General features: G+C 43.1%; 2 protein-coding genes across 12 annotated transcripts; one reads left to right on the top strand and one right to left on the bottom strand.

Annotated features, from left to right (window-relative positions):
- Window positions 1-11,573: 11,573 nt before the first annotated feature.
- LOC120405816 (charged multivesicular body protein 3) lies at window positions 11,574-62,422 on the top strand. 7 transcript variants are annotated; one of them, XM_039539602.1, is made up of 7 exons: window positions 12,885-13,436; window positions 19,409-19,548; window positions 46,494-46,554; window positions 56,114-56,293; window positions 59,532-59,653; window positions 60,584-60,698; window positions 62,174-62,422. In XM_039539602.1, the coding sequence occupies exons 1-7, from the start codon at window positions 13,211-13,213 to the stop codon at window positions 62,317-62,319; spliced, it is 990 nt and encodes a 329-aa protein (XP_039395536.1). In that variant the 5' UTR covers window positions 12,885-13,210; the 3' UTR covers window positions 62,320-62,422. The 7 variants fall into 7 exon arrangements, with proteins under 7 accessions (XP_039395530.1, XP_039395531.1, XP_039395536.1 ...); XM_039539599.1 differs by lacking the exons at window positions 12,885-13,436; window positions 19,409-19,548 and adding an exon at window positions 39,331-39,481; XM_039539601.1 differs by lacking the exons at window positions 12,885-13,436; window positions 19,409-19,548 and adding an exon at window positions 39,493-39,618 and having other exon boundaries at window positions 62,174-62,319.
- Window positions 62,423-72,704: 10,282 nt separating this feature from the next.
- KDM3A (lysine demethylase 3A) lies at window positions 72,705-119,219 on the bottom strand. 5 transcript variants are annotated; one of them, XM_039541584.1, is made up of 26 exons: window positions 118,929-119,219; window positions 118,037-118,229; window positions 112,922-113,077; window positions 110,423-110,533; window positions 109,012-109,114; window positions 107,842-107,966; window positions 107,163-107,235; window positions 106,984-107,072; window positions 100,511-100,671; window positions 97,373-97,902; window positions 95,735-95,936; window positions 92,368-92,582; window positions 90,254-90,406; window positions 89,974-90,069; window positions 89,409-89,536; window positions 86,608-86,791; window positions 85,623-85,792; window positions 84,527-84,763; window positions 83,027-83,198; window positions 80,656-80,746; window positions 79,856-79,986; window positions 78,659-78,778; window positions 78,429-78,568; window positions 75,419-75,595; window positions 75,201-75,335; window positions 72,705-73,413 (listed from the first exon to the last, which is right to left on the bottom strand). In XM_039541584.1, the coding sequence occupies exons 2-26, from the start codon at window positions 118,208-118,210 to the stop codon at window positions 73,318-73,320; spliced, it is 3,969 nt and encodes a 1,322-aa protein (XP_039397518.1). In that variant the 5' UTR covers window positions 118,211-118,229; window positions 118,929-119,219; the 3' UTR covers window positions 72,705-73,317. The 5 variants fall into 5 exon arrangements, with proteins under 5 accessions (XP_039397518.1, XP_039397517.1, XP_039397519.1 ...); XM_039541583.1 differs by having other exon boundaries at window positions 118,037-118,250; window positions 118,929-119,218; XM_039541585.1 differs by lacking the exon at window positions 118,929-119,219 and adding an exon at window positions 118,831-118,847.
- Window positions 119,220-119,647: the final 428 nt, after the last annotated feature.

The raw sequence follows: 119,647 nt of genomic DNA, 5'->3' as shown, positions 1-119,647 counted from the left end.
TCTGCTGTACTACAGTACATGCAAATTGCTTCATATGAATCTTTTTCTTATGTTTATTTTCTGTAGTGAATTATAAATTGAATAAGTCAGCACTGGTGCAGTGACAACATACTAACTAGTTAGTAGGAATAAAGAGAATTTTTTTAAGAGCTACTTAATTTGTTTTGCTCCTGGTTATGCTGGTTGGCTCTCAACTCATGTACAATGAATGTTCAGGATATTGACTACTAAAACTTGGGAGGAGAAAAGAATAAAGGTACATTAAATACAGTAAACAGAACAAGCCCAATAGGAATACTGCATTGTTGGAAATAGGGATTTTCCTCCAGTTACTATTGCAGTGGTATAGTTAATATTTGCTGATACACACCTCTGTAGAGCTACTTCCATATTCACAGTCAAGGTAGATTTGTTGAGTAGCCACCTGTAATTCTTCCTGTTAAGTTGGCCTCTTATTCCTCTGTATGCAGTTACCAAACAGTTTCATAGCTATGAGTCAGTAAACCCCATTTAACTCGTCTGCCCACCCTGAAAATATGCACTATTAGAAAATGCTACATATTGTCCCATTATTTGTGTCATTGGAGCACTTAGAAACTCGTGTCAAGATCATTGTACCGGCATTTACAGATCTGTAGTGATACAGTCTCTGCCCTGAAGATATGATCTCAATGTCTAAGTATATTTTGGACAGTGCATCCTAATGTAGATGACTGGTTCCCAGGCATAAGGGGCCAGAGTTGAGATGTTTCTGGAGCCTTATCTCCATATATCCTGACTTTCACGCATGCTTGTTAGCTTGTTTTTTAATAACTGTGGTCGAATAATGACATGTATCCAAGGCTTTAGAGTGATTCTTAAAACACTGTTAGTGTCTGTCTAAATTGTAAAAACAAAATGATGCTTTAATTATGTTGAGATGACAGTGTAACTGAATCCTCTGACAATTCAATTTATACCGCAGACAGGATCGTGGAAGATATGTTTCTTAAGGGTTAGCTTCAGAACATCACAAATTTGTGATAGCACACAATGCTTGCTGGAATTTGTGTTGATTTGTGACTATTAAAACTGCCAATAAAACAATACAATGATATCTTGCCTTTGCACAATATAGATTATGCTATTGAAATTCCATTTAAAAGGGTACTGTTAACTGGGTGTTTTTAAAACTTTTTTTTTAATTTTCATTGTGTATATAGTTGCATCTTAAAGGCTTGGAAATACTACTTTCCCTGTCACTTAGCAAAGTTTTGGGTTTCTTTATCCCGTTTCTCAATGAACTTTAACTGTATTTTGGTTAATCTAACCCATGAATTCTTGCTTTTAGTTCCAAACTAGCAGCGGGTGGGGAGTGAAATCAGTTCTGATTATTTGTCAGTGGACAGTTAAGACTTCAAATTTGGCTATGTGACAAAACATGGTTGTCCCGGTTTTCAGGCTTCAGTCCTGTTCTTTCAGGTAAATAAGGATGAAAGATTGTTGCTGTAACTGTCTAAATGTTTCTCCATGTTCATTTTTAACATAAATCAGATTCCACGTTATAAGTAATAGAGTACTCTCTTCACACTCTCTTGCTTTTTTGAGTACAGGATGAGTTTTCTGACCATTCACAAGTAATTCTGCGAAATAGGTGGTTAGAATTAATTTTAAAATGGGCCCTTTAAAAATACCAGTATGTGTCTAACCTTTCTTTAGTCCAAACATTCTTAACAATTGAATTAGGGACTTTTCATATAGTTGACTCATTGCATACATATGTGGGGGCTACATTTGAAAAAATTAGGTTGTAATTCAGCAAAGTTGATGGTTGTATCTAGCCTATAATCAGTACAGGTAGGGCTAATTTAGGCTGGAGAAAATGAGTGGTGGAGGAAGAGGGCTGTGTTAGACTGAAAAAGTCCTTGTCTACACCACAAAGTTTTGTCTGCAAAAGTTATGCTGTTTTAATTAAAACCACTGTTGCATGTCCACATTAGCTCCTTGTGTCAGCAGAGTGCATCCACGCTAACAGCTCTTGCATTGACAGAGCTATCACAGAGCACTGCTCTCTATCCCGCACTGTGCAACTAGCCGCAGGGTGCTTTGGGAAGGGTTTGTGATTCCTGATGGGGCAGGTACTGCATCATATGATGGTTTCTCAATCCCATTGTTCTGGGGCATTCTAGTAGATTGTCAGCTGCTTTCCCAACTGAAGTATTTGGGGTGGGGGGGGGAAGAGGAGAGTGGAGTGTCTGGTGCAGGGGAGACAGCAGGCTGACTGACCTATCTTGAGGCAGGAGAAGGGGGATGCCCCTCCACATCAGCCCCTGGCTCTGCTTGGCATAGCAGTCTCTCCTGAAGCAGCCCACTGTGCCTGCCTATGGTTCTGTGATTCCCTCCAAGTTCTCCCACAGCAGCCTCAGCTGCGGTGAGCGGTATTCTGAGCAGCTCTCTGAGCTCTCCCTGCTGAAGAATATGGGCTTGTCTACACTTACATTTTATAGTGCTCTAACTTGCTGGCTCAGGGGTGTGAAAAATCACCCCCTTTAGCGCAGCAAGTCTGAGTGTTTTAAAGTGCTAGTGTAGCCAGGCTCTGAGCTTGGGGAGCTGCATGTGGAGCTAATCTCCTTGTGGAGGTGGATTACTAGGAGTGCTGGGAGAGCTCTTGCATTTCAAGGCACTGCTATGGGAGTGTTCCCACGGCAGCACTTCGAAGTTTCCAGTGTAGACCTACCCTCTGTCAAAGCAGCACAGCAGTCCTGTACTTGCAGCAGCAGTCTGCCTGCTGCTGTGTTCCTAGTGCAGGGCAGAAGATGAGGATTCCACATTAATGATTTGCTCTTTGTTCCCAAAAGGGTGCAGTATGCTCAGCTGTTAGATACTTCCTGGAGCTTTGAGAGGGGAGGGGCGTATGCCTGCAGGGCAGCAGAGATCAAAACAGTGAGCAGAGGGGTCATGGCAGGCACTGTGGAATACTGGTCCTGTTGGGATCCAGGAAGTGGCTTCCGCCCACCCACTACTAAAGGACCTCCCCTCAGCCTAAGGGGAGGATCCACAGATCTGGGGTTCCAAATAATTGTGGGGGACAGCTAAGGAGATAACAGGAATGGGAGTGAGGTTACAGGGCTAAACGAAGGGAACCTGATGATACCGAGCAGAGAACCCCAGACAGCACCCACTGCTCCTCGAAGGTGTCAAGGGAGCTAGCGGACACTGCCCAAAGGAACTCTGCCCAGATGGGTGAACGGACTAAGGAGCAGAAATAGGCCCCACAGTCGCAGGAAACCCCATTGGCTAACCTCCTCTCCCTGGTTTTGTAGATGGCCAGGGCTAGGAGGAGGTTGACAAGAGGAGCTAGAATAGGTTAAAAGCCAGTTATGTCAACAAATAGCAGCAGTGTCTGCACTGACCCTTTGTTGCTTTAACTTTGTCCCAAAAAGCTTTATGCTTGTTGAGGGTGGTCTTATTTTGTCAGCTAAAAGTAGATTTGTAATGTGTACACCTCCCCTGTTTTGTCGGCAAGCGCTGCCTTTTGCTGACAAAACTTTGTAGTATAGACAAGGCCTAACACAATGTGATGGGGGATACAGCCTAGTCTCTGTCTACTGATAGCCCTCTACTTCAAGGGCTCCTCCTGCTTCAGTTCCCCTAACTGGGCCACCTAGGTGCAAAATGGAGTTGAGGCAGAAGTGTTGTGGGGAGCCTTTCAACTACTAAAGCTAAGCCAGATCCTGATTCACAGGCCCCTCCTCTTCTAACCCTCTTCCTCTACAGAGAAACATTGGTAGTCTCCACTTCTTTGCAATGAAAGTTTAATTCAGTTACCTTGCTGCCCAGTCTACCTCTGGGCTTTGATAGAAAATCAAATTTTAAAAAGTAGTTATGTCTGTTTTCCTTACTATTAGGATAGTCATATTCCAGAGTTGGTGTACTGGCCAAAATATCAGCATGTGACTATATATGAACAGCCAGAAAGTTGAACTACAAGCCTAACGAAACTATTTTAACCAAAAAACACAACCAATGATGTAGGGGGAGTGTTGGGAAGTAACTTTGAGGCTGTTGGCAAAGGTAATGCTGTTCTGCTTCACTTAGTCCATTGACAATAGGCAAATGCCATATTAGAGACAAGCATTGTCTCTATGCACCTACCACACCTCCTTTAATTGCCATTAAACAGTTTTGCTGTGTGCTTTCCAAATTAGGGAGGAGTTGGACAGCCCCTACCCTGCAAAGCATACTCCCTAAAACCACAAAACCAGCTCTGGATACAACATATGAGCAAAGTGTTCATATGGTAATAAGTCCACTGCTTCTTAAAAATCCTAAACAAACTTGTAACTAAAACTAAACATGGTAGGTGCCTCTCTCTTGCTTTCCTCCCACCCATCACTCCACATGTCTGAGCTGCTCACTTTAGATAAATAAATAGATTAATTAGTCAGCTAGGTTCTTGTATGTGTGTCAGAAGAAGTAGGTCTTTAAGAGGTATTTAAAGGAGAAAAGGGTTGTAGCTTTGCAGACCAGTTGCAGCATAGGTACAAAGAACCTATTAGGGGCCTGACGTCAGGTGATGCTGAACATGCTTTCTGTAATGCTGTTAACATTTTGGTCCTATCTATGCTAGTAGCCAAACCATTTTCAGTGTGGGCAGGGGTCTGTGTGTGGGCTAATCCTGTTAGTGGTCGTTACAGCAGTGAGTCACTTTATCATTATTTAGATGGATCCTTAGTGCATGGAAGATGTGACAGAGAGACCCAGAAATTATACCTCACATTTGTCAGCTTGAAAAGTTTTGTAGACTGTGAGATGTTATGAAGAAATGCGAGAGCATTACAACCCTTCCCTCTCATAGACTAATGTTAAAGTACCAACTGATCCCTGGGTACATTCTGTTCAAGCTGGTCTTCCTCCATGTGGCTCAGTATTTAGCAAAACTATCTCATAAAATCAGTTTGTCCTTAATTGTCCAGTATTAGAGCTATGTGGTTCGCCCTTCAAATCTTTACTTTTGACTACACCCTCACAAATGTACATAGTAAGAATAGCGCATGAGCTTTAGTGGTGAATAGAACCAGACTAACACGGCTACCCCTCTGATACTTGATAGTAAGAATAACGGACTATCCCTTTCAATATAGGGAGCAAAGCTGACAAAGCCAAAAGGCTCAGCTTGTGACCAGCTACCACTAAAACCAATTAATCTTGACTACCCAAACTCTACTCAGCAAGTACATTGAGGATAAGAGTGGCCATGTTCAAATCTGGGGAATGGTATCTATGATGTCAAATGTCAGAGGGGTAGCCATGTTAGTCTGGCTCTGTAAAAGTGGCAAAGAGTTCTGTGGCACCTTATAGACTAACAGATGAAGTGGGTATTCTCCCACAAAAGCTCCAATACATCGGATGCATATGTTTGTTAGTCTTTAAGGTGCCACAGAACTCTTTGCTGCGGTATCTATGGTGTTCTCAATGAGGAGGGCCCTGGCTGTGAACTAACTTGCACCAGAAATTAGGTTGAGTTTGTGTTCTGAGACAGCTGTTGCTAGACATATTTTTCTGCAGGCCCTGCTATTATTTAAGGAGCCTTAGGCCTTGTCTACGTTACACAGTAACAAAACTCTCCTGTTCTTCTGACAAAAGAAAACCACCTCGATGAGAGGCATAGAGCTTTTTGAGGCAGAGTTATATCAGCTAAGGGCTTGTCTACACTACAGGACTATTTCGAATCTACTTAAGTCGAATTTGTGGATTCGACCTTAATAAGTCGAATTTGTGTATCCATACTAAATACACAAATTCGAACTTCTGAGTCCACATTCACGGGGCCAGCTTCGACTTTGGAAGCGGTGCACTGTGGGAAGCTATCCCACAGTTCCCGCACTCCCCGCTGCCCATTGGAATTGTGGGATTTCACCCCAATGCATGCTGGGGGGAAAAATGTGTCGGCATTGAACCGTCAATCCCGCCCTCCCTCTCTTCCTTGAAAGCGCCGCGGAAATCTGTTCGCGCCCTTCTCTGGTCGGTTACAGCGCGGACGCCACAGCACTGCGAGCATGGAGCCCGCTGCGATCATCGCTGCACTTATGGCCGTTGTCAACTCCTCGCACGTTATCGTCCACCTCTTCCACAGTCAGATGCTGAGAAACCGGGCGAGGAGGCTCCGCAGCACGGTGAGGAGAGTGGCGCAGACCTCTCACAAAGCAGGGTACGCCGGGCAGTGGAGATCATGGTGGCAATGGGTCAAGTTCATGGTGTGGAACGGCGATTCTGGGCCCGGGAAACAAGCACAGACTGGTGGGACCGCATAGTGCTGCAGGTCTGGGATGACACAGAGTGGCTGCGAAACTTCAGGATGCGTAAGGACACTTTCCTTGAACTGTGTGACTTGCTGTCCCCTGCCCTGAAGCGCCAGGACACAAGGATGCGAGCAGCCCTGACTGTGCAGAAGCGAGTGGCCATAGCCCTCTGGAAACTTGCCACGCCAGACAGCTACCGGTCAGTAGCGAACCACTTTGGCGTGGGCAAATCTACCGTGGGGATTGCTGTCATTCAAGTAGCCCACGCAATCGTTGAGCAACTGCTCTCAAAGGTAGTGACTGTCGGAAATGTCCAGGCCATCATAGATGGCTTCGCCGCGATGGGATTCCCAAACTGCGGTGGGGCTATAGATGGGACTCACATCCCTATCCTGGCACCAGCCCACCAGGCCAGCGAGTACATTAACCGAAAGGGCTACTTTTCAATGGTGCTGCAAGCTGTGGTGGACCATAGGGACGTTTTACCAACATCAACGCCGGGTGGGCGGGCAAGGTTCATGACGCGCGTGTGTTCAGGAACTCTGGTCTGTTTAGACGCCCAGGCAGGCACTTTCTTCCCGGACCACAAAATAACGGTTGGGGATGTGCAGATGCCTACAGTGATCCTCGGGACCCGGCCTACCCGCTAATGCCCTGGCTCATGAAGCCCTATACAGGCGCCTTGGACACTGAAAAGGAACTCTTCAACTACCGGCTGAGCAAGTGCAGAATGGTGGTGGAGTGTGCTGGAGATGGCGGACCTTACTGACTCGCCGGACATCAGCGAAAAGAATATCCCCGTAGTTATTGCTGCTTGCTGTGTGCTCCACAATCTCTGTGAGAGCAAGGGCGAGACCTTTGTGGCCGCTTGGGAGGTTGAGGCAAATCGCCTGGCTGCTGTTTACGATCAGCCAGACACCCGTGCTGAGAGAATATCCCAGCGGGAAGCGATATGCATCAGGGAGGCTTTGAAAGCGAGTTTCCTCGCAGAGCAGGGTAACCTGTGACTGTCCACTTGATTTTAAGAGAGCCTGATCATAAACCAAGTTTTCCCCACTTCCCAAGGACGTTTTAAAACTAAGGACATGTTTTAGTAATTAATAATAAATCTTTCGTTGACTTTTCATTTCTGTTTATTCGTTGAAACATGGAAGCATTCTGTGCTGGTTAAGGTGTGCACTGATGGGTGGGTTTGCAGGAAGTTTATAGGGGTGCCGTCCTTGGATTGGGGTTACCATGCCGGCTGTGGGTTGGGGCGTGGGATGGGGTGCGGGGGGGGGGGGAAGGGTGAGTATCTGCCCCTGGATGAGGTCTATTTTTGGGGCTCGGGGCACCGGGGAGGATCGTGACTACGGTCCAAATGCATGTGAAGGGAAGCCTGCCTTTACATTCGGGATGTCAGGCACCAGGACCCTGCACAAGCATACACCTCAAGGAAAGACCCGGGCAGCATACACCACACAGACTGTCCCTGGTGCCTAGTGACTGCAGTCTGTGTGTGCCCTGCAGTTGACCCTGCAGCCAAGTCTGTAGCATGGCACTGTGGGCTATGCAGTGACATTACAATTACCCCCCCCCCCACAGAACAACAGAAAGTCTTCTGACACCAGAAACGTGACGGAAACAGTCAGTAACACCAAACCGCTTTTAATAATGTAATACACAGTGGGGGGTTTGAACTTGGAGTTGGGACTGGTTGATGCTGTAAAGAAAGAGCTTGTACAAATTTACAGTGCGACAGTTGTCTCTAACATTATCGGTGTGCGGTGCAGGGACAGTTCTCACGGCCCCTACCGCCTCCGTCTTGTCACTTTGGGTGAGGGGGGGACAGGACTTCTTGGCGTTGGAGGGCGGTTGCAGATGCACTGCAGGGGGGCTCTCTCCTCCTGACTGCGGTCTTGCAGAACATCTACAAGGCGCCGGAGCGTGTCCGCTTGCTCCTCATTAGACCAAGCAGCGTTTGAGTCGCCTGCTGGTCTTCCTGCCGCCACCTATCCTCCCGTTCCAGGTGTGTGCGATGCTGCTGACACAGGCTCTCCTCGACTGGCTCGGCTCTGCCGCCTCCGCTCTGGAGCGGGCCTGCAGTGCCGGGAACAGGTCGGCCCTTGTGTGGTTCTTTCTGCGTCTAATCCGTGCCAGCCTCTGCGAGGGGATGGCGGGCAGTCCGGGAAGGAGCCAAAGCTGTGTGATGTGAAAAGTAGGTGATTTCCTTGAACACATACATGTTTGCCAACAGTAAACACAGTCTAGTCAGTTTCAGTGAACAAGACCAAAGAGGGAACCAAGTCTCAGGAGATCTCAGAACTAGTCCGAGATTTCGAATACGCTCTCATTGGCGGCGCCATTGCACTGGAGAGCGCAGAGAGACAGCTGCATCCTCTTGCACAAAGTCCTGGTAAGCCTTACAGTACAGAGTGCTTATCAGTTAGTGCTTAGCTGTGCTCTCCTGCTGGAGGCAATGTGCAAAGCAGAAAAGATGAGCGTTATGCATCTCCCGCCAGTGAACGGAAAGACCCTGTATGCTTTTCCTCTGAGGCCTGCCACAAGTGGCTGTTAAGCGAGGTCATTCTTATGCAAAGTAAAACTCTGTTAAGCGAGGGTCATTCTTATGCAAAGTAAAACTCTGTTAAGCGAGGGTCATTCTTATGCAAAGTAAAAGTCTACCATGCACAATAGTAACAGTACACTAATTCCACTAATTAGATGCAGCACTTCCACAACGACATCACCCTGAGGCGTGTCAGGCGCACACAGAGAGAGCGGATGTTAATAGAAGCCCTGCACAGACCAGGACCCTACGCTGCCATGCTCGTAGAGGCGATGGTCCCCCTCTACCTGAGGATGGCATGGCGCGAAGAGTGTGCTTCAACGGAGCACCCAATAAAGCACCTCTCCCAAGAAACCTCTTGCTGAGGCTTTTCCAGCTGCTCTCTGAGAGCTTTTTGAAATATCCCCAGAGGACTATTGCTCCATTGCTGTTTGTGTAGACCTGCTGTTTGTTTAGTTTCATATTTAAAAATGTTTATATAGTATTTCTATTTTTATATAAATCCCTGTTTCTTAAAAAATAAATGTTTCCCTGTTTGTAGCACTTACGCCTGATCCTTCCCTGATTCCGAGTCCTGGTTGGGATCTCTGTGAGGGTGATGAAGAGATCCTGGCTGTCAGGGAAAGCGGGAGTGGGTTCGATGTCGCCTGCGCCGTCCTCTAAAGACCCTTCCTCATCTTCCCATCGGCGAACAGGAGGGGAACTGTCCCGTACACTATTCCGTCCTCGGAGTCCACCGTCACTGGTGGGGCACTGGTGGCAGACCCACCTAGAATGGCATGCAGTGCCTCGTAGAAGCGGCATGTCTGGGGCTGGGCTCCGGAGCGTCCGGTTGCCGCTCTGACTTTTTGATACCCTTGTCTTAGGTCCTTCACTTTCACGCGGCACTGCATCGCATCCCGGCTGTCTCCGTTGTCTTTCATGGCTTTAGAGACCTTCGAAGGTCTTCGCTTGTTGGAGCGCAGCTGAGCACAGACTCCTCGCCCCACACAGCGATCAGATCCTGGACTTCCCGGTCAGTCCATGCTGGGGACCTCTTTCTATTCTGGGATTGCCCGGACTCCTCTGCTGGAGAGCTCTGCATCGTTGCAGGTGCAACCAGAACGTCAGATTCAAACCGCCCAGACAGGAAAATGAATTCAAATTTTCGCGGGTCATTTCCTGTGTGGCTGGCCAGAGAATCCAAGCTCGGACTGCTGTCCAGAGCGTCAACAGAGTGGTGCACTGTGGGATAGCTCCCGGAGCTGCTAAGTTCGATTAGCATCCACACCAAGCCTAATTCGAGCTTCCACCTGCCGGGTGGAGTACAACCAAAGAGCCCTCTAGTTCGAATTAAATGGCTTCCTGGTGTGGACGGTTGAGCGGTTAGTTCGAATTAACGCTGATAAATTCGAATTAAAGTCCTAGTGTAGACCAGGCCTAAGTATCACTGTAGACACCGCCTTTGGTTATGTTGCTATAATGGGCCTCCATGAGGTGTCCCACACTACCTATCCTGACCACTCTGGTCAGCAGTTTGAACTCTTCTGTGCTGCACCCAGGTACACAGGTATCCACACTTCCCCCTTTTAAGGCCCAAGAATGTCATGAAATTCTACTTCCTATTTTCTCCCTAGGGACAGCTCAATGCAGCTTCATGGGGGCTCCATGCAGCAAATGCTCTCCCACTTGGAGCACACCTGAATTGTTGGATCCTGCTGGCACTGTGGGGAGAGATGCCTGTGCACTCGCAGTCCCAGCTCTGCTTCAGCTGTAGGAACTTCAGTACCTATGGTCAGATTTCTCATGGCTTATTGGATAAAAGTTACAAATGGAACATGCATCAGTGCTGTGGATTTATGAAGCTTTTCTTTTCATACAAAACTTAAATGGGGGTGCCTAAGCTGCCTGACCAACTGATCTAGGGTGACCAGACAGCAAGTATGAAAAATCAGGATGGGGTGGGGGGTAATAGGAGCCTATATAAGAAAGACCCAAAAATCAGGACAGTCCCTATAAAATCGGGACATCTGGTCACCCTTATCTGATCTAACTCTGCATGGCTTTTCTAGAGTTAAGCTGGCAAAGATTACATCTTGGTAAATGTCAATTTCACCATCCACACACAAAATGACAGAATTGCTAATTGAAATGTAAAGAAGAGGCAATGTAAGAAAAATCCTGCTTGAGAACTTTAGAGTTTGATTTAAGGATATCTACTTTGTATATTTTGGCATGTAATGTTGACAATTTGTGTTTTAATGGTTATAAAGACTTTACTTTTTGAATCTCAATGCCTGCCACCATTAAATAATATCCGATGCCCCCCATTTCCTGCAACTGTGAAAATTTCAATAAAAATGCTTAAACATTAAAATGTCAAAAGTATTAAGTCTATAATCAGTCACTATAGAATTTACCGTTAATGTCCAACCCCCTTTAAGCAAATCACTGGGGTGCGGGGGTTTTATCTCTGGAAGTACTTAGGGCCTGATTCTGGGGAGCAGCAGCATTTGGGTTGCTTGTTATGACTTTTTGTGAGAGGAATAAATCTTGTGAGCTAAGGGAGAAGCACACATTACTCTCCATCAGACAGAGGCTGCACAAGCCAATCTGCCATCCTAGGCAAAACTTCAGTTTGCAGCCGAGCCTCCTCACAAGAGGACAGCAGATTTGCCTTCCCTCTGTCACAATGGAGGAGCAGCCGGGGCGCATTTGAGTGAGTGGCAGTGTGACCTGGTGCCTGGGGTTACACCTCTCCATCATGACAGAGGGGTGGGCGGGCCAACCTTGCAGTCTCAGGCAGCTGCCTAGCTTGCCTATAGCTAAAGCAGCCTCTGTGAGCAGGAAGGAGCGGGCTGCTCGCGTTCCAGCCCCGTCCACTCGCCCTGGAGCTCCCTTGTTTGTGGCGTGTCAGGTCAGCCCTTCACAGCAGCGACTGGGGTGGGGGTGGGAGCTGCGGAACCCCCAACGAGGTTATTGAAAAGCCCGGCTCGGGGTGTTCAAGCCTGCCTGCCCCACGCCTCAGCCTCTCCCGCTTCGATTCAGTCCTAGAGGGGGCCCAGGAGCTGCGGGCCGAGGTAAACACGCTGCTGCTGCCCGTGTGCTTTAGCAAAGGATAATACCTGTCACAGGATAAAGTGGGGGGAGGTTAATCATGCCCGGGGGGGGGCAATGAGGGGCTGGGGCAGAGATGGGGGTGAGTGTCTGGGACCCAGGGAAAATGGGGAGGGAGAAGAGATGGGGGTGAGTGTCCAGGGAAGAGATGGGGGGGGCAAATGAGTGTGCGGGGCTGGGGAAGAGATGGGGGGTGAGTGTCTGGGGTTGGGAAAATGGGGGAGGGGCGAAGAGATGGGGGGCAGTGAGTGTCCGGGGCCGGGGAAGAGATGGGGGGGTGTCCGGGGAAGAGAGGTGGGGGGGACAATGAGGGCCGGGGAAGAGATCGGGGTGAGTGTCTGGGGCCAGGGAAAATGGGGAGGGGAGAAGAGATGGGGGTGAGTGTCCAGGGAAGAGATGGGGGGGGCAAATGAGTGTGCGGGGCCAGGAAAGAGATGGGGGCGGGTGAGTGTCTGGGGCCGGGGAAATGGGGGAGGGGAGAAGAGATGGGGGGCAGTGAGTGTCCGGGGCCGGGGAAGAGATGGGGGAGCCCGGGGCTGTCTGGGATCGGGGCTGGGGGGAGGGGGGGCAATTCCCGGGCATCGCCTCCAAATAGCGCTCACGGGGGTCTGTGTTTCCGGACTCGTCCCCTTCCGCTGCCTCGGGCTGGCGGCTGGCTGAGCGCCCAGCACCGCCCGGGGGCGGGGCCCGAGATTCCCCCTCCCCGGCGCCCTTTGCCCCCTCCCGCGGCTGTCCCCGCTTGCGACGTCACTTGTTATGGCTCCGCCGGCGGCTCGGGCTCCGCTGGGGGCAGGCCGGGCGGGGCAGGCCGGGACCCGGAGCCCGCAGGCAGGCGCCAGGCCCAGCGTCTCGCCCCGCTGAGCCCCCGAGCGGAGGCGGCTCCCCCTAAATCCCCCTCCCGCAGACCAGCCTCCTTCCCACCCCCCGGCCTGACTGGGGGCCTCAGCTCCCCCACTATCCCCATCCCCTCCCTGGGGCCGCAGCCCCCCCCCTCCCCGGCCCCCCGGGAGCGCAGCCCCCATCCCCTTTCACCCTCCCCCGGCCAACTCGGCAACACCCCGTGATCTCCTTTCTCTCCCCCCAACCCCTGCCTGGGACGAGCGCAGCAAGGAGCGGGCCCAGAAGCCAGGGGCGAGGAGGAGGATCCAGGCGGCAGCAGCAGCAGGGGGGTTATTGGTCTGAATAATTCGCTCCTTCCCACTGCCTCCTCAATTGGGATCTGTCTCTCTCGCTCTCTCCTAGGATTGGCTCTCTCTGCAGAGAGTCACACACAGAGAGAGGAAAGATGTGGCTGAAGCTGTTTTTCTTGCTTCTCTATTTTCTGGTCCTGTTTGTCCTGGCCAGGTTTTTTGAAGCCATTGTCTGGTATGAAACTGGCTTCTTTGCCACCCAGTTGGTGGACCCGGTGGCCCTAAGCTTCAAGAAGCTGAAGACCATTTTGGAGTGCAGGGGGCTTGGGTACTCTGGGCTGCTGGAAAAGAAAGATGTCAGGGAGCTGGTGGAGAAGTCAGGTAAGAGATCGTACGTAAGAAGATATTCACCCATTAACGTTGAGAGGTTTGCTGTTGGTTTTTTTTTTTTTTTGCCTAGGAATGGTTTTCTGTCCTTAATCTCTGAATGCTTGATTTAAAAAAAAATTAATACCTATTAAGAGCTTATTGGGGAACAAAATCATCTCAGTAGTAATAATCTTACATTTCTAATAGCAGCTTTCATACTGAAGGATCCTTAAGTGCTTTCCAGATTATATATATAGCACCACTGAAGTGCAGCCACCTCTGGGGTGTAGGACAGCAGGCAGCTGGCACAGGGCATGCCTTACAACAGTATTGTGGGAGGAGGGAATTTTTGGCCAAGGACATCAAGGCAAATGCTACTCTTGTGAAAGTATCAGGATATACCTACTGGGAGGGGACAGAGCCTCAGTTTTTCAGGTCTTGTCAAAATGTTACATACACTACACATTTCTATTTCTCAACCTTGTGTCCACCTTTATGGGTTAACAGCTCTCCAAGCAGAACTTAAATAAATAACCAGTTGTCTTGGTAGACTAAATAATAAAATATTAGTGTGATAAATGTAAGAGATCATTCAAAAAGCTGTAGAACTGAAATACATTAAATTTCTAACCCAAGTTGTAAATGTGAATATCATATTCTACCATCTTTCAAGAAAATAGGACTTCTGTATTCAGTAGACTAGTTAGAGCAAAGGTTTTGCTTGTAAAGCATACCCTTGACAGGAAAGAGAATATTTCAGAGAAGTTAGTCTGAATTATAGGCCTGTTAGTCTAACATCTGTAGTATGCAAAGTCATGGAAAAAATCTTAAAAGAGAGAATGGTTCCGGAGCATGAGGCGATGGGCAACTGGATATATTACATTATGGATTTACGAAGGGGGATCGTGCAAACCAACAACACTCCCTTCTTCTTGAGAGAGAGAGATTTTTTTTTTAAGAAAGTGGGATGATCTCATATATCTATATGGATTTCAGATGATATGATACGGTACACGATGAAGAATTACTAAATGAAAAAAAAAAGATGGAAGGAAAAGAAAAAATGGAGGGTGGGAGAGAGCTGGGGAGGAGACTGCAGAGAGGGTAGTAGGGGGGGGGAACTGGGGGGGAGGGTTGGGGGGGGGGTGAGTTCCCTCAAGGCCTTTATTTGTTTTTTTTTTTTATTTTTTTTTATTGATTGACCCTGGGAGAACCAGAGTAGAGGTGGCTGATAAGTTTATGGATGACACCAAGTTGGGGGGGTTATGGGGATTCAGAGGATCGATTTTCTCCAGGATTGATGAGATTGGAAACTGGAGTACAGGTAACAGGATGAAATTCAATAGTGAGAAGTGTAAGGTTATGCATTTAGGATTAGGGTCAAGAAACTTAGTTATAAATAAACTGGGGACGAAGTTGAGTGAGGAGGAGAGGAGAGGGAGGAGGAGGGAGGTGAGGATGATGAGATGACTATGAGTAGAGAGAATGTGGTGTGTTGTAAAAAAAAAAATGCTGTCTTGGGTAGCATTATTTATTTCTATTAGGAGGTAGGGAGAGGTGCTAGGAGGTTTATATAAGGCGCTGGTGAGACCTCATTTGGAGGATTGTGTGCAGTTGTTTCTCCATGTTTAAGAAGGATGAATTCAAAGAAGAACAGGTAAAAGAAGGGACAAAGAAATGGAACTGAAAATGATTCGAGAGGAAGGAAAGGGAAGAGGAGGAAGTGAGTTTGTTTTCCTTAAAGGAAGAGAGGAAAGAGGGAGAGGAGGGAGAAGATATATAAATATATAATATATAAATACCAGAAGGAGAGAAGGAAGAGAATTTCAGTCAGTGCTAAATGACAGACGACACGAGATATAACGAATATAAAGTGTCAGTCAGGAAGAAATTCAGGAAAAGGAAATTCAGCATCAGGGAGTGCAGGGGAGGAACAAAACTGGACAGAGTGGGAAACAGGACAAGTAAAGAGGAGTAAGAAGAGATAAGTTTATAAGAGATGGTATGGGGAGATGATATGATAAGATATAGGAGGTCAATTATGTGCCTGTCAATGTGTAACCTATGTGCCTGGTATGTTTTAAGTAGTTTTTTGGAGAGAGTCTTGGGTTCAGTGCTCGCCCATATTTGGGGGGAATTTGGGTTTCCTCCAGGAAGGAGGAAGGGGGAATTGGAGGTTTTTGGGGCTTCGGCCAGCATGGCAGGCAGGGTTCTGCGAAGTGGTGGAGTGGGGGTTATGTGGCCTGCATCTTGCAGTGGCCTGCATCAGATGATCATCATGGTAGATGATCATAATGATTGATCTGATTCTATGATTCTATGATTCTATGAATTGCTGAGGGGGGTTGAATCTGAATGTTAGATTATGTTTACACAGTAGGAAGTATGCTGTCAGCTTTGCTTCTAAAACTCAAACATTTCTTTTTCTCCCATTCTGCATCCTGGCTACTCTAGCCCTCAGCACTGTAACTACATAGGCCAAGATATTAACCCATTAAAAGGACACTGTCATGGGCCTAATTTTGATCACACTAGTCTTGTCCTGGTGGAACTCCTTTAATTTACCATTTATATTACCATAGTGCTTGAAGACCCCAATTAGGACCAACATTCTGATGTGCTATGTGCTGCATAAACACACACACAGATGTAACTAACTCCTGTGCCAAAGAGCCTGCTAACTAAAAAGACAAGCGACCTATGGTGCTAGATTCACAAAGGGACTTAGGCATCTAACTGCCACTTCAGGTGCATAAAATCCAGATACCACTGGTATTTACAAAATTTCCGCTCCCCTGTCACCTAACCCCGTAGGTGCCTAAGCTTACTCAGCACCCATATTTTTTTGCAGGAAAAGTTCCCTAGGTGCCTATGTTTCTGCCTCCGGGCATGTACACTGGTTCTTCACTCTAGATGTCTGGGTGCCTGAGCCCCAGTGCAATTCATTAGCTGAGGGAAGATAAATGCTCCTCTGCGTAACTCAGCTGTGGGGCCTGATCCAGTTGATGTGCTCTGAGCATATCTAACTGTACTCAAAATGGTCCATGATGGTGGGAGGTGTTCCCACATAAATTTTAGCCCATGGTTAAGGCAGTGGTATCCAGTCTTATTACACAAGAGGGCCACACAAACATAAGCACAACCTTGTGTGGACCAAACAGATTCTACGTATTTTAATAAGATTTAAAGTCACCTGTATTGATTTATATTTTAAGTTCAGTTTGTTTCGTATGTATGTAGACAGGTTTTTTCTATATACAGTATTGTCTATTTACACACTTGTGTGTGCTCTGTCTCTCGCTTACCCAATGACTCTTTAATTACTTATCCAAACTGGAACAGCAAGTGGCAGATCAAGCACCATTGCCATCAGACAGTGGGGGGGAACTGACGCACAGGGTCACAGACACACCAAGCGAATACCCTAACCATTGGACTAAAAGTTATGAGGGAGCGCTTCCTCTCCCTAGCTCGAACTTTTTTTAAGAAATATCTTTGGCACTTGACTCAGGAGAGGGTTCACAGCAGATAATCCCAAGCAGAGATAGGCACTTCTCTCCAGCCCCTGGACTTAGGCACGGAACTCCCTGAGAGGGGCATAGCTTAGGATAGATGCATCTCCAATTGGCTAGCTTAGTTGACTCCTCATCTAGCTGCTGGTTTTTGTGAACTCCATTCCTAGGTGCCTATCTCCCTCTGTTATAAGACACCTGAGCACCTAACTCTGTCTTTGTGAATCACAGCAATTTCCTAGACACCTAAGCGTTAAGCATTGCAAGGCTCAGCATCACAACGCCTAAGTCCCGTTGTGAATCTAGCCCAGTGATACTCAGGCCTAGGCTCATGAGCATCAAGTGGCTCTTTAATGTTTCTCCTATGGCTCTTTGCCTCACATTATATTAAAACACTGTGTGATTTAATTATTAACCAATCAGGATGCTCTTGCTATGTTATTAACCCATTTTAGTTGATAAAATAATAATACTTTGTCCATCATTTTGCTGTAAGAATAATATATAATATTAAAGAAACAATGAATTCACTCTACTGTGGCTCTTTTGGATAATGTTGATCGCTAATTTGTCTTCTGAACCACTGAGGTCTGAGTATCACGGATCTAGTCCATGAAGCAGGGGGAGAGAAGGATACCAACAAATATGGTAATCTTTATAATAATGTGCCAGCTTTCCCTGTGTGCTCCTCAAACTAGCAATCTGACTGGTTTCTTACAGGTCTTGCTTCAGAGGTGGGTCTTGAAGAGAGGGTAGTGTAGTGGTTTTGTAGCTCTATACATAAGAGCGTCACATGTACAAAATGCACTTGGGAATTAGGTATGGAAATGTTTGTGTGAGAAGCTAAGAAAGGATGAGGTTAGCACTTTGAAGGTGGCAAGCAACATAAGGATTGAGCAGACCAGTAAAGAAGTATGGTGTTGTAGCAGGGCCTTGATGGTGAGGATGTGAAATTAGAATGTGATATGGCAAATGGGGTTGGGAGGCAGTGGAGGGATTATGTGGACTGAGTAACAGGCAAGGAAGATAACTTTAGCAGCTGCTTTTTAAATTGATTGTCAAGGGGATGTGGATGTAGGAGAGGGAGAGGATGGAGAAGAGACAACAGTAATCAAGATGGGAGTTAGGACCTCAAAGAGTGTTTGGGCAGAAAGAAAAAGACTAGCATGGATTGACTTTTAATTTACACTAGTGAAAATGAGAGGAGATTTGGGTCCCATTGACTTAAAAAAAATTGTTATTAATTGCTGATACCATTAACACCGACACTTTTTAAAAATCTAACTTGCTTTTCACCATTTACCTTGTTTGGTTACTTTTTTTTTTTTTTTTTTTTTTTTTTTTAAATCTCTGGTTTGAACTGTGACAACTGATTAGTCAGTTTCACGTGTGTTGCTTGTCACGTTCGCTTTTTGGCTCGCATACTTTCCTGAAGTTGTAATGTTTGGGTGCAAACACCGAAGGGGAATGTTTAACTCCAACCAAAATGTTGTCCTGGTTTTTTTTTTTTATGTCACAGAAATACTCCTCTTATTAAGTTTTGTAACATTTTTACACAATTTTTTTTTTTTTTGGCTTTAAATCATGAGATGTGTCTCAATGAAGTTCATAGCTTTCTAATACCAAGAGGTTCTGCTTTAATTCTAAATTTCATATGTTCTGTAAGAAACAACTTCTTTGTTTACAAAAAATGTTTTCAAGAGATAGTTTAATACAGTAACTCCTATAATGTTATTCGGTATTAACAATCTGGTTTGTTATGTCTCTAAAAGAAAGTATGGGAAAGGAGATAACAAAAGAGAGATTATCAAATAAATGTATACACATTGTTTTAAGGAAAAATCATGTTGCTAGGCTTGAAGTTCTTAGGAAATGTTTACTACTTTGTAAATAGAATAAATCAATTTTTAGAGTGGAATAATTTAACCTTAGGCTAGCTGTGTACAAGCTACTTTGGATTATCCCACTGTAAATAAAATTCTAATTATAGTGTTATTGATTAGACAGGTTTTTAGAATTCCAAATTGGCAGTTTTAACAATTTGTCTTTTGCATGATCTCTTTGTTCATTATAGAACTAAATTTCATGTAAAATAAAGAAGACATCTAAACTAAAACTGATGTCTTCCAATTTAGTACTGTAAATTTCAGACAACATCAGCTGGGACTTATGGGGCTGAAAATACATTTGTTTGTTTTTTTTAGAGTATATCTGTTTAATGTTCATGTCCCATAGCTTATTGACAGCTAAAATTGATGTGTGTTAACAGCATGAATACATATACAAATAAATTAAGAATAAAGTTTTAATTGTCCTTGGACTGAAGTGCTGCTGCACCCAGCTATGTAAAATGTAATTAACAACATCTTCACAATCTGACAAAGAAACGGCTTTCGTATCTGAATATTTTTTATTAATGTGACCTTTATCAAATGTAGTATAATTGTTTTTTCCCTTCTGTCCATCCTTCAGGAGACCTCATGGAGGGTGAGCTCTATTCTGCTCTCAAGGAAGAAGAGGCTTCTGAATCAGTTTCCAGTACAAACTTCAGTGGTGAAATGCACTTCTATGAGCTTGTAGAAGACACAAAGGATGGTATCTGGCTGGTACAGGTATTGGGAAATTTTTCTAGTTTTTATCGTGGCTAAAATATGCTTCAAAGGAGAAGTTATTTTTGGAGACTAGTTCATCTAATAGCAACATGTAGGTTCTGAGTGTGCTAAGAGACTGTATTTGACTCTATGGAACAAGAAAAATCCCAGAAGGGTACTCCAAGGTAACAAGCACTGGAGATCTAACCTGTGTGACAGCAAATAGGATACGAAGTGACAGAACATCATAACTGTTTTTCATTAAATGTCTCTTAGTAAACAGTATACTATAATATAGAATCAGTAAATAGCACAATAATACATATTTGTTCTGAAGTGTACACGCTACACTGGAATATAGCCAGGTACAGTAAGAATTTGCCATTGTATGTTATGTATATGCATTGTAACATTCCAGTAGGAAAAGATAGGGATTTCGGGGAAAATGTACTTGACCCCGACTGGCCAGGATGAAAAATGTGTGTTGCCACCTTCCCAAAGGTCATCACCAACAATTTTAAAGGAATAAAATTGGTTGTGTACTGTCAATTGCATACTGAATTTGATTGCAACATATTATTCATCAGCTTACTTAATACATTTTTAAAATGTAGTTGTTTATTATTATGACTGATCAAATAGTAGAAGACTATATTACAAATAATTATTGGAATATAACTGGTATTTTTGAATAATATTTGACCAGCTATAGAGTTGGTCACGGTTACTGCAAAAATAAAAATTGTTAAATACAGTATTTGATCCAGTGCAACTTATTGAATAGCATGTTTGCTAAATAGTATATGCCCAGTCCTACAGAATAAAAGCAAGAAAGCTGTAGCATCTCCTTTCCATTCTTGGTTTCTCTCCATTTTTTGTTCTAGTAATAGCTTGTGGTATATGACTTTCTGAACTGGTTTTTCATTGTGTTTCCTCCTCTCTCTCTTCTCCCCTCCCTTCCACATTTCTTACTCTACATTGTGGCCTCTACTTTTTGACATATGGTCACCCTTGATTCAGTAGGTATGCTCAGAGGCTGCCTACTAGATCAGGTCCCGTTCAAAATCTGAGGGGAGAAGAGGAGAAGGTGGTGCCCATCTTATAACTTTTAAACCAGTGGTTAGAGAACTCACCTGGGATGTGGGAGACTCAGGTTCAATTCACCCCTCTGCCAGAAGCAGGGAAAGAATTTGAACAGGTGGTCTCCCATCCCTCAGGAGAGTGCTCTAACCATTAAGCAATGGGATATTCTGATGTAGGGCTCCTAGTCTCCAGTAGAAGCTGTTCTACTGTATATAAATACTTTGAGTAATTGGTGCAAGGGGACTGGTCCCTGGGTCTCCATCCTCCAAGGGGGCGCTCTAACCACCTGGCTACAAAGTCATTCTCTCAAGTATTTATCCACAATGGAACAGCTTTAACATAAGAGACTGGGGGAGGCCTTTTCAGAATATCTAGAACTCAGTGGTTAGTGCACGCTCCTCAGATGTGTCAGACCCCTGTTCAGTCCCCTTTTTTTCTTTTAAGTTGGTGTTTCTTTCAAACAGCTGCTGTTTCACCATAGACAGGTGAAATGATCCCCAAGTAGGCTCCGTATCAGTTTGTAAAATGCTTTCTGTTCCTTTAGAGATTCAAGGTGAGTAAGGTAATATCTTTTATTGGACCAACTTCTGTTGGTAAGAGAGATAGGGTGATCAGACAGCAAGTGTGAAAAATCGGGATGGGGGTGGGGGAAATAGGAGCCTATATAAGAGAGAGACCTAAAAATCGGGACTGTCCCTATAAAATCGGGATATCTGGTCACCCTAAAGAGAGACAAGCTTTTGAGTTCACACAGAGCTCTTCTTCAGGTCTGGGAAACATACTCAGAGAGTCACAGCTAGGTACAAGATAGAACAGATTGGTTAATTTATTTATTGGTTAATAGTAAAAGGTATTACCTCACCCATTTTGGGTCTTTAATATCCTGGGACCAACACAGCTACAACAACATTGGGATTCTTCAGTCAAACAACTTTAGTCACCCTGTGTTCTTGATAAAGTACTACATTTTAAATCAGGATGGATAAAAATCAATGATTTAAAAAAAATTATTTATTTAAATCGGATTTTTTTGATAAAATGCTTTTTGAGAAAAAAACCTATCTAAAGATATCTTTGAGCTATAATGTATCTTAATTAAAACTATCTCATCATGGAATAGGGATTATAAATTCTAATTCTATACTATGAGACAATATATTCATGAATTTTCAAGAAAAGTTTTGTAAATGAGTTCCAATAGTTCATGGATTAGGGACCCAATCTTATGGGGTTCCACAGGCTTCTGTACAGATTATTTAGGTTAATCTTTCTATCTACCCAATGGAACTCAGTGCTCAGTCTAGAAGATACCATCTGAGTAACCAGTAAGGTAATAAAGAAGCTGTTTTATGCTGGTTTGATGAATCTAAGTATTGAAATAGCCACCAGCTTTATGGGGATTGTCTGCCCCATTCTTTGCAGTTCACCCTAATTGAGTGACCACAGCTGGCTCCCCACTAGGACCTGGGTCACACACTTGATTAACTTATTTTAATCAATGCTTAGTTGCTTAGTTTTGCAGTTCTCTGTGGATTTGTGTCTCCAGAGATAACATGCTTGTTAACAGCAAAAATGTTTTTAAATAAATAAATAATATATAGAGGTGAGAAATAACAGACCTCAACTTCATTGTCCCTGTGCAAATTTGTGTACACAGAGTCAATCCCTTACCTCTCTCTAAAAGTGCAAAGTTTCAAAATGTTCAATGAATAGAAGATTGTTGGGGGTGGAATAGACCTGGACAAGGAGAAGAAGTCTGGAGATAAATGTGAGAAGCAAGGGACATATACTTGTTTTGTTAAAATATTATATGTTTGCTGTTGAAGAAAAAAATCCAGAATACTTAACATTGTTTTATTTAACTAAAACAACAATCTAAATGTCTGTCTGGTGATGTTCTCCTCCTAATACAGTATGGCAAGAAAATTCTCCAAATATTAATGATTAACCTGTTGAATTGGAGATAGTTCACCTCCCAATGATTTCATAAATATCTGCTTCAATTACCTTTGGTAAATGAAATAACCAAACAATCATTCATTTTCTGATATAGCTGTAAAACTAATCTGAAAAGTTTTCAAAATAAATCACTGTTTAAAAATGTATCGTGTACTTTCTAAACATGAAACCTAATCTACCTCTGAGCTGTGAAGAATATGTATTAAAGGTTATAACAACCAACAAGAATGCACTTTTATGTAGAAAACCATGATTAAATTGAGTCTTCCTGACTGGTGATCTAAATCATGATTTAAATCACTTTGATATAAATCCAATCCACCCTCTTTTAAATTAGCATGCATTATACCTTATTCTGGATGTGATATGATGAAAGCATTATTTATCATTAAAATTGTCTAATTAATCCTATTTTAATGTTTTTTTGGTATCAAAATATACCTAATCCCTCTCCTGCATCTCATCATAATCCCTCTTCTGTCTCAAATGCAGAGAACATTTTTATCCTATGTCTCGTAACTATGGGGTGGGAGGGTGTAAATCATTTAGTAATCAAAAATACTAAAATAACATACTGTACTGGAGACGATACCAAAGTTTTATAATTAAATGCGGTTCTTGTCTTCAGTTGTCAACTGCTTGACCCTTCATTCACATTCTTGTGATGTTTGCACATCTTGGAAATTTAATGAGGGGCTAGATATTATTATAATGACCTGCAAAAAACTGTGCATGAAATAGCATGAAGGATGGATATCTGGCTTAAACCAACAGCAGAAATAAAATTTAGAATTTAGGCTGCTACCCTGCTGTGCTCATGTTTGTGTATTTCTGGAGTAATGGAACAGGGAGTGATCTTTCTATGTTGTATAGAGATAGCAGCTGATCTGGACAGTAGGAGTGTTTAATTTCCTCAGATTCATTGGTTTATATCAAACCCTTCAACACTTGTATGGGATTTATAGTGGAATAATAAAGTTTTTAAAAAACCCTTATAAGGGCAATTAGCAAAGCAAGTAGCAACTATACTGATTAGCTAATGATGGAGAAACCATTTGGCTGCACAATTGTCTGAGATGCTTTCATGCTGCTGGGGGGCGGGGGAGAGCCACTTCCTACTGATGTTGTTCTAGGCATCTTACTCATCCAAATATCTGTTCTTAAAGGCCTTTTGGTCCCTTCACCCCATAATTTTGAGTCACATCTTCATTGAGACTTCACTTGAAATCGTTTGGGACCTTTCACTCTAATTCAATGTCAACAAAGCTATTGTATTGCAAGTTTTATTGTGCAATTTCCTGTCAGAATCTACAGGATTTTACATTGTTGCCATATTGTATATTCCTACATTAATTCTATTTTAATTTTAAGTAATATCTTAAAACAACATTATTGTATATTATAATAATATAATAGACATGTATCTTTGTTTTTTAAAATGTTGTAATTAAAAAAACCTAAGCATCAGAAGTCTGGAAATAATTAACAATCCAGTACTAACCTTAATTTTGCTTTCATACTTTTCATTTATCAGTGGGAACACCTGTCTATCTTCAGGTACATAGATGGCACCCATTACCATAGTATCTGAGCATCTCATCATCTTTTAAAGAACTGATCCTTTCAATTCTGTAGATGAACTGAGGCTTAGAGAAACTAAATGATTTACCCAAGGTCACACAGGCAGTTTGTGGCAGAGCATGGAATTGAATTCACATCTCCCAAGCCCCAGGCTAGTGTCCTAACTACTGGACTATTATGCCTCTGCAAGTTGCCACACTACTCTACCTGACTAGTTGCTACATGACAGCAATTTGTCTTCTCTCTTCCATATACAAATAGCAGTGATCTGGACTGTGTGTAACCTCAGCCAACCCTGTATTTAGACTCAGACTATGCATATAATCTTTAATATATACAGGATTGTTGGTTAACACAGTACTTTTGTTATCATACTGGGTCCTCTTGACACATTACATCACTAATGGACTAATATGATTTAAATTTTATTGCATTCCCATTCAAACTGATATCCGTTTACAGATTATGAACACGTATAGCATGAAATGTGATGCATAGAGGATAAAATCCTACCCTGTCTGTGCACTGAACTAGTGATGTCAGCAGATGTTCACTGTGCAGAGTGGCTGCAATATATGGCTCTTTGCCATATTAGTATTTTACAAAGAAAACAAAGCAAAAGACACAATTCCAAGATGTGCTAGCAAAACTTCATTTTGCAAAACCATGTTGTAAATTAGTTTAACTAGATCTGTCATGGTTTAAAACCACTAATAATGTGTTCATTCGCTAGTGCAAATAAATAACCAATTCCAACAGAGAAGCTTTTTTGTCATTTGAACATAATACAACTGTGCTGTAATGGTGCAATCAGTGCAAACAGCCAAATTACACTGACGCCTACTAGTGACTGTTGTATTTTCTTGGCTGTCATTACAATTAATTGTATAGTGCAGTATGGAAGTGGGAGAGACAGTGAAGTAGTGTTCCACTTTTACGTAATGTTAAACTATATTTGTCATCTGGACTTCCGACAGCCTTGTTTTTTCCCTATACAATGGAGGAATGTTTCTGGCTGTCTTAGGGTTTTTGGTTCTGGCCATCCAATCTTTAAATTATGTTTCAGCTGTCCTAATGTTTGCTCACAATGACTATGCAGCCACCTGCACGAGCAACATAAGGTGGCTAATCATGATGGAGATAGCAACTTTTGCAGTGTGTGTGAAATTTCCGATTGTTAGGTCAAACGATCATTGGGACCACTTTTACTGTGTTTATTTTAATAAACACTTGACAAACATGAGTTTTAAAATGAAGTCAGAAATCAATTAGAAAGTGGCAACCAGTCAGCTTTTAGGGCATATTACACATTTCTAAAATAAGCAATGTGTGTAGATACTGTAATGTCACACTGATTGATTCGTGATCAATCATATAACTTAAAATTACCTGTCAGCAGCTTGCAGGCAGTTTAACACTTTCTCTCTCTCGGTTTTGATAAGTCAGATGATGAGTGTTTAATAATTTATTTGTGGCGCCTTTTGGTCAAAGAGGCTCTCAGCAATTTATAGACATTAACTAAGCCTTGGAACCTCTCTGTGAATTAAGTATTAATCTCATGTTGCAAATAGGGAAGAAACCTCATGTTGCAAATGAGGCATGGAGTAGTTACATACAGTCCTAGAGTGAGTGACTGGTAGAGTTGGAAGTAAATTCCTAGGTGCCTGTCTGTGGATCTAATCACTAGACAGCATTGCCTCCGTTGGCAGATGGCTTAAGGGAGTCTAATATGGTAATGATTGTGTGTAATCTAAAGCAGCTGTGTATAATTCTACTTGCTCTGGGTCAACTTTTGTTTGGGTAGGTTTTAGTTTTTCACTGGGATAGAGAGGAGAGACTGGTGAGTAATGTATCACTAACATTTTCCTCACTGTGGTAAAGAGAGAGCATATTTTTGTACCTGGGCTGGTAAATTTTAATTAGTTTTGCAAGGCTGCTATTAAATGTTAGAAGCTTTGGTATGTAGCAAATAATTATATTAGTTGTCATGTCCCTGACATGTTTTTCTCTTGGCAAGAAATCATTATACTCCTACTACCAATGTTATAGCTTCACTTAACGAACACAGTCATTTAGCTAGGGATAGACAAAACTTCAGAATAAAATCTTTGGTATATTCTGGAGGAAATGAAATATTGAGGATGAACCGGTTTCTGTTTTCATTAAAAGTTAACTTAATTGTAGGAGAGCAGATGTCGTAAAATGTTGATTAAGGTTGTTTCTGGCTCTAAAGCTTTTTTCCCCCTTTGGCAATAGGTGATAGCGAATGATAGAAGTCCTCTCGTGGGTAAAGTCCATTGGGAAAAAATGGTGAAGAAAGTATCAAGGTTTGGCATACGGACAGGCACTTTTAACTGCTCCAGTGACCCCAGGTATGTTCTTTAAAGAGTGATTTAAATCCATAGGATGTCTTAAAGTACAGTTGGATTCCAACTGGAATGCCTTCTGTTGTAAAGGTAGCCACGACAAAAGGCTGCTACCTACAGGTTTTTATCTCCACTAAAGTATGTTCAAAACTCTCCATTATGATTTTCATAAATTACCCATAAAATTGCTGCTACTAAAAGCAGCGTCAGAGAAATATATATTTACAGCAGTGTGCAAAGATGACTAAATGAATCTGGTGGCTTTATAGCCATGACTGAAGTTAATGGGAATTGTGCTCACTTATGGCCTGGCTGAATTTGGCCCATGTTGGATGCGTTTATTAGTTACAAGACTCTAAATCTTAGTCTGAAAAGGGGGGCAAAATATATATGTTTTGTGTCCACTGTGTTTTACCTGTGGGGTTGTCCAAATGGCGGGGGAGACTCCACTGGAGCTCTACACGCTTGCTACTCCACACTGCTCCATGTACTTTGGAAGTGCATTAAGCAAAACTGCCCAAAGGCACTCTTAGTGCTCATAAGAATGGCCATACTGGGTCAGACCAAAGGTCCACCTAGCCCAGTATTTTGTCTTCCAACAATGGCTAATGCCAGGTGCTTCAGAGGGAATGAACAGAATAGGTAATCATTAAATGATCCATCCCCTGTCACCCGTTCCCAGATTCTGGTAAACAGAGGCTAGGGATACTTCAGAGCATGTTTTTGCATTCCTGCCCATTCTGGCTAATAGCCATTGATGGACCTGTCCTTCATGAACTTATCTAGTTATTTTTTGAACCCTGGTATAGTCTTGGCCTTCACAACATCATCTGGTAAATAGTTCCACAGGTTGAGTGTACGTTGTGTGAAGAAATACTTCCTTTTGTTTGAATTAAACCTCCTGCCTATTAGTTCTTGTGTTATGAGAAGGAGTAAATAACACTTCCTTATTTACTTTCTCCACACCAATCATTATAGACCTCTATCATATTCCCCCCTTTAGTTGTCTCTTTTCCAAGCTGAAAATTCCCAGTCTTATTAATCTGTCCTCATATGGAAGCTATTTGATAGCCCTAATTTTGGTTGCCCTTTTCTATACCCTTTTAAATTCTAATATATCTTTTTGGAGATGGGCTGACCAGATCCGCATGCAGTACTCAAGAAGTGGGCATACCATGGATTTATATAGAGGCAAAAGGATATTTTCTGTCTTATTATCTATCCCTTTCATAATTATTCCCAACGTTGTTCATTTTTTTGACTGCCACTCCACATTGGAAAAAGTGCTCAGGAAGAATGTCCACATAGAGAGTTAGCGTGGAGAAGCTAGTGTGCTTTAAGCTCACATCCTAGCTTATTGTGCACTGACTTCCATGTGTAGACAAGCCCTTTGTTTGAACCTTGACAATAGTACCTTATTCTCAGAAGAATGTACGCAGGATATTGTTCCCTCTGAGCCTGAGGAATGTGTGTGTATACATGTGTAAATATGAACACACCCTTTTAACAACATAGAGTATCCTGTTGGAAAGTAGACGTAATGTAACCAAAGCTCTTAAATGTGCCAGAGACTCTCTGATTCTCGAACATCACTGTAAATGGAAGAATCTCCGACGAATCTGTTTCAGCTGCTTCAGCAGTAGCTGTTGCAAAACCAATAAAATCCTTATCACTTAGCAGGCATCAGTGGTCACTTCCTTCAGAGGACTACAGGAAGAGTAGTATGTGTGTGCATGATTCTTATATGGTCTTAATCCTAAAAGTTTACAGAAGTATTAAACTGAATAGGATGAGATAAATTTTAGATTTTAAGTGTTTGTGCAAGCTAATATTGTATGCATTTTTTTAACTTTAAACATCTTAAAAATGAGAGGCAGGATTCAGAGATTCATAGTTTAAGGCCAGAAGAGACCATTAGATAATCTAGTTTGTGTACATAATTTCTGACTAGTCTTCACATTGTGATCAAATATTAGTTTTGTTTCTTTAAGTTAGATTTTATTTAAAAATAACATTGTATTTTAAGCTTTTTTTGTCTTGCTGAATAAATGCTCATGAATAATTTTCATCAGACAACAGTTGAAACTCCCACTAAGAGCACCAACATCATCATCAGTTAAGATTCTTTTGCTATTGGCATAATATCTTGTGGCCCTTTCCAAAATTAATGTTAACTTCTTTTTGTGGTGGCAGCAATTAATTTTTTTTATATGGTGAATTTAAAAATAATTGCTCAAAACTATGACTACAGATAGAAAGGGACTAGATTATTTGGAAGGTGAGTCAGTCTTCCTGCTTTTATTCCTTTGCAGAACTTGTTTGTCAGGTCTGGAAAAAGAGGCAAATGGCTGTGTTTATAGTTATTGTTGGTTTTTAAGATGCCCTGAAAAATTTATCAGACACCTGCTAACTAAACTGATTAGTCACAGGCTGATACAAAAGATTTGTGGGGGAAGAGGTCACTGGTGAGTTCCAGGAACAACACCTGGCTGACCAGACCAGCCCCACAGTTGCTGGGATTAGAAAAGATTCTTGGAAATCTGCCAGGGAGTTGTCTGTGGACCCTCTTGGGAGCTTAGTCTTTATCAAACTTGGGCTAGTAGGTGTTTGTTTGAAGTCAATCTCTCTTCCTTCCTTCAGCCAACTGGAAAGCAGAGAAGCTTTCTCTTGTAGAACTTCAGTCCAGAACCTCCTGGCAGAATGCCTCTGATCCTTTTCCCTTAACAATGCTTCTTTTTATGTCTTCCACCCCACTGAATAGCTTCAGTACCTGCCTCTGCGGCTCATGGCTTTCCCAAGAAGCCAAAGAGTGAAATTACATGATTCTTCTCTCTTCAAAGCAGCAGTGAAACAGACCAGAATCTTGCTAACTTCACTCTGCTACTCCTTGACAAAGCTATGAATAACAGCAGAAGCACCCCGGCGGTTAGTTTGCAGAGTCAAGAAAGCAGGGCTGCATCTGTTTACATTGTAAAGGTTATCTCTACAACTGGAAGGCCTAGGAACTTAATCACTTCTAAAATTAAAGCTTTCTACTTACTACTCAAAAGTGAGCATGTCCCCCCCCCCCCAAGTTCTACCATAAGAACTTTGATATCAATGATACATGGCTTTATTACCTATAATAAACCCTTATTTAGCACTTTCCTCATCTGCAATGCTTTATGCATCCTCTCAAGACCCCACAGCACCCTTGTGAAGTAGGTAGGAAAGTAGAAGAATTATAACAGCAGGCTCTGGGAGTGGGGAAAGGTTTCCATGGGTGTTGAGCGCGCACACCTCCCATTTATTTTGCTGTGTGCAGGCGCTCAGCGCCTCTGATAATCATCAGACTTGCATTCAAAATTTAAGGACTGCTGTCCTAGAAATATAAAACTGCATAGTCTTATCCACTATTTTCTTTGCAGATACTGCAGGAGAAGAGGCTGGGTGAGATCCACACTAATTATGTCAGTCCCACAAACCAGTACCTCCAAGGGGAAAGTGATGCTTAAAGAATACAGTGGACGCAAAATTGAAGCTGAGCACATTTTCAAGTGGATAACAGCCCATGCAGCTTCTCGGATCAAAACTGTCTACAACTCTGAACATTTAAAAGAAGAATGGAACAAAAGTGACCAGTATCGGGTGAAAATATACCTGTTTGCTAACCTTGACCAGCCTCCAGCTTTCTTTTCTGCACTAAGTGTAAAATTTACTGGAAGAGTTGAGTTTATTTTTGTGAATGTAGAAAACTGGGATAACAAGAGTCATATGGCAGAGATTGGTATCTATAAGACACCATCCTACATACTTAGAACTCCAGAGGGAATTTACAGGTATGGGAATAACACTGGTGAATTTATATCCCTACGGGCCATGGATTCCTTCTTGCGCTCAATACAACCTGAAGTTAATGACTTATTTGTTTTAAGCTTAGTATTGGTTAATCTGATGGCTTGGATGGACCTATTTATCACACAAGGTGCTACTATAAAGCGTTTTGTGGTTCTTATAAGCACTTTAGGGACGTATAATTCTCTCTTAATTATTTCTTGGCTACCTGTGTTGGGCTTTTTGCAGTTACCTTACTTAGATAGCTTTTATGAGTATAGTTTAAAACTCTTCAGGTATTCTAATACAACTACTCTGGCTTCGTGGGTGAGAGCTGACTGGATGTTCTACTCCTCACACCCAGCCCTGTTCCTCAGCACTTACCTGGGTCATGGCTTACTAGTAGATTACTTTGAGAAAAAAAGACGACGGAACAACAATGATGAAATAAATGCCAATAACTTGGAATGGCTGTCAAGTCTGTGGGACTGGTACACCAGCTACTTGTTCCACCCAATTGCTTCTTTTCAACACTTCCCCTATGAATCAGATTGGGACGACGAGCCAGATTTGTTCTTAGAGCGATTAGCTTTCCCTGATTTATGGCTTCACCCTCTGATACCAACTGATTATATAAAAAGTTTGCCAATGTGGCGGTTTAAATGTCTTGGCATCCATTCTGAAGAGGAAATGTTGGAAGCCTCTCAAGAAAGTGAAAGTGACTCAGACAGTGAAAGCAAAGATGTCTTGAGTGGTGAAAAAGAAGTATCTGAGGATGAGCTAAGTACAGTTCACAGTCCCAGTGAAGGAGAGTCTCAGTGCAATGCTGAGATCTGTTCATGTGCCAATAAAAATTGTCATAACGAGCCGTATGAAAGGAAAGCGAGGTCGTATGGATCATATAGCACTACAGAAGACCTGGAACCAGATTGGTCAGCCTGGCCCTCCAATATGTTGCACTGTACGGAATGTGTTGTGTGTCTAGAGAATTTTGAAAATGGATGTCTGCTAATGGGCTTACCGTGTGGTCATGTGTTTCATCAGAATTGCATCGTGATGTGGTTAGCTGGGGGGCGACATTGCTGCCCAGTTTGTAGATGGGCTTCTTATAAGAAAAAGCAGCCATATACACATCATCAGCCTTTGTCAAATGATACCCCATCTTAGCTGTGTACTCATGTCCTTTGTAAGCTTTCAGTATATTACAGCTTGCCTTTTAAATGTTAGTCACTTAAAGATTTTGTGGTTTGAAGTTTTAGTTTAAATGTTAGTGCAGTGAACTATAATATACATGATGGTAATGTTAATGACAGAATCATTTGGTTGCCTTGTATGTTGAAACTGAATGCATATTTACGATACAATTAATTATTTTTTCCTTTACAACACTTGGAAATTTAATGCAGTTTTTGTAAGCACAAAGATCAAGCCTACAACAAAAGTGTATTCCAGCAAAAGTTTACAAGTTAGGGTTTGGGTGAACATTTGAAATTCTAATCTGAGATAATTGCATAATTTGAGTTTCTTCTTTTAGAGTCTGCTCAGCACACCTTTGTTGAATAATGTATGTTATATGACAGTACCATTTAAAAATAAATCCGTAAAATAAATTATTTTAAAAGGAGAAGGCAGCAGATTTGTAATATTATTTTTGATAAATATCCTGTGCATGTGGCTACAGATGTCACCAATCTTACATAGCTGTGAAGACAAATAAAAACATAATACAACTTTTATCTCTGTATACAGAAGAAAAGCAAAAATAAGTAAGTGTACGACTCCTTATCTCACTCAGAGCCATTTAAACTCATTACTATTTCAGACTTGCAGCAAGACCTATAGATCATCTTTCTAGTGGTGGAAGAATTTGTTTTATTGTTGTAGTTCCAAAAATGTGCTAGACACTTGCCAAACACTGGAAGAAAATGTGTCCCTGGCTTGAAGAGTTCTCCTTTGTAAGCATTTCTGAGCCTGCTTTTTGCTGCTGTGTGCTGTTCTGCTAGACCAGTGGTTCTGCAGTTCATTCTGCAGACCACTTTGTAAAAGGTCTATGACAGAGGATCTCCCACTCTCCCCTCATAACCCTCCATTGCTTGGTCCTTTGTGTCTCATTCTACAGCCAGCCATAAGGGCATGTGGAGCTTAGGATGAGATCCACTGTAACTAGGCATAGCATAGAATTGTCACATAATGACTAAAACAACTTTTATATTACTGTTTATTTAAATAACAAGTTTGAGATTTCAAAGTCCAACTGTTTATTATTTCCTGTGTGTACAGTGTGGGCAGTAGTGGGGAGGATGGGTGCTTAATATAGTGGCAAAGTGTATGTGTTACGACCTTGATGCATAAAATGGATGAAGGTATTTTGTTTACACGTGTCAAAAATCATCTAGCTGAAAATCCAGCATGGAAACTTTCAGTGCAAAAGAAAACTTTTGATAAGAAGGTAAATAAAAAGAATTCAACTATGCAGTATTTTTTTTTTAACGGGCTCAGTCAACTTGATGTTAATTTGAACATTTGTACTGCATAGTTCTGATTGAATGCCATTGAACTTGCTTGAATACAACTAATTTTACCAGGTGTCCCATATTCACCTTAGGAAAATATGGTCACCCTATGTCAGTGGTTCTCAAACTTTTGTATTGGTGACCCCTCTCACACAGGAAGCCTCTTAAGTGCGACCCTCCACACCCCCGCCCCCAAATACATTTAAAAACACTTTTTTAATATTTGACACTGTTATAAATGCTGGAAGTGAAGCAGGGTTTGGGGTGGAGGCTGACAGCTCACGACCTCCCATGTAATAACCTCATGACCACCCCCCGTTTGAGAACCCCGTCCCTATGTTAAGGACCCATCGGGGTGAGCTCAACACCCACAGCTGTTGGCTGCAACATGACCTAGCCGTTCATATCAATGTCAGGGAGCTCAGAGGGTTTGCCTGGCACGCCAGGCTTTCTTGCCCCACCTGGTAGGCAAGGTGTGCAGGTCCTGATGGACAGTACTAAATCAACAGGCAGGGTGGCGCCAGGTCTTCAGCCCTCTGTCAGGAAGCGCTCAGCCTCTGGGATTTTTTTGTGCGGCACACCATTCGTTTGGTGGCCACCCACCTGCCTGCTGCCAAGAACGTCCTGGCGAATTGCCTCAGCAGGAGCTTCTCGTCTCACCACAAAGTCCTGCTCAAGGAGAAGCAAGACAAAGCAACTGTCATCCTCATAGCCCGAGCATGGCCTCGTCAGCACTGGTTCACCATGCTCCGAGTTTTCAGCAGCCACCCCGTTGCAGCTGCCTCTTCAGCTGGAGCTGCTGTCCCAGAACCACGGGAACCTGCTGCATCCAAACCTGGCAGCGCTGCACCTGATGGCCTGGTTTCTGCATGGCTGAGTGGGGAGGAATAGCAGAGTTCCGCTGGTATCCAGCAGGTCCTGCTGGGCAGCAGAAAGTCCTCCATAGGGTTACTTACGTAGCAAAATGAAAGCAGTTCACATGTTGGGCCTTGGTTTGCCACATCTGGGCAGAAGAGGGCCCCCTGCAGGACATCCTGGACTATTTGTTACACCTGAAGCTCCAGGGCCTGTCGCTGTCTTCAGTCAATAGTCACCTGGTGGCTATTTTGGCTTTCCATCCTCTGTTTCACAACAGGTCACTATTCACCCATCTCATGATGGCGCGGTTCCTGAAAGGTCTGGAACGTCTTTACCTGCATGCCCGGGACCCGGTCCCTCCTTGGGACCTGAACCTTGTGCTGTCCAGGCTCACGGGACCCCCCGTTTGAGCCCCAGGCTTCCTGCTCCCTTCTGCTTCTCTCCTGGAAGGTTTCCTTTTTGGTCACTAGAACTTCGGCCTGTAGGGTGTCCAAGATCAGGGCGCTCACATCGGAGCCCCCTTACATGATCTTCTATAAGGACAAGGTCCAGCTGCGTCCATACCCAGCTTTTCTGCCCAAGGATGTCTCTCAGTTCCATACTGGTCAGGATATATAACTTCCGGTCCTCTGCCCAAAGCCTCATGCTATTGATGAGGAACACAGGCTGCATACCCTGGATATCAGGTGAGCACTGGCCTTCTACATAGAGAGGATGAAGCCATTCCGTAAGTCTATGCAACTGTTTGTTGCTGTCGCAGACCGGATGAAGGGTTACCCAGTGTCTACCCAGAGAATCTCATCCTGGATCACGGCCTGTATCCGCTACTGTTATGAGCTAGTGAAGGTTCCCCCACCAGCAGTTGTGACGGCCCATTTGACTAAGGCGCAAGCGTCATTGGTGGCCTTCCTCGCTCAGGTGCCGATCCAGGAAATTTGCCGTGCCGCAACTTAGTTGTCCATCCACACATTTGCTTCACACTATGCGCTGACCCAGCAGACTCAGGCTGATGCTGGTTTCGGCAGAGCAGTACTCCAATCTGCAAGACTGAACTCCGAGCCCACCCCGGTGGATGCTGCTTGTGAGTCACCTACAATGGAATCAACATGAGCAAGCACTTGAAGAAAAAAGGTCACCCACCTTTTTAAAACTGTTGTTCTTCAAGATGTGTTGTTCATGTCCATTTCATTACCCGCCCTCCTGCCCCTCTGTCAGAGTTGTCGGCAAGAAGGAACCGAGAGGGCACAGGGCCGGCGGCACCTGATATACCACGCCATGAGCACAGCACTCCAGAGGGCGCCACGGGTACTGCTAAGGCAGAAGTCTCCGGCTGCGTCATGGGTGCGCGTACACCTAGAATGGAAAGGATGTGAGCAACATCTCGAAGAACAACAGTTACAAAAAGGTGGGTAACCGTTTATCCATCCTTTGTTGTGCAGTCTCAGCTTCTGGCAGTTGGAGTTTTAGAGACACCCAGAGCATGGGATTATGTCCCTGACCATGTTGGCTAATAGCCATTGAGGGACCTATCCTCTATGAACTTATCTAATTCTTTTTTGAACCCAGTTATGCTTTGGCCTTCACAAAATCACATGACAAGAAGTTCCACAGATTGACTGTGTTGTGTGCTGATGTACTTCCTCTTTTTTTTGTTTTAAATGTGCTGCCTGCTGATTTCTTTGGGTAACCTTTGGTTCTTGTGATATGTGATGGGATAAATAACACTCCACATCATTAATGGATTTTATAGCCCTCTATCATATCCCTCCTTAGTAATCTCTTTCCTAAGATGAACAGTTCTATACAACACTACTGCAGTAATGGTCAGGCAGAGTGCACCTTTGGGCTAAGTATACGCTGTGGGTTACCGAAAGTTGTCATGTAATGTGAAAACCTGAGGCCAATATTTGTTGGAGGAGAGGTACTGTCCTTGATTTGCAAGCAATAGTGAGTGGCTGTCCATTTCAGCCAAAGATTGTTCTAATGCTCACTGTTGCTGTATAAATCTATTTTTATTTGAGAAATAAGCCAATACTTTGGACAGTCAGAAGGAGGCATAAAGAGGACACAGACCCACTAGTTTTACTAGGATGACTTTTTATGGTAAAAAGTTCACCATTTTTCACCAAAAGTTCACTGTTCAGTTGCCTATGTGAAATTCATGGCCTCAGTCTAGTTCATAGTGGACATGTGTCTATTTCAGAAACCACCGCATTTGGTATCCTTGTTGGCCGTTTCAGCTGAGAAGCAATGGCAATGTGGTGTGTTTATTATATTAAACTCTTGTTATAGTAGCACTCAAAGGCTGTAGTCAGGATTGAGTCTATTATGCTGCATGCTATACAAACACAGAGGCACTCCCTATCCCAGTGTTTACAATCTAAAAGACACAAGAACAGACGAAAGGCTGAGAATATAAAACAAATAAGATTGGCACAATTTGGGTAGTTAAGTATTTTGTTCAGTGGGATTTCATTAATATTTGTAAAGTGTCTCGAAATCCTTGGGTGAAAGGGGTCTTAGAAGTGCAGTGTCCTATTCTCTGTAGTGTGATGAAAGAGGCTGGTCTGAGAGTTCAACAAGTGAAAATGCAAAATGACAAACTTTGAGCTACTCAGTCAATAGGCTTAATGAGGCTCAAGAGACTTCAAGAGAGAATGTCCTTGTGCTCTTCTAGTTCGGATGCACTGGAATAAATAATACTCCTAACAATGAACAGAACTCTTCTCTAGAAAATACCTGCTCATACTGGGTCAGATTTAGGAAGGAGACTGAGATGAACGATAAATATTTGTAAATGTTAAATGGTCTTGTTCTGGGAATTAAATAATGAAAGTAAGTATAATGCTATGTAGCTACTGTAATTAGAGTAGGGTGGTTAATACCCTTTTCTTTTACCTTGTTCCAAAAATCCTGTATTGCTTCACTGCACTGCTTAGTAATACTTAGCTCTTGTGTATTGCCTTACATGGTCAAACCCTTCTACAGTCATTAACTAATTCTCCCAACCACCACTCTATCATGCCGTGATCTTGGTAGGTATTCCCCAGTTTACCGATAAACTAAGGCAGAGAGATGAAATGACCTGCCCAAGGCCACACAGAAAATCAGTGGCAGAGCAATGTGAGAACTCCAAACTATCTGTGTTAATTTAAACTTTCTAGACTACTGTACCCCCTTCAGGATTGCATGCCCCAAGTTTCACCTCACTTAAAAAACTACTTTCTTACAAAATCAGACATAAAAATACAAAAGTCTCAGTACACTATTTCTGAAAAATTGCTTATTGTTACTTTCTCGTGTTTGCCATATAATTATAAAATAAGTGGAATATAACTATTGTATTTACATTTCAGTGTCTAGTATATAGAACAGTATAAGAAGCTATTGTCTACAAACTAAAATTTCATGCTGTGGCTTCGCTAGTCCTTTTTATGTAGCCTGTTGTAAAACTAGGCAAATATCTAGATGAGTTGATGTACCCCCTGGAAGAACTCTGTGTATCCCTGGGGTATGTGTGCCTCTGGTTGAGAACCACTAATTTGAACCAACTCCCCTTGGGTATCAACCCCGTACTGAGGAGGAGCAGTAGGGTCAGGCATACACAGCAGAGGCCATGGCAGCATGGCTTCCTGAGGATGCCCTGCCATCTTGAAGATTTGTAGGACTACTTCCCCTGCCCACTATGGATACAAAATACTACTGTGCCAATTGCATGGTTTTAATGTAGTCCGTCCATAGGTTTTCCCACCAAGGCACACAATCTTGATCTAAATACAGGTTAATTATGAGAAAATTAACATACAGAGAAAATTATTTAAAATGTAAAGTGCGTGATTTTAATTCCAAAGGAGGGATACCCTAAACTCCCGTACTTGTCTGAATTAATTTAAAATATTCTTCAGTAGCTCATCTGTAATACGTGTGGCATGTACAGAATATATGATGGTGTGGCCTGAAGGTTTTATTGCACTTATTGGGATCAGCTGCATAACTGACTCATAGCATTTGCTTTGTGTGAGTAATGTACCCATGACAAACGCGTGGTGTTAAAACCTTTGTACCACCCCTATCATGTATTTCTGGAATGTGCATAGGTAATAAGTAAATGATCAAATTTACTAGTCCACTAGAGACTTTGCTATCGTCACTCTGTTTTCTGCAGAAGGTACTCGGTTACTGCTGTGTTGTGTAAAACCCTAAAGTAGGTAGGAAGACACAGATCAGCTCCTCAGAATACGCTGCTTTAGCTATTGTAGGCGAGATAGAAAATGGGTCAAATATGACCAAACCTTGCTCTCTCGTACAAAGATTCCTTGAGGAAATAAATTATAAAAAGCCTGCTCTAGGGGTTAGAGTAAGGGCCCTGGCCATTAGGAAATCCTGGTTTCCATTCCCAACTCTGTCATTAACTTGTTTAATTTCAGGCAAGTCACTTTAACCCTTTGGTACCTCATTTTCCACATTAGTGAAATAGGACTAGTCCTAGCCTGTCTTGTAAAGCATAGTGCTGTCTCTGGATAAGTGATATATACAATAAATGTAGTATTTTAATTATGCAACTTTGTCCTAGTCCAGTTAGATTAGAGCTATGGAAAAGAGGGTAAGGTGATAACTACCATTTTCTTTCTTCAACCATAAGACAGCTAGAAGGATATAAACACCCACATCCACCATCATCTCCTGAGCAAATTATTTTAGCTGATATGCCAACTCAGCATATACACACAAAGTGAGGCCTGATCCTAAGCCCCTCCCAAACAGACGGGGGGCTTCTGCAGTCTCTGTTATGCTGTGCTGGGTCCCTTTTGTGTGGCTTCAAGGGGCTGATGCAAGGATGAGGATTTGCCCCAGGTACCTTTTCCAACACCATATAGGAGACCTAACCTAACAGCATCTCTTCAAAAGCAATATCCCAAATTTTGCTCTAATTTAAACTTGCCTAGTGCAAGTGAGGGGAGAATTTAGTCCATTCTCTTTGAAGTGGAAAAAAAAATCAAAATGTACTGCTCTATACAGATGCCTGTGCTTCCTCATAATGATGGATGATAATGAAAACACGAATGTGATTTTATTGTCTGTTAAAGTTACTGGCTCTGAGAATAATTTTGCAAGACTGTATTGAAAGTAAAGGAGACTGCCCCCAAGAGGCAACACAGGTGCTGGAGTAATGGCAGGAGCAGGCTGTAAATTACTTCAGGAACACCACCAACTGCTGTAAATTGGCAGTGCTCCCTTCACTTCAATTGCACTATGCCATTTTGCTAGCAGTGGTCTTTTACAGTAACCAGCGTAGTGTTGTATAAATAATGCTACAGATACTTGTTTAAGGAACAGTGAGAAAACAAGTAGTCCAAGTGCTGATCATGGACTACATCTGTAACTAAAGATGTAGGCATCATCATTCAATGTCAAATGATGGTGTTGGGGTGCTGGATAGAACAGAGAACCAGCACCAGGATTAGGTTTAGATTATAATTCACCTCCTCTCCCTTCTCCACACCCACCCCTCCTTCCCTCATGATTTTCTATTACTCAGCCGCAGCCTGAGCTAAACGCCCCCTGGCGGCCGAGGGGAGGAACAGACCGGTTTTATCACCAGCCCAGAGGAAGGACGCACGCGCAGTGCTGCCTCCAGGACGCCCCGGAGGGAAGGAAACTGGACGCATGCGCAGTGGCAGGAGCTTGGGGTTTGTTTCCCCTTGGAGGAGGCGGTGGTATTGTAGCCGCACGCGCAGTGATAAGCAGATGAGCCTCGCGTCACAGGGCAGGAGGAGGGAGGTAAGCTGCGCCTGCGCAATGTGTGTCGCTGGCGTGTGGAGGCGGGGACGGGAACCCGGAAGGGCCAGAAGTCGCTGTTTTGTTGGTCAGCGATGGGTCTTTTCGGGAAAACGCCGGAGAAGCCGCCCAAGGAGCTGGTAATGGCCCGGGGCGGGGGCACCAGGGGAGAAGGCGCGTTCCCAAGCCCCCCGGGAGGGCGCCTTAGGGTCCGGGCCCCCGCTGCAGGGGTGGGGCCAGTGACTCGGGGGGGGGGTGTGAAGGGGCGAACACCCTGCTGGGGGGAGACCCTGAGAGTGGGGCGGGGTATGTGTGTGTGAGGGGGCGGCGGCCCCCGGGTGGGGCGCTGCGGGGGGGGTGGGGAGCCCCGGCGCGGGGGGCGGGGTATGTGTGTGTGAGGGGGCGGCTGCCCCAGGGTGGGGCGCTGTGCTGGGGGAGGGGAGACCCTGAGAGTGGGGCGGGGTATGTGTGTGTGAGGGGGCGGCTGCCCCAGGGTTGGGCGCTGTGCTGGGGGAGGGGAGACCCTGAGAGTGGGGCGGGGTGTGTGTGTGTGTGTGAGGGGCGGCTGCCCCGGGGTTGGGCGCTGTGCTGGGGAGGGAGACCCTGAGAGTGGGGCAGGGGTGTGCGTGAGGGCGGCTGCCCTGGGGTTGGGCGCTGTGCTGGGGAGGGGAGACCCTGAGAGTGAGGCGGGGGTGTGTGTGAGGGCGGCTGCCCTGGGGTTGGGCGCTGTGCTGGGGAGGAGATCCTGAGAGTGGGGCGGGGTGTGTGAGGGGGCGGCTGCCCCGGGGTTGGGCGCTGTGCTGGGGGGGAGGGGGAGACTCTGAGAGTGGGGCGGGGTGTGTGTGTGAGGGGGCGGCTACCGTGCTGGGGGGTTGACGCTGAGGGGGGCTTTGCGGGGTGAGGATGCTGGGCGGGGTCAGGGGTGGCCGCCATGGGGCCTGGCATTCTGCGGGGACGGGGCGGGATTGAAGGGGGGCTGCCATGGGGCTGGGTTGGATGCTGAGGGAGTGGGGCTGGCTGCCGAGAGGATCAGAGCCCCCAACATCTCAGGGCTGCTGCACAGGTGACCAGGTCCCACCGGGCCAGGTACCTACATGCTGAGGGGTGTCTGTGATGCCGCTGCCCCCCCCCCCCCGGGATGGATGGGGGCTTCAGTGGGGGCCTGTCTCCATACTCCTGTTGGTGCAGCCCATAGAGGCAACAGGCTGTAACTGATTGCTTGCCGTCAAGATAGCCCACAAGGGATTGGAGCTAGTATCTTTATTGACTAACTTCTACGGGAATGGAGCATACTGGGGCCTTTCAGTTGTCCCCTGGATAGAGATGGAGCATTAGGCCTTGTCAAGGGAAAGTTATTTTGGAAAGGTGATGTATGAATGTAAAGGACTATAGCTGTTCCAGAATAACTTCCTGAGTGGATAATCTTATTAAAGCATAAGTGTAGCCAAATGGAGAGCTATTCTGGTCAATTTCCCTGGGTGGTCAAACCTTTACCCTCCAGGACTCCTGCTTCTGTCAGCCTGATTTGTACTGATCAAGAAGGCGTATTGCATGCTGGAATGTATCTCCTCTGGAGGCTGTCTCAGAGGGAGCTGGGCAACAGGTCTCAGAGTCCACTTCCCAGTGGCTTCTTTCCCTGGTGAATAGAAAGCCATCAGCCTCTGAAGACCCCCAAATCTGAGTAGGGGGGAATAAAGCTTCTGTGCCTTGCATGATTATCTTTGCAACGTAAGTGTGAAGGGATGCAGGACTGTTTTGCCAAGTCTGCAAGCAGGCTGTACTAGGACCTGATTGTGCTGCTGCTGCTCCTAGCTTTCTTACACAGTAACAGAGTGAAATAAGCAAATTCTGGATGGTTTCACTGCTGGCTTTCAGAACCCTTTGGGCAGCAGTGCAATAATCAAGAATTGGGTCATTTTTACTCTTACTGTTTGGAAAAGTTATGAGCAGTAGCAGATTCATTAGAGGTGCTCAAAGAAGAAAGCTGCTGCTTCCCGCTCCTTCGCTCCCCCCTTCCCCCCCAAAAAAGAAAACTTGGAACGAAAACTAGAGTAGCAGAGACATTCCCCCAGTCTCCTGGCTCCTGAAAGAGCTCTAGGAATTGGGTAGAGGAGCAGAGAGAGCTGTCCTGCTCACAACATCTGGATGATGGGAGTCAGAGAAGAGTAGTAGAAAGGCCTTTTCATCACTCCTCTCATAGTAGCCAGGAGATTGGGTGACAGGTACAGTAATAGATTCCTTGACCACACTCCCCACAATCAGAAAGCTGTAGAGCAGTGGTTCTCAAAGTGTGGATCAGGACCCCATTTTAATGGGGTCGCCAGGGTTGACTTAAACTTGCTGGGGCAAGGGGCTGATGCCAAAGCCCAAGCCCCACTGCCTGGGGCTGAGGCCTGAGTGCTTCAGCCTTGAGCAGTGGTCTCGGGGCCGGTGCAACCGTTTAGGTGACCTAGGCGGTCGCCTAGGGCACTAGGATTTGGGGGGCACCATTTTCTTCGGCAGTGACCGCAGCGGCCGGATCTTCGGCCGCCCTGGTCGCCACCAGCATTTAGGCGGAGGGAGCTGGGGCAGGGAAGCGTGGGGAGAGCCGTCTGCAGCAAGTAAGGGGGAGGGCGGCACACAGGGGAACTCCCCGCCCCAGCTCACCCCTGTCCTGCCCCCTTCCCGAGCATGCCCTGGCTGCTTCACTTCTCCCGCCTCCCAGGCTTGCAATGCCTAAGCTGATTGGTGCTCGGGAAGGAGGTGAAGGAGGGGTGAGCTGCTTCACTTCTCCCGCCTCCCAGGCTTGTGGTGCCAATCAGCTTAGGCGCCGCAAGCCTGGGAGGCGGGAGAAGTGAAGCAGCTACGAGGTGCTCATGCGCAGAGCAGGGGTGAGCTGGGGTGGGGGGGTGTGCCTCAGGGTGGGGAGCTACCGCAAGGGGGGGCGCCTCAGAGTGGGGGCGCAGGGGGTGGGGAGAGGGTGCAAGGTGGAAGTTTCACCTCGGGCGCGAAACATCCTTGCACTGGCCCTGAGTGGTCTCAGATTACAGGTCCCTGGGCTGAAGCCCTTGGGCTTTGGCTCCCCCTCCCCTGCCCCAGGCACTGGGCTTTGGCTTTGGCCTCCCTCCCCCACAGGATGGCAGGGCTTGGGCAGGCTCAGGCTTCAGTCCCCACTCCTGGGGTCGTGTAGTAATTTTTGTTGTCGGAAGGGGGTTGCAGTGCAATGAAGTTTGAGACCCCCTGCTGTAGAGGGAAGAGGAAGGCAGTGGGAGTTCCTTCTGCCTTCCAGAAGGTGGTGGACAACTTCAAATGTATCAGATGTGTGCTAGTGGCTAACACAAAAGTTATAGCTACTGTGCTGGGTCCAGGGATGGTAGCCTGGTGAGACTCTCAATGCCCACCTTTTTCCTAGAGGTTGGGTGGTGTTGAGAGTGAAACTGGGCTTCTCACCAAGACATTACCGCTGGGCCATCTAATGTACTGAACCCTGTCTAATTAATTTTATGGCTAAAAGATGTCTGGCAAAATTGTCAAGCCTTGTGGCAGTCCTTAACAATACATTCACACATTACTTTGGCCTTGGCTACATGCAGAAGATGAAGCAGTTTCATTTAACTCAGTTTTTAAACTGATTTGGTTAAGCCAATGCAAAACACTATGTAGACACTTCTATTTTGTTTTGGATAGTTTATTTCAGTTTAGCTTATCGGTCTCTTTACCAAATTAAAATAGGGCACTCTTAAACTGAACAAAGACTGTCTGCATAAAAATTTGCATTGGCTTAACTAGATCAGTTTAAAAATACTTTTAGTTAAACTGACGCAAGTGGATGTGTAATCCATCCTCTTCCTCCTTTGGCTGAACCTTGCACAATTTAGCTCAAGTTCTTCAGTTCCTTGCCTTTATATACCATGCAGCTCTGTGGTGCTACAGACATTATTTAAAAAGCAGACAGTGATGCTTGTGAATTGCACTGTGCTGGGCAAAGGGAAGCAAGTCTAAAACTTCTGTTGCCCTGTGTGGGATCAGTGACTACCAATTCAGCAAGGGGGGAAAAAATGCTGCCAATATGATATGAAGTTGTGACTCTAGGTTGGACAGAGACTATTGTAGATTCAGCAATAAAGTGATACGTGGCTAGAAGTGTGGAATTGTGCAACCATTTCAGAAAGGAAACTTGGGCACTCAAATTTGAAGAGTTTTCTATGGATTTTAAGTATAGGCAGTGCTGTACAATAGGTGAACACAGGGCTGGATTAAGGCTGCTCACATTGAGATGGGTCCCCTGTGGCTCTGTCTCCTATTTGGAGTGATGGTGGCAGGTCCCACTCTCCCACCCCAGAGTCAATAGCATGGTGTCGTCCTCTCTTTGCTTGCAGCTGCAGTGGTCCCTTTTCCTCACTCAGAGAAGTAGAGGTGTCAACAGTGGAGCCCCAAATAGGAATCTCAGCAGTTAGGGTGTATTTACTCAGTTTAGTAGGCAGGCCTGCTGTGCCTTTCCCTTGTCACACCCACTGTAAAATAGAGAAATATAATCCACGCTTTCCAGATGAGAAACCATGGCACGCAGGCATTAAGTGACTTGTCCTAGGTTACACGTAAATCTGTGGCAGAGCTGGGCCCAGATCTCCTGCATCTCAGTCCATCACCTTAACAATGGATAGGACGGGAAGTGCAGTGGAATCCAGTTCTGCACTAATGTGAACACTTCTATGTGGCCACTAAGTTGCTTCTTTATAGCAGCAAGAATGAGACAAAAGGTTTTTCTGCACCCAGTTAGCTGACAGGTGTGGACATGCTAGTCTACACGCTCCATAAATGTTGGCGTGTTACAGTTCCAACACTGGTGTCATGGATGTGTGTGTTGACATCTCCTCAACCTTGGTACTCAATAAGTTTAGGGAAGTGATCGCTTCCCTACATTCTGTCATCTTTATGTATTTCCCAGTTGCTTTTACTACCTATATTACTTGTTGCAATTCCCAAAGCTAAAACAGAAATTAAACAGAATTAAATCTACTAGGTGCTCCAGTAGTCAGTATTACCAACGTATGCATATCACTAAATTGTCCCAAGCATTTACCATTTAGGTCAGTTTTCTTTCTTCCCCATAGCTCATTCAGACTGTTAAAGTGTCTGAATATTATGAAGTCTCCTGCTGCTGCAAACTTTCTGGCTTTATAGGAGCTCAGCAAGCCTCTGTCCAGCTAAGCTGCTTCATCAGTTAGCCTTCCCAGTCTCTGGCTCTTCACCAAATGTGACCTAATTGGCCCTTTCTGAGCCATCTTAACTCCTTCAGGATTGGTGTGGGGTGAACTCCCCATCACATTTTTTTTCACAGTGATACAAACTGTAAGAACATGTTTCTATTACATGTATATAGCTCCTTACGTAGAAGCAATACATACATTTCACAATATTCATAACCAGCGTGACCAGGCTTTCCTTTGATACCTTGCATTACAGTCTTTGGTGAACCAGGATGTACGTGCCAGAATTAAGACATTTTTCTAACCTCTATGCACCCCATCTGTGCCCCTTTGCCAGCTGGCATTAAGATGTTCTTGGGTCATGCATGCCAAACGTGACTGTATCAGTGCAGGATATTTGTGCCCCTGGGGAAAGAGGTTTGTTGTATTTCTGAAGCATTGATTCTGAAAATATGCATCTAAAAGCTACATAAAGGAACCACTTTTTAAAAATAAAGTACACCCCCATTTATCTGAATGGCCTGGTGGACACCTGAAACTTTCAGCTAACCAGTCATTCGTACAAATGGAAGTGCTACTTTGAGGTAGTTGTAGGTATGGGCTGGGAGGTTGTAAAGGTCCAGATACAGCTGGGCGGGCTGAAGAGTCTCAGAGGCATTGCTTTACCCGATTGTGTGCCATTGTTACTATTCTGGGCTACAAGCCAATGAATGGCCGCACTCTACCTGTCAACCCCTGCACACCCCACCCGCCCTGTGGCTCTCCTAGTGCCCAGGCTGCCTGCCCTGGGCTGTGGCTGGATATGGCCCCTCAGTGGTAGTTGCAGGGATCAATGTGACCCTGCCTGCTGATCAATGGGATGGGCTGTTTCCTGGATTGTGCAGTCAGAGATGAGAGCTGACTAGAGATGCCGCTATGGATACAACTACCGGTAGTTATTGTGAGCTGCACTTTGAACTGGACACAATGTTGCAGCCATGGAACCATAATTAAGGCTGCGAGTCTGTCATGGAGGTCACAGAAGTCAAGGATTCTGTGACTTCTGCAGCGGCTGGTGCTGGCTTACGGACTGCCCGAGCTGGGCAGCCCCTGGGCCGGCAGCAGCAGTTTGTGTGTGTGTGTGTGTGTGTGTGTGTGTGGAAGGGGGCTCAGGGCTAGGGGGTTGGAAGGTGTGGGGAGGGTGCTTACCTTGGGGTGGAGGGGCTCCCCTGGTCTCACTGGCAAGGCCCTGCAACTCCTAGATGGAGGAGCCAGGAGGCGCCGTGTGCTGTCCACACCTGCAGGCCCCGCACCTCCCATTGGCTGCAGTTCCCGGCCAATGGGAGCTGCACAGCTGACGTTTTGACGGGAGCAGTGTGCGGCGCCCCCTAGTCCCTCCACTGCTGAGGCCACCTCCCCCAGCACCCATGGTGCCCCCAGATTGCCCCTCCCAGAGCACCCATGGTCCCCTGCCCAAATTTTAGTTAGGGGTATATAGTAAAAGTCATGGACAGGTCATGGGCCGTGAATTTTTGTTTACTGCCCATGACCTGTGCATGACTTTTTTACTAAAAATACCCATGACTAAAACGTAGCCTTAATCATAATTTGAGTGAATATGTTGTTGCACTGGTGTAGCATGAATTAGAAGCATTGTTGTAAATTGGCTTTCTTGAACCCTGCAATTCCCTGGGAGGTGGATGCTGTTTACTGAGAGAGGATGCACTATGGATTCAGATAAGTAGGCTTTTTGGATGAAGGGAATTTGGACAACTGGGAATATGTTGTATACAAGTCCATTTTAGTTATTGTATCTTTTTTATGCTTTTTCTATTTCCTGTCTTTAGGTCAATGAATGGTCGCTGAAGATGAGGAAAGAAATGAGAGTAATTGATAGACAGATCAGAGGTTTGTGGGTTTTTTTCACATTTTCGCAGACTTCCTCTCTGTGTATATATGCTGGTTTATATCAAAATACAAAAGAAAAAGATGAAATTTTAGGTAACTTCTTAATAGGGAATTGCAGAAAGTCTGTGGAGAGCCAACTGTAGTAAATGTAGTGAAATCCCAAGGACTTCAGTGGGCAGGGCATGTAGGTAGGATGGTGGAAGAGTAGGGTGACCAGATGTCCCAATTTTTCTTATATAGGCTCCTATTGCTCCCCCATTCCCCGTCCCGATATTTCACATTTGCTGTCTGGTCACCCTATGAAAGATGGATCAACTAAGTGTCTGTGGCACCTTAGGGTGGCAACTTCATGGCTGACCGAGGAGAGGATGGGATAATACTGAGCAAGACCTAAGAGCAAGAGCTCTTATTGTGAATTACCATCAATGGAGGGAAAAAATGCCCTTGCCCGAAAGAGGTGGGGGCAGATTGTGAGAGCGGCCAGAGACCTGTGTAGTTTGTGGAGCCACAGAATAATGAGTTTACGCTGCATTTTAGAGGTACAGAATCGTGACTGTATGAAAAGAACAGTTTAGTCCTAGGGATTTATATCTTTTGTAAGCATGAAACTCCCATAGAAGTCTCTAAGGGTAAAATTTTCAAAAGTACCCAAGTCCCAGACACTTTCAATGTGAATTAATCTCCAAAATCCCATTCTCTAAAATGATTTAGGCATTTAAGGTCATAAGACACTTGTAAAATTTTCAAAAGTGCCCATTAGGTCAAATTAACCAGCAACTTCAGCCATGTAAGTTACAGTTTAGTTGTAAGAGGTTAGGATGTGCACTGACTTGCAGGGAATATGCAAAAAAGTATAACTAACATATCAGATAGGTAAAGGGAGGTATATTTGGGAAAGTGACAAACAGGAGAACTGGATATAAGAGGTGAAGTTTGACTTCTGTTAATGGGAGTTTAGACTTCAATTTCTGTGAGCACAGGATTGACTCCTGTATGGGTTTTTTGCGGAAAGAAGGGGAGTTGTTTGATCTTACACTATACTATTAGTAGGTTTTTCTGCTACATCCCTTTCTTCCCACATTCCCAGCAGCTGGAATTGGGTGAGGGGATGGACTTCTCACCAGGGTTTTGCTCTATGAACAAGTTCCAGGGGGACCTTTTGTATTGGTCTCTGACTATTAGGTGTTTGCTGCATTTTTAAGCCCTGACTTAACCTGTCTCTTCCTCATCTTTAAAATGGGACAGTGTCTGTGCATCCTGTAGGGGTGTTGAGGCCAATTAAATTTGTAAACTGTTTTGAACTCCCTGTGGATGGTGCTATAGAAGTATGACAGTTTGCACAATCTGTCTGTATAACTTGTGAATTCTGATGGAAATATGAAGTTGTTACTGTGACAATTGCTGTATCGCTGAATGTTGTTTCAAATGCTTCTGTTCAAATAAACAAAATGTGTCCATTCTGATTTCTAGAATGGGTTTTGGGAGCAATAGAATGCTTTGCACCGTATAGAATCTTTCATCTGATGGCTTGAACCCCCCCGTTCTTGAGAGGCACAACACAGTGCCCTTTAACGGAGCCATAGTGTGCTATCATGCACAGCACTGTCACCAAGCCACTGGGTCATAGAAGAGGGACCAATGTACTGAGTTTGGTTTACTAGAGACTGGCAGGTGGTACCATCCTCCAAAGACTTCTGTGGAACTCCATGCTTTCTCGTCATAGCCTTTGATCCCTTGTGAAGCAACGCCTTCCAAAAATAAATAAATGGTCAATTGCCAAATCACAGTAATGCATATCCTATAATAAAGCACACATCACGATTATGCTCAATCTAGAAAAATTGGAGTATGTCAGACGGCAACAAAACCATTCAGTTTATTATTAGCCATTGAGCAGAATGTGCCTATGACAGGATCCCCTCGGGGTGCAGCTTGGGACTGTGCCCTCTGAACTCTCCCCAGCCTGGGCTGTCTCTCACAATGCCTTGCTAGTGACCAGCAGCAACCCCTCCAGGAGCTGTGATCACTCAGCATAACTGCATGTGGAGCCCTACATCCAGATAGACTGTATGAATGCTCCCAGAGCATTCACTCATCAATCACACAGAGAAAGGCACCAGCCAAATCCCCCCAGCACTGTATCCCAGGAATCTACCGTCTTGCACTGCTCAAGATGGGCAGTGCAAATTTATTAATTGGTTCACCACTTCAACAATGGAAAGTGGACATACACCAGCCTTTGCCAACCTGAGCAAATCTGCCCCACGCTTCGTACAAACTCACTGGTAAAGATAAACGATTAAACAAATTTATTGACTATAAAAGGTAGCTTTTAAGTGAGACTAAGAGAGAGGCAAAAAGTCAGTGATTACCAAAATAAAATATATATAACCACACAGTCTAAACTCTCAACCATATTAGACTGAGCAACATCTAGACAAAGCAGTTTTTCTCACCCCACTGGATATTGCAGGCCATAATATAGAGGTTTGTTCCTTAAACCTCGACTAATCTCCTCTGTTGGAGTTTTGTCTTCTTCTCAGTGTCTTAGTTGCTTGCAGCAACGGTGGGCGCAGGAGGGGGGCCCAGTATGTGTCCACTGTCTGTTTTATACCCTCAGTCCATGTGCTTGGGGAGCACAAGTCCAGGCATGTCTGGAGGGCATTGCTGAGTCTCTCCAAGCAAGGTTGAGCAATTCCCCTGGTGTGGCCTTATGCAGGTGAGTCACTGCATTGTAGCTCCCTTGCTGGACAATGGGTTGTTTGAGACCCCGCCTGGCTGTTGGTTACTTTCCTTCCTGTTGCCTCTGGGGAGCTAATATCTTTTTGATTCCCCAACTTACAGAATGTTTTAGTGACCATATAACACAATTCTCATAACTTCATATGCATTAATGCTACACACACACGGATAGAGAAATGACTTTCAGCGGACCGTAACCTTTCCCCTGATACCTTACAAGGCATGCTTTAGATGTAAGATCATGATTATATGAAAATGAGGAATATGGGGGTTACAGTATGCTCCCCCAAGGTATGGAATGTCACAGTGCCCCGCTCAAATAGATGCTTTTGGATGTTTAAAGCCAGCAAGTAGCTTGCAGCAGTAACTATATTTCTCATTTCTTTAATGTCTTCCATCCCAGGACCTCTAAGTACTTTATAAACCTTGAGTTAAGCCTCTCCATCACCCCATGAGACAGGGATATGTCTCCACTTGACAGATGGGAAACTGAGGCACGGGAACAGTTACTTGTCTAAAGTCATGCATGGTGTCTTTGGCAGAGCTGAAAGTAGAATCCACCTTTTGACCACAAGATAAGCCTGCATTCCCTGCAAAAGTTGATATTCACACAGTTGGATTCTCTGTCCTCAAAGTAGTCAAACAAAGCTTACCTTACAAAAATATAGACTGATAGAGGCTTTAGGCCTTCTAAATGGTCAGTGTAGGAAGGCTTTGTGCACAATGGATTGATCTTAGCACTTTCTCATGCCTGAACTGTTATTTCACTAATGGTATTTGTCCTGGTTGTATTGTACACTCGTTGGAGCAGGGATTTTTAACTATTCCCATGGCCTATAAAGTGCATAGTTAGTTGTGCTGAAGAAATGATTTCAGCATCTTGTAAGCATATGGTGTTTCTTGTGGGTAATAAGAGGAAAACACCATGAACCCAGACTCGTTTAAAGGAAAATAGTCTCTTGGAGGGGAGGGCACTCTTTGTCCCAGTGGACTGGCTGATAGAGATTTCTTAGGTTATCTGCTGCTGAATGACACTTATTCTGGGTGAGTCATTCTCCAAAAGATTAATTAGCTCCCACATGAGAATTTGCATTGATGTCTCCAATTCATATTGGGCTTGCCAGTGCCAAAATGCAGAACGCTATTTTGATGGAGTTATTTTTATAACCTGCCAAATTCTGAATCGTTCTGGTGTAAAATTTCTGGCTGTGTAAATCAGTGAGCTTTTGAAAATAATAAAAATCACTGCATATGGTATGCTTGCTTTCTTTATAAGGCAATTTCACTGAACTCTTCTGTCAGTAATATCCCTAAATGTTAATATAGCCAGATGGATTCAAATGGTGTTATCATCATTTTCTTGCAAGCTAGTTTTCGGCCATCTCTCTTTGCAATAGAAGTGTTATTTCTGGGCCAGGAGAATAGAAGCCCAGTTTTTAACTCCTTATTCTTTTGTGTGCATATGTCTCTTACCTGAAAATATTTTTCAGGTGCCTTGATTTTTTTTTTCTGTGCATAGCTACCACTATCCCTTCAAGATAGTTTAAAATTTCTGCATTTTACTCACTTAAAATCCTTTTCTAAAAGGAGGAGGCTTGATTATTTCAGGAAGCTTATGCATAAGAACATAAGAATGGCCATACTGGGTCAGACCAAAGGTCCATCTAGCCCAGGATCCTGTCTTCTGACAGTGGCCAATGCCAGGTGCTCCAGAGGGAATGAACAAAACAGGTAATCATCAAACGATCCATCTCCTGTCTCCCATTCCCAACTTCTGGCAAACAGAGGCTAGGGACACCATCCCTGCCCATCCTGGCTAATAGCCATTGATGGACCTATCCTCCATGAACTTATCTAGTTCTTTTTTTAACCCTGTTATAATCTTGGCCTTCACAACATCCTCTGGCAAGGAGTTCCACAGGTTGACTGTGCATTGTGTGAAAAAATACTTACTTTTGTTTGTTTTAAATCTGCTGTCTATTAGTTTCATTTGGTGACCCCTAGTTCTTGTGTTATGGGAAGGAGTGAATAACACTTATTTACTTTCTCCACACCAGTCATGATTTTATAGACCTCTATCATATCCCCCCCTTAGTAGTTTCTTTTCCAAACTGAGCATTGCACAGCACTTTAACTTGAAAGCATAAAAGACTGGAATTCATTTTGTGCAGACACTATTCAGTACAATATATGTTCTTCCTCACATCTAGTACGTGGACATCAAATTAGCAACTGTGAAAAATCAGGACCCTTTTTGGGTGTGGGGCGGGGGGAGGAGCTATAGTTGGGTATATAAAACAAAACCTCTAATATTGGGCAGTCCAGATAATATTGGGATATCTGGTCACCCTACATCAAATGCTGGGAGTGAAGCTGGAGACTAAACTAAGGTTGTTAGGCCATTCAGGTGTTCCTAAGTCTATCAGTGTTACTGAATGTTTCCAGAATAAACGCCTCTATTCTCTAATAATATAACATTATCAATGACATCAACAGTGGCCATACAGCGGTTTCAAATGGATGCATTTTGAATGTACCATTTTACATTTAAAAGTTAATGCACCAGGTGCAATATTATGAATTGCTTCTAAGCCTTGTTCATTAAATGCCAGTGAAAGTGTATAAACCTGGCAGGGAAGCAAGTCAAAACTTAATTATTTAATGAACTGTGTCTGACAAAGTACGTGATTATCCCACCTGCAAGATTAAAAGATTTTGGGTAATAAATACATTTGATTCTAAAATAACTTGCAAAGCTTGTTGGGAAGTTGAGCCATTTAATTACAAAATGTGTATGGGGGTCTAAATAGCTGAAAGATTTCTGCTTTCTGAAGGAGCAGAGTGAATCTATATCATCTGTATTTTTGTGAGATCACCCATCATAATGGGGTGTGAACACCTTCCACAAATTTTTATTTCCCAGCCCAGTTGGCAGGAACAAACAAGATTTTAGGGATTTAAATGTGAGTGATGATGTGACTGAGAACGTTACTGTAGGAAAGCAATATCAGATAGATGGATTTAGCATGTAGTTCTGAATGTGATGAGGCTGGCAGTCATTCCTATTTCATCTGGCAGTGATTTCCGTAATCTTGGTCCAGCTCCTAGGAAATTTCCGTTTTCTTTGGCTACTAGGTTTTTCCCCCTTTCTTGGCCGTTTCATCTTTTCGAGTGGTGTGGAGCTGAGGTTATCACAAGAAAGGTGTCTCTCAGGTAGCTAGTGGGGGCTGATATGCAAGCTGTTGAAAGTCAGAACAGCATCCTTGACCTCTAGGTGTTTCAGAGGGAGCCAGTGCAGGGACTGGGTAAGCAGGATGATGCATTCCCAGTGACCTGTGTAAGGCCTGGTCTACATTAGGGGGGGATTGATCTAAGATGTGCAACTTCAGCTAGGAGAATAGTGTAGCTGAAGTCGATGTATCTTAGATCAACTTAGAATCACTTACTTTGCATCCTTGTGGTGCAGGATTGGCGGCCGCTCCCCCCATTGACTTTGCTTCCTTCTCTCACCAAGCTGGAGTTCAGCAGTCTACAGGGGAGTGATCGGGGATCAATTTATCGCGTCTACATTACACGTGATAAATCGATCCCCGATAGATCAATCGCTACCCGCCGATCCGGCAGGTAGTGTAAACGTACCCTTAGTGAGAAAGCAAATTGCTGTATTCTGAACCAGATGCAGACAGGCAAAGCGTTCCTAACTTTCAGTACTCCTCCTGAATTTGTACATGGAATTACAAAATTACGATGTTAGGTTTAAATCTTCTAATTTTGTCTCTGTCACATAAATAGACTCATAGAATATCAAGGTTGGAAGGGACCTCAGGAGGTCATCTACTCCAACCCCCTGCTCAAAGCAGGACCAATTCCCAACTAAATCATCCCAGCCAGGGCTTTGTCAAGCCTGACCTTAAAAACCTCTAAGGAAGGAGATTCCGCCACCTCCCTAGGTAACCCATTCCAGTACTTCACCACTCTCTGAGTGAAAAAGTTTTTCCTAATATCCAACCTAAACCTCCCCCACTGCAACTTGAGACCACTACTCCTTGTTCTGTCATCAGGTACCACTGAGAACAGTCTAGATCCATCCTCTTTGGAACCCCTTTTCAGGTAGTTGAAAGCAGCTATCAAATCCCCCCTCATTCTTCTCTTCTGCAGACTAAACAATCCCAGTTCCCTCAGCCTCTCCTCATAAGTCATGTGCTCCAGCCCCCTAATCATTTTTGTTGCCCTCCGCTGGACTCTTTCCAATTTTTCCACATCCTTCTTGTAGTGTGGGGCCCAAAACTGGACACAGTACTCCAGTTGAGGCCTTACCAATGTCGAATAGAGGGGAATGAGCACATCCCTCGATCTGCTGGCAATGCCCCTACTTATACAGCCCAAAATGCCGTTAGCCTTACTGGCAACAAGGGCACACTGTCGATTCATATCCAGCTTCTCGTCCACTGTAACCCCTAGGTCCTTTTCTGCAGAACTGCTTCCTAGCCATTCGGTCCCTAGTCTGTAACAGTGAATGGGATTCTTCCATCCTAAGTGCAGGACTCTGCACTTGTCCTTGTTGAACCTCATCAGGTTTCTTTTGGCCCAGTCCTCTAATTTGTCTAGGCCCCTCTGTATCCTATCCTTACCCTCCAGCGTATCTACCACTCCTCCCAGTTTAGTGTCATCTGCAAACTTGCTGAGAGTGCAGTCCACACCATCCTCCAGATCATTAATGAAGATATTGAACAAAACTGGCCCCAGGACCGACCCTTGGGGCACTCCACTTGAAACTGGCTGCCAACTAGACATGGAGCCATTGATCACTACCCATTGAGCCCGACAATCTAGCCAGCTTTCTATCCACCTTATAGTCCAATCATCCAGTCCATACTTCTTTAACTTGCTGGCAAGAATCCTGTGGGAGACCGTATCAAAAGCTTTGCTAAAGTCAAGGAATAACACATCCACTGCTTTCCCCTCATCCACAGACCCAGTTATCTCCTCATAGAAGGCAATTAGGTTAGTCAGGCATTACTTGCCCTTGATGAATCCATGCTGACTGTTCCTGATCACTTTCCTCTCCTCTAAGTGCTTCAGAAATTGATTCCTTGAGGACCTGCTCCATGCTTTTTCCAGGGACTGAGGTGAGGCTGACTGGCCTGTAGTTCCCTGGATCATCCTCCTTCCCTTTTTTAAAGATGGGCACTACATTAGCCTTTTTCCAGTCATCCGGGACCTCCGGTGTGTGTCACTCACCACCACTGGGGTCCAACAAACACAGCAAATAGCGCTGTGGGAATAGGGGGCTTTTTTCTCCACTGCAGTATGACACGTGCACGGACTGCACCATGAGGGTCAGAAACGAGGCAAGATGTGGTGATTTTGAATGGGTTGGGGTGCTGCTGGATTCACTGCCCAGCTGCCACAGGCTGCGTGTTGCACTTTAACTGCCCCAAGTGGGCCGTGCTGGACTTTGTCAACATACTCTAGGTACTAGAGCTCTCCACCAGCGTCCACCCAAGGTAGTTTGTGCGCAGCCTGTGGGTTGGGCAGTGAATCCAGCACCACCCTGAGCCCCGCTGACAGCTGCCGTGGCTTGCCTCCTGCCGGACCTCACTGCCCAGTCTGCAGGGGAGGTGAAGCCAGAAGGGCAGGAGGAGAAGGCAGCAGTGGTAGAGGAGGAGGATCATCCCAGCAAGGAGTTCCAGGCCAGGAATGGCCAAAGTAATTAAGGGTCCTAGGCAGCATAGGAGGGCACCTTTCCTAGGGCTGATCCTTCTTTCTCTTTGGGGGTGGGGAATCAACAAATAGAGGAGTGAGCGGAATCCAGCCCCCCAGCCATTGGAGGGGAGGGACAAGAGGTCCTAGTTTCTCCAGAGGGAAGGGGGGGAAGAGGTCCAAGCATCCTCCCTAACTTTTTCATAAGCATCTCTAAAAGTATGAGCAAAGTGTAGCTTCCTTTAGGGCACGGACTTCATAGCTATAAGGAATTACCGTAGGTAGGATTAGAGGCTATAAACGTGTCTCCTCGTGGTTGGATCTGTGTCTGATAGGACTGAGTGTAGTTCCCTGACCAGTTGTAGATGGAAACGGGCATTCATTGCCACCACAACTGTCTGGCTAGCTGAGCGCCATGCAGCGTCTAATGCAATCAGCTTGCTGTAAACCAGGGATTCTCAAACTGGGGGTCGCGAGGTTATTACTGAGGGTTTGTGAGCAGCCTGCACACCCCGAAACCCTGCTTCACTTCCAGCATTTATGATAGTGTTAAATATAAAAAATGTTTTTAATTTATATGGGGGGTCAGACTCAGAGGCTTGCTGTGTGAAAGGGGTCACCAATACAAAAGTTTGAGAACCCTGCTGTAAGCCAATCTGACAATGTGAATGTGGCTGCCTTTGATGATGACAGTTGTAATGGAGGAGGTGAGTGGTTCAAAGTGCTTCCCTCTTCTGGCCAGCATTATTTCACCCTCATCAGGGTTTAGCTTCATACAGGAGCTGATCTCAGCCGGGTGCTTGGAAAGCTTGGAGGTAATGCTATGACAGACTGGTGTAAGGGAAATCGTAGAACTGGGTGTGCTATGCTAGAAATAGATATTTTGCTATTAGAATTTTAGTTAACTAATCTATTGGTGATGCACAAACCAGAATACCCCGTTCAGTCTTCAGTGGCTGGATTCATGCTTAAATGAAAGGCATTATTGAAATGGAAAGTTTTAATGATGAACTGTTGCTTTTGAAAATGCACTCCAATAAGCAACGAATCTCTGCTCCTAGCCTCCAGCCATTTCTGATGACTTGTCCTCGCTTGTTTGTCCTTTGTAACCCAGATATCCAAAGAGAAGAAGAAAAGGTAAAGCGGTCAGTAAAAGATGCTGCCAAAAAGGGTCAAAAAGACGTGTGTGTGGTTTTGGCAAAGGAGATGATCCGCTCTCGGAAGGCTGTGAGCAAACTCTATGCATCCAAAGCACACATGAACTCTGTGCTCATGGGGATGAAGAACCAGCTTGGTAAGAACATTGTTGCACCTAAATACAACCGCTGTTTCTTAGATTAACTGTAGAGGTTGGCCCTGAGCTGCACATTTCAAAATTGAAGTAAAATTCTGTCAAAGTTTAGGCTGATTTTGGGCCTATCTCAAATGAGTCCAAGCCTGCAGGATGTATTTACACTTAAGTTATCTGCTCCAAAAGGTAGTCTTTCCTCGTGTGATGTACTGTGTATTTGCCTGCCTTCGAGTGTTTCTAAAATAGCGAGAATATGACTAATGCTGGCTGCTTCCACAGCCCCCTGTAAGAACGATTCTAGCATTACAAGAAGAGCTTTGATCACATTCTGTTACTGGGGTGGGTTGTTTTTTGACAGGCTGTGTATCCACGGGCTATTTCATTTGTAAGAGCACCCTGTGTCGTCTTGCACGAATTCCTGCGTTTTTAAAGCAAGAGTCCTGCACCGTGAAGCATCAAAGCAAGGGTGGGCTTGATAGAGAAGAGGAGCAATTTGCCCAGTGGCTTAATGTTTAGCACTTACACCATTTTCCATCTGTCAAAGCATTTGACAATCCCTTACTGAGACCTCCTTCCATGCCTCCCCTACTCTTTAGAATTTCCCCCCCTTGACCATCTGCAAGCCTTGTTGTCCATATTGAAATTGTCCTTTAAAATGCACTTTCTGGCTGGTCTGTCACTGGTAACTCACCGCACTGCAGCTCCTAACAGCGGCAGGGAGCAAAGGGATCCAAGTATGGGGGCGGGGAAGACTTGCAAGCAGTTGTATTATTGTAGCACCTAGTCATGGAGCAGGACCCTGTGATGTTGTACAAACACAGAACAAAACGAGGAGGCGCTCATAGCTGTGCTGTGGAGGCACCTTCTGCATCTGGCAAACCACCTTTAGTCTACAACAGGAGCCACAGTCTGTTTGCTAGGAGGAGACCTAGTGTGACTTATCAGGTCCATTGGGGATGAGGAGAGAAATGCATTGGAAGAGGTGTAGCAAAAAGCGGGGTCAAGGACTGGCTGGGTGTGTGAGCAGCTTCCAGAAAGAACGATCAGCCAGCCACCAAAAAACGGAGGTGCTAGGAGGCTCCCCAACAAATTGGCTGGGCAGCATAACGAGGGAGGTAGGATTGGAAGACAGATACTCATCCACCTGTTGGCTCTTGCTGTATGGTCCATGCAGATGGTTATAATTTAAGGCTCTGTGTTTGTCATGGAGGTCATGGAAGTCACAGATTCTGGTGCGGTTTGCCCAGGAGCCACTGGAGCAGCTCAGGCAGCCCCTGGGCCAGTCACACCGGCTGCTGCTGGGGCAGTCTTGGCCCTTCTGCCCTCCAACAGCAGGAGTTTGGGTGTGTGGGGCTCAGGGCTGGGGGGTGGGGCAGGGCAGTGCTTACCTGCGGGGAGCTCCCCAGAAGGCTGACAGGAACTCCCCTCCCTCAGCTCCTAGCTCCATGTGCTGTCTCCACCCACAGGCACTGCCTCCGCAGCTCCCATTGGCCGTGGTTCCCAGCCAATGGGAGCTGCAGAACCAGGGCTTGGGGCAGAGCAGAGGCAGCGCACAGAGCTAGGAGCTGGGGTTGCCACTTCCCGGGAGCTGGGTAGGGAACCTGCCCCAGCCCCACCAACACCCCACCCTGAGCACCTGCCGTGCTTCCCTGGCCTGAGTCCCCACCCCACCCACGGTGCCCCCCCAGGCCATGCCAGCACCCGTGGCGCCCCCATGCCACCCACACACACACACACAAACGTTTTAGTTGGGTATATAGTAAAAGTCATGGACAGGTCATGGGCCGTTTATTTTTGTTTACTGCCCGTGACCTGTCCATAACTTTTTTAATAAAAATATCCATGATTAAAATGTAGCCTTAATTAATGGGAATCACTTGTTTCTGAGATTTCCAAAGTGCCTGTTGTCCAGGATGCCATAATAGATGTGTGTGTAAGAAGTTTTTACTTTGTGGGGACTGTGATGGCTTCGCTACATCAAACTTCATTGATTTAGTACCGTTCTCTTCGCTGGAGAATTTAGTAACTATTTTACCCAACAAAGGGTGCTAGAAAACCAATCTGAACAATAGTAATGGTAAATCTGGGAACTAAATTCAATCAGTGAACTATGCGCTAGAGGGATTTTAATCCTCCTTTACAGTGAAGACTGCCTTCAGTTTTTCACCTAGCGTTACTACCAATACCACCACAGTAATAATAGTGATGTTCTAGCCATTATTTTATCAGAGGCAGACAGGGAGTTGGGATTCTGGCTTGTATTTTTATTAGACCCCTAACTGGCTTGAAAAACTTTGACTATCAATACAATTGAGATTTTTTTTTTTTTTATCTATTCCTGTACCACCACCACCTTATTCAGGCCTGAGGTTAAAAAAGCTTGTAAGCTAGGAGTGTTGAAATGAAAAGCAGCATGTGCAGATCATCCCCTTAATTCAGGAGTGCCGTTTAAAACATGGGAACTCTCCACTATTCTAAAGAGATGCTGTTATTTCTCAACTGTATCCTTATTCAGGATTTGACATTCAAGGAACATTTAAGCACCATTCTAATAATTAGCTTCACAGACCTCCTTGGATGTTGCCCAGGACTGTTAATTAGCCACTGGAAAAAATATTGATAGAAACCCAGTGCAGGCTGTATTTTAATTGTTTTTATTTCTTGTTCAAAAGGGGCAATTGTCAGTTATCTAATTCAATATTAAATGGCTTTCCAACAATCCAGTGATGTGAAATAGTTTCTAAATCTCCCAAAATGTCAGACTACAAGGGTGGCTTCACATTAGGGTACTATTTTCATGAATAATCAGATACATGGCTACATAGTCTTGCTCGCTTGACCAGCATGAAAATGTCAGTGAGACTTTCTGCGTAGGTTTTATTCCATGCTCATCAACTTCCCACCTGAGAAGAGCAAACAGGAAGTTTTCCATTTCTGAATCAAACTGTGGGTGGGGTGGAATCTAGATCTGTTTGCATGGCTCAACTGCAGTTAATTGGAGCAGTATCTCCACTAAAACTCTTCAATCTTTCAGAAACAGGGAAAGTCAAATTTTTCCTCTCTTCTAAAGCCGACAACTTTAAGTTTAGAAGGCGATTAAGTAAATGGACAATCTTTTTTTTCTTATATGCACTTTCCTAGATTCCAAAATGATGATAATCTGTACAAGCAGGATTCTCCGTCAGTTTTGTTCCCCTGTGCTGGCTTCATTCTAAAGCCTTTCCATGCCTTCTCTTGGCAGCTGTCCTCAGAGTGGCAGGTTCATTACAGAAGAGCACAGAGGTCATGAAAGCTATGCAAAATCTAGTAAAAATCCCTGAAATTCAAGCAACGATGAGGGAATTGTCCAAAGAAATGATGAAGGTAAGTTCTGAAATATATGATTGTGTATTACAGTAGCACCTAGACATTCCAAGTGAGATGGGGTCCCATTGTTCAGCACTGTGCAAACGCATAGTAAAACAGTCCCTGCCTTGAAGAGCTTACAATATACACAGACAAGAGACAGGGTCCAGAGTCTTCCTCTGCTGCCATTAAAGGACTACTCAAGTTAAAAACACACTTTTAAATAATAATTTTCTTGCATTAATACTCTAGATTACTAAAACTTTCTAATCCATTTTACTGTGTGCATGTGATATGTACTAGCATAATTTTGCAATGTTTGGGTTCCAAGCCCTGCAGGGGGATTTATTTATTTATTATTATTTTTAAAGAAAAAGTGTTCCCAATGGAATTTATAGAAAAATCTTCCAACATTTTTAGTTAATTACAGAATATAATTTGGGCAAACATAACTGTGTGAGACTGACAGGCTGGCTTTTCAAAGGTTTGTGTTATCAGTTGTAGCTACATTTGATTAAATATAAGGCAATACATTTGATATATTGCTCTAAGGTGTGAATAAGACAACACTGCCATTTAATTCTTGGGTTACCCTACTCTTGATTGTCAATCATTCTTTCCTCACAGCAAGTATGCAATAAAGTGACTTTCTGTTGCTGTGAAAACATTCAAAGGGTCTGTGTTTTTAAAAATAACCCACATGCTAAACTAGCTCCACTGCATGCTGACCTAATGACAGAACTATCAGGAACGTGTAAGAATGTGTGTAGTAGATAGCCTTGCTTCTAATAATAGGCTGAGTCCTTTGATGGGTGTGATAGCGGCAGGCATAATCTGGACTATTATGAAATTGAGGGAGCTGAGTATACTTTCCTGAGAGTGCTGTGCTCCTGGCTGACTGTTTGTAAGTCCTGGAAATGGGATCTGTTACCTTCTGTTTCACTATAGGCTGGTATCATAGAAGAAATGTTAGAGGATACTTTTGAAAATATGGAAGACCAAGAGGAAATGGAAGAGGAAGCAGAGATGGAAATCGATAAAATCCTGTTTGAGATTACAGCTGGTGAGTGCATGAGTCTGTTACAGATATGTGTTGTGAGGGCTAAGAACATGATCCTGTTCCCAATGGATTAAATGGCAAAACTCATTGATTCCTATTGCAGAATTTTACCCTCTATATATATCTGGGCTAAATGTCTGGGGGCCCAGTTCTGCAAAGTGTTGAATGCCCTTAGCTTTAGTGGCAGCAGGGAGTGCTCAGTACTTCACAAGATGGGGCCCTCAGAGATGGAACAGAAGTACTGTGGCTGATAATAGAGAATACTGAGGCAGGAAAGAACTCGTTAGGGTGGTTCCAAAAAGTGTAAATAGGAGGAATGCACAGAACTCAATAGAGACAGTGTCAGGTTATCACCTTTCTTTTAAAAGGTCACTTTCCTTTGGTACTAGTCCCCCTTAAACCAGAATTTAAATACATTCATTCTTGATGCAGTTTAGTTACTGCGTGTTTCTCTCATCTTGTACAATAACAATAGCAGAGACTGTTGCTTTTGATTCTGATCTAATCAGGGTCACAGGCTGCTACACTGTTTGGGCTAAACACACTTTAGTTTAACTATTTCCCCTATTTTCCAATTTTTGAAAAAATGAAAATCTCTGTTGGGTCTTATGCGGTATAAATAACACCAACAATTGGCCCTGAACTACTTGACTCTGTCCCTTTAAGTAAAATCTAGGCTGAATAATTGGAAAATCTCCTTATTAACTGAGACAACTTGTAAAAGTGCTTTGAGTGTAAAATATTAATTCAGAAGTCTCGGATTGTAGACTCTTATCTGAAGGGCTATAGGGCAGTTTCAAGTCCCAGCCTCCTTATTGGCCAGGCCCTATGGGTGAATTAGGTTCCCTGCCCCATACTTTGCCATGTCTCCTTGTGCCCAGTTCCCACATCCCTCTTTTGTCCCCCACTTTTCCTGCCTCACGTTTCTTTTCCTTTGTAAAAATACTCTTCAACCCTCTGCTCACTTGCCAAAGGCTGCGTAATGCTCTCCAGCATTTGGGTTTATGGATTGGGCCACAGATGCTCTCTCAGCTGAGTACCATGGGAACAGAAGTGAAGCTGCCTTGTAACAAGGAGCTCTTCCCAGTCACAACTGTTAAGCGCCTCAGAGGAACAAAGCAGGAAGGCAAGCTACTCTGAAGCTGTTTTGCCTGCGGCCACAGGAGTGCAGGGAGCAGGGTCCTTTAGTGTCACAGCAGGGCCCTTGGAGTTAGAATACAGTGCTCTAGACACTTTAAAATAGGCAAAATACTGCATGGTACCCACTAGGAAGAATTGAGCATGAGTAGTTATTGCCTAGATAACCTCATCACTTCTCTCTAAATGTCCAACATACTATCTCAACCATACAGCAGCAGCTGAGTTCTGTTACCTTTAAACCTCTACAATGTGCAGCTACCTGAGAACTTGTCCCTTTATTAAGCAGTCAGTGGTCTGTATTCAACAATGTTTATGGACATTATCTTGCTTGTTTGCAGGGGCATTGGGTAAAGCACCTAGCAAAGTTACAGATGCTCTTCCAGAAACTGAACCCATAGGGGCTGCTGGTATAGCTGATGATGAAGAAGAAGAAGAAGAAGATATTGAAGCAATGCAGTCACGGTTAGCTACGCTCCGTAGCTAGATATTAAGTTCACATGTACAGCTTGGTTTTGGGTTTTTTTTTTCTCCCCGCTCTGGGATGTTCTGTCCCTCCTGTAAAATGTAAAACTTTGTTTGTGAAAATACTTCCTGTAATATACATTTTTCCTGGGGCTTGTGTTCTATAAAGGTTATTTTTGCCATTTTTCTGTTAATCTTTCACAGATAATGTAGGCTATAGGGAAATGGTGGGTGTAATGTATTTTCAGATATAAAACAATCCTTTCAAAAATATTCTTTGTTGCAAGGGTGGGTCTTCCTCTAACAAAGCACTTGTATTGGCTTAAGCTGCTACCAAAAAACCCCTTAATATTTAAGTGTCTGTACATTTTCCTGAAACACTACAAATGGATTTTAATAAACTTCTGGTTTAACACTTGCTCCTCTTGGGTCTGTTTAGCTTGCCTCTTTATTTTAAGAGTCTAGTCTAACCTTTGTGTGTATTCAAGCTGATGATAATGCTGAAGAAAGGGAAGTTTTGTTCAATGATCAGTCTGCTTTGAAGCATTTAGTTTATTTTCTTTCTTAAAGCTATTTCTAGCAGCCCCTTCCATTCAAAGATCAAACATTTTACAAATACAGACTAATCCACCTAGCCTTCAACAGTAGTTATTTTCCCTTCTAGTGCACGAACGGGAAAACTCAGCTGTAAAGAACATTTTGACTACAGCTGTAACAGTCCTTTGCTTTAGGCTGTAGCTGTTCTATTTTTAACACGTTACTGAAGATTGTTTTCCTACTGTCCCTTTTTAGCAAACCCTTTATCAGGACAGCATGGTCTTTCTTCAGAAGTGAGACTGCTGCTTGATAAAAGGAGGATGAAGCCTATCTCTGAGAGTTCAAGAAACAAGTGAGGGAAGCTCTATTTTTAAGGAGTTGGGTACTAAATATATTCATAGAATCATATTAAATTAGGGTTGGAGGAGACCTCAGGAGGTCATCTAGTCCAACCCCCTGCTCAAAGGAAGACTAACCCCAACTAAATCATCCCTGCCAAGGCTTTGTCAAGCCAGGCCTTAAAAACCTCAAGGGATGGCGATTCCACCATCTCCATAGCTAACCCATTCCGGTGCTTCACCACCCTGCTAGTGAAATAATTTTTCCCACTATCCAACCTAGACCTCCCCACTGCAATTTGAGACCACTGCTTCTTGTTCTGTCATCTGCCACCACCGAGAACAGCCTAGCTCCATCCTCTTTGGAACCCCCTTTCAGGTAGTTGAAAGCTGTTGTCAAATCCCCCCTCATCTTCTCTTCTGCAGACTAAATAAGCTCAGTTTCCACAGCCTCTTCTCCTAAGTCATGTGCCCCAGCTCCCTAATCATTTTCATTGTCCTCTGCTGGACTCTCTCTACATTGTCCACATACTTTCGGTAGTGGGGGCCCAAAACTGGATGCAATACTTGAGATGTGGCCTCACCAGTGTCGAATAGAGGGGAATAATCACTTCCCTCGATCTGCTGGCAATGCTCCTACTAATGCAGCCCAGTATGCCATTAGTCTTCTTGGCAATAAGAGACTCATATCCAGCTTCTCTTCCACTGTAATCCTCAGGTCCTTTTCTGCAGAACTGCTGCTTAGCCTGTCGGTCCCCAGCCTGTAGCACTGCATGGGATTCTTCCGTCCTAAGTGCAGGACTCTGAGGTTCAACAAGGACAAATGCAGATTTCTTCTGGCCCAATCCTCCAATTTGTCTAGGTTACTCTGGACCCCGTTCCTACCCTCTCCCCCCAGTTTAGTGTCATCCAAACTTGCTGAGGGTACAATCCGTCTCATCATCCAGATCATTAATGAAGATGTTGAACAAAACCAGCCCCAGAATCGACCCCTAGGACACTCCACTTGATACCGGCTGCCAACTGGACATCGAGCCATTGATCACTACCCATTGAGCCCGATGATCTAGCCAGCTTTGTATCCACCTTATAGTCTGTTCATCCAATCCATATTCTTTTAACTTGCTGGCAAGAATACTGTGGGAGACCATATCAAAAGCTTTTCCACAGAGCCAGTTATCTCATCATAGAAGGCAATCAGGTTGGTCAGGCATGACATGCCTTTGGTGAATCCATGTTGACTGTTCCTGATCACCATCCTCTCCTTCAAGTGCTTCAAAATGGATTCCTTGAGGACCTGCTCCATGATTTTTCCAGGGACTGAGATGAGGATGACTGGTCTGTAGTTCCCCAGATTCTCCTTCTCCCCTTTTATAAAGATGGGCACTATATTTGCCTTTTTCCAGTCATCCAGGACCTCCCCCAGTTTCCATGAGTTTTCCAAGATAACGGCCCATGGCTCTGCAATCACATCTGCCTACTCCTTTAGCACCCTCGGATGCAGCGCATCCAGCCACGTGGACTTCTGATCCTCCAACTTTTCTTAATAGTCCCAAACCACTTCTTCCACAGAGGGCTGGTCACCTCCTCCCCATGCTGTGCTGCCCAGTGCAGCAATCTGGGAGCCGACCTTGTCTGTGAAGACCAAGGCAGAAAAGGCATTGAGTACTTCAGCTTTTTCCACTTCATCTGTCACTAGGTTGCCTCCCCCATTCAGTAAGGGTCCCACACTTTCCCTAACCACCACCTTGTTGCTAACATACCTGTAGTAATCCTTCTTATTACCCTTCACATCCCTTGCTAGCTGCAACTCCAGTTGCACTTTGGCCTTCCTGATTGCCTCCCTGCATGCTCAAGCAATATTTTAATACTTCTCCCTAGTCATCTGTCCAAGTTTCCACTTCTTGCAAGCTTCTTTTTTTATGTTTAAGCTCACCGAAGGTTTCTCTGTTAAGCTGTGCACTGCTGTATTGCTCTCGTGGAAGATGTCAGGGTGCTTGAAGTCCCCCATGAGAACCAAGGCTTGTGATCTGGAAACTTGGAAAGCCTCATTCTACCTCCACCTTCTGGTCTGGTGGTCTATAGCAGATGCCCAGCATGACATCACCTTTGTTGCTCTCACCTCTAAACTTAACCCAAAGACTTCCAACAGGCTTTTTTCCAGTTTCATACTGGAACTCTGAGCAGTCATACTGCTCTCTTAAATACAGTGTAAGTCCTCCACCTTTTCTCCCTTGCCTGTCCTTCCTGAACAGTTTATACCCATCCCTGACAGTGCACCAGTCATATGACCTACCCTACCAAGTCTGTGTTGTTCCAGTCACATCATAGTTCCTTGACTGTGCCAGGACTTCCAATTCTTCCTGCTTGTTTCCCAGGCTTCTTGCGTTTGTATACAGGCATCTAAAATAACTTGCCCTACTTTCTCAGTATGAATCAGGTGGCTTCTCCTGTTTCACCCTGCTCCTTGTGTTTCCTCTCAGTATTCCCTACGTATGAATAGTTGTTAAAGTTCCTGACAGGCTACAATGTACACTCTTCCCCTCTGGCTTGAATACAAATCACTCTCTCCTCTCACCAATCCCCACCCTTATTTTAATTTCATTTTAAACAGGAGGATGGCTGGAGCCTCTCTGACACAGGATTGTATGGCTGCTATACCTGGTGGTGGTGCACATGCACCTCTGGTGCCTCGAGGGGGTGGTCATTATGGAGGTCAATAATACCAGCACCATTCCCACTGGTATTTCTGGCAGTCAAAGTATCCAGTTAGAGAGCAGGTCTTCTCCAGGAAGACATGTCACAAAGGCAGCTGCCTTCTGGTCCAATTTCAACCACCCAGCCATGCGCCTTTGTCAGCTTTGGGCAAGCAGCCAATTTGACAGCATCATAGTTGTGACCTTCCCAGTCAGTCATATCTCCTCCATTTGGAGACAGGCTCTCCCACTTCTAGTGCTTGGGAAGCAATAGTCTTGGACAAATATAACTTAAGCACTGTGGGATTGCATACCATCTAATTCCTGCCCATTCCCCCTTCAGACCTATCTCTACCCCATCACATTTCAGGGACCCCTCTTGCAAGTCACTGCTCTTTCAGCAGTTCCACAGTCTCTTCTTCAAAAGCTACAGAAGATTCTACTCTCAGTACTTGCCAATCCAAATCCACAGGCAGGCTCAGACCCATTCTGTACCTTTGAGGCCTCAACAACTACATCAGATATCAGCTTCCATATGGTGGTAAGGGAGGTTAATTACCTGTAAGTGGAGGTTCTTAGAGCTGTGTGGTCCCTATTTGTATTCCACAGAGGAGTTATGCACATACATGCAGAACTTTTCAAAGTAGTATTGCTCAGTGGTCCATGCATGCACCCTTGTATTGCCTGTTTTGCGCAAGGTGAGAAAAGGGCAGGGCCCATTGTCTGCATCTACAGTTCCTAGGCCATTGCAGAGCTGCAGCAGAGGGGAAGGAGGGTAGGATTGGAATACAGATAAGGACCCTGCCTATTAAAGAACTTCTAGTTACAGGTAAATAAACTCTTTTTTGAGTGACGGGCCCTAGTGTATTCTACTGGGGGTGATTTGACAAGCAGTACGTAGAGAAGGAGGGTACAATGAAGATGGGAGAACCCAGGACTGTTGTGCCAAATGAGGTATCTGTCACAGAATCATATCAGAGCATAGAGGGAGGAAAAGGTGTGTACCAAACTCCATGTAGCTACCTTATATATGTCCTCAAGGAGCACATCCAGGGATGGATAAAAATCTAATACCTTTCCACTGGAGGATGGAAGGCACTCATGGGGGCTGAATGCCCTCTGATAGGCTCACTCTGAGGTTTTCAGGGGGAGGAAATAGTTTAAGAGCACAGGGATGCCCACAGCTTTGGGAGCAAGTCCTTGCCATTGGGCCCACAAGGTAAAGCCTGATAGGACAGCCTCGTTGAGTCCTTCCGGCTACTGGAGAGGACGTCTTGCACCACCAATGAGCATTCCTGTGCTAATGGAGGTGTCCATCCAAAGACCATGCTGTCAGGTGTAGCATCCATGGATCTAGAGGCCTGAGTCTGCTGTTGTGTGTCAGCAGTTCCAGAAATCGCTGGAGCAGAGATTGTTTTGACATGCGGAGAAGGAGGGGGGAACTAGAATAAGCAAGGTCAGAATGGAGCGATCAGTATGGCTGTTGCTCTTTCCCGCTGGAGTTTGTGGAGAAGGTGGGGTAGGAAAGTCGTAGTTCATCTGGTCTGACCAAATCAACAACCAGAACATTCCTCCTCCTGGGCAGTCTTCCCCTGGAGCAACATTCCTGCTGAGAGAATCTGCAATCACATTCTGGGTGCCAGGCAGGTAGGATGCCGACAAAGATAGGATGTTTGATGCATCATTCCCAGAGGCAAATAGCCTCCATATAGAGCACCGGGGACCTTGTGCCCCCTTGGTTGTTGGTCTTGCCTGACACGAGGATGTGGCGATAGTGGATAGCTGGTAAGAACATGTAGCATGCTGCCTGAAGTTTTGAGAATGTTTGTGCATGCTGGCCTCTTGCGTAGTTCGGATGCCTTGTCCTGTGATCGCCAATGTGATCACCCCAGCCTGAAAGTGGCCTGTCCATTCTGAGAATGAAGATGGGAAGGGCACCCTGGCGCAGATTTGTATTGTCTGTCTACTATTGAAGAGAAGAGATGACCTCCAGAGAAACATTGAGTGTGACGGTCCATTGATTGGTGCAAGGGGAACAGACTTTGCAGCCATAGCTGTAGACAGCAAAGGTGCAGGCGGGTGAAGGATGTGACATATGTTCATGCCAAAAGGTTGGAGGTTATCAGGGCTATTTGGTCCAGTAGGTTCTGGAATCAGTCCTGTGGTAGTTAGGCTTTTGCGTAGGTCAAATCGATGCATGCTTCTATGAATTCCAAGGACTGAATAGGGAGCAAAGTTGATTTTTCAACACTGATGCTCACTCTTAGGGAGGAGAGAAGCAGCAGCTGGGATATCGATGCTCAAGCTTCCTCCTGGACTGTGCTGCCACTAGTCAGTCATCCAGGTATAGAAAGACAAGGATTCCCTGATGCAATAGGTGAACCGCTACCACAGAGAAAAATCTTTGTAAAAACTCAAACAGTGGTAAGTCCGAATGGGAGAATCCTGAATTGGAAGTGTCACTGACCACTTTGAACTTCTGAACCTCAGGTCAGATGTACATCAACATGGAAGTAGAAGTCTTGCATGTCAAGAGCCATAAACCGCATGCCTTTTTTTGGGGGGGGGGAGGGGAAGGGTAGGCAAATTGAGCGATTGATGTGTCAGATCCAAGATTGGTCTCCAGCCCCCTTTCTTCTTGGGTACCAGGAAATAGTTGGAATAGAACCCTGTGCCTGGAAAGGCTGCAGGGATTGGCTCCATTGCACCTCTCTGTAGGAGGAAGTCCATCTCTAGGGTAAGAATACTGTTGTGAAAGGAATCTCGGGGGGAGGTGGCGGCTGTCAGGGCAGGAGATATGGAGGTGTCAACAAAAATCTATGGTGTAGCTGTGCTACACCCACTTGTCTGTTATAGCTCTCCAAGTTGCTAGAAAGAGTTTCAGACAACCCTGGAAGGTAGGAATGCTGATGTATGAAATGGTTGACCTCTAGGCTCACTCAAAACTGTTTTTGCTATGACAGAGTGTTGTGCAGAGGGTTGCACTGCTGAAACAGGTAGCTGGGCTCTGTGTATTTTAGAGCACTTCTAAGAAGGTTATGGGGGGGAGGGATAGCTCAGTGGTTTGAGCATTGGCCTGCTAAACCCAGCCTTGTAAGGGGTCTGGTCCTGCTTTGAGCAGGGGGTTGGACTAGATGACCTCCTGAGGTCCCTTTCAACCCTGACATTCTATGATTCTAAGGTTTGTAGGCCTATTGGTGGCAGAAGTGAGTTCTGTAGCATTAGACTGGCAGTAGGCAATAAAGTTTCACTTTAGTGCCAGTGGATATATGCCCAAGAATTGTAAGGTTGCTCTAGAATCTGAGTCTGAAGCGTCATTGATTTAGCCAAAGCAGACTCTTCTGAAGGCAAATATTGGGGCTGTGAACTCCAATATGGCCAACCTGGTTCATCCAGCAGCAGCAGGAGCCAGATACCAGCTTCTCGCGTAAGGCAAAGGAGGAAATTGCCACAGAGGCCTTGTAGTTGTGTTTCTGAAATGGAAGAGGTGGACTGTGCTGAACGTCCAGGTCCTTGGATTGAGGAGTTGGAGTCTTAGGTGAATGGTAGTGCCGACAGAGCAGTTGGAACAGGATGCGTTGAGAGGTATGGCCAGCAGGAGATAGATGCAAGGCAGGATATGGAGCCCTCTGCAGAGGTGAGTGCACTGGTATATAAGGAGACGTCACTCCTTTCAGGGCAAACAGTTAATAAGGGCTGGGAGCACTTCCAATTTTCCCCAGAGTCAATGATATCCAGTCTTTTGACAGGACCGGAACCAGTAAAAGCACCTGTCTTGGGACTGACAGGTCATGCAAATCTGGCAGAGCCAAGGCAGGAGGGGTACACAGATTTGGCACGTGGTATGGCCTATCACTCCTGTGCACTTTGGAGGGCATAGCTCCTCTGTGGCCTGAACTAGTGGACAGTGCAGCATCTCTCTTGGATTTACTGTCAAGCTTATGTGCATGCTTTCATGGTCCATAGCACTGGTACCGGTGGATATGGATGGAGACTCCATGGTAGCGGGAGCGCTCAGGCCAACATACAGGAGGGGTTTCCTATCCAGGATCTGACTTTAGCCTTCCCCTGTATGAGCAGGGAAGGAGAGGCAGATACTGCACCAAGAGATGATGTGGGCTTCCCCCAAACAGTACAAACAGCGTAGGTGTTAGTCATTGATGGAAAATGAGCAAGGGTAGGAAGCACAAACTTTGAATCCTGGCATCTTTGGAATAATCCACTACCCTGACCTAGGAGTTCAGCAGGGGGAAAAGATTGGTTGGTAGGGAAAACTGAGGTGGGGGGGGGGGGTCACAAATCCTTAGTTATAATAATAATACAAAAAAAACCTACTAGGAGTTACCACAGTACAATGAAAAAAACCCAATACAACCCTAGCCATGAACCCTGAGGTAATACAAGGGCGCATGCACAGACCACTGAGCACTACTACTTTGAAAAAGCTCCAGCCACATGCGTTCAGAGGAAAACAATAGGGACCACCACTCAAACAACATTAGCTACAATTCCCCCACCCCCACCCACGAACATGACTGGTTTGCTGCTCTTGATCTTCAGGATGCTTATTTTTGTGTGGCAATTTTCCTGAGCTACAGGAAGTTTCAGATTCATAGGGGCAGGTCAGTATCATCAATATACAGTTCTCATCTTCGGGCTGTTTAACTGCATGACACAGTAGTGGCAGCCTATCTCAACAGGCTGGGAATTCATCTCTTCCCATACTTAAACAATTGGCTAGATGACAAGCAAGTCCAAGAAAATTGCTCCCTCCAGGTCCACTTTGTTCAATCTCAGTGGCTGAGGCTGATTTTGAGCAAAGCAGTTAGTGTTAGTTCCAACACCACCACCAAAAAAAAACAAAAAAAACCAAATACATTATAGCTGTACAAGACTAAGTTTGAGTTTGTCTCTAGCTGGTTGTGCAATATTTTGGTACTCAGTTGGACCAAATTTATCCATATTTCCATTTTCTGTAGAATTTGTTTTTGATTTTCTGGTGATTAAAAAGTTCCTGATGGAGCCACAGGAAGAACAGTAAGAGGCCATTACCTTTCCTTTCCAGGAGGCTAGTTTACTGTTGTGTCCAACATTAGAAAATACTAGCATTAGAAAAGGTTCAGAGAAGGGCAGCTAAAATGATTAGGGGTTTGAAACGGGTCCCATATGAGGGGAGATTAAAGAGGCTAGGACTTTTCAGCTTGGAAAAAAGGAGACAAAGGGGGGAATATGATAGAGGTATATAAAATCATGAGTGGTGTGGAGAAAGTAAATAAGGAAAAGTTATTTACTTGTTCACATAATACAAGAACTAGGGGCCACCAAACAAATAAAAGGAAGTTCTTCACACAACGCACAGTCAACTTGTGGTACTCCTTGCCTGAGGAGGTTGTGAAGGCTAGGACTATAACAGCGTTTAAAAGAGAACTGGATAAATTAATGGAGGTTAAATCCATTAATGGCTATTAGCCAAGATCGGTAAGGAATGGTGTCCCTAGCCTCTGTCTGTCAGAGGGTGGAGATGGATGGCAGGAGAGAGATCACTTGATCGTTACCTGTTAGGTTCACTTCCTCTGGGGCACCTGGCATTGGCCACTGTCAGTAGACAAGATATTGGGCTAGATGGACCTTTGGTCTGACCCAGTATGGCCATTCTTAGGTTCTGCTCTCTTTGAGAAACTGACAGTTCTCCTGCCCTCCTTTTTCCCCTAAGGTCACATGGCAAGAAAAAATACCACCAGTTTGTTTGTTAAAATCATCTTTTATAAAGTCCATTTTCATAATCTGTTGCTCTCACTCCTCCCTTTCAATAGGCTCAGGAGAGCTGTCACTTCATGATCACCTCAGTGCATAGGGTACAGGTGCATCAAGACTGGAATATATATATATATATATATATATATATATATATATATATATATATATATATATATATATATATATATACACACACACACATACACACACACACACACTGACAAACACTTAAAGAAAAAAAATGTTAAGAGCTGTACACATATAGTTCATATTCCAAAGAGTTCACAATCTGAGCTCAAAACAGGTTGGGAAAAGGGATCCAATATAGAGACAGATCAGCGTGACAATCGGTATTAGTGCCATATTTTTTTTCTACCACCAAAAAAAGCCTGTTGGTAGAAGATGCAGGGTTAAAAATGAGGAGAGGGGAAGCAATTATTGGACAAAGTAGTGAGAACCTTAGTAGAAAAGCATTATGAACAGTGAGGTTGAGTAGCTGAAGGGTTGCATGGAAGAAGAGGGATCAAGCAATTGGTAGTAGGGGCCCAAAGCCTGAGCTCCAGCCCAAGCCCAAAACTCTACACAGCAATGAACCAGCCCTGCAGCCCAGGTCCACTGTGGGTTCTTTGCTGTGTGGACATACGTCATGAGGCTGCCTGCTCTTTTAAATACAGCCTTGAAAATCACTTTGACGTGATCGAGTGTGGGCTAGAGAATTCGGATCTCATTCTAATGCAGAGACTACAGTAATAGTACTGGAATAAGAACTTCAGAGTAGTTAAATTGAACTTCAGTGAATCAAGTCTGTAAAAGTGCTATTAAATGCAATTTAAATTTCCAGTTGCCTAGGCTTTTAGTTCAGACCTCTTCTTTAAGCACAAGATAGCAGTTTCTACCCTGGAACACCTTGCTTTTGTATGCCTTTGTTGTTTTTAACTTAATAGCATTGTGTTAGGGTAGTCAGTTTAGAGGTTGGAAACGGAACACACTCTTAAAACAGAAGTAAGAGCTATATGTAGGATATTCGCTATTAGAACATAGAATTACAGAAGAGTGCAAATACCAGTTTAAGCTGGAAATCAAAGTTTCAATATGGGAATTTTTAATGAAAAAAATGCCCTTTTCATTTTACATTTAGAAATGTAAACTCATTTAACTGAAGATGGTTAATCCCCATCCTTGTCAATATACACTAGTTTTAATACTATTTTTGATGCTAGTTCTGTGTTAATGTAAAAACATAAAAGAATCGCACTCTCAGTACACTTACTGTTAGCTATTAAATCAAAACTTCATACTTCCTCCTGTCCCCTCCCCCGTAAAGCAAATTACAAAAGTTGATGATCTTTACATCATGTCTTAACATTTTTCAAATGAATAATTTGGAAATTTCCAGTGTACATATTTTCCCAAGTAAAGTCTACAGGAGGTATCTTTGTACAGCTTGGAGAGTTTCTCCTTACAAAATTCTATTGCAAATGAGCATTCACAGTATATCAGAGTCTGTTAATATTACTACATATACATCTCAGGTTTGTAAACATTAGACAAATACATAGAACAAAAGTACCATGATCTTCTGGTACTGCTGAAAGGAAGATGAGGTAACATTAATAAATCTCAGGATCCACAGGAGGTCCTGATGGAATAGTTTACACTGCTGCCAATATTTTTCAGTTTCATAGTTCATGGTTAAGGCTTTCCACTTGATGGTTTGCTAAGGCTGGATTCATTAGCTCTCAATATCCCAACTGCATCTTTAACAGCATGGTATATGACATTCTTCACCTAAAAGGAAAAAGAAGAAGTTAGCCATTTTAAAGAGACAAAGCTAAAGCACTTATCTAGTCTGTCTGGAAGATTCTACATTTAGATTCCTGTACAGTGAAAAAGCTTTGACTTTTTCCAAAATAAGAGGCATCCATGGACTCCAACCATGTTTAAGACTGTATGTTCACAGTTTCAACAATTAACTGAAGGTTGGTGTAGCTTTAATAAAGTCCATTCTACATACTTCTGTATGTGGCTATGTTTTGGTGTGTGCAATTAAGTGAGGTATAGCATCAGGTATAACTGGCTACTTGAGATATTTTCCTAAGTATCAAATAATGACTGGATGATCCATGTTAATGACTGTTCTATATTTTGTCTTACCTAGTTATGTATGGTACTGAACTGAATCTGCACGTGAACCCAATGGTATATTGTAAGTATGGCTAGAGTTAAGGCTGCATAGTGCTTGTTCAGCATGAAGATGGAGGCATACAGGCCATGGATGGTGGAGGGGGAACAGTTGAGACTGAGATGGCAACTGATGAAAGGAGTGTAGGTGCAGTTGACTTATAAACTGATTTTCAAAGTTGTGTTGTGCAGGACAATCTAGCAACCATTACTTCAAGTTAAAGTTTGAGTGTGGCAATGTCCCAGGTTTAATAATTCTATCAATCCTGTATGTCCTCTTCCAGAGCCCTCAGGTCTCTCCCTCAACAGTTCCATTGGTTAATCTCAGTGCGACTCCATTAGGTTATTTCAAACTAGAGAAAAAACTGTCATTTTTAAAAGTTCAAGACTGGCTTATGATCGTATCACAAAATGTGAGTTTGGTGAGAGACAAGTCTGGAATTAGGGGAGACTGTCGTTCTTTAGCTACATGAAACCAAAAATGAGGAACAGGGCAAAATTTTAAAAAGACAGACAGACACACAAAACCAACCACCACCACCACACACCTCAGTAAAGGTTTTACTGAAAGTTATACAGAAAATTCAATTACTTCTGAAGAGTTATTTTTTATAATTTGATTTTTTTTTTTAAATCAATTAAAACCATTCTGTTAACATGTTAAGTCAGGGGTCAGCAATTTTTTTGGCTCAAAGGCCACAACTGGGTATGGAAATTGTATGGCAGGCCATAAATGCTCACAAAATTGGGGGTTGGGGTGCGAAAGGGGGTGTGGGCTCTGGGGTGGGGCTAGAAAAGAGTTCAGGGTGTGGGAGGAGGCTCTGGGTGGCCGCAGGCTCTGGGGTCGGGCTGGGAATGCAGGAGGGTGCTCTGGGCTGGGACTGAGGGGTTCGGAGGGTGGGAGGGGAATCAAGGCTGGGGCCCAGGAGTGCAGGCTCCGGGGGTTGCTTACCTCAAGCAGCACCCAGAAGCAGCGGCATGTCTGTCCTCCAGCTCCTACGTGGAGGTACAGCCAGGTGGCTCTGCACTCTGCCCCATCTGCAGGCACTACCCCTGCAGCTTCTGTTGTCTGTGGTTCCTGGCCAATGGGAGCTGCGGGGGCGGTGCTTGGGGCAGGGACAGTGTGCAGAGCCTCCTGGCTGCCCCCATCGGAGCCAGATGGGGGACATGCCACTGCTTCCGGAGCCACACAGAGCGAGGCAAGCCCCCAACCCTGCTGCCCGGCGCAAGCTCGAGGGCTGAATTAAAATGTCTGGAGGGCCAGATGTGACCCCCAGGCCATAGTTTGCCCACCCCTGCGTTAAGTGCAACTCAGCACAACATTAATATGCAGGGCTTTTTAAAAATATGTATATATATATATTTTTTTTTTAAACTAAAAATTGGTAAGTTACCTGCAGTTTATCTTCATGGTTCGTATGTGTATGCGACAGGTATCTGAATTCCTGAGTGAGCCAAAAGCAATGTTTGACATGCTCTGGAGAAACAAAATCTTCTGCTACTTTAATACAACTGTATAAGTTATGAACCTGAGAGAGAGAGAGAACAAAAGATATGTCACATGTCTAGAAGTCTGAAATTATCAATCAATAATAGCATCATTGGTTCTTGCCTGATGTGGTGCTCCTGCTGGAATGAAAACTACATCTCCTAGAAACTGCACGATAGCCCAGCCTTGAACTCCATATTCTTGATGAAGCCGTTTTCTCAAAGATCTGTCCAAGTACCAACTCTGATCATGAATTGGATCATGATCGACAGGGTTCTCTTGACCTTGCTCTTCTGAGACCTGAAAAAACAGTCATAATATGACAGTGACTATCAAAAAGATGTCAAATACTGTATCAATGTGCACTTGTTGTACAAACCATTGAGTAGCTGACCTGTGTATTTCTGTGTTCAATTACAGTACTAGCTATAAACGTTAATGAAAATGGAGGTTTTATCATCCAGTACTTTAAGCACTATAAAGGTTACCACCATAGTCTATTTAATAATACAGAAGATTTGGTATTCTTATGGCACTTTGCAAGCATTTGCTAATGATCTTCACTACACTTCTGACAAGGACAAGTATCTCATTTACAGACAGCCCCTCTGCGTCCTTCAAGTGACTTGCACAAGGCCACAGAGGGAGCCAGTACAACAATGGGATTAGAGGTTTTGTACTACAAAGTAAAATATGTCCTGTAATCTACCTTTCTCTTTGGTCTTCTCATACAAATATTTAAGGGAGAGCAATGCACTGTTTTGTAAGGTCATCTGAAACAAAGTTGAAGTATTAACTTCCCAGGCAGCAGCAGTGTACTTATTTGCCATTAACATCCCTTAAACCTAGCTGTTGTACCAGCTCTCTAATCCCTACCAATAAACCTGTCAGAAATCCTCACATTCACATCTCTTATGAATAAGACAGTGTGTAGGTTTATCAGCAGTTTATTTGTCCAAGAGATCAGCCTAGAACCATCATCAGAATTTGGCAGTTTCACTCTTCCACGGTCTCTTCCCTCACCTCCCAAGACATACACTTTCCAATCACTTGGCTGACTCAACCACCTCCCTTTTAAATGCTTTCCATCTGGTTTACTTTTATTCCCATTACCAAACAGGACTACACCTAGAATTGAGCCCACTAATTAAGCCGCCTTGCAAGGCCTACACAAAGTCCTGATATGCAGAAACAAAGTTCTTCAGTCTATATTATTTAATTATCCATTCCAGTGTTAATCTCACCTATCTTGTGTTGGTGAGAGAAGCTTTTGAGCTTAAACAATGCTCTTCTTCAGCTATGGGAAACACAGAGCAGGTCTACACTACAAACTTGCCGTTGTGCCGCTATAGCGTCTTGTGAAGATGCTCTAAGCGCTCTCCTGTCGGCTCAACTCCACCTCCACAAGAGGCGGTAGCATGTCGGCGAGAAGCTCTCCTGCCAACATAGAGCTTTCAAAATTGGGGGGTTAAGGTCAGTATAACTACATTGCTCAGGGATGTGGATTTTTCACACCCTTGAGCAACAGTTATGCCGAAATAAGTGTGTAGTGTAGACCTGGCCTCATTCAGTGTTGAAGCTTAATACAAGGCAGAACAGAAAAGAGGGAGGTTGTTAGTGGGTTATAGATTGTTGTAATAAGCCATAAATCCAGTGTGTATTCAGTCAATGATTTTTAGTGTCCAGCAAAGTTATGAATCTAAGCTCCCCAGCTTGTCTTTTGCAAGTGTTGTGTGGGTTTCCTTTGAGGACGAGGACTGATAAGTCAGATATAGTGATCACTTTGGAGGGCTGGGGGGGGGGGGGTGAAGTGTTCAACAGGTGATAGGGTGTTTTTGTGTTTTATTGTTTTCCTGTGGAAGTTCATTCAAGAGCACTGTCTGGTTTCACCCACATAGCTGCTATTGGGACCTTTAGTTCACTGGATGAGGTACACCCTGTGTTGGGATAGGCATGTGCAGGACCCATGGACCTTGAAAGGTGTGTTGTGAGGGGGTGTGGACCATTGTAGCAGTGGATGTGTGTGCAGGCTTTGCATCTGTTGTTCTGGCAGGGTCTGGGACTGACAGCTACAAACGCCCCTCTCTCCAGTTTTAATCCTTTACACATCAGCTAATGGCAAACTTAAAAGCTGACCAGTTTTTAAGATGCTTAAAGGTTATAATGTATTCAAGCCACACTGTAGTAGTCAGGAGGGTGGAGCCTGGCTACTGAAACTCTTGCCTAAAGTGTCAGTTTAAGATCATATCTCCATCCTCACACAATGCCATAAATTCAGGATCCACTGAAAACATGGTTTAAAAAACAAAACAAAAAAGAAGACAAAAAACACTCAGATTTCCTTTATCTTACCTCCTGGGCTAGTTTCTACTCTCCCCTCTGCCCCCACTGCTCATCTACCACCAGATTCTTCTAACTCATCACACAATCTGGCCATTCTTGGTGCAAGAGCCCCTGCAGCACATGCCACATGAAATGAATTTCAGATTAAGGCCAGAAAGGAAAATTGTGATCTAGTTTTAACCTTCTGTATAACAGGCTATTAGGACTTCCCTGAATCAATTACTGATTCAGCAGTAGTTGAACTACAGCATCTCTTTGGATATTATTTTAAGTCTTGATTTTAAAATTCTCAGTAATCAATAATCCACTACAACCCTCAATTAAATTGTTCCAATTACTAGACTAACAAAATCCAGCTATTTTGCTGAGAAAAAAAAGTTTGATTATGAAGTACTACAGAACCTGCCGACATTCCTGCTCCTTGGCAACCTGCCACATAGACTGCCTTAGAGTTGGAGACACCAAGGCTCCCAGCAGGTTGACTGCCTCAGAGCCAAGGCTGCATTCCCTCTTGCAGAAAATTTCCAAGTGTTTGTTTTGTGTTCCAAATTAAAACTAAACCAAAATTTCACTTTCAAAATATCAAAATTCTCCATGAAAGGGAGTTCTCTGCCCAGTTCTATTAGTTACTCTCAATTCAAATTTGCATTTCTTTTTAACCTTAGTTTTGTCTGGCTTCCACTTCCAGCCATTGGATCTTATTAGAGTTTTGTTAGATTGAAGAGCACTTTATCATCAAATTTCTGTTCCCCCATGTGTAAGTTTGTTTCTAAGCATAACATTAACCTACCTTTTTAAGGAATTCACGGATCTTCTCTGTATCTTTAGCAGCATAAATGTGCCATAGAGCACCAGGTTTCTCTCGACTTTCTATAAAACGCTTAATTGTCAACTCATCAGAATCGCCATCTTGTATAGTTTTAAGCACTTCTGTTACAAAACAAAGAGTGAACGCATAATTACACTGAAGGGCTTTACCTCTGATTACACACGGATGATCTCAATGAGCAAATGTTTTACCTTCTTCTTGATTGACCTGCCCTTTTGGTATGCCCACATAAACCATAACATTAGCTGCATCAGATACATCTAAATGGAGGTTTGTTGTGCCATACTTCCTATCTTCTGGTGTAATTAAACCTGGAAAATTTAAATATATGCAAAGTATTTGTAGGCCAATAATGAAATATGCACTATAAGACGCAGTTGTATTTGAAAAGTAATGTTTACAATGTTTGTTAACATGATTACAGTATCAAAGGTTTTTTTTCCCCTCCAGAGAGTCAGAATTCCAGACCAGCCTCTATCGACTTGAAATCGTAAAAAAAAACAAAACCCACAATTTCAAAATAGGCTTATAGCCGAACACACTAACTGTTGCCTTCATGCCTAACATGAGGGGGAAGGGATAACTCAGTGGTTTGCGCGTTGGCCTGCTAAACCCAGGGTTGTGAGTTCAATCCTTGAGGGGGCCACTTAGGGATCTGGGGCAAAAATTGGTCCTGCTAGTGAAGGCACGGGGCTGGACTCAATGACCTTTCAAAGTCCCTTCCAGTTCTAGGAGACAGGAATATCTTGTTTTAAAAAAAAAAAAAAGGCTAAAATATACAGAAGCCATGCTCAAGACTTACTAGTACAGGGTTTCTATAGCCATGTAGGCCAGTACGAGTCTCAGAAACAATCCAGTTCCCATTAAGTATGGCGGCTATACTAGCAACCCCCATAATGAAAAATTTGTCAAGCATGGCTCTGAAAGAACCATGTCTGAGAGCTGTTTTAACACGTCAAGGAAAGAAGGGCTCAGAGAGAGATTAAAAAAGGAGGCTATGGCTCAGAGGAAAAGGAGCTCCCAAAAGATTGGGCAGAAGTAGTGGGCACAAATAGAACAAGCAAATATCCATGGAGAGCTGCAATAAAGTAACAAAGAACAGTCAGATGTGTCATTAAAAGGACAGTGGAATGAATGCACAGAGGTTCTTGAAAACGAAGGACAAAACTGACTACTTAAATACAAAGAGCTCAACTGATGGATATTGACAGTAACTTATCTGAGCAATGCTAGTTCTTACAAAAGGGAACCAAGATCAAACACCTAATTTGGATTGACAGAACAACTAATCTGATTGTCTGTGATTACAGGTCTGCACTTAATTCTGAAGTTAACATTTACTGGAATATATGCAAAGTATGAGCTACAAAATTAACAGGATTACTTACCATATGCATTGTACATTTTAGGACCTAAATCTGGTCGAACAAAGTAGTTCGGAAGCCTGGAGGCAAGGTTGAGTTTACCATCTCTTCTAGTGTACTCTGGCAGTGGAATGTTATTCATCAGGTCATCAAACCTAGGGTAATACAACTCCATTAATATTAGGCAACAGTATAAAATATTTGAAGGAGAGATTTATTAAAATTACTACAACCAACATTATTTTCTTTCCCAGCCAAGGGGCATAATTCTTTCATCATCTTTCTAATGGGAAAACAGGAGAACAGCTAGAGAAGACATATGTGAAGATATGTGAAGTTTAAGATGTACATTAGTATAATTACTAATATCTTGAACACTGAAGCCCCTAACATCAACTAATTGGGCAATTATCTCTATTGTCACTAAGTACAGTATGCAAGTTAGGCAAGGCATGGATGAAATTTGGCCCACAGCTTAAACTTGGCAAAAAAGTATGCTTTGGCAGGACCTAAAAACCAAGAGAAGTGTTATGGATTTTTTTCCTTTTTTGACATCTAAACTTTAACAATCAGCAGCAGCAAAGGATTAATTTATTTAGATGTAAATGCTACCTATTGTATTGTCATGAGCATCTATAGCAAAACTTATTTCTCAAACACCCAACCATGCCAAGCATCTCACAGAAACAGATGTCGTTTATGCATACACGACAGTCACTGCTCGGAGTTGAATCAGGTGTTTCAGAGTTCAATAGCATTTGTGATTTCTGTGATCTCTTTGGTGCATCAACCACGCAAGGAATAGTTTTTTCACAAGTTCATACCGAGATGGCATCATGTCTCGGAAGTCTTCTCCTGGAGGCCAGTCCTTCAGCTTCAACACCATTGGCTCCCCTCCTTCTGTTTTAAGACGGCCTATGATTAAGGGTTCACAGGTATCAGTTACTTATAACTTGTACTTTTTATAATAGAAAATCTGGCAAAAGGTGTCTGGTCTCACACATTACAAGCACACTGTAGCCACAAACATTTATGCAAAACCAGGGCCCTGTTTTTTCCTAGGACAGTGTCATCTGGAAAATTCCTTGACTTGTGTCCCAGAAAAAGCAGTTTCTTACAATAGCAACTGGTTCTTCCAGAAACTGGGTGTGTCCTCCCTATCCATCCAATCCCAGCTGCAATTTAATTTAAAAAATCTTCAGGAAATCAGTGGCTATTGTGACCTCTCAGCAACCTCTCCCAGTATCAGACACTTTAAACAGAGGTTAGAAATGTACTGTCCAGCTCCCATGGCTTAAGTTTCTTTCCCCCAAGTACCACAGAAAAAGATCCGGCCCACCAGCCATTTTAATCTGGTCTTTGAGCTTCTGCTGGGGAGCACGGTCTGGGGCTTTGCCCTGCTCTGGCACTCCAGCTGGGTAGCAGCATCGGGGGCCAGTTCATGCAGCTCCTGGAAACTGCAGCATTTCCCCCCCCCTCCACCTCCTACACACCAGGGCAGCCAGGAGGCTCCGCTCTGCATGCTGCTCCCACCCCAAGCGCCACCTCTGCAGCTCCCATTGGCCAAGAATGGCAGTCAATGGGAGCTGCAGGGGCAGCACCTGCGGATGGGGCAGCATGAACCAAAGCCATCTGGTCGTGCCTCTGCGTGGGGGGGAAGGGGGGGAGGAGGGACATGTGCCGCTGCTTCTGGGAGCTGCTTGAGGTAAGCATTGCCCGGAGTCTGCACCCCTGCTCCCCCCCGTGCCCCAACCCCCTACCCCAGTCCTGATCCGCCTCCCACCCTCCGAACCCTTCAGTCCCAGCCCAAGCATCCTCTTACACCCCCCAAACCCCTCATCCCCAGCCCCACCCAAGAACCTGCACCCCCAGCAAGAGCCCTCACCCCCCCATGCCTCAACCCCCCTGTCCCCAGCCTAGAGCCCCCTCCAACCCTCTGAACCCCTTGGTCCCAGCCCAGAGTGCCTTCCTACACCCCAAGCCCCTCATCCCAGCCTCAGATGCACTCCCACTCAGAGCCCTCCCACCTTGCTGCCTCAGCCCAGAGCCCTCACCTGCACCCTGACTCATTTCTGGCCCCACCCTGGAGCCTGCACCCCAGCTAGAACCTTCACCCCCTCCTGCACCCCAACCCCAATTTTGTGAGCATTCATGGCCAGCCATACAATTTCTATACTCAGATGTGGCCCTTGGGCCAAAAAGTTTGTCCACCCCTGTAGTAGGGCAAACTAATCAGTGTTTAACAATGTCTAGCCTAATGCACTTTAGATATACTGATATACTTTAGATATACTGAGAGGCAATGCATTGCCTTTACACTGATTAAGGGCTACTAAAAGCGTAGATTGCTTTCTAAATTGCTTTAGTCCTATTCAAACAGCAAAAGTAGAAGACCCCTGAATCCTTCTAACATCTAATGTATAAGTCCAGTTTCCCACAGGTGAGGAGATGGTTTTAGGAAGAACACCTGGAGAGGATAGTCTGATTCATGAGGAATTCAAGACACTACTTCTGGTATCAATTCAAGATGAGGCCACAGGAATCACTATGGAATATTGAAAAGTTAAAAAAAGTTAGCCATTATATAAAGCTCGTCTTGCACTTCTCAGAGTAGTAATTCCAATTAGAAGTGCAACATGTGGAATAAAAAGAGTTCTCTAGGGGGTTCAAAAAGCCAATTCAACCACCCTGTTTAAATTTTATCATCCAGATTCTACTCAACTGGTAAAGCAGTTGAAAGATGTACGTTAGGCTATGGGAGTACTCAAACTTCTTCGAAGTGTTCCTCCAAAGACACACTCTCTCTGGCAGAGAGACAAAAAAAAAAAGATGCTGAAGAAAGAGCCCTCAAAAGGAGATTTTGAGGAAACATCTTCTTAGTACAGAGGACTAGGAACAATGTCAGTGCATTTCACAAGGTGCACCTGTAAAGAGCACTGACATGCATCCTGCACTGGAGCATGGGGGAGATGAAACTTTTGCCAAAACTCAAACTTGGAACTGTTGGGTTTCCCAGACTTTTCCAAGCCAGAGAGAAAAGCATATTCCCATTACAGAGATGTCAGAGATAACAAAGGCTGGCATTCTGTAGTAAAGCAAGCAATAAGAATGGAAAGCAGTATATTTTCTTCTGTTTGCCATATTTGTTAGTATCCGTTAGCCAAAACAGAATACAAGTGACTTCACATTGCATACTTGGAATATCTTCAAATCCATCCCAGAAGTCTCCAACTGTAGCTCCTGTGATAATTTCATTGGTTCTGCAATTAACCAGATCTACTTCCTGTTGGCCGAACTCCTTCCTGAAGGATTCAGGTTTCCAAAGCTCTGCATTTAGTTTGTGATGCACTCCGGACACCATCACAGGCTAAAAGACATATGAATTAGAGAAAATTAAAGCCTCTTTAAACACAAAATATTTTAAGATTTAATAAGCATTTCTGCAAGGCCTCATCATACAGGAATTATAATGGCAATGCCAGAGACTGTACCAAATTTAGTAAGAAAAAATTGAAAATATTTTTTAAAATAAACTATACCTTTTCTATAACATCTTATTTATAGTGTTGCTGAGGACACAGGTATCTCGTGAAGATATACTTAGTAGAATTTACAATGCCTTTCCATTATTTAGGCTGCCATGCTAGATTTACGTAGTCTGTACATTTTATAATGAAAGCTGCTTTGTAGTTTGAAATCTTATCCATTCTCGGGGGGAGGGGGGAGCCTGAAGGAGGAACCAGTAACATCAAAACTGCTAATTCATTCATATGCTGTACTTTCAGAAGTTAAGTTGTAGTTTCTAAAGCTTACAAAAACTTCAAATGTATTAAGTTGCCTGGAAAACAGAAGTAGCAAATCTTTCACACAACATTTTAACTCTTAACTGGAAAAAGTATTTTCTGTTAGAAGACTAAATAAAAGTTGGCCACAAGACAGTGACAGAGATCACGGCTGCTAAGTGAGCAGTTTTTTCATAATTGACTTTGGTGTCAACTCCCAGGCTTATGAACATGACATGGTGGGTATTAAGGGTGCATAATCCACTCCCCAATAAAGGTTTACATATAGTTTTAGAGACAACTGCTGTGCTGTCCTGTCTTTGTAAATCAAAGAAGTTGTATCAGATAGGAGCTGTCCATCACAAGAAAGCCAGAGTCACAATAGGAGCCACCAATATATCCCAGCAAGAGGTATTAAAATGCACAGAAGTAGGACTTTATATAGTTTATCCTCTTCTATGCAAGGAGCTCAGCACTAATGAACTCACTCAACACTCATGTAAAAGAAGCAATTATGGATAATCATTCCCCTCTAAACAGACAATGAAATGAAAGCAGTGCTTCTGTGACCACGTCATTTGTCAGTGGCAAAGCTAAAAAAAGTCTCAAGTCCAGTCCCACCCTGCTTTAACCATTAGACAATAATCCATGGTGGCTCTCTGGCACAGTAGCATGCCACACCTTGCATTACTAACTGGAAATTATAAATCAATCTCAGAACCAAGGCTGAATGTCCAGCTGTATGCTCTGCCACTAGAGAACATCCATTCTACATTTAGAAGATCCTGTCTGTTGACTAGCGCTCAGATACCACAGCTATAAGGGCCATTATAAAAATCGACATAGTCTGTATTAGCCCATTAAGGATAATGTCAGTGTGCAGGAAACAAAAAAAACATCTTGAGGAAAATACCTGTCCCTGCTTCCAGCATTCCCTAAAGACATTCCAGTTACTCGCATTGTTGGGATCCTGAAGACACAGCAAGCGGTTATCACATAACCAATAGTGAGGTGTATCAAAGCCCAATATGGTAGGCTTTATAGTTAATCCTTGAGGTTTCTTAGGCAAATCTGAGAGAGTTCTACTTTGCACCAACGATGCAAAAATGTCATCAAGGATTTTGGGAGTGCTCTTGAGCCCACTTTCTGTCTGAATTTAAGAGGGAGAAGAGAAAGTGGATGTTAATATAGGCTTTTGTTACAGACATATCTCAAGATGCCATTTGTTCTAAAGAGGTTTTAATAAGTTATGCAACACTCCTATTACATATTTTTGCCACCAACTGCTTCCTTTTCACTTCAGCCCACGTTTATATTATGTAGGGATAATAATCTCCTCCTTATAGTTTATGCTTAAGTAAGTGACACAGCTTTATACTAAAATACTGTAGAAAGACTTGCTGTTATTTATACTTGTGCAAACCCACTGAAGAAGATGGAGCGTGGCTCCTAGTTATGATTATTTTTTAAGTTAGTGATCTGAAATCAGTGAGACTGCATTTCTGAAGCCCAGGTTAAATATATTCCCCCACTATTTCAAAATTAGTTACACACAGGGTTTAATTCACACCTGGGGAGACAGTGAAGTAATTTGCACTTCGTGCATCTGAAAAAAATAAATAAATAAATAAATAATCACTTGATGCAGAAGCAGCTTTAAACTCTAGCTGGGGGTCATTTAGGAGCACTCCCGGAGGCTACCAGGGAAGTAAATCTGCTGGATGCTCTGACTCTATCCTCCCAGGTGTATGGGCTGCAGCAGACAGAGTAAGGGTAGCTGGCAAGCTTATGCCATTGTGGTACTACTGCATGTAGGCTATAACTAGGCACCTCCATGCTCTGACGGAAGCCAGACAATGAAACTGCCTTCCCCAACAAAATATTTGTGATGGTTGTGTATTTAATTTGGCAAATGCCTGGTGAAATGGTTTCTATTCACTATACACTTCCAGCACAGTTTGGCTTTAAAACCACAGTAAGGAAAAAGCACTGCAAAAATCCTCATATACCTTTCCTCCAGAAGAGTTCAGCAGATTCCTCAAGAAACCTGTGTTGTTGTTGCTCACAGGTGTTAATATTGCACTGTTGAATGTCTGCAGGGCTGTAGGTGGTTTAGTGAAAGTGGGGAGGGTCTGAAGAGGTTTGTTTTCATTCTTTAAAGTGGACGTGAGAAGTTTATCTGAAATGGACAGGAAAAAAAAACTCCACTGATAAACTGAACCAAGGCAGGTGTACTCTGGAGTTTGAAGCAGTTTTATATAAATTAAAAAAAATTAACTTGTGAAGATGGCCAATATATTTCATTTAAAGCCACCTTTGAGTCACACATTTCAACTATATTCATTAAAAAAAACACTATTCCTTTTTGGAGGTGATATTTTCCCCCTTATGTAGTTTTAAATTTAAGAACACAGATACAGACAAAACTCTGTGGGTGAAATGTAAACAAGTCCAGTATCAACAAATATTTTGCCTACTGCCAATCTAACAGGATCATTAGACTCTTCAGACTTGCACAGGTTCTGATACTTTAAGACATTAGGCTCCTTTTGTGGGGGTTCTGTTCTCTTCCCCAAACTGGCACCATATTTGAATTGACAAATTTGTACTTATTCCTCAGAGGTCTTCATTACTTCCTTCCACTGTATTGGTAAAGAGTACTACAGTCTAGCGAGTGGATTTTCACCAGTATATAAGCAAGTTAGGTACCTAGTGTGTTTAGGCACTTTTGAAAAATCCAATGCCATGGGTGAAGTTTTCAAAAATGCCTAAATGACTTAGAAACTTAGGTTCCATTTTCAAAAGTGACTTAGGTGGTTAGACATTTTAATTATTTTTACCATAAATACACAAATCTTTTTACCTGGTTTATTAAACTCTTATACCAGTAGCCAGCCACCATAACCCCCACCCCACTCCACAAATGGGTCTGCTATTGTACATTTTTTATTAGCTAGTAGCAGTTAAAGGTTGTTTTTCATATATGACATTTACCTTTATTTTCTTTATTCAAGTTTCCACTGGTTAGGTTAGCCAGCCAACTTAAGGAAGGAGAAGTATTTACTGAAGAGACTGGTTTACTTCCAAGTGTTGGTTTTACAGGAGAATCACAGCTAGTGGCTAATGGGTTTAGGACAAAATTATGCTGAAGTGTGGATTTCTCTCCGGAGATTAAACTCTGCAAGACAAGTTGAAGACTTATAAAAACTAAAAATACTTAAGTGGCTTGCCCAAAGTCTATGGAGGAACAGAGATAGCAACCTAGCCCATTACTTAATATTTTTTCTTTGCATCTGTTATTGACACCTTAGAGCAGTTTTCAACTGGCCTGCCTACAGATATCAGCAGTTCTGCCCTATTCCCCACTCAGGGCTCTGCTTTAAGGATGGCCCACTACTCTGCTCCAATGCCACCCTGGGCTCCCAGCAGCTCCAGCCCATGTGCTCCCCTGTACACACCTGCTGTTCTACCTCTGAGCATATGCACCTCAGGCCAGCACCTGCCAGCTTGGAGGATCCTCTGATGCCAGGGAGGAAAAGGGCCTGCCTGGCAGGGAACACTAGGGCCAAAGACACCAGAAGCTTGGGTGAACTGGATGGGGCTGGGGCAGGAGGAGAATGCCTTTACAACAGAGCCCCCTAGTGGGGATCAGGAAAGAATAGATGCCAAGTGGACCAAATGGAAAGTCCTCACCTGCAGCTTCAGCACCTATACTCCCCTGACAGACAACCACTTTCCCTTCACAGATGCAAAGTCTCCTCTGACCCCATAGGTGCTAGGCCTGGGCAGGAGGGGCTCAGAGGCAGGTCAGCACATGGATGCTGCAGCCAGAACTGGGCAGGGGAACATAGGGCTGGAGTGGATAGAAGCCCAGGATGGACCCTGAGCTAAATAGTAGGGCCTTTTTTACAGCACAGCTCCCAGAGGGGAGCACGAGCTGGACACAGGTGTGGGGGAGGAGGAGAAGATAGGAAAGGCTCTGGAGGGAGTCACCCCTTGCTTCCCTGGGCCTCCCACACTGCCCCCTGCTCAAACTGTACCAGGGAGGTGCCTCTCTCCTGCAGTTACTCCTCCATCTTCAGGGCCCAAAATCCTGAATACTCAAGTGAGCACAGAGGACCCAATGCTCACTCAGATCATGAGGATTTTTGGCTAACTGAATATCAAACATTTCCACTTCAGCTGGGTACAAAATTTCTACTCCCAGAGTATTACTAAGATCAGGGACTAAAGTTTCACTGTGAAACGGCAGCTAAAAATATAATTTCCTTTATCTGAATACCCAGTTATCGGATGTCCCTCAAGCCATACAGATAAATGGACTTCACCTACATTTATTCTAGAAACTTTTCATTTACATTTTAACACTCGGAAGCTAGCCTATTGATACACTTCAACATACAGTGGTACACTTTTAATCAGGCACTTAATTATTTGCTTATGCAACATAAAGCAAATCAATAATTGACATGCTTTCACTAGTGTGCAAACACCTGAGGAACCCTTTGGCCCACCAAGATTTGGACATCACCGTATCCGGACAGATAGAAAACAAATACACTTCCCTAGAGTATTAAGGCTAAAATAATTTTTTGAAGTTTGCACTGATTTTAAGTTTAAAACAAAAGTCTGATCTATTTTAATACTTGCTTGCAGAAGCCATAATTTAAGTATGGTCTTCTGCCAACCACATCCCCCAAAACAAAGGCCAGATACCTCATTGCAATCAATGGAACTATGCTGATTTACACCATTTGTGGAGCTGGCCTTTGGTAATTTTTTTTTGGGGGGTGGGGTGGGGTGGGGAAGACTAATGCTAGCATCAACCCTGCCAAGTAGCATATACGGGGGAAATTGTTTCACAAGTCCAATTAGCAATAAAAACATGATAAATTTAAATATTTCATAAGTAGTATGGAAACTACTCAGCTTTCAGAAGGGCACTGCCAAAAAGGAAGCATTTCATTTATTCCCAAGTACCTGTAAGTGTTTAAAAAACTTAATAGAGTACTTCAAAACTAGACTAAAAATTGTATAACGTAATTAAAAAAAGGACTCTAGATTTGTGGATTTTGTTTACAATAAGATGGTTACGTTTTCATAAACAGCTTTCCTATAATTAAAATATAGCTTCCATCTCCACACCCAATGGCTATGATATAAGAGATATTAAGACTCAGTTATCTAGTTAGTCTAAACTTCTTGTTAGATACTCTATTACTGGAGTTTCATAAGGCATACGAGAATCCCTGAAGAAACATTTTCATATCTTCCAGGAATTTAGTATTTTTAAGAATTTTCTCTGAACTGCTTATTTTCTCTAGATTTAACCTACTTTGTTGCATTATTTTGTCATTAAGTCTCCAGGACTCAAAGAATTTCCTCTGTTCTCTTTCTGCACCCCACCACATTCCCTCACCCTTCCAGTCTAGAAGGGTTTTGAAAGTATCTTTTCTTCAGTACAATCCTCCTTTTCCTTTAGCACTCAGCCGATGAGAGCCACAGAGCGCTCAGTGCTTTTCAAGAACTGGACACCTATTTAATAAAAATGGATCCCTATAAACAGACACCTAAACATTTTGCTAGCATATTTAAGAAAGTTGAACCAGTAAATATGCACACACATTAATATTGCATAGATCCATAGGATGGGATTTCAGAAGTGGTTAGTGTTGAAATCAGTTATCACTGAGACTTTAATGGGAGCACAGTCAGGCCAACATTGAGCACTTTTGAAAGACTCAATCATTGTTTCTCAAACTAGGTGTATATATAGTGTGAGACAGTGGCAATACCTGTTTTGGATCCTCCTTCAGAATTGGTTTTGATAGGGCCTTTAACTGCTTATTCGCACAAGGACAGTTTGCTTTTATTCCCCATTTTGCTCTTACGGAGTGAACAGTGTCACCAACATCATAGAGAGCTAAATGAGAAGAATCAGTAATGAGCTCATATTATCAAAATTAAACATACAGACTACCAAGATTGAATGTGAGTACACTACATAGCTAAAAGACGGTTAAGAGAAAAAGCATTTCCAAAATGGCGATACATCAGTTTAACTCACGTTTTATTTTGTGTAAAGTATTTAATATTAAGTACAGAAAGTAACACCAGCAAAACAAAATGCAGAGTTAGTTTTTAAAACGCTTCTTCTTGGTAAACTTGCTGAACAATTTTATTACTCAAATTATTTTATTTTATCTTAGTCCATGGGGAAGCATTCTGGACTAGATCCAACGTCCACTGAAGTCAGTGGAATCTTTTTTATTCAACAAGCATTGGATCAGGCCCTATACAAGTGAACAACAGAATACTTGGTACTGTTTGCATACATTTCCACAGTAATTATTAGAATACCTTTTCCAGGAATTATCTGTGTAGGCATTAAGTTCTCCGGTTCATGTAACTGACCCTTCACACATTTAAGCCAGGAGAAAGTATCAGCTGCAATATCTGCAAACAATCATTTAAAATGACTAATTAATGTGTTCATTCAGTCTCTGAATAGCTACTTTGTCTTTCAATTTCAGAATACAAGTTTATAAAAAGAGCTTTACAATAAGCCTATCCATTCATTAACGTAATAGTTCAACAATTTAAGACATTTTTAAGAAAGTGGGACACTACACATTCTCACCTTCATGTATGCTTTTCTTTTTCATCCTGTAACAATCTACACACACTCCAAAGCCACACTTGGGGCAAACCCAGTGAAGGTTGAATATCGTGGTGTCACACACATCACACATTTCTCGAATTCCTCGAACTGCACGTTTCCAGGCTACTTGTCCTGTGGTAATTGCCAGACTAGTCAAAGTTAAAGAGTTAACCTGCAGCCCTATGGGTTTCAATTAATGTACTTTAAAAATAATTAATTATTTTAGGTATAAAATATCCCCCAATGGCTCAAGAATTAATCTTGCCCCATCTCAGGGAGAATTTAAGAGGAAGAATTAATTACATGTTTGGAGGAGGACAAGGAAACTTCAGAGCCAGGTTTGAATCTATTCAAGGTTTTGAATGTAAGACAATATCCTGGGAAGACTGATTAGTGGACAGAGGGCAAACAAGGCTGTCAAAGGTGCACAATAAAGGGTAATCATATGGATACTATCACCTTGCTTTGCTCACATGTGCAAATATATGCATATAAAGAGAAACAATGCAGCTGTTTCTTTAAATCATGCTGCACTTCTAGTTATACAATTATAGCTACAGGAAAAAGACATTGCTTAAACCACAATTCTACACTGAGGAGTAATAGTATAAAATGTCATAGGGTTCCATATTTGTTGTCTTTTCATGGTTTCTATTTAAAAGTATGCTTAGTTTAAGGTAAAATAAGAATAGTTTTTTCTAGCTGTCAGTCCTGTAATCTCAGCATGGACTCAGAAATTTGAACAGAGTTCTTTCCCTCATGCACATCTGCACCAGCAGAGGTTCCGCAAACTAATTATCCCTTCAGCAACACCTGTTCAGTCCTTTGCCATCAGTGACATTTCAAAAAGGTGAAACTGATTGAAACTTAAACAATTCTGTTGGGGCTCAATCCTGCACCACTGAAGACAATGAGAGTTCTATTATCAACTTCAATCAAAGCAAGATGAGGCCTGTGATATGCAAAAAGGAACAGAAGCCATATCACTCAACTCAGGTATCTAAAAAGGTGTCATAAGGAGAAGGGAGAAGACTTGTTCATCTTAGCCTCTAAGGATAAAGCAAGAAGCAATGGGCTTAAACTGCAGCAAGGGAGGTTTAGGCCTGGTCTACACTGGGGGGTGGGGGTTGATGTAAGATACGCAACTTCAGCTACGGGAATACCATAGCTGAAGTCGCAGTATCTTATTCCGACTTCCCGTGCCGTGAGGACAGGAGGTATCGATGTCCGCAGCTCCCCTATCGACTCCGCTACTGCCGCTCGCTCCGGTGGAGTTCCGGAGTCGACAGGGAGTGCGTTCGGGGATCGATACACCACATTTAGATGAGACGCGCTATATTGATCCCCGATAAATCGCTTGCTACCCGCCGATACGATGGGTAGTCTGGACGTACCCTTAGGTTGGACATTAGGAAAAAGTTCTTAACTGTCAGGGTGGTTAAAACACTGGAATAAACTGCCTATGGAGGTTGCGAAATCTCCATCTCTGGAGATATTTAAGAGTAGCTTAGATAAATGTCTATCAGGGATGGTCTAGACAGCATTTGGTCCTGCCATGAAGGCAGGGGACTGGACTCGCTGATCTCTCAAGGTCCCTTCCAGCCCTACAATCTATGAAAAACTGTGTTAGCTCCCTATTGCTACCAAGAACAGAAAGCAATAAAAACTTATTTTGTCAGTAAGTTAGTAGATCTGATTGAATATACACAGGCAGCAGATATGTAGAGTAGAAAAAGTACCATTTTTACATCATTACTTTCTGTAACAGAACTGCACTTCAAGCTTTTTTCTAGAAAGGGAGGAGAGGTCAGGCCAATTCAGAGTATGAGACTCATGTGAACCATGGAAACTAGCAGAGCTGAATCCTGATAAGGGTCCAAGAGCACCAAGTTGCTTAACGTTCACATCCACAAGCTTAAACATATTATTACTTCCCACCACCAAGAATCAAAATAGACATTTAATACATATTTTTAAATGGCAACACCAAATGTATGCAATCAATTTGCATGCAGGAAACAAACTATGAAGACGTATTTTGAAAAGTTGAGTGAAAAGTCCTAAATTTTACATTTCAGAAGAGCTGCTCTTACTGTGTGGTTCTATTGTGGACATGACCTCCTTTTCAGATATCACCAGCCGGCAGAAGTGGTCTCCGATGTTGGCTAAAATATACTTTGCAGTGTCTAGATCTAGACCCACAACATTTTTTGCTAAAGGCAGCCACAAGCTGATAGCCTCAGTCTCGTACTTGTCCGGGGTTAAGAAACCTTCTTCACGCAGCAGTCCATGTCTATTGAACCGCAGCCTGTGGTGGAGAGAGGATGGGGATAAGAAAAAAAAACAAAACAAACCCAAATGTTCTCTACTAGCTCATTTCCACCTGTTCTAGTCTGTCACCCAGACACTGGCATACAACCATACAAGAAATTAACAGGATAACTGACAATGATGAATGATTTAATGGTTAGTATAGATCAGGATAAATTGTGTTATTATGTCAGTTAATCATGATTAAACCCTGCTCATGAAGGAAGAAATTCAGTTTTTGTTGTGCTCTTAACATTTTAAGCCAGGAAATCTAAAGAATCCAATTAGTGAGAATCTTAAATGCATTTGCAATACGACACATGCACTTTAGGGCTGTAGCTAAACTATTGAAAACACAGAAAAAGCAATATATTAAAGAAAACTTTACAAGCCACATCCTAAAAGTGTTCATTAATAGGGCTCCTTTACGAACTATCCATGAAATCTCAGTGAAAGACACTTTTCCACCTTAGAAACAGCTAACAACCAACAGATGCTCAATATGCTGCATAAAAATGGCAGGAAAGTAAGCTTTGGCCAAGGACATCAGACCAAGGGGGAGGGGGAACCTACAAACCTACTCGTTACTCTTTCCATGAATTACGAGTGCTGTGGGATCTTTAACATCCACACAGAGGAGATAGGACCTCCTTTTTTAAATGGAGGAAAATCTCAACATCTACTTTGAAGGGATGAGTTAACATGACTTGTTATGTCTGAAATACCCAGACTACACAAGACCACATTAAACCACCTTACCATTAAAGTCACCCTTTAAAATTAAACCACAAGTTAGCAATATTGGTCTTAAATGTCTCGTTCTCACTGACACTTTTCTTATTTCTCCCCTTCAATCCCCCTCCCCAACAGCTCATAAGAGCTATAATATTTCCTCCACTAGAAGGTGTGCAGGAAATTAAGCCTGTAATGCAACAGTAAAACAGGAAGATTTTTCCAGCCCCGTATCTTCATTCAAGGAGACTAGGACTTCAATGTTTGTTTTTAAGTTTAATCATGAAGTGCGCTCTCTATACACAGCACTACATATGTGTCACTTTATGCAACAAAAGAATGCTACAGTCCATACTCCATAACATTTAACACAAGAAAAACTAGACTAGTAAGGACAGGTGTGACAAAATCATTGGGAATGAGATGAATGTAGAAAGATTTCATAAAATGGGAGAGATTTATGTAGGATTTGAAAAAGGAGGGGATATATATTCAAGGACCTTGCATAGTCTGTATTTCTGCAGAAAAATCTATACCTTCCCTCCCAACTGTACTCCAAAATTTAAGCTGTCCTTTAAAAATAAATTTCTCTAGTCTCTGACAGCCACCTTCATGCAGGACACTCCAGGGTACTGAATCAGGAACCTCTGGAACGGAAAGCATGAATCTCTTCAGTGTGAGATAAAAGAGCCAGGCTCCCAAGCAGGCAGCTGTAACAGACTCAACCTCTCTGGATCAGGCATCAGGTTGGGGTGGGAGGTCACACCACACACAGTGACCATTTGGTTTTACTTAGGGCTAGTCTACACTACAGCTGTAAGTCAACCTAAGTTATGCTACTTCAATTATATGTTACGTAACTAAAGTCAATGTAACTTAGGTCGACTTACAGAGGAGTCTACACCGCACTGTGACAGAAGATGCTCTCCCACCAACTTATCTTACTCTTCTTGGGGAGCTGGAGTACAGGAGTAGAAGGGAGAGTGCTCTGCCATCGACCAAGCGGGTCTTCACCAGACCTGCTAAATCAACACTGCTGCATTGATAGCAGCAGTGCTGATCTAGCCATAAGTATAGACAAGTCCTTACAGTTCCAACACCCCTTAAAGGATTAAGTCAAATATAGTTTTCCCCAAGTCTGACAACCTGACACAAAAACTGAGAAGTGCAAACTGTCCCATTAATCATCTCAAATGGATGTTGGCATTGAAACCTAACCAAGACATTTTGATTGTCAACTTCTAATTATTTTAGCAGAAACATCCAGCAGTTGGCTTGGGATTACAGATAACACACTAACTCCCAGGCTCTCAAGTGCTGAAACTCACCATACCTCAATGACAAAAGTCTTCTGATTCCACCCATATATGCCAACTTTTATGATGCAGCTATGTGTGCTGTCACTACTGATAATCATTAAAAACCCAAAGTACAGCACAAGCATAAAGTCATTTGAATTTAATATCAAAATACACAGCCCATGAAATGCTGTACTCATTACATTGTTTAAACCGCGATCAAAATCTGCTGAGCTAATGGTTGCTTTTCTATAGAAAGAATCAGGAGTAAAGCATTTAACGAGGTCAAGCTGTATAAATATCGCATAATAGGTCATGTACTGTATTAAGGGCTTGATCCTGTGGGGGACCCAGCAGCTGTGCTATTGGGTGCAAGAGACTGGCAAAGTCATCACAGGCATTTGGACCCAGCCTCTTACGTCAGGAGACACTATCATGTATCTCTCCAGGATCATCCATTGAGCTGACCTAGGTGGTCTCTTATAGCTTCTCCCTAACTGAGTTCTGAGTGGCTCAAGTATGAGTATTTATGACTTCATCCATGGAAACTTACTCTAGCTATAGCATACCCTCCTAGATAGCAAAAAGTTGTAACAAATCTAGCATAAAATCTTTATTTAATTGTAAATAAACATGTTCTTAATCAACCCAATACAAATGCACCTTTCTTTAGAAAAAAACTGACGTACAAAATGAAACATTGATTTAAATCACTGATTTTAATTAAAACTTTCCACTTGGTGATTTAACTTATCTTGATTTAAAATTAATCCATCCTATACTGAGAATGCAGTGTTTATAACTTAAACCACTGGACAGCTATCAAGATTATTAACTGATCTCAGATACATTTGAAACAGTGACTTAGAGGTGATGGCTGTAGGATCTGTCCCACAGGCAAATTTCCAAAGCCATTGTAGGCCAAGATTTAAAAGAGAGGCTAAAGATAGACTACTGAGCACTCTGCCCTCCCCCCCCCCATTTTAAAAAAAGTAAGACAGGTGCCTAATTATGCCTAACTTTAGGGTTTTATTTTTTTTAAGTCTTTGATTGAGTCATCTTAAATCTATTTGTACAGCTGGGAATATCAACATCCACATATTTTCAAAATTGCTCTCACCTCCTGAAGTGAAAAAATCTGCAAAAGACAGTAGAGTCTTTTTGCTCTTTGTTTTTCCGGTAGCTGTCCAGGCGGCATTCCCTGCACTTATGCAGGTGAGGTGCAATGTTATTGCAGGAACCATCCTGCACAAATGCTTCCCCACTTTGCTGCAGCTTCTTAACTTTGCAAGCATCTGTCAAAACTGAGCTGCGAATAATTACTGCAGGAAGAAAAAAAATAGTGCAGGTTAAACAGTAACTTAAATCAGTCACTCAGACTCACATTTGCTTACCCTATGCATCTCTGTTAAAGTAACTTAACAAAAGCAGAGATAGCTTTAACTTTTCACCCGATACCTAAAAATAATCTTAACATATTTTGAAGTTGGTTGCTTATTACAGAGCATAAACTTCTTTTGAAGTTTTCATAGTCAGGGCCCCATATTTTGTTACAGCCAAGCAATTTACTCCTTCCCACACAACTGCCAGAACCTCAGCTTTTGTTGGTTTGTTTTTAAACTGTTTCTGAAGACCTAATAGCTAGCTGCAACCTTGAACACAAGATCAGACTGTAAACTGATGTAACAATGTCTTCTGGAGTCTTCAAAGAGCCTGAAATACTTTTGAGAGATATAAATTGCCCCATTCATCTCAGTGAGCTCCCCATGAACTCCATGATTCTGCTGCTGCAGTCAGACATTTTTCAAAAGCATTATGGAATTTAATATTTTACTGCAGTCAGTGTTCAGGACACCTTCCCCTCCGACTTCATGCTGAGCTGGGATCCACCTGCAATTGTTGCTTGCTCTGCACCTTTACCCACAAGATAGAGAACTGAGTCACAGTGTATGCTACATGACCTGTTCCACAAAGCCAGGCAGCAGGGGATCAGGGAACCAGAGCTGGATTCCTGTAGTCTGACTGCAAGCTTGATCAGCTAAGCTGCCTGGAGGACAGTGCAGCACTCAGTCCAGATCCAGGGAGCTGAGTCACTGAATCCAGCTATAAGCTTCCCCATTCTCTAGCACACATAGGAGTGGGAAAGAGAGAAAAGTTCCTCTAAAGAACATTGCAGGAACTAGTGAGTGGCAACTGGGCCACCTGGAAAGCACAGCTACAAAAACCCATCAACTAATTTTGTCAATGAATTATTTTCAACTATGAGCTTGACTCGTATGAGTGTGTGTGGAGGGATAGAAATGAAAGGTAGAATAAATTAACATTGCCTTAGAACTTAGGGATTGTTGCTGCAGCATTTGGTCCCATTATGCCATAGAGTATGAGCCCTAGTCATAAGTTATGCTCACTTTTGCAACCCTTCTTCCCAAATTTAGCCTAACAGAATTTTGTTTGGATTAGATTTGTGATAAGGAAAAAGAATACTTTTTCATCATGACATGCATATCTAATCCTACCATGATATTAAGTATCTTTTCCCAAGACTTACTCCGTCTGAAAATTGGGTATAAATTTTAGGAACCCCATCATACTCCCTCAGTTCCTATTTTAGAAATGAAATCTAGGTGTTTCACTAACTCAGACATCAAGACTGCAATTTCATAAGATTCCTTATCCTATTAACACATTTTCCTGAAATTTCTAAGCAACTTTATATACACAGTAATTCTCTGTTGATATCAGCTCCAGATATACTTGCCATTGTTGTGGACTTTACTGGTGCTCCCAGCCCTAGGTCCTTCGTTTTCATTTCTCTCACACGAAATCTCATTTGAGTTTCCTCTGACTGAGGAACATACAGAAAAGGAGTTTTCTGCCTTGTTTCCTTTGCAGCTGCTCTGGTTACAACTGCTTTGTAATTTAATCTCATGCCCAGTGAAAAGGATAGCAGGAGCATCTGATGTTGAGGGTTTACAATCCAAGATTTTCTGCAGTTCTGATATGCCATTAAGCCTGGATGTTACTCTTGAAGAGTTGTCTAGATGTTCCTTTGGGAAGTTTGTCATTGGCTTGGTAAAGGATTTGTTTTTCAAGCCATTTTGTTTTTCATTGTGTGGCGATCCTGAGGTCTTCAAAGAGGTATAGCTACTATTCTGATCATTAGGATTTTTAGTTTGTTCTTTAGATAGAAACTCTGCTTTATGGAAGACAGTCAGATTTTCTTTTGACATTTTAACCGCAGTATTAAGACAAGAAGGATGTTCTTCTGGTAAATTCTCTTTGCAAATGCTGAAATGTACAATATGCAGTAATAAGACCTAAAGAGAAACTCAAATCATAATTGAATGCATCAGCTCTCAAGCTTTTCACAGGAACCTGAGTTTACATGAGTAAAATAGGAAGTTAATCATGGATGCTAGCAGAGTGAAGATTAAGAATCCACAAAAGTTTCACATACCAAACACCTAAAAGAGATGCAATCAATTAAAAAACACCAGGGGAGTTTCAGATACTACAGGTACTGTTCCTTCTGGCCCACCCGTGCCAACTTGATGACTGTGTACTCCCCTACCCAGGAGTTACAGGTACCTATTTATAAAAAGATACTGTCTCTCTCCCCACTGTTGCTATGTGAAAGACCCGCATAAACAGGGGAAATGATCTATCAATAGCTAAATGCAAGTTATGCTTTAGTCAAAAAAATTAGCCTCAATACAGGGGAACTGGGTGAACACTAATGGGCTGTGATATACGGGAGGCCAGACTAGACAAACTACTGGCCCCTTCTTGCCTTAGATTTTTTTTTAAAAAGCTATATAGGAAAACAGTGAAAATGATTCCACAGAGTGCTGTTAAATGCACACAGTAACTTTCTTTTAAAGTTTTTCAGTTATGTTAATCTAGTAGCATGGATAATAGGTTAAATTTGGATAACGGAATATCAAATAGCACTTCTAAGAGAACCTTTTGTTTCCTACTATGCTATTTTCTGTAGGAAGTACACTTCTCTTATTGTGACAGAATCAGGGAGACGGGACAGAACTTGATGACTGGAACACTAAATCAGGATTGAAGTACAGTTACACTCTGAAGAATGTTTAGTATCTGTGTGTTCCAGATCTACTTTGCTCAGTCTACATATATTTCAAACTATACCTCTACCCCAATATAACGCGGTCCTCGGGAGCCAAAAAATCAATAGATGAAACCACGTTATATCAAACTTGCTTTGATCTGCCAGAGTGCACAGCCCTGCCCCCACGGAGCACTGCTTTACTGCGTTATATCGGGGTAGAGGTGTAATATCATAAATTTAAGCCTTTCAGATTCCAGATCCCCATCCCCATGCTCACAAATATAAAAAAGAACTTTTACCAATTCTTTTGATGCATGGGTCAAATCTAGAATTGTATCTAGCTGCTTTCACATCTCTATATTGGATCTGCCAGGCCACCATAAGTAAGATTATTTTTGTCAGAAAACAGATATGACTGATTACACACAAGGAAGAAACCTCTTGATTAATCTGCTTTCCTTTCTCTCTCTTTCACCCCACCCCTCCAAAAAATAAAGGCAATTGGACTGCATTTGCATTTGTAGTTAAGTTAATAACATTCTGTACATGAGACAGAACTCCCGTAAGGGTATGTATAAAGTGCATACGTCTTATGGCAGTATGTAAAGTACATACACTACATGTTCCCCTAGCATGGGTATAAACAGCAGCATAGACAGTGAGGCACTGCATAAAGACATTCCTGAACCCTCTGGATACTTACCCTACACTGCTCTTTACAAGCCTAAGCAGTGCCTCCCCCACCTACAGTGCTATTTTTAGCAACCTATAGAATGCTAGAGTCTTTTCACTGACATGTAGCTACGCACCGCAGTGTGGATGCAGCCTGCTTTTCATGCCCTACCCACTTGCCACAGTGACTTGCGGTGTAGACACAGCTTATGAAGCCTGCGCTATTGAATCATAAAGGATAGTCTTGTGGCTAACCAGTTGACTGAATCAGAAAAATTTGGATTCTATTTCAAGCTCTACACAGGCTTCCTCTGTGACCATAGGTAATTCATGTAACTATTCTATACTTCAGTTCCCTGATCAGCAAAAGGGGAATAATACTTTCCCAATGTCAAAGGAGAATTTAGAAGCTTCATTAAAATTAAAATATTTGTAAAGTGCTTTAAGTATTTTATTACACCAGTCTTGTCCTTATAAGATGCAAACACCCCCAAAAAGTGGACCAAATTGTAACTTGTGCCATTGGAGAAGGGCAGAATGAACATAAGTTCATTTTAAAAAACTCCCCCCTTGCCCTATCTGCAACTCATGACAGTTCTGAAATTAAGGTGTCAAAGTCCATCTATAAGCCAAGAACACCTTCTATTTACTGTAAGAATCAACTGCAGGTAAACTAATCTCCCTCCCTATGTTACAGTATGCCTATCTTCCTCTTAGTAGGAAATACTTTGGTGCTTTTCATTTTAGAGTCTAAGACACACCAAGTAATTTAAAAGCAATTAAGCCACAAAATATATTCAGGCATTATCCACCACTTTACAGATGGACAAATAGAGGCACTGGATGGTTAAACAATTTCCTTAAGGTCACAAGCTAAGTCAACGGAAAATGGCAGGAATACAACCAAGAGGTAATTATATATTCAGGGCAGTTGACAAAAATTAGATATTTCTCACCCATACCAATGTGTGGGGGAGGGGAGAGAATGGGACAGAGAGAGCAGCTTAGTTACCATGATTTCTTTTTTAAAAAATCATTAGTCTATTCTACTTTGTATAAAGTAATTCATTATTCTGCTGCATTTTCCACCAAAGATTAACATCCACCCCTTTAAAAAAAAAAAAAAAAAAAAAAAAGGTCACCACTTACCCCTGAGGAGTTTCTGCACCAAGGTTAGGAGGGGAGTTAGCTGGCTGAGGCATGCCTTGGTGCCTGATGTCTTTGCTAGTAGGGGTTGCAAGTGTACACCCTAGAAATGTTTCACCAAACACCGTTGGTACTGACTGCACGTGACTCAGACTTTGTGATACCTGAAATAGATGTCAAAGTCAACAGAAAAATTCAAAGCCAACACATGAGAAAAATGTGCCACTTCTATGACTCTACCACACCCACTTAAAAATACAACATACATTGTATGCTCTTCCCACTTAGTAGTATCTGACCACATAATAAAAACTCAACTTTTAAACCATTATTCTTGCAATTCACAAAGTGGAAAGAGTCAAGGAATCTTTTGAAATCTATTAAGATGAATTTCCCCCAAATAAATGAATGTCGTAGAATCATAGAAACATAGGGCTGGAAAGGACCTCAATAAGTCATCAAGTCCAGCCCCCTGCACTGAGGCAGCCTCAAGTAAACTTAAAAACCTCCAAACATGTTTTAGGAACAGGTTGGACAATGATAAACTCCGAAATAGGCTTCCAAAGGAGGACAACTATCCTTATAGTTAGAAAGTTTTTAATAATATCTAACCTAAATCTCCCTTGTTGCAGATTAAGCCCATTAACTCCTTGCCCTACCTGCAATGACCATGGAGAACAATTGATCACCACTCTCTTTATGGGCTTGTCTACACTGACAAGTTTTGTCACCAAAAACTGCCTTTTGGCGACAAAAAACTTCCACCTCTGCAAGAGATTTGTCTTTTCCCCTTCCTTTATTGTTGACAAACAGCAGTGTAGATACCATGCTTTTTTTTTTTTTGGTCTCCAGAAAGTGTCTCAGAATTCCCATGCTGCCGCTCTGGTCAGCAGTTTGAACTCCGCTGCCCTGCAGCCAATCTGCCCCTACTCCTTCAAGCCCCAGGAATTTTAAATTCCATTTCTTGCTTGCTGACTTCCCAGGTGAGCATGGCTGGCTATCGCACCAAACACGCTCCTGCTTATACCACCACTGAGCTGCTGGATCTGATCAGTATATGGGGAAAGGAGTCTGTTCAGTTGCAGCTGCAATTGACCCGTACGAATCGGGGCACATATGGGCAAATTTCTCGAGGCTTGTGCGAAAAGGGCTATGATTGGGACACAGTAGTGCAGAGCAAAGATAAAGGAGATGCATGTATCATGCACCTTTCCAGACCAACCTGAACTGTCTGTGAAATGCTCCCAGTGATCCACAAGTGCCTGCAGCACCATGGAGAAGTATCCCTTCCTACTGATGTATTCTGAGGCAAGGTAGTCTGGTGCTAAAATCTGAATGTGCACACCATCAATTGCCCCGCCACAGTTAGGGAAACCCATCTCTGCAAAGCCATCCACTATTCCATGCACATTTCCCAGAGTCACGGTCCTCTATAGCAGGATGCAATTTATTGCCCTGCACACTTGGAGTAATACAGCCCCAACAATGGACTTCCCCACTCCAAACTGATCTGTATCTGACCAGTAGCAGTCTGGATTTGCCAGCTTCCACACAGCGATTGCAACATATTTCTCTACCGAAAGGGCAGCTCTCATTCTGGTGTCCTTGCGCTGTCGGGTTGGGATCCAGCTCAGCACATAGCTCCAGGAAGGTCGCTTTATGCATCCTAAAGTTCTGTACCCACCGGTCTTCATCCCACACCTGCATGACAATGCAATCCCACCAATCAATGCTTGTTTCCCTAGCCCAAACGCGATGGTCTACCATAGGCAGCTGCTCTATGAATGCCAAAAGCACTGATAAGTTGCTGCTGTCCATATCACTCGGGTCCCTGCAATTCATCCTCTGTCAGTAACTCTGCGAGTAACTCTGCTGCCACGTACGATGTCCTCACAACAGTTAACAGAGCATAGGAGAGAAATGCGAGATCCATCCTCTCACTGCAGATGCTGGCGTGCACTACAAAGACTGACAATTGGAAAACAGCGCAAAGGGGAAGCCAGAAACCATTGGAGGGCAGAGACACAAAGCGGTGCATGATGGTACAGATGGTGTTGTCAGGATATATACCCACAGTGCATTGCTCACACTGTTGACAACGGTGCCCTGAGTGTGGCAAATGTAGACTTGCTTTGGCGACTCTGCTTTTGTTGATTTTTTCGTGTATACGTTAGTTCCATCAACAAAACTTGCCAGTGTAGACAAGCCCTACAAGAGCCCTTCATGTATTTGAAGACTTATCAAGTCCCCCCCTCAGTCCTGTTTTCTCAAGACTAAACATGCCCAGGTGTTTTAAAAAACAAAAAAACCCTTTCCTCATAGGTCAGGGTTTCTAAATCTTAGAATTTTTGTTGCTCTGCTCTGGACTCTCTCCAATTTGTCCACATCTTTCCTAAAGCGAGGTGCCCAGAAGCAAACACAATACTCCAGCCGAGGCCTCAGCAGTGCCAAACTACAACAGGAAAATTACCACCTGTGTCACATATGACACTCCTGTTTCTATGCCAGAGAATTATATTCGCCTTTTTTTGCAACTGCACTACATTGTTGACTCTCATTCAACTGGTGATCCATTATACCCCCCAGATCCTTTTCAGCAGTACCACCACCTAACCAGTTATTCCCCATTCTGAAGCTATGCATTTCATTTTTTCTTCCTAAGTGAAGTACTTTATACTTGTCCTTACTGATTTAATCAGCTGATTTAAGACCAATTCTAATCCTATACTCTCAAAGTGCCTGAAACCCTGCCAGCTTGGTGTTGTCTATATATTTTATAAATACACTCTCCACTTCATTATCCAAGTCATTAGTGAAAATATTCACTAGTACTAGACCCAAGACTGATCCCACTAGCAGCCCTCTTATTTTGACAGCAAACCACTACTCTTAAGTATGGTCTTTCAGTTATACATCTGCCATATGGTAAATTAATCTATGGCACATTTCCCCTAATTCTCATCGGAATGTCATGTAGCACTGTGTCAAGAGCCTTTAGAATCAAGATATGTCTCATCTACCACTTCCTTCCTAACCAATAGGCGAGTGACTGTCAAAAAGGAGGATATTAGGTTAGTTTAGCATGATTTGTTCTTAACAAATCCATGCTGGCTATTCCTTATAACCCTATTATCATCTAGGTGCTAACAAATTCATTGTTTAAAAAGTTGTTCTACTATCTTTCCAGGTATACAAGTTAGACTTACTGTCATCTTTGCCCTTCTCCAGTCCTCTGGGACCAAATACACCCTCCAGGAGTTCTCGAATAATCACTAATGGTTCCAAGATTACTTCAGGAACTAGCTGAAGCACTCTAGGATGAATTTTGTCAGGCCTTGACGACTTTAATACATCTACATATTCTTTAACTTGTCCTTTCCCATTTTGACTTGTGTTCCTTCCCCCTTGTTGTTACAACAGTATATCATGTTACATCTTTGCAACCCACAGCACACAAGTATTTCAGAAAAATGGATAATGCATTAAGTTAGAAGAAACTTCAAAAGGAGACTACAAAAGTCAAGTATTTCAGATAGCTGCCAGCTGACACACCACAGCTAAATTTTCCTCTAAAGCAATTAAGAGTTATCAAAGTTGACAACTAACTTTCAGAACTCATCTGGAAACCTAGACTGGTACAAAAAGCCCTCAAGAATTTAAGTTGGATAGGTAATTTTATTAGTTTGTGTTAATTCTTCCAGATAGTCCAAACCATATAATCTTCTTAAGTATAGAAGCCCCCATAAAAAGATTTTAGGTGTAGAGATCGTTGGTGCCTTAAGCTTATGGGTCCCCAGTAATGAGCAAGTGCTGAGAGAATGTGGAATCGGTCAACGCTACACTTGTCTGATACGGCAACTCATGGTGTTGGATGCCATCAGGGTGATCAAGGGACATCTACATAAAACGCATCACTGGACATCAGCAATACCAGGAGGGATGAGCTAGAGTGCCGATGAAAAGCATACAGTCAGGAAAGTAAAACATACTTTCCTCATGGATTGTATTTTCTAAATAGACAACCAACCTAATTCTCAATTACTAAGGGACAATCTCCACTCAATATATTTTGCCTTCCACAATCAAATCTCTGTACAACTCTTCATGAGTGATATACCCAAGTATTCAGATTCTAATATCTAAACTTTATTGTTAAATCTATTCACCTAAATTTGAGTTTGTTTGTAAAATTGCTGATTATGTACCCTATGTATCATATGACTTAAGCTAACTTTATATTTGTGGATAATCTAAGAACTATACCCAGATGTACAGACACTTTTCCCAACCTATGTACTATATAATTTTTTTTTAACATTAGCTTTAATAAAATGTTTAAATCTCTGTGCCTAGTTAGGAAACTACCACCAACAGTTCAGAACACAACAGCTTGTCCACTCAGAAGCAAAAGCCAGAGAGCACTGTCCACTAGCTCCTTGTGGAATATGGGGTCAAATCCACAAGACGTGTGTCACTAATTTCAAAACTTTCCATGGGACTGAGCTAAATTACCACCTCATGCTGTGGAATCATCATCTCCTTCCAAGACAGCTACATTACAATAAAACAAATGTAGCTGTCAATCCTCAATACTAAGGACTGGTCTACAATGAAAAATGTACAGTGGCACAGCTACATCTCTCAGGGGTGTGCAATAGTCACACCCAGAGAGATGCAGTTAAGCTGACTCAGCCCCCAGCATAGACAGCACTACCTCAAATGGAAGAATTCTTCCATTGACGTAGCTATCACCTCTCAAGGATGTGGATTACCTACAGCAACAGGCTAACCCCTCCTGTCACAGTAGTAAGTGTCTACACTGAAGCACTACGGCAGTGCAGCTGCAGCATTTTAAAATTGTAGACATAGCCTAAAACTCATGTGCTCTTAGAAAATGGCCCCTGAATCTCAAACTCAATCCCAGAAGTTGTCAGGACAGTTTTACTCACCTTCAGAGCAAAATACAAAACCCAGTTCCTTGATCTATACTTCCACCACCACCACATTTAAAAAAGATAAACAGTTCAGTTATTGCTGACTGGAAAGAAAAGAAATATCAGCTTGCATGCTTTTGGGGAGGTGCTCAGATAATGATGGACATCTTATAGCAGGGGCAGTCAATAGGCAGACTGCAGGCCAAATTCGAACCGCCAGATGCTTTTAACCAGACTGCAAGATCTTTTTATTTACTTCTCATTATTGCAGTGTGAAAAAAGTGTTTCTCATTTGTCTGGACTTCACTGTACCTTGACAAAAAAATAATTGACTACCCCTGCCTTATAGGAACCCAGATTAGCTACCCCAGAACTCTGATATCACTACTGTACTTTAGAAGTCTACTAAGAGAGCCTGACCATGAAATGGACCTATGTAGCTGGCTTGACAAAGGACTGACTACATGGCTACAGTAACAGGACTATGTACAGAAGCAAGATGGCACAGAGGTAACCCCCAGATCTCCCAGAAGGCCCCTCCTTCCTTCACAAAAAACAACTAGATCTGATGAGGCTAATCACATGGTCATTTGAAGGGCTGTTCTCTAGCTACACCATTATTTTCCATATCCAAATCACCTAGGCCTTTGGCCTTCGAGACAGCTTTCTTGGATCTTAGCGGACCACTCAAATGCACTTGGCTCAGAAAAACTTGAAAATATTAGAAAAGCTGCCAGATTCTCCCTTTGTAGAAAAACAATATACAATAGCTCGGCAAGACTGGTGCACTCCTGTCTGGTAGCAAAAAAATCTCTGAGCAGTCAGGCACATAAATTACAGGATAAAGTTACCATTGACTTCTCTTTTCCTAGATATTTTTCTAAGCTAGAGAAACCCTGATCTTTAAAAAAAACAGGAGTACTTGTGGCACCTTAAAGACTAAGAAATTTATTTAAGCATGAGCTTTCGTGAACCTGATCTTTAACTCTCTCTATATAGCCAGCAAGAAAAGTCTACACACTGGAAAAAAGACACCCACAAGATTGGGAGTAGACAAACTCCATTTACGAATGAGAAAGTGATATCACCCAAAGGCTCAATTATACTGTTCTCTGTCTTCTAGTAGAGAGTACTATACCCATGTCTGGGACTAGCATAGAAGCATGAATGTGAGGCTGCTCTACTTTGAAAAGTTACAGCGGCATAGCTACACCACTTGGGTGTGAAACATCTGTACCTCTGAGACAGTCAAGTCAACCTAACCCCCAGCATAGACAACGGTAGGATGATGGAAAAATTCTTCTATCAAACTAGCTACCGTCTCTCAGCGAGGTGAATTACCTACAGTGACAGAAGCATCCCCTCTGTTGCTATAGCAAGTGTCTAAACTGAAGTGCTACAGCGGCATAGCTGCAGCTGTGCTGCTGTAGCATTCTAAGCTTAGACATAGCATAGTGGGTCAGTAAATTAAGGTCATCTAGTACTCCTCCTTAACAGCTCAATGACAAATACTGTTACAATAGTGAAAATAAGCCTAGTTACCTCAGAGCAGGATTTTGTATATTTGGCATCAACATTTCCTTTATCATCAGATGATTTTCTTTTCATACCCCCATTTCTCTTAGATTTGCCTGAAACATTGAAAGTGACTAAATTAGTTTCCACCATAGAAAGTTACTTCAAACAGCAAAAGGCCAATAAATAAATAAAAAAAATCTTACCACACTTTTCATGGCTGTCATGTAGGATTTCAACATGAATCAATTCTGGATCAAGAGTTTTTAAAGCTGGAATCTTAAGGGAAAATGGAGTAAGCTTTTTTTTAAAAAGACAATGTGTAAAAAGTGTTAGATTAGATATTTACTATTTTCACACCTCAAGGGAGACTAATAAAGCAGTTTTAAAAAACAAAAACAGAAGTATGATACTAACTATGGAGCAAGAGTAAAAGCTTCTTGTCTGAAAAACCTCGGCTCTGTGGAACTTCAAGTTAAAATCTTAACAAGGATGACTCAATCCTCCATTCCAAGTTAGATAAATTGTATGCATGCATTTTCATAAGGCAGTCTCCAAGACAAGGTGTTGCAAACTCTGTACAGATAGATAGAGATGCTAGAATAGGGGTTTCCCCAATTGTTGGGCCAAAAGAGAAAATCCCAAACCTCTGCTCTCCCACTAGTGTGCAGTGAGCCATTTGCTATCCTTCCACACACATCAGTGGCACTGTGCATGCAGTATAAAGTGCTCTAGGATCCTTTGGAATGAAGCATGACATAAAATACAAGGTATTATTCCAGCTGGTTAACCTTACTATGGAAAAGCAAGGATAGAATTACCTAGATACAAGGAAGGTGTTTTAATTCTTTTTATCTACCCATGTTGCCTCAGTTGCTTCTTTACCTCCTCACAGTTGACTTCCAGAGTCCTTGTAGTTGGATTACCATTTACAACAGTTGCTGTGAACCACTGGGTAGATGGATCCAAGCTATAAATCCTTACTTTTGAGCCAATTACATTCTTACCACCTTTAAAAAAAAACAAACACAACATACTTCAGAGAGTGGGAACACACATTATGGTAACTTTCATTACATAGCCACATATCAACACTAACTAGCCAGTAGCACTATGCACCAGAAAATAAGAAAATAGCACTGGAAGACAACAAGCAAAGTAACAATGTAGGTTTTTATGTGCCTCTCTTGACCCCTGGCATGGCTGGGAAAAAGGAGTGTGGCCAGAATACCTCCACATTCTGGTTACTTCTTTTGCTGGAACATCTTATTGGGGCCTTTCTGCTGCTATAATACACACTGGGGGCCCATGATGACCTCAGAATTCAGGAGTCAAAAAAACAGCAAGTACAGCTCAGTTGGACCTGAAGCTTGAGCCCTCAGTGTCTGATTTGTGGAGTTCTTGCTCGCTTTTATTGCCACTCTTTTAAGAACTGCCATGTTACTTATTCCACTATACTAATTTCCTACCCAGAAGTAGAGCATTTCCACTGGACGCAAAACTTTGTTACAAGACTTATAGGAAGCCAAATAAGAGATTATAGTATAGCTCATGAACCGTAAATAAATTTTAACTTGACCAGAAGAAGTCTCCAACGCCTTTCTCTTGAGCTACAGAATAGTCAAGGTTAAAACTTTGTTTTTTTTAAAAAGAAAAAAAAAGTGGCTGGCTAAAGTCAGGCACCTAAATAAGGCATCAGATTTTTGGACGTACTGAGCACTCAGCAGCTCCCCATCGAATTCAATGGGAACTGCTGAGTGCTCCGCACCGCTGAAAATCAGGTAACTTGTTAGATGCCTGATGTTAGCCAGACAGTTTTTTAGGAGTCCTAGTTTCTAATTCTGCCCATTTTGGTGCATTATGGATGGTGGACAGCAAATCTATAAAATTGTTTTAGGAGAGGTGATGAGACCAGTAGACTACCCAACATTCTTCTATGCAAGGAAAGACTATTGGGGAGAAAAAGCAAAAAGGGATTTTTGTTAACAGGTGATACTGTAAATACCACTAGTGCAGTGACCTCCAGTATCCTTCCACCAGATGGCATTCTCATACCTTGCAGCAAGTGGTTTTCGTCTAGATGTTTCATAATCAAAACTTGAATTTCTTCATTAACATTCTGATCATCCATAAGAGAGAGTCTCAGACTGTCCACATCCTATTAGGATGAAAGCATTCAATATAAATAGTTGCCAAGAGAACTAAATGTTTAATAATAAAAAAAAAAATAATGCTTTTCCAACAGCAGCATGTTCAACAGCAAGAGATTATACTGTGAAGCTTTATATGAACAAATGGTTCTGTTGTGTTTAAGAATTTGGTTCGTCATTTGTGCAGAACAGAACAGAAAATAAACCAATATTTCAAATGAATAAGAATTAGTAAAACTTCCATTAGTACTTGTAGTGTGAGCACCCAAAGGCCCAATTCAGGATCAATTTTCTATTATGCTAAGTGCTGTACAAAACCCAGATAGAGACAATTCCTGCCCTCAAACATTTTACAATTATATCTAAAATAAAATGCAAAAACCAAACGAAAGTGAAGCACCGAGGGCATAGTACCTGAAATAAAAATCAGGAAGGCCTGGAGTAGCTAAATGCTAACAGATTATTGCTGTTTCACAGTTATACTCAAAGTGTAATGGGAGTTTATCATCTTGCCTAGCAACCCAGAGATAACCAGCCACTCTCATCTTTTTACACTCTGAACTACCTCCTAATTTAGATGCACTCATCATCAAGCCAGCGTATCAGCCCAGCAGTTATTTTAAGGTGGTATTGATGAGATCTGAAATACCGTTCCAAAGCATCTATTAAAAATTCCATGGCACTCTGTTATAGTTATGTTCTGCACAAAAGCCAACTTCAAGTACATTCTGCCAGATTAAAAGGAGAGCTGGTCAGAGAACGAAGATTCCTCAAGATGTTTCTGAAACAGTTAGACTTTGAACAAAGCTCTGATAGAAACCTGCCCTGTTTCCTGTCAGCTTGCTTGGGAGGCTGATGGGGAGTCAAAAGCCCCAGCTCCCCATGTCCACCACTCAGCAAGTACTCTCAGAGCTAATGGGGAATCAGGACCCTGAAGCCCCAGCTGAGCTGAGAGCCAACACTCCCAGGCTCTCTGCTTCCCATAAGCCCTCCAGGCACAATTTAATTTGCATGTTATCAAAAATTTGTTTTTTCAAAAATATTTTTTTTTGTTTCCATTTTGGAATGAAAAGGTTCATCAACCTGAAAAGCTAGAAGCCTAATGCTATTCCTACACCAAGCTATCTTATATGGCTACATGCTGAGCTACCATCATCAGGTTTTTAACACAACGCACAGTATCAAGGACAGATTTTCATGAGCTATAGCAATGTGGACATGCTTCAAATTTTCACTTAAATGTTTCAGCAGTGAACACTAGAAAAAACATGGCTTAATCCCGCCAATGGTATGCAAAATATTCCGAATAAAATTACCTGAATAGGCTTCAAAAGGTCTTTAGAAAGAAACACACATCTCTCTTCACCAAGAAAACGTACAGAAACCATGGATCCTAGACTAGCCTTGTCCAGTAAGGATTTGTAAACCTGAAAGACAAGAGCAAGCATTTTAGACATAGTACTTTTCCTGCTTATTGTCCTTTCATTTGGTATGTGTTTTGCCCCTGTATTTTGAATAAAGATGGAACTAACATGGCATCCACATGGCATCCATTTACGTCCGCCATCCATAGTTGCCTATCCCATTCTTCTGGTCTCCTATCCAAGAACACAGAAGGGCTGTTTCCCTTTTACCACAGATGCTTTTTAATCTTCAATTTCAAAGCATAACAGAAGGACTCATAGGCATACAGCAGGAGGAGACGAGACGACCCGACCCCCCCCACAAACTCATTCTCCGAGCCCCACAGTACTGCCTGTTCCTCCCAAATCTATATACCTCCTCCCAATTATTGAGCCAATTACCCCCAGGTGTCAGTAATCCCAACAAACCAGTTAATTGATTTCATATAAGCTTGCAATCTTCCCAACACTGCAGCAACCTCAGTGATTAGGGTGCTACAACTAGTATCCTGTCACAATGGCATTTTAATTTCCTTGTTTGGACATCAGAACACATCCAAGAATGATGTTTGCAGTTCACTGACACTGATGTTAGCAGAGATTTGAGAATGTTTGTAAGCTTAATGCCATGGAACAAAGATGATACTGTAGGTACCATAAGTTTCCAGAACTAAATTGTGAATTTAAGAGTAAATTTAAATTTAGGTGAGGTCTGTCCCATCATTTTTAAATATACAATTACTTACTATTTATTGAACACTTTTCATGATCAAAGTTGTTTACAAGTATTAACCAACAGTCCTGCAAGGCAGATTTTAGTAGTGTGCCTTAAAACGCTATAGCATTCCTTTTTAAAGTGACTTATTTTTTTATACTGCGTACCTAAAATACATAACAGAAAAGACTCTATACCTAAATATATTTACTGAATAAATAAGTGTCCAAGCTATACAATGTTTTCAGATACATGTAAGGGCTGTACTTCCCATTTGATGCTATGTAGTCCAAAAAGTTTAAGAATTTAGATTTCCAGTACCACTATTTAATGTATCTGTAGTATTTATTCTGACATTAATCCAAGAATTCAAGAAAAGTGAAAAGCAGACTTCCCCAGTACTGTATGACTGTATTTCCATTTTATATACAAGCAGATTTTTAAATAAATAATGCTAATCTCAGCAGTCTAATCAAAATGGAGCTAAAAATAGCTGAATTAATTTGCATAACCAAAAACAAACTCCTGGGTTGTTTGGCTGCATAAGAAGAACTTAATGCTGCAAGTAGACTAGTAATTTATTCTGATCTGTATAACAATGTTCTATACTGCAGCTGTATCAGTAAAAATAGTCAATCTCCTCTTCCATCTCATTACCTTTTAAGGAAGTCAAAGGACTCCAGGACACACAACTCCTAAAGTTTGACAAATTAATCCAATGACACTAGTACTTTTCACTAGTATACCAACAGTACAGGTTATTGAACTCCTCTCCACCATACGTCACTACAGATTGAAAACTGGATGATATATTCAGTTTTCCATACACTTAGATACCAGGGCAGTATAAGAATTTAAAAAGTAAAATAAATCTATACTTGGTAACTAAATGTATATTACCAGAAAAATGGACTTCCACAATCTCTGATACTTTACGTGGACCAGTCAATAATCAATCTGCTACAGCTGCTACCTAAGGAGGATTTATGTCCTTTGGCTCAAGCAGTTAAATAAAACTCATGCCTTTGAGTGCATGAGATCCAGGGTTCAATCTTCACAAAATGACCCAAAGCAGGCAACTATCACATGGGAACAGGAATTGAAAATGTACAGAGCACTGAGCCACGGGGACGGTAAAGTGAGAAATTTAGGACAAAAGACAAAGGCTTGAAGCAACACGCATCTTCAATGCCTGATCATCTTTCCATCTCTCACCACAACCCCTTCAGAAGTAGTACACGTGGGAAATTAGAGAAGGAAAAAGGATTTGAAACATCTCTCCCCCTCCAAAACACTGTCCTGGCAATAGTCAGAGTCCCACTATGGGAAGAACAAGGCATCACTTCAACACAAGAATGGAAAATACTGCTCTCAAATGCTTAGAGACCCTGCCTACCCATGGCTACAGAACTGAAATTTAGTACAATTTCAGATTTCCCACATAGGTGCATAAAGAGTGCTACACACACAAAAAAAAGCATTCAACCATTTTGGTGAAGCTGGATTTTGTCTTGTTTTAATAAATGTGTCATATTTAGATTAGAGTTTTTTTAAAAACAGTAAATTCTAATTTTGTTGGACTACTGATCACATTAAAAAACTTAAATTCTGAAGCCTACCAAACCAGGAACTAGGAAATACTGCCTTCATGGATCAAATACTGAAGTGAAGTTGATCAGACCAATTTGTATACTTGCCATTGCAGGCCACTGAACCGTATCTGTAGAGTTGGCTTGAGATTTTCGTTCAGCAAGTACCAATTTTTGCTCTACTAGAAATCCTCTCATTTTATGGTTGTAGACCTCGATCCATCTTCTTTTCTCCCATGACTCACCATCAAACTCCACACATACCTAGAGGAATGGGGAAGAAGTTAAAAATCTGGGACATGACCATCAGATTGTTGTTTAATAGCACTTTCGGTCTCTCTCTTCCTTCTATTTAAAAAGAATTTTTTTGTGACCCTAAGAACCCTTCGGTGCCCAATGGCAGAGGGACCACTATACTGCAACTCATCATCAGGCCTGATGCAGCCACTACCCCTAGGACAGTGTTGTCATAATATGTATCCAAAATGTAACGTATCATATATAAACTGGGGACATGCCGGTCAGAAATACCAATGTGTGTTGTATGTGCAAGCTGTATATAGTAGAACCTCAGAGTTACAAACACTGTCCATAACTCTGAAATGTTCGTAACTCTGAACAAAACTTTAGTTTCTCTTTCAAAAGTTTACAACTGACCACTGACTTAATACAACATTGAAACTTTACCATGCAGGAAAAAAATGCTGCTTTCCTTTTTTTTTTGTAATTTACATTTAACACACTACTGTACTTGCCTTTTTTTTGTCTCTGTTGCTACCTGATTGTGTACTTCCAGTTCCAAATGAAGTGTTGACTGGTCAGTTCTTAACTCTGAGGTTCTACTGTATAAAGAATTACGCGTGTGTGTGTGTGTGCGCGCGCGCGCTGAAAATATGTTCTAAAAACAGAGCATAAATCAAATCTACCCTAGACAAAGGAATTTGGATTTACTAATCTGCACCCTCAGGAAATCTTCCTGAGATAGATACTGGATTCTGGAAAATGTAAGGGGAAGCAAAAAAATTCTATTTATCCATCACTTAGGGGACATAGGGAACAGCACCCTATGAGCCTGTGAACAATGGATCCTCTTGGCCAGAAGAGCAGGAGCTGCCGCTACAATTCCTTGGTGTGGCAAGGAATTGAAACAGTCTAATCTCCAGCAAAGTTCACTTTTGCTAAGGCAAAAGGGTAACTCAGTGACTTACAGTTCTGGGCTGCATTAAGGAGAACACCACACTTTTTTTTTTTTTTTTAAACCTTATCCAACAATTAAGTTTAGTTATAAACATTTGTTCTTATGAAAATGTCCATTTATTGCATTTTTGTCACACAACGAAGTGCAACTACTATACAATAGTTACACTACTCTATTTTTAAACGAAAAATAAACAAATTCTAATCTAGTCAATGTTATGCAACATTTTTAACCATAAAATTCCAGTCTTCTATACCACTTATCCATCTCCACAGTGAGCCAGATTCAAATTTTAAATTAATGTATTTCAATAACTCCACTACTCCTGCTGAGAGTTTAAAACAATTATTATCTGAATGCAGAAGAAAAGCCTGTTAACATTTAGGTTTTGGGTTTTTTTTAATACCATGTGAGAACATCATTCAATTTTCACTTTCTATTTTTACAGCACCCAAATGTGTTAGCTGCTTTACAGAAACATATGAATAGATCAGTCTCTGCACAGAGGAGCTTAAATTTTGCATGTATTGCAAGAAGAGGGTGACAAAGAGAGTGTGGAAAAGATAGTTAACATTTACAGCAATAAAGTTAAATGATCTGATTACTGTTTTTATTTTCTGCACATCTTGGGGATCCCTTAAATAAAAATTTACAAAGTATTCCTCACTTCTGAGTGAGGAGAACATGGTAGCTTGATGAACTGGTTTTGGGATGTCATTTCATGCCTACATTTACAAGTTGCACTCCATATAGGTTTTAACATGCCCTCTTCCCAATTGCCATAATATCTGACATGTGAGGTAGTTTATGGCAAAGTTTTTGTAGCATTAAGTTTGATTTTTGAGATTTTGTAAAACCTAGATGATTTAGTTTTGAGTGAAACATCCCTTACAGAGTGTGCAACCCAATACTACAGCACTGTGCTAACATGAGAATCAAGAGTCAAACTCACAGAAACAAGTGTGAAACTGACTAATCTTTTCACTGTCCAGCTGAATTGCAGAAAATAAGCAAACAGAACAGAAAAACTAGATTGTTTGTTACTAATTGTTTAGACAAAAGAACATATCAGCAATTGAAAAACAACATGTTTTGACAATTTTACATTTGGTATTACTTGAAAACAAAGTTGAAAATATTGCAAAGACTAAATCACTATGCAATTTTGTAGCTGTGTTGGTCCCAGGATACCAGCAAGACAAGGTTATTGAACCAACTTCTGTTGTTGAGAGAGAGAAGCTTTCAAGCTTACACAGAACTCTTCTTCAGGTTCTGGAAATGTACTCAGTGTTCCAGCTAAATACAAGATGAAACCAGCTGAAATAGGTGTTGACTAGTTATGCTAAACAAGGGACCATTAAGTGGCCTATTAATCCCCCTCCAGTCACAGGGTTTGGGGGGCAAGACAGCTAGACACTAAGGCTGGGTCTACGCTAGCAATTGAAAGACATAACTTTTGTCTGTCAGAGATGTTTAAACACCCTCCTGCCCCTGAAAGACAAAAGTTTTGCTGTGACAAGCGCCCATGTGAACAGTGTGTTGTCAGCAGAAGAGCTGACAAACAGCAGCTACACTGGACAACTTTTAGCGGCACAGCTGTGGCGACACAGCCATGTCACTAAAAGTTGAGTAGTGTAGCCAAAGCCTTAGACTTTGGCTACACTAGTACTTTCATTGGTAAAACATACATTGGTCAGGGGTATGGTGGAAGAACAAACAAAACAAAACAAAGAAACCTACACCCCCAACCAACAAAAGTGCTGGTCTGGACAGCATTATGTGGGTGGGAGATGCTCTCCCACAACATAGCTACTGCTGCTCATTGGAGGTGGTTTAATTATGTCAGAAGGAGAACTCTTTCATGCCTGCGTACAGCAGCTACACAGGAAACCTTACAATGGCACACCTGCATCAGTACAGTTGTGCTGCTGTAAGGTCTGTAGTGTAGACGTAGTCTAAAACTCATGGACTGAACAGAGACATTGTTATAAACTACAAATCCAATCTATAACCCACTAACAACCTCCCCTTTCTCTTCCCCCACCCCCCCATGACTGGAGGGTTGTTAACAGGCCACTTCACCTTAAATGGTCCCTTGAAATGTGTTAACTAGTTATGCTAAACAATCTGTTCCATCTTGTATTCAGCTGTGACTCTCTTTCCCAGACCTGAAGAAGAGCAATGCATAAGCTCGTCTCTCCCCCACAACAGAAATTGGCCCAATAAAAGATTACCTCACCCACCATGTCTCTCTACAGACTAAGCACTGCAATTCAATCCTCTCTCTTCCTCAACATGGTTTTTCAGTTCACCATCACTCTGGGACCTTTTGCTATAGATTCCTTTTACCCCTCTCTCTTTTCTTTCGAGACTGGTAGTGGGGTTGTATGTTTTTTTGTACAAAAGCTCTTTGCGGTCCTTGCCATCCTGGTCACTTTTCACACTAAACATTTCTATTGGAGAGAGAAGAATGCATTAAAGCAGGAGTCAGCAACCTTTCAGAAGTGGTGTGCCAAGTCTTCATTTATTCACTCTAATTTAAGGTTTCACGTGCCAGTAATACATTTTAAATGTTTTTAGAAGGTCTCTTTCTATAAGTCTATAATATATAACTAAACTGTTGTTGTATATAAAGTAAATAAGGTTTTTTAAAAGTTTCATTTAAAATTAAATTAACATGCAGAGCCCCCCAGACCAGTGGCCAGGACCCCGGGAAGTGTGAGTGCCACTGAGAATCAGCTCGTGTGCCATCTTCGGCACACGTGCCATAGGTTGCCTGCCCCTGCATTAGAGTTAATCTCTTCTAACAGAGCCGTAACCAATTACAGGTCTCACAGTAAAGGTCTGCAAAATCCCCAGCGGCACCTGCTCCTTTTCCTTTCTATTATCAGAGAGGGCTGAGCAGAGAGCACTCTGTAGCAATTTCTCCTCCCCACACCATATAAGGCTTTGATACCTCCCCTGACATGTTATATAGGCAAAACTCTACCCCAGCACACTAGATATGACTAGAATGCCACCCTCTGGAATTTAGGCTTGGTCTGTAGTGTAATCCCAAAGTTTAGACACTAAAGAGAAATAAGTCAATTAGAACTATTTAGTAACTGCCTTGAAAGGAAAAGGGACAAACACTTCCTCAGATTATCAGAAGCAGTCAGAGTCTCCCACTAAGAGAGCAAGGGAAAACCATATAACTGAAAGAAGGTAGCAGCAGCATAAGTAGAGTCATAAAACAAGGCAGTATGCCACCAAGACAAAAGTAGAAGAAAATATAAAATTTACACACAATAAAACTCCATTACTGTGAAATCCTGTCACTAGCAGATGCTTCACGTGCTACAATAGCTGTGGCCCAAAGAGAGCTATTTGTTAATATGGTGTTAACATCTTGTTTCCACCCAATAAACTATATTAGAGGGCAGGTAAAAATACATTTAATACTTCCCAGTATTCTGCCATTTAAGTAACTGTCACAGTTGCCATAGGGATGTTATCTGATTGTGAGAACCATCTAAACTCATGACCATCTAACAATCATGAATAGCAAGTGTCCCCACTACCTTATCGTACCAGTGACCATGATCAATAAGAAAATATAATGTATTGCAACAATAGCCAGTACAAACATTAAAAGCATCACCCCACCCCTCAATCTTATAAAATTTACTGTAGTCGTAGGAAGGCATATTCACCATTGAAACAAGATTTATAACTGCAGTAGTGAATTGCGCTGAAAAGTGTCTTAACAGGTAGGATACAATACAAACTTTGTCCAGGTGGTAGGAGACAACTGATAATCTAGAAATATTTAGAGGGGGTATTTTGTGCATGTATTTAACGTTCCAGAAGATTGAAAATACAGACATCAGCATATAGATTGTTTTCAAGCAGATGAGTAGTTTGACAGATTTATCTAGTCCAGAACAATTTCTAAGAAACAGATGGAAACATATGCGTGGTCTAAGAGGCAAAGAAGTCACCATATGCACTCATCTCCCCAGAACTGTTACATAACTAGAACTTACCTTCAAGTCCTGTTTGGAAACATCTGTGTGCGAAATGGCCCTGATTCTGCCAGCTTTCCAGGGCCATTCGGAGACGTGATCCGTATCCCACGGGCCGTTGTTCTCCTCCTCAGACAGGCTCAGGAACCTCTTCCCTACGAGCAAGGGCCAGCTCTCCTCCAGCCGCAGCACCATCCTAGCGCATTGGGAAGCCCTGTGCTCCGCAGAAGAGACCCAGGAAACACGAACAAAGCAGTAACTTCATTAGACAAGCGCTCCGGACAGTCGCACGCCGACCCCAACAAGCCCAGACGAGGCTGAACGGAGCTTCCCGCTCTTGTGAGAGGAGGGGGACGGGGAGGATTTCTTTCTAGTCGCCGTTTAACCGTAGACACCGGGGGGGGGGGGTGACACGACCGCGTTATATCCGCGCAGGTGGGGAGAATGGACTGGCAGCAGCTACTGTGCAGCGCTGAGGGAACTTGTCCCCCTCCCAGCCACCAAACTCCGAGCCCCCCTTTTGTTCCCGGCGGGCCCTCCTCAGCAGGAACAGACGAGCCAAGTCCCTGGGCGTCAGTGGAGCCAGCTGAGGGGGCAGCTCCTTGGAGAGCCCGCCGAGCCCCACTCCCACTCAGCCCTCACCTGCTCCCCACACACACACAGAGAGCCCCCGGGCAGCACGTCCCGCTAAAGCCCCGAAACAGCCCGAAGAGTCTCCCCTCAGCCCGAGCACAAACAGCACCCGTCACTCCTTCCCTTGCCCTCCCGGGCATTGCATACACCCCCTCATTCACACACCCCCTCAACGCGCCCACCCCCGAGCTGTTCCCGCTCATTGGCCCATCCCGGGAAGAGGGGCGGGGCACGGGGCAAGCCTCCGTCTCGGATTGGCCGAGGGGCGGAGTTAGCTTACTGTTCATCGGGCCGGTTTTTCAGACGCTGCACTTTCAAAGATGGTGATTCTTCCGCCGGCCCCAGATAAAGGAGTCCCGGGCCCCACTCCAGTCTCTGAGGCCCCAGAGTCAGAGGCCAATATCGAAAACATTCAGCATGTAATTAGTGGCATCCGTGTGATTTTTCCAAGTAGGCTGGCTATGACTAGAGGGATCGCTACGCGACTGGCGGAGGGATCTCGAATGGAGGCAGAAAGTGTGAGAGGGCCGCTTATACGTGCGGTTAGCGGCGTACTCAGATATAGCACAGGGGGAGGAGGCACTTGCGGAGCTGTTCTGCGCAAGCGCACATTGCCACATGAACCTGCGGGGGTGCGGCGCGTGACTCTCTGCGCATGGGCACACAGTAAAGGACTTGACGCCTACTGACGGCATGCTCTACCCATGCGCATCAGCAGGGAGGCTGATGCTCCGGGAAGCATGCAAACGAGGCTGAGGTGGCTCATAGGCAGCCATCTTGTGGAGCAGCCTTGAAGGCTGTGGACAGGTCTTTTGGCTTCAGGTCTTCTCCAATATCCAGGGCACTCATAGGGGGAAGTGTGTTGGGGTACCTTAGAAATGCCACAGGTGGAAATGGGATAGCTGGGCTCGCCATGTGCTTTGGGTGATGGTGGCAACACGCTCTTAAAGCGCAAGCTAATCATCGGAGGCAAGCTCACCAGAGACAAGGACATGCTAA

This window comes from Mauremys reevesii, linkage group 5, assembly GCF_016161935.1.
Source record: "Mauremys reevesii isolate NIE-2019 linkage group 5, ASM1616193v1, whole genome shotgun sequence".
Lineage (NCBI taxonomy): Eukaryota > Metazoa > Chordata > Testudines > Geoemydidae > Mauremys > Mauremys reevesii.
Note: the sequence above shows the minus strand (reverse complement) of the source record. Positions and strands in the feature narration are given on the sequence as shown.

Excerpts from the sequence above, each read along its gene's own strand:
- LOC120405816 (XM_039539596.1), top strand. The coding sequence starts at position 13,211 with ATGTGGCTGAAGCTGTTTTTCTTGCTTCTCTATTTTCTGGTCCTGTTT. Across the intron at positions 19,549-26,406 it reads ATGGTATCTGGCTGGTACAG|GTGATAGCGAATGATAGAAG; the intron begins GTATTGGGAAAT and ends CTTTGGCAATAG. Across the intron at positions 26,523-29,923 it reads AACTGCTCCAGTGACCCCAG|ATACTGCAGGAGAAGAGGCT; the intron begins GTATGTTCTTTA and ends TTTTCTTTGCAG.
- KDM3A (XM_039541581.1), bottom strand. The coding sequence starts at position 118,788 with ATGCCCGGGAGGGCAAGGGAAGGAGTGACGGGTGCTGTTTGTGCTCGG. Across the intron at positions 107,073-107,162 it reads TGACAGCCATGAAAAGTGTG|GCAAATCTAAGAGAAATGGG; the intron begins GTAAGATTTTTT and ends TCAATGTTTCAG. Across the intron at positions 86,792-89,408 it reads TGAAGGAGGATCCAAAACAG|AGTTTAATCTCCGGAGAGAA; the intron begins GTATTGCCACTG and ends CTTGTCTTGCAG.